Source organism: Panthera pardus, unplaced genomic scaffold (assembly GCF_024362965.1).
Source record: "Panthera pardus isolate Hobbes unplaced genomic scaffold, ASM2436296v1 HiC_scaffold_6, whole genome shotgun sequence".
Classification (NCBI taxonomy): Eukaryota; Metazoa; Chordata; class Mammalia; order Carnivora; family Felidae; genus Panthera; species Panthera pardus.
In genome coordinates, this window is record NW_026526991.1 from 70,931,723 (window position 1) to 71,075,901 (window position 144,179).

Here is a 144,179-nt window from a genome sequence, read left to right on the forward strand (position 1 = left end):
CCTTCGGAGCAGGTCCACGTCGTCTCAGGGATCCAGCTCTTAAGTGCTTCATTGTACTTGGTGGGTGATGTAAGTTTTAGCCATCCATAAAAGTAACTGTTACCAGAAGAGTTCCTCTCATTTTGGTAAACCAGGAGAGCATATCATGTGGTTGGTAGCCTTGGTCTTTGAAAATTCCACGTAGATGTAATATTTCTATCACACTTACTGTTCTGGTTTTATTAGTTCCCCATACACCATTTGAATGTATGAACTTCATGCTGTACATTTAGAGTAAGTAGCTTTCTGCATTAACATCTTTGGCTATCAACGACCCAAGATCCCCCAGAGAAATTAGGGAAATGTGGATAATAAATTCAGTGATAGTGAGATAGAAAAAACAAGTAATCCTTTATTTAACGATGATGCCAAAAGAAGGTAAACTCTTTAATTTAGGCACATATGTGTTTCAAGAAGTAGTAAAGTAATGAAAGCCAACAAATATGAATGAAAATACTTAGAAGGGATGAAATTCCAGCTCTAAACTCTATTGTTAGGTTTTACCTGCTGTCTTTGTTAGGTTTTTCTTTTAAAAAAGCCATGTTTCTCTTTCTAAATAAGGGCTAATTTGGCTGTGCTCTGGAAAGCCCTTTGAACTTTGTGTTCACAAGTCCTTGTGTTTTGAAAAAGAGATACGTGCTCCAGAGAGCGCCTGAGTTGGGTAAGTGACACCAGGCTCTTGAGTGGGTGGGGTCGGAGCAGGAAATGTGGCAGCAGCATTTTCTCTGAACTGACTGGGATTTAGTCCCTTTGACATTCTTCAGGCAAAATAATCAGACATTTACTTATTTATATACTCAAGAATTGGAGTGACACTGCCTGATTTACTTGCATTCCCATGTGAGCATATGTGTTTTTTAAACAAAATAAATGTGTCTTTTTGCCAAAAGTATTCAGGCACTGTATCCTTAAAAAAGACTTGCTAGAAATAAAGTATATGTTTATTCATTAGCTGTCAAGCACTTCTGGGCTTGGTACCCACACAAACATGCTGTTTAATGTGGAGTTTAATAACATTTATATAGAACTGAGCTATCTTGGAGAAAAATCCATACTGTCCATACTGACACAACATGATGTTTTGTTTGTCTCCATCCAGGAGAGGAGAAGTTTGACTAGGGCTATCCAGCTTTATCTAAACACTGCCATGCTGTTGATGATGATGATGATGATAATAATAATAATAATAGTAATAATGCACATTACTGTCATTCTAGAAATGAAGAATGAAGCCAGCCAGCCGATATGAAAGAAAAACGAACATATTATAGTTTTCTCCAAAGCCCAGTAGAGATTTAGTCAGAGCTATTTTTACCTTCTCTCCAATGATTTAACTTTCTTGTCTCTTGACAACGATCTAGCGTTGTTTGATCTATGCAGTTTGAAAGAGACAACGTTGATAAGCCGCTGAGCAGAAAACGAATTAGGAAAGAAAGAGTTCATTGGATTGCTGGAAAAATAACAAAGTGAACAAAGGAAAGAAAGCAAATGTTCTGTTCTGTCATCGACCAGGCTTACACCGCATGGAGGGAGTTAACAGTCATTTCCCCAAGGCCAGGCCTGCTCTACTTGACTTGTTATTAGAGTCCGTAGGAAAATCATCAGACTTGGCTGGGACAACACGTTCTAAGAACTGGTGATGTGAGAGGAGTAGGGATGGTTCCATGGAACATGAGGAACGATAAGAGGCGACACCTGGGGTGAGAGGGTGAAGAAATAACATTTAGGGGCAGTTAAGTGTTAATCGCATTGATAGTTAAACTACTCTGTTAGGGGTTACAAATTGAGAAGTTTAACTGCATTTCTGTTTCAGGATGGTAGGCTTTCCTGAGTCTTGTGGGATAGGTCTATGATTTTCTAAGTGTGTACACACACACCCATGTGTCATTGCATGTGTGCAGGAGAGATTGAAGAGAAGGAAGAATGGGGAAGAAAGCCGTTTCCATTGCATACATCTCTGCTTCGAATTGTAGCATTTAAACAGATAAAAAACTGTTACCAGTAGATTGGGATACACTGTCGTCTTGAAAACTCAGTTTGCGGGGCGCCTGGGTGGCTCAGTCAGTTAAGCGGCCGACTTCGGCTCAGGTCATGATCTCGCTGTCTGTGAGTTCGAGCCCCGCGTCGGGCTCTGTGCTGACAACTCAGAGCCTGGAGCCTGTTTCAGATTCTGTGTCTCCCTCTCTCTCTGACCCTCCCCCATTCATGCTCTGTCTCTCCCTGTCTCAAAAATAGATAAACGTTAAAAAAAAAAAAAAAAAAAAAAAAAAACTTTAAAAAAAAATAAAAAACTGCCTTGCATTATAAAAAAAAGAAAAAAAAAGAAAACTCAGTTTGCTCATTTATGGGAGGCAATACTAACCGACTCACAGCTTAGTTACAAGCATTGAGTAATAGTATACGTGTAAAGCATACTTTAATATCTATATAGGAACAAATAAACATTCCTTTTTCACCTCTCCACCCCAAGATCTATCCTGATAACCACCCCCTTTTGCAACCTATCCAGGACAGAACAAACAAGAAGATAACCCACAGTAAGCTACTGAATGTGAGAACTAAATGCTTATCCTCCCTGTACCTGAATATATAATGACGGTTGGGTAGGATAAAATAATGGAGAAATAGGTGTTCAGCAGATTATTGGTTTTCAATTTAGATTCCTATCTATTTCACTCTGATTATTTTGGCTGGATGCCCTAGGGTAGCACTAAGGGGACACATTGCTACAGTAATAAGCCCAGGTTTGGACTAAGAATAACTTTTAAACAGTTCTACCTCTTTCATCTTTTCTCTTGTCAAGACTATTGAGCTCATTACTTTAAAGTACCAGCATGAAAAAGAATTCCTAAAAACAGATAATGTTATGAGCCTTGGGGAAATACTCTATTATAATTTGCTCTACAGATACATTTAAAAAATAGCTCTGCAAGAATTATTGCTCAATTATAATAAAATTCCTATGACGTTACATGCTCTAGGTTAATAAGCGTGAGCTCATTTTGGCCCACCTGTTATTACAGTGAACACCACAGTGTTGTGGTGAAGGGTCAGACAAGACAGGAACAGAGGATGTAGGTAACCAGGAAGCCAGAACTCAGAGCGCAGAAATTAAAGACAACAATGGGTCTCCACTGAGAAAAAGGAGGGAGGCTGGGGGGTTGTGCAATAAAATTTCTTTGTACTTTAAAGCTTCGCTTCCTGAAAATGTTGCAATACCATTGCTATCTCCGAAAGACTAAAGTTCTAGGCTTGCTAAGGAAGGAGTAAATGGAAATTGCATAAAGATCATTTTCTTCCTGGAACAATATAAAAATTTTGGCTGCCTTTTCTGGCAGAGAAATGTTGAATTATATTCCTTTTTCATATAATATATGGCTTTTCTATGAGATAAGTCTTTAGGGAAATGAACCAACATCCTTTCCCACTCTTACAAGTTGTCAGATTATTTTGTTTTGCAAATTTGGATTTGCTAGAAGTTATCCACTGAGATGGGCCAAGCAGAAAAAATGAAAGTGTGTACCACACACAATCATAATCAACTCAACATAACTGCAATTTCCCATGGAGCCCAGACTGTCATTTCCCAAATATCATCCATCAGGGGTCAAAACAAGTTGAGACTATTTGATTTAATATTATCTGATAAACAGGATCAGGTCTGGACAGCACCTTAAAGAAAGTTCTTTGGGGGGCAAAAAAGCTTCACTCAGAAAGGAATAATGTTAGATAAATTTTACCTTTCCAAGTCAAATTGAACTCATGGTGGAAGATAGTTGATCTACTGGATGAATAAAACAGAACTGGATTCTGGTTCATTTTTTCTTAAGAACTCCATGTCTGCATACTTTCTGCCAGGTTTTTACAATATTATTGGAAACACATTCCAGGTGGTTATCCATATCCAAAGATTAGAAAATTCTATATTATTTGCACTGTTGATCCATTGCTACTGTAGAAATGATTTGTTTTTCTGTCTATAATGCCTCTAAATTTTATACTAAAATGCTCCCCAGGAAGCTTCTTACATACAATGGACAATCTCTGAGTTGCTCTGTCAATAATAATGTAAAGTAGATTAGCAAACTACTTTTCTATTAATAATTAACCATTAATAAAAAGGTGCATTAGTGGAAGACTTGTGACTAAAATCTTGGAACAGTTAATCCATTCGTTATATCATAAAACCTCATCTGCAGTTTGATTTAACACCGTAACCCCTTAGAAGCTGGTCTGCCATACCAGGATCTTAATAAGTATTAGTGGAATGAATGAATACATTGATGGGAGTTTATGAGTCTAATAGCTTTATTCAAAATGCTGTTTTGTGAATTACCACCCAATTTGTAAGTGCCCTTTCCTACAAAAATGAAGAATATATGGATACTGCCCTGACGACCTTACAATTTAAGTGGACGGAAAAAACATAACTCGATGAAACAATAAAACCACCAGCAGCAAGTCTGGCATTAGAGGAAGACAAAAGATGGTGTTATGAGAACTCAGAAGAGAGAAATGATGCTCAGCTGTGGTTGTACCACCCCAAAAAGAATATCTCAGTGTGGTGAGAAGAGCTAGCATAAAGTAGGCATAGACCCTGGAGCTGGACAGCTGAGATCAAACCCTAGTACAATCCGGCAAAGTTGGCCATGTACACTGGTGAAGTTACTTGGCCACTCTGGGTAAAATGGTGATAATAATAGATTCTGCTTTACAGAGTAGTTGTGAAGATTACCCCAGTCCCTATATGGATTAACCTGATAAAGGCACAGTAGCAGGCTCACCTCTACTACTGGTGATCTCGTTCTTACCATACTAGGCAGGCCTTCTTTCCAAATGTTAGAATGTTGAAATTATTCAGTTGTCACCACTAACAGCATATTCTAGAAGGAAATGAATGTCAGATCACCTTGGGACATGTAATCCTGGACTCTGCCAATAGCTACTACAGCCAGCTGCTGAGGAAGTCTCTTCTTCAATGCAGTGTGGGTAGATCTGATCCTCAGCAGCATTTCTATAACCTGCTGGAAGTCCTCACAACATTTGCAGTGGAACTAGCACGTTGATACTTCATCTGGCCGCCAGCACACTTGACCAGAGCGTAAAGCCATGGGTGGGGGGGTGGATGGGAGCTGAGAAGGGAGGGTCTCGATTCTTAGATTTACAAACCCGTGTTGCTCATTCAAAAAACCTCTCTGATAAATACAACTTCCCTTCATGCCTTCAGGGAATGTTTTTCATAGGATGTGAAGAATTTACGGTGAAAACAACTTCATCTGAGAATCTAGGAGGCAGCTAAGCCCCAACATTCTTTACTTACTCATAACTTACCAGGAACTGCAGTTGCAATGGCTTGATTCCTGAGACCATGGCAGAGCATTCCTCATCACCCTCATTGAGTGTAGAATGAATGTTAGTCCTGGTCATTGAATTTCTTCTGATCGGAAATCTTTTATCCAGAAATCTCTACCCCCAAGTCGGCCTTCCATACCAGGCATAAAGACCTGTATATATTTACTCCGTCCAATTTACTAACTTTTTGGGGAAGACAGTAGAGCTATAGAAATAGTAAGTAAATATTCTTTAACATTAATAGCACATTGGGGCACCTAGGTGGCTCGGTCAGTTGAGCGTCTGACTCTTGATTTTGGCACAGGTCACGATCCCAGGGTCGTGTACTGAGCATGGAGCCTGCTTACGATTCTCTCTCTCTCTCTCTCTCTCTCTGTCTCTCTCTCTCTCTCTCTCTTCCTACCTCTGCCCCTCCCTTGCTCATGCTCTTTTTCTCTCTCTCTAAAAAATAATAAAAAATGAAATAAAATTTATAGCACCATAGAATGTCTTCTTGTGTAGCTTCATTACTGAGCAGCAACATAAGAAATTACTGGCTCCTAACAACAGGCTTATTTGTTGCTTTTCCTTCAGTTGTTAAAAAAAAAAAAAGTGAAAGAAAAATAGTGAAAATCAGAATATGATTGTTTATAGGTTTAGCATCCGGGAAATTAACTTGCTTTCAGTGCAATCATGTCAGTCAAAATGAAAATTAAACTCATTTTCAAAGCCAGGTTTACCTGAATTCAACATACCCTCCAAGACTTAAAAAATAAGAATTAAAACTGGTACCACTGTTGTGTTTAGCTTCTTATAAAAACTGTTGTGTTTACTTTAAAATTCATTTTCTTCCAATCAGTTTCTTCTTAACGAAATACAGCGTGCATTTATATATCTGATTTTCAAAGAAGGAAGACAAAAACTTAGCTTATATTAGAGGTGGCTGATTTTGTTTCCTGCCACTACAGAGAATTCTTTGACTGCTAAACTGTTTTACTTTGAAGTGGACAAGAGAGGGCACTCATGTATTTCATATATAATTGTGCATAATTTTTTTTCCAGCTATTAAAGGATTGACTCACAATCCTTATTGCATTTTTAAAAATACATTTTAAAAAGGATTGGGAAAAATACAAAATTAATATATAACATTGATACAAATATACTATTGTTTATCAATAAAAGGGAGAAGGAAAAGAGAATTTTTGGAAGATAACCGTATACGTCTCTTTAAGGGGATTTTGACAAACAAACAAACATTTTTTGCTACTAAGCTTGATTTTAATGCACTCTGAAATGAGCATGCCTTAAAAAGTACTATTTGAAAAGAACGAGAAGACTTCTGTTTAATCAAAATTTGGCAGAAGCTAGATTGTTACTTAAAAAGAATGATGTCCTTTGGCTGATAACAGGGAATTGCCAAAATTTATAACTGAAAAGAATGAGGTCATCTCAACTCAGTTGTAAGGAGAGGACTGTACCTTTTCCAAAGGGCAGTCTAATGCCTTCTTTGAACCAGCCCACTGAGCAGAAGCCGGGGCCTCCTAGCACAGGCCAGGAGGGAGGTGAGAGGCAGAGCCTGCTCTGAGTCCTTGCTGTAAATGTCACTTCTTGCCCCTGCGCCACTCTATTCCACATCCAAACCATCTTTCTGCAGAAGGTCACAGAGCCTGCATGTGGGTGGATGCTTACACTTTTCCCAGCATCATTTACCCGCCAAGTGTTAAATATAAAATCCCAGCCAAAGCCTTCAGACAGACATTCCTGGTGGACCTCAGAAGGGAAGGAGCCCCGAGGACAGCATCCTTATCCAAAGATCAAAATGTAGGGCAAACAGCCAGAAATCATCAGAGACTTCAAAGCCGAGAAAGAAATCAGGCATTCCCCCCCCACCCCAAAGATAAGGGATTATTCATTATAATCTTTTCCACAAGTATTTGGTTCAGAGTTGGAGAACAAGTCATAACTTTTGCTACCTTTAAATATTCTAATGTTTTTAAATTCTTAAGGTCTTGCCTCTTATAATGTAAAACACTCAAAAGCACAGAGAAACAGTGCTGTCTCCCCCATTAATTTCAGTTTTTAGCAAGACAGAGTGCTCTGCGGAGATACAGACGCATTTGTGAATTTGATCTTGTTTATTGATCCTTACATGATTCTCCTAAATTGTCATAATAGCAGCGATTACTTCTGACGCATTATCAATGGGAAATGAGGATTCAGGACAAATAGAACCTGGTAGTGATGTGAAAGCTACATCTATTTATTCATTCAGGCTTACAACAATGGGCAGTTGGAAACAGTGAATGGGTGGGAGTGAACTGACTCAACATTTATTGATGAGCTTACTGAGTGTGCGTCAATCACACACACACACAAAGAAGAGATCTCGGGGAGATATGAAACAGAATCCCTATGACATGCTCTGTGGCCACCATTCTCAAACTTTTGGTCTCAGAATCCCTTTATACTTTTAAAAATTATGAGGACCCTAGAGAGCTTAAGTGGGTTATATCTATCTATATTTACCATAGTAGAAGTTAAAACAAAAAAAGATTGAAATGTTCAATTTAAGGAACAGTAATAAACATTTTCTTATATCCCTCCCCCCCGCGCCATACACACACAAAAATTACTTGTAAGAGTAGAATTGTTTTATACTTTGAACATCTTCGCAAGATCTGGCTTAACAAAAGTTAGCTAGATTGTCATATCTGCTTCGATTGTCATATCTGCTTCTTCATTCAATCTGTTGTGATGTGTTATTTTGGTTGAAGTATATGAAGAAAATCTGGTCTCACACATACAGAGTTGGAAAAGGAAGGAGTATTTTGATAGCCATTTTAAATAATTATGACTATCCTATCATACTATTCAAAAACTGGAAGTTTCTTAAAGATTAGTTACCATATAGAATCTGACACTATATTCATGATTTTTTTTGCACTCTGTTACATTGGCCTATCTTGCACCTTGAATATATGTGTTTTTATCCATGCATGATTTTTATAACATCATGACTTGTTATTTGGAACATAGTGGTTCATTCTTTTATGCAGATCTGCCAAATGTACAGTAGAAATCTCCACTATGAGTGTATACTCATGAGAAAATGAGCTTTTGTAGGCAAATAATATACTAGCATTATTATAAAAATTATATGACTTCACAGATTCCCTGAAGGTATGTCAGGGGACCCCAAAGGCCCAGGTTCTTGGAAAACAGCTGCTCTCTGCCTTTTTTTCATCTACAGAGTATAAACCTCTTCCTTCTACTCCTACAGGTACCTTGCTATCACCTCTTTGAACTTCTTTTGATATATAATACATATGTCACACTTTTTTTTCTCATTTTAGAATCTTTGCTAACTTCTTGACTTTCAGTAAAATTTTAGTTTATTACTTTTTTTAAGTTTATTTGTTTTTGAGAGACAGAGAGAGAGGGCAAGGGGTGGGGGGGGAGGGAAAGGGAAGGAGGAGAAAGATGCCAAAGCAGGCTTCACGCTTACCAGCACAGAGCCCGACATGGGGCTGGATCTCATGAGCTGTGAGATCATGACCTGAGCCAAAATCAGGAGTCAGATGCTTAACCAACAGAGCCACCGAAGCACCCCTAAAGTTTTAGTTCAGATGCTGCTTTTTCTAAGCATTCTACTTTGACCTTCTTTAATCTGAATTAGGTGCCCTTTCCTAGAGGTATTACTCAAAACATGATTTGTCTACTTTCCTGAAGTTTCTAAATAGATTGAAACCCCTAGCAGGCAAGGATTATGGCTTGTCTTGATCATTATGTAACATTAATAAAGCTGGGTTTTTTCTTTTCCATTTTAAGGAATAAAAACCAGGAAATAATGGTATGGGGTAGATGTAAAGAGATGTTTTTTTATGCTACCTTAGATTCTATTTCCTTTGGTCTAGTATTAGATTCTTAAACTACTAGAATCTAGTATTAGATTCTTCAGATATAGCTCAAGTATGTTATACGGAATTTTCTCTTTGTAGGCAAAGATAATCTCTCTGCTAAATCCTCCCATTCTGCAAGGCACAGGTCAGCCTACACAGTCCTTTTTCAAAAAAAAGAAAAAGTGCTCCTGACCACTTCCCTCTTACAGCTCTTGCTCACTCCTTTGAACGTACATAGCCCTAACATATTTTCATGCTGTAGATTTGGCAACTTACCAGTGCTACCTTTTAGCAGTGGTTTTTTTGGGTCCATATTTCCCCCACAAGCAGTGAGCTTCTTGAAACGTCCTCTTTATCTTTGGAGCCTCCCCATAAAATTCACATTTCCTGACACACAGCAGATGATTAGTAATTAATTTTAACTGACTGGCTGATATGTCATTGTGATCTCAGTCTTCTTTCCTCAAGGACCATTCCAAAATAATGTATCACTGACTTTGAACTTGCAGTACGGTCTTCTATTACACTTTGGTCTGGAGAACCTGCAAACTGCAAGGCAATAGTTGTCCATATAAGAAGAAAAGCACACCCTTGTTCAAACTGTTCTTGATTTCATTCACTGAGTACCTTCATCAAATTGAATAGGCCTGTGCCCCAAATAATGTGTTTTTTCTGGAAACATCTCATTGTGCAAGTAACAGTTGCAAATAACAGAAAAGCAATTCAAAACATCTTAAGTAAAAAGGAAATTTATTGGCTCATACAGTCGTTAAGCCCATGGGTGGAGATGTTTGCATTTAAGCCTGATTAAATCCAGAAGCTCAAACAATAATAGCAGCTTATCCATCTCTAGGATCTACTAAACATCTATTTGTTTTTTCATCTCTCTTCCTGTTGGCCTCATTCTCTCATGCCTTAGGATCTCAAGGAAGGTCTGGCCTCTGTGCTTAGAGCCTACAAGCCTCAAGAAATAAACACACTCTCTCCAGCATCTACCTTTGCAGTCTCAGTGCAAGCACACCGATTGACTCAGCTTATGTCATGTGACCATCCCTTAGCCTAATCGTTATAGATCAAATAGTAGAGTGCCATGGTTAGATAAACCCCGATCCTATGTCCCCTACCTTCACTCCCCGGCCAGCCCTAACCAGATGGGATAAGAGTGGGGTAAAGCCTAAGGGAAACTGAGATGCTAGACCAAAGAAAGATTATCATTTATGTCAAGGTTCAAAGATTTCTCTGTAATAATAATAAATTGTTGTTTGGGCAAGACAAGAAGTATTTAAAATTGGATACACAGAAAAACAATGTTTGGTTTATCAAATAGGAAAAATATTGGTTACTTGGAGAGAAAGCAGTATTTCATCTTTAAAAAAATAACTAGATTCAAATTTGGAAGAGAAGAGATATGAACTTATCAACATATTAGCTGTGGATGTAGGCAAATCATTTACCCTTTTTTTTTGAAATGTTTATTTATTTTGAGGGAAAGAGAGTGAGGGAGAGGCAGAGAAAGAGAAAGAAAATCCCAAGCAGGGATCCTCTACGCTGTAAGAGCAGAGCCCAATGTGGGACTTGATCTCACGGTTCATGAGGTCATGACCTGAGCCAAAATCAAGAGTTGGACGCTTAATCCACTGAGTCCCTCAGGCACCCCAAATCATTTACCCTTTCTGAGTTTCAGTTTCCTTTCGGTTAAATGAAAGAATTTTATATTTTTGTTTTATGCTTTGAGGGAGAAAGTTAGATAATGTATTTGAAGTACCTAAAATGGACCTGCTATGTAGTGGTTCCTTGATACATGTTCAATCCATTATTCTTTATTATTTTCCTTCTCTCTTTCCCCTCCTCTCTACTGCAAAGGATGAGGCAAAAGTGACCAGCTTTGGAGCATTCAAGGTCCAAATACACTTCCACCACCTGTCCTGTTCACACTTGCTCTAAATTAGTGGTTGTCACCTTAGGTTATACATTAGAGTCACCTGGAAAGCTCTTAAAGCTCCTGATGCCCAGCTGCACCCTAACCTAAGTCAGAGTCTAAGATAGGGACTCGAGCAGTACTTTTATAATCCTCTGGGTGATTCCAATGTATAGTCAAAGTTGACAACTCTCTAAATTCCTCAATTCTTTTGGCATTTGATACACACGTTAGTGGTAAATTATGTTGTTAACATTTTCCAAGTTTTGGGTTGTTTCTGTATTAACCATGTCTTTTGTTTTATGTATTCTGGTGCTTTGAAATCTGGGGCTTTGTTGGAGAGACCACCTCCCCCAGGTGTAGCCAGTTCCTAGAAATGGTAAACAATTGCCCTGCAAGAGGGCTTTTCAAAAACAAACCAACCAATTCAGAGCCCAGCCCTCCAATCACTTCCTTTGTTGGGCTTTCACACTCTGACCACTATCTACCTACACCCCAGGGCCAGGTACCAGACAACTACGGAGAGCACCTATGTCTTAAATATGCTAAAATTATTCAAACTAGTCAATCCTAAACCTGCTTACCCAGCCTCACCTGTTTCTTCCTGGAGGAACTGCAATAAAGCCTCTCGCCCACAGTGTCTCTACCTCCCTGCCTCCTCACGGACGCTTCCTGGTGTGGGGTTTCTTGACGTGTGTGCCCTCCCCGCTGCTTGCGAACGTGAGTAACATGCTCTTTTCAATGGCAATCGCCTCCCGATCTGGTGGTCTTACTATGCAGCCAAGTTTCTATTAATCCCCATCTTTGTAAGTTCTTTCTGTCAAGTGGACTACAAGCACTTTGAGGGAAGGGACTACATTTCACATTTTCTTAGTGTTCTCATAGTTCTGAATTGAGTGTGGTTAGTGTTGGCTTTTCGATAAATCTTTGTTACAGGATTCAATTTAGGACCTATGGATATAGAATATTGTGTTAAATTGAAAAGTGTTCACTGGAAAAGCCCAAATATTTACTTAACGTGAATTGCAATCCATGTTAGTTCTTCAGGAAAATTGGTACAGGGCAACGTGAGAGACTAATATTAGGAGTTTCTAATGAACTCTGTCTAGTTCTTTCCTTTGTATCTCTTATTCATGTTCTCTTAAAAAAAAAACACCTAGGTTCATGATTTGATGTTTTTAATAGCCTTTTAAAAACAGGTTCTCACTTACTTTGAAAACCAATATATCCATGAGGCCGAGAACAGGTTAAAACCTGGTCACCTCATTAATACATTTGGGGGGGGCCAAGATCAGGTTAGGACTTGGTCACCTCATTATTACCTTGTTGAGGCACCTCCAATTTAGTAGCCAAGCAAGGTATTAATGAGGTGGCTGAGTTCTAATCCACTTTTGGCTCTAGGAAAGGCACAGTGTGGAAGGCAGATTAGGACATGTTGTGAAAAATCCCCATTAGATATCAGTAATGCAACTTAACTATAAAAATAGTATGGTCACAAGATTATTAAAAATAATAATGCATTTTTACCATACCAAAACCAAGCATTGTCCTAGAAATGTCATTTCATACCCAGAACAAATCTGTATGGAAGATTCTATCGTCATTTGGAAGTGAGGAAATTAAAACTTTGAGAGGTTAAGTAACCTATCTAAGGTCACACAGCAAATTATTGGGAGAAACTGTCTGCCTTTTAAAACTGTCTGCAGTCACGCCCCATTCTCCCCTCGCCAGCCTTGGCTTATTTGGAGAATACTCCCCAGGTGATTTTGATGCACAGCTGGACATGAAAAGTAATGAACTTTGGCAGTATTTTATAAACTGTGGGTCATGATGTACTTGTATGTAATGAAGTCAGTTTGGTGGTGTGCAAAAACCATATAAAATTAAACAATATAAAATGGAAACTATCAGAGTGCATCCCATGTAGTAAAGGTATATATTTTTCAAGAAGCTCTTGCTACAGTTTTATATGTATACTGGATCTGGATGAAAGTGGATTTCTCGTTGTGCTTATGGGTTCAAAAGCATTTGAAAGCTAGTCTAGGGATTATGAATTAGCACTACAGGCCAAAGACCAGACGGTAACTCTCTTGGAGGAGAGCCCTGTATTATTGGAACCAACTACCTAACCGATTTCTTGTTGGAGAATCTTTGAAGGGAGGTGAGGGGGCAATTAAGAGCTGTAGGAATGGGATGGGGCAGGCTTCTGGGATAGAAACTGCTCTGTAAGAAGAGATTGCCTCACTCATTTGTCCTTCGAATGTAGAAAGCCTCATGGTTCTTGTGGTTACGTTTCTCTACTTATTAGGCTGGAGAGTTTTCAGCTAACATGGCTCCTGCAGAGACATGTGACTTTGATTCTTATATGATAAGCCCGAGATAGTCTGAATAAAGCTGGCTTGCTAGGAGTTATGCTCGAATCTTTGCATGGCAGCAGACGAGATGTTTCTGTATTTTTGCAGCTGCCCCTGACTCTGGTTGGAACCAAACCACTATCAGCTGCAGACCTCACACCACTGTAGTTTTTAATACTAATAAAACAAATGTGGTTTAAGAAGATGGGAAAAATAAGTTTTACCAAATGTTGCAGTTTGGTTTTTTCTGAATAATATTTCCTGGTACTTTGGGAAGTTGGTTTCACTTCGAGCTTTAACTTCAGGGAGTTTCTCTGAATTATTCCCATTTACAAGTTGACGAAGCTGAACTAGTAGAACCTGAGGTACGAGCACGCACTATCAAAATTGAGGTTTAACAAGGTAGCTGTTACTTTAAAACCAAACAAAACAAATGCCAAACGCCTTGTATTTACTTCTTAGAAGAAAGAACATTAAAAGAATGAAAAGTAATGTTGAGTAAATATTGCTGTCGGTGTTTTCCTGGAGGCTGTGTTGCAAATCCTATAAACATGTTGCCCAACACTTGCTCATCTTGCCAAAACCCCTTTTCCAACAAGGTGCATACACATGCCCCCAAGACTGCCTACACACGTCCATTCTGACCTAAGTGGTTTATAAGTGCTTGTGACTGGAGCACTGCTTGTTTCCCCAGCAATGTTCCTGCTTGCAAACGAGGTAGCCATCAAGCTGAAGTTTTCAAGTGGAATCACAATAGGCAACATAGGGCATCTTCTTCTCCTGTTTGGAAAATTGTACTAACCTCAGACATTAGGTTATGGATTATAGAGGTAAATATTAGCCTGATCTCTTTCCAAACTCTTCCCTGACCCCACCGCAGACGACGTCATGCAATCACTGAAGTTCATGAAGTTATTTATTCCATTCAAAATGTTTCACAGTCTGCTAAGTGAACATGTAGTCATTGAAGTTTTATGTAAAGACCTGTTTATGTAGTGTTCCAGACCTACTCACACACATTTGCTCACAAGTAGAGTAGAGTTAAACCACTTCCAGGGTGTTTCTGGTCTTGCTCAGTGGCTGATAAAGTCCCCAGAAGTACCTAATAAATAGGCCAGTAATTTTTGGTTACAAGAAAATGGATTAAAATCCTTATATACTAATAAATTGTCAAGGTTTTTTAGTTTTTTTTCTCTTCTCTGCTTTTGATGTAAACATTCATAATAAGTCCCGAATCGATAAAACCTTTAAAAATAATTCCTTTATTACTAAAAAAAAAAAATTAAAACCTACCAAGATTTCTAACTCCTGTCAAAGTTTCATGTCAAAATAGAACAATAATAATGAAAACGGTTAAACGACTGGCATGTCCGTGTGTGCAGGGGGTTTGACACAATATGGATCTTCTGCTGTAGTTGCCACTGTCAGTGTTTTATATGGAATTAGATGCCAGTATGAAAAAGAGTAGAATAAGCTTGCTACTTCTCAGGGCTTGTTATTACAAAGCTATGAACACCCACCCCCCCCCTTCTTTTCTTTCTTTCTTTTTTTTTTTTTTTTTGAGAGAGGGCGTGAGTGACGGACAGAGAGAGAGAGGGAGAGAGAGAATCCCAGAGGGCCAGAGAGTGGGGGGTGGGGAGAAGTTGGGCTCACCCCAGGCGCGACCCGGGCTCACAAACCCGAGAGATCTTGACCAGTGCTGAAATCGGATGCTTAACTGACTGAGCCACCCAGGGGCCCCCAACAATTCATGTGTTTGAAGTGTGGTCAGCTCATGTATTGACGAATGATCTTGTTGAGTGTACCAAATTGATTGTGCCAGAAGTTTTAATTAAATTGAATACACTCAGATAAAAATCCTTTTATAGATGGAGCAGCTGGGTGGCTCAGTTGGATAAGCGACCGACTTCGGCTCAGGTCATGGTCTCAAGGTTTGTGGGCCCAAGGCCTGCACTGGGCCCTGTGCTGACAGCTCAGAGCCTGGAGCCTGCTTCGGATTCTGTGTCTTCCTCTCTCTCTGCCTCTCTCCTGCTTGTTGTCTCTCTGTGTGTGTCTCTCTGTGTGTGTCTCTCTGTGTGTGTCTCTCTGTGTGTGTCTCTCTGTGTGTGTCTCTCTGTGTGTGTCTCTCTGTGTGTGTCTGTGTATGTCTCTCTCTGTCTCTGTGTGTATGTCTCTCTCTGTCTCTGCACACGTGTCTCTGTGCGCGTCTCTCTGTCAAAAATAAACATTAAAAAATTACAAAAAAACTTTTACAATGTATATATTCCCTATACCAACACTACCCACAATGCAATGTGCCCATTTAAGCTTTATAAAATCTTTATTTGTTGAGATTTTAATGTATGCTTTTTCTCTATACCAGAAATACAGATGCAAGCATTAAACTAGAATATATGTGCTGTTAGTTTTTTTCTTATTAAGTTTTATTTCTAAGACAAAACAACTCTCAGTATATCACGAATCCAAGACAAAAGAAAGAAATCAAGCGATGCATCCATGGCCTAGTTATGGAATAAAAACTGCCAATAGTGACATGGTTCTACTGAATTTGCTACCCCATTGTAAAATTTATTCCTGAATGTTGTTCCCAGTATCTGTATTCCATGCAAAACTCTGAAACAGTACTTAGCACACAGGATCGTGGTTGCTTATTTGCTTGGTTTCCTACAGTTCTTGAGAGAGAACTGTCTTCTATGCCAGTGGCTGGGTATATATTATATACCAGTGGCTAACTCAATTAGCAGGGTTTTTTTTAATTGAGGAGCTCAAACTAACACACCCTTATATATACACATGTATATATAAGTGTGTATATAAGTCAATTATACACATAAGTATATAATGCCATCCCAGTCACAAATGAGTTTTCCCATTGAAGGCATTGTCCCACCAGAAGTGTGTGTGGGTTCCTTTTTTAACAAGAAAAATTGCCAGCAATATCAAGGTGTGCAGGAGAACAGGAAGTCCCTTTGGGATTGCTGAGGGCAGTGTCCTTTTGAAGGAGATTTCTAATAGCTCTGGCTATGAGGAGTGGCCCCAGTGGAAAGCATGTGGTTGCCAGAAAGAAATGATGTATCAGGATTCTAGGTTTATGTAGTGGTAGCTGCTGGGAAACTTGAAGTAAAAGAGATGAATGCCTAAAGCTGCACCCATAGAAGCTCATGCATGGGTAGGGCACCCTTTACCAGATTACCAAGGAAATGGAATCTTCCTTCACGGTAGTGGACAAGTACTATCTCTCGGGATATTTAGAAGAATAAAAAGCCCATGGCACTAAGAAAAGATACAATGGAGTGAGCCCTTTCAATAGTCCCTAGAATTTTTAGACAAGAAGTGGGTAGGAAATTGGACTTTCTGCTAATATGATGTGTAAGGATCAAAGAAATTTACAAATAAAAGATCTGTGATTATGTTTGTAACTAAAGGTATGAAGCTATTCATATTGTGGATAAGTGTGTGTGTATTTAGCTACCAATAGTCAGAAATATATAAAAACTCTACTGCATGACTGAGAATTTCACTTGAAGAGAAGGGTAGTTGTAAAACTGTCACATTTGTAAAAAAAACACTTTATGGATGGCTAAAACAGGGATTTTTTAAAATATTGGAGTCTTCCCTTCTATAAGAATTACTGACTCATCATTCAACCACTTGTTATTTATTTATTTATTTATTTATTTATTTATTTATTTATTTATTTATTGTCAAAGCAGACAGTGTATTAGGGAGGAAGCCTGTAGTCTGCTGGGACTCTTCATTCCCTGGGATGGAAGGGAGTTAAGGAGTTTGTACTCCTCAATACATTTGACGTTCCAAGAAGTCTTATAACAAAAGAGGAAGCAATTAATCTATGAAAGTTTTTTTTTATAAAAGGGAAAGCACTAATACTTTGAGGGAAAGAAAAGTTGTCAGGATCAACAGTAAATGCTCTATGGATGAAAGGCACCTGCACAGCGACGGGGAGCAAATGGGGAGAATGGGGAACAGTGGTCAAAGAGGAGCACTCAGGTCACTGCCGGAGCCCAGGAGCCTGGAGGGAGGGGTCTGAGGCAGGACAGGGGCAGCAAATACCCTTGATACTTACCCCAAAGGAAGGAACTGGGGGATACTGTCAACAGAATAGAACATTATCACAATGGGCAACTGTTGCCTAGGAACAGCCAAGGCAGACAGAGAGGTTTACATCCAGGAGTAAAACATTCTTGTGACTTGTCCCCATTTTCACTCTCCAATTCTGTCTTGCGAAAGGAGACCTAAGGGGGACCATGTTCAATAACAGGTTCCAAATAATTTCAGAGAAGATGAATTATTTACAAAAACGGAGTGCTTACTGGGGCGTATCCCTCTAAGCCACACAGTGGCAGTCCTAGGCACAGGGCATACACTCAGTCAAGAGCATTTGAATTGAACAAACAGATGACTAAATATTGAGTTACCTAATAAAATGAAGAATGAGCTAAGGTCAAATCCCAGCTCTGTCCACTATACGGACCATGCACTTCCAAAATAATTTCATCCTTCACCCTCATGGTAAAAAAGTACTTGTTTTTGTCTTTCAACCAAAATTTAAGGCAGATAAAGATCAATGCTATGATTATTATATATCTGTTACCTTGCACAATGTTACAGTTACATAATAGCTATGCAATAAATACTTGAGTTTATTAAGATTAATAAATTGTTTATTCCTGTCTCCTAGTTTTGCCTCCGTTGCTGTGGGATGATGTAAAGTGACTCAAGTTTGATGTATTTAGAGTAATAGTGACTTGCAGGATTTATTTATTTTTTTGTCTGAAAATGTCTTTGTGTTAGAAGCCTTCGTGGAAAAAAAAATCAGTTTCATTGAGCTGTAACTCCTATACAATAAAATGAAACACTTAAAAAATCTACATTTCAGTACATTTTGACAAATACATACAGGTATATAGCCAGTGCCACAGTCATGATATAAAGCATTTCTAGCACTGTAAAGTTCCCTTATGCCCCTTGGTAGTTAACTCCTTCCCCCAGTTCTTGGCTCTGGAAACTCTTCTCTACTTCTGTCACTAGAATGTGATGTAAGTAAAATCATACAGTATATACTTCCATTTAGTACAATTCTCTTGAGATTTATTGTTGCATGTATCAGCAGTTCTTTATTGCTGACTACTTGATTTTATGGATATACCATGATTTGTTTATCCAAGAGTTGATGGACATTTTTCATTTTGGCTATTATGAGTAACCTGTTATAAACATTGGAGTTTATTTTAGTGTAAGCATAGGTTTTCATCTGTCTTTGACAAATACCTAGGAGTTGGATTAACAGGTCATATTGTAGGTGAATATCCAATGTTACAAGAAACTGCCAATCTGTTTTCCAAATAGACTATATACATACCGTTTTGTGTTTCCCCCAGCAATGTGTGAGAGTTCCTGGAATACTTATCCTTGTCGGCATTTGGTATTGTCAGTCTTTTTCATTCCAGCTATTCTAGTGCACATGAAATTGTATCTCACATTGTATTTAATTTGCATTTTCCTAATAACTAAGAATACTAAGCATCTTTTCATATGTTTACTTGCCATTCATTTTGCCATTTATATATCTTTGGCAAAGTGTTCAAATGCAATTTTTAAATTGAGTTGCTTGCCTTTGTATTACTGAGTTTTGAGATTCTGTATGAATTCTGGAATAGGTCTTTTATTATATATTTTGAAAACATTTTCTTCCAGTTGGTGGCCTGTCTTTCATAATGTGCTATTTGAAGAGCAAAAGGTGTGAATTTTTATGAAGTTCTATTTATCAATTTTCTTCCTTATGTCTTATACTTTTTATAATCTAAGAAATTTTTGCCTACTCTAAAGTTAAGATTTCCTTCATAATTTTTTCTAGAAACTTAATATTTTTAGTTTTTCCACTGAAACTTATGATCCATTTTAGTGTTTAGTATGTTGTTAGGTAAAGATAAAAACTTCCTCCTCCCCTTGTCTCTATCTCTACCTTTCTTCATTTATTCACATTGATACCATTGTCTGTGCATCATTTGATGAAAGGACTATCCCTTCCTCATTACCTTAGAACATGTATTGAAAATTTATCAAATACTTGTGGATCTTTGTTCCAATTTGTACATCTATTCTCCTGCCAATCACATGTTATCTCAGTTACTAACTTTACAGTAAATATTGAACTCGGGAAGGATGCATTCTCCAACCTTGTTTTTCTTTTTTTTTTTTTTTTTTTTTTAATATATGAAATTTACTGTCAAATTGGTTTCCATACAACACCCAGTGCTCATCCCAAAAGGTGCCCTCCTCAATACCCATCACCCACCCTGCCCTCCCTCCCACCCCCCATCAACCCTCAGTTTGTTCTCAGTTTTTAACAGTCTCTAATGCTTTGGCTCTCTCCCACTCTAACCTCTTTTTTTTTTTTTTTTTTTCCTTCCCCTCCCCCATGGGTTTCTGTTAAGTTTCTCAGGATCCACATAAGAGTGAAACCATATGGTATCTGTCTTTCTCTGTATGGCTTATTTCACTTAGCATCACACTCTCCAGTTCCATCCACGTTGCTACAAAAGGCCATATTTCATTCTTTCTCATTGCCACGTAGTATTCCATTCTGTATATAAACCACAATTTCTTTATCCATTCATCAGTTGATGGACATTTAGGCTCTTTCCACAATTCGGCTATTGTTGAGAGTGCTGCTATAAACATTGGGGTACAAGTGCTCCTATGCATCAGTACTCCTGTATCCCTTGGGTAAATTCCTAGCAGTGCTATTGCTGGGTCATAGGGTAGGTCTATTTTTAATTTTCTGAGGAACCTCCACACTGTTTTCCAGAGTGGCTGCACCAGTTTGCATTCCCACCAACAGTGCAAGAGGGTTCCCGTTTCTCCACATCCTCTCCAGCATCTATAGTCTCCTGATTTGTTCATTTTGGCCACTCTGACTGGCGTGAGGTGATATCTGAGTGTGGTTTTGATTTGTATTTCCCTGATAAGGAGTGACATTGAGCATCTTTTCATGTGCCTGTTGGCCATCCGGATGTCTTCTTTAGAGAAGTGTCTATTCATGTTTTCTGCCCATTTCTTCACTGGGTTATTTGTTTTTTGGGTGTGGAGTTTGGTGAGCTCTTTATAGATTTTGGATACTAGCCCTTTGTCCGATGTGTCATTTGCAAATATCTTTTCCCATTCCGTTGGTTGCCTTTTAGTTTTGTTGGTTGTTTCCTTTGCTGTGCAGAAGCTTTTTATCTTCATAAGGTCCCAGTAATTCACTTTTGCTTTTAATTCCCTTGCCTTTGGGGATGTGCCGAGTAAGAAATTGCTACGGCTGAGGTCAGAGGTCTTTTCCTGCTTTCTCCTCTAGGGTTTTGATGGTTTCCTGTCTCACATTCAGGTCCTTTATCCATTTTGAGTTTATTTTTGTGAATGGTGTGAGAAAGTGGTCTAGTTTCAACCTTCTGCATGTTGCTGTCCAGTTCTCCCAGCACCATTTGTTAAAGAGACTGTCTTTTTTCCATTGGATGTTCTTTCCTGCTTTGTCAAAGATGAGTTGGCCATACGTTTGTGGGTCTAGTTCTGGGGTTTCTATTCTATTCCATTGGTCTATGTGTCTGTTTTTATGCCAATACCATGCTGTCTTGATGATGACAGCTTTGTAGTAGAGGCTAAAGTCTGGGATTGTGATGCCTCCTGCTTTGGTCTTCTTCTTCAAAATTACTTTGGCTATTCGGGGCCTTTTGTGGTTCCATATGAATTTTAGGATTGCTTGTTCTAGTTTCGAGAAGAATGCTGGTGCACTTTTGATTGGGATTGCATTGAATGTGTAGATAGCTTTGGGTAGTATTGACATTTTGACAATATTTATTCTTCCAATCCATGAGCAGGGGATGTCTTTCCATTTCTTTATATCTTCTTCAATTACCTGCATAAGCTTTCTATAGTTTTCAGCATACAGATCTTTTACATCTTTGGTTAGATTTATTCCTAGGTATTTTATTCTTCTTGGTGCAATTGTGAATGGGATCAGTTTCTTCATTTGTCTTTCTGTTGCTTCACCTTGTTTTTCTTAAATTGTTTGGACTATTCCTCACACTTCACCATTTATTTTATTTATTTTTTATTTTTTTCAATATATGAAGTTTATTGGCAAATTGGTTTCCATACAACACCCAGTGCTCATCCCAAAAGGTGCCCTCCTCAATACCCATCACCCACCCTCCCCTCCCTGCCACCCTCCATCAACCCTCAGTTCTCAGTTTTTAAGAGTCTCTTATGATTTGGCTCTCTTCCACTCTAACCTCTTTTTTTTTTTTTTTTTTTTTTTTTCCTTCCCTTCCCCCATGGGTTTCTGTTAGATTTAGCAGGATCCACATAAGAGTGAAACCATATGGTATCTGTCTTTCTCTGTATGGCTTATTTCACTTAGCATAACACTCTCCAGTTCCATCCACGTTGCTACAAAGGGCCATATTTCATTCTTTCTCATTGCCACGTAGTACTCCATTGTGTATATAAACCACAATTTCTTTCTTTTTTTTTTTTTAATTTTTTTAAATGTTTATTTATTTTTGAGACAGAGAGAGACAGAGCATGAACGGGGGAGGGCCAGAGAGAGAGGGAGACACAGAATCCGAAGCAGGCTCCAGGCTCTGAGCTGCCAGCACAGAGCCCGACACGGGGCTCGAACTCACGGACCGTGAGATCATGACCTGAGCCGAAGTCGGATGCCCAACCGACTGAGCCACCCAGGTGCCCCAACCACAATTTCTTTATCCATTCATCAGTTGATGGACATTTAGGCTCTTTCCATAATTTGGCTATTGTTGAGAGTGCTGCTATAAACATTGGGGTACAAGTGACCCTATGCATCAGTACTCCTGTATCCCTTGGATAAATTCCTAGCAGTGCTATTGCTGGGTCATAGGGTAGGTCTATTTCTAGTTTTTTGAGGAACCTCCACACTGCTTTCCAGAGCGGCTGCACCAATTTGCATTCCCACCAACAGTGCAAGAGGGTTCCCGTTTCTCCACATCCTCTCCAGCATCTATAGTCTCCTGATTTGTTCATTTTGACCACTCTGACTGGCGTGAGTTGATATCTGAGTGTGGTTTTGATTTGTATTTCCCTGATGAGGAGTGACATTGAGGATCTTTTCATGTGCCTGTTGTCCATCCGGATGTCTTCTTTAGAGAAGTATCTATTCATGTTTTCTGCCCATTTCTTCACTGGGTTATTTGTTTTTCGGGTGTGGAGTTTGGTGAGCTCTTTATTGATTTTTGGATACTAGCCCTTTGTCTGATATGTCATTTGCAAATATCTTTTCCCATTCCGTTGGTTGCCTTTTAGTTTTGTTGGTTGTTTCCTTTGCTGTGCAGAAGTTTTTATCTTCATAAGGTCCCAGCAGTTCATTTTTGCCTTTAATTCCCTTGCCTTTGGGGATGTGTCGAGTAAGAGATTGCTATGGCTGAGGTCAGAGAGGTCTTTTCCTGCTTTCTCCTCTAGGGTTTTGATGGTTTCCTGTCTCACATTCAGGTCCTTTATCCATTTTGAGTTTATTTTTGTGAATGGTGTGAGAAAGTGGTCTAGTTTCAACCTTCTGCATGTTGCTGTCCAGTTCTCCCAGCACCATTTGTTAAAGAGACTGTCTTTTTTCCATTAGATGTTCTTTCCTGCTTTGTCAAAGATTAGTTGGCCATCCTTTTGTGGGTCTAGTTCTGGGGTTTCTATTCCATTCCATTGGTCTATGTGTCTTTTTGTGCCAATACCATGCTGTCTTGATGATGACAGCTTTGTAGTAGAGGCTAAAGTCTGGGATTGTGATGCCTTCTGCTTTGGTCTTCTTTTCAAAATTACTTTGGCTATTCGGGGCCTTTTGTGGTTCCATATGGATTTTAGGATTGCTTGTTCTAGTTTCGAGAAGATTGCTGGTGCAATTTTGATTGGGATTGCATTGAATGTGTAGATAGCTTTGGGTAGTATTGACATTTTGACAATATTTATTCTTCCAATCCATGAGCATGGAATGTTTTTCCATTTCTTTATATTTCTTCAATTTCCTTCATAAGCTTTCTATACTTTTCAGCATACAGATCTTTTACATCTTTGGTCAGATTTATTCCGAGGTATTTTATGCTTCTTGGTGCAATTGTGAATGGGATCAGTTTCTTTATTTGTCTTTCTGTTGCTTCATTGTTAGTGTGTAAGAATGCAAGTGATTTCTGTACATTGATTTTGTATCCTGCAACTTTGCTAAATTCATGTATCAGTTCTAGCAGACTTCTGGTGGAGTCTATCGGATTTTCTATGTATAATATCATGTCATCTGCAAAAAGTGAAAGCTTGACTTCATCTTTGCCAATTTTGATGCCTTTGATTTCCTTTTGTTGTCTGATTGTTGATGCTAGCACTTCCAACACTACGTTAAACAACAGCGGTGAGAGTGGACATCCCTGTCTTGTCCTGATCTCAGGGAAAAAGCTCTCAGTTTTTCCCCGTTGAGGATGATGTTAGCTGTGGGCTTTTCATAAATGGCTTTTATGATGTTCAAGTATGTTCCTTCTATCCCGACTTTCTCGAGGGTTTTTATTAAGAAACATTGCTGAATTTTGTCAAAGGCCTTTTCTGCATCGATTGACAGGATCATATGGTTCTTCTCTTTTTTTTTTTTTTTTTTTTTTTATTAATGTGATGTATCACGTTGACTGATTTGCGAATGTTGAACCAGCCCTGCATCCCAGGGATGAATCCCACTTGATCATGGTGAATAATTCTTTTTATATGCTGTTGAATTCGATTTGCTAGTATCTTATTGAGAATTTTTGCATCCATATTCATCAGGGATATTGGCCTGTAGTTCTCTTTTTTTGCTGGGTCTCTGTCTGGTTTAGGAATCAAAGTAATATTGGCTTCATAGAATGAGTCTGGAAGTTTTCCTTCCCTTTCTATTTTTTGGAATAGCTTGAGAAGGATAGGTATTATCTGTGCTTTAAACGTCTGGTAGAACTCCCCTGGGAAGCCATCTGGTCCTGGACTCTTATTTGTTGGGAGTTTTTTGATGACTGATTCAATTTCTTCGCGGGTTATGGGTCTGTTCAAGCTTTCTATTTCCTCCTGATTGAGTTTTGGAAGCGTGTGGGTGTTTAGGAATTTGTCCATTTCTTCCAAGTTGTCCAGTTTGTTGGCATATAATTTTTCATAGTATTCCCTGAAAATTTCTTGTACTCTGAGGGATTGGTTGTAATAATTCCATTTTCATCATGATTTTATCTATTTGGGTCATCTCCCTTTTCTTTTTGAGAAGCCTGGCTAGAGGTTTATCAATTTTGTTTATTTTGTCAAAAAAATAACCAGCTCTTGGTTTCGTTGATCTGCTCTACAGTTTTTTTTAGATTCTATATTGCTTATTTCTGCTCTGATCTTTATTATTTCTCTTCTGCTGGATTTAGGCTGTCTTTGCTGTTTTGCTTCTATTTCCTTTAGGTGTGCTGTTAGATTTTGTATTTGGGATTTTTCTTGTTTCTTGAGATAGGCCTGGATTGCAATGTATTTTCCTCTCAGGACTGCCTTCGCTGCATCCCAAAGTGTTTGGATTGTTGTATTTTCATATTCATTTGTTTCCATATGTTTTTTAATTTCTTCTCTAATTGCCTGGTTGACCCATTCATTCTTTAGCAGGGTGTTCTTTAACCTCCATGCTTTTGAAGGTTTTCCAGACTTTTTCCTGTGGTTGATTTCAAGCTTCATAGCATTGTGGTCTGAAAGTATGCATGGTATGATTTCAATTCTTGTATACTTATGAAGGGCTGTTTTGTGACCCAGTATGTGATCTATCTTGGAGAATGTTCCATGTGGTCTCGAGAAGAAAGCATAGTCTGTTGCTTTGGGATGCAGAGTTCTAAATATATCTGTCAAGTCCATCTGATCCAATGTATCATTCAGGGCCCTTGTTTCTTTATTGACCGTGTTTCTAGATGATCAATCCATTTCTGTAAGTGGGGTGTTAAAGTCCTCTGCAATGACCACATTCTTATCAATAAGGTTGCTTATGTTTGTGAGTAATTGTTTTATATATTTGGGGGCTCCTGTATTCAGCGCATAGACATTTATAATTGTTAGCTCTTCCTGATGGATAGACCCCGTGATTATTATATAATGCCCTTCTTCATCTTTTGTTACAGCCTTTAATTTAAAGTCTAGTTTGTCTGATATAAGTATGGCTACTCCAGCTTTCTTTTGACTTCCAGTGGCATGATAAATAGTTCTCCATCCCCTCACTCTCAATCTGAAGGTGTCCTGAGGTCTAAAATGAGTCTCTTGTAGACAGCAAATAGATGGGTCTTGTTTTTTTATCCATTCTGATACCCTATGTCTTTTGGTTGGTGCATTTAGTCCATTTACATTCAGTGTTACTATAGAAAGATATGGGTTTAGAGTCATTGTGATGTCTGTAGGTTTCATGCTTGTAGCGATGTCTGGTACTTTGTCTCACAGGATCCCCCTTAGGATCTCTTGTAGGGCTGGTTTAGTGGTGACAAATTCCTTCAGTTTTTGTTTGTTTGGGAAGACCTTTATCTCTCCTTCTATTCTAAATGACAGACTTGCTGGATAAAGGATTCTCGGCTGCATATTTTTTCTGTTCATCACATGGAAGATGTCCTGCCATTCCTTTCTGGCCTGCCAAGTTTCAGTAGAGAGATCGGTCATGAGTCTTATAGGTCTCCCTTTATATGTTAGAGCACGTTTATCTCTAGCTGCTTTCAGAATTTTCTCTTTATCCTTATATTTTGCCAGTTTTACTATGATATGTTGTGCAGAAGATCGATTCAAGTTACGTCTGAAGGGAGTTCTCTGTGCCTCTTGGATTTCAATGCCTTTTTCCTTCCCCAGATCCGGGAAGTTCTCAGCTATTATTTCTTCAAATACCCCTTCAGCACCTTTCCCTCTCTCTTCCTCCTCTGGAATACCAATTATGCGTGTATTATTTCTCTTTAGTGCATCACTTAGTTCTTTAATTTTCCCCTCATACTCCTGGATTTTTTTTATCTCTTTTTCTCAGATTCTTCTTTTTCCATAATTTTATCTTCTAATTCACCTATTCTCTCCTCTGCCTCTTTAATCCGAGCCGTAGTTGTCTCCATTTTATGTTGCAACTCGTTGATAGCATTTTTTAGCTCCTCCTGGCTGTTCCTTAGTCCCTTGATCTCTGTAGCAAGAGATTCTCTGCTGTCCTTTATACTGTTTTCAAGCCCAGCGATTAATTTTATGACTATTATTCTAAATTCACTTTCTGTTATATTGTTTAAATCATTTTTGATCAGTTCGTTAGCTGTTGTTATTTCCTGGACGTTTTTCTGAGAGGAATTCTTCCGTTTCGTCATTTTGGATAGTCCTTGGAGTGGTGTGGGACTGCAGGGCACTTCCCCTGTGCTGTCTTGAATAACTTGCATTGGTGGGCGGGGGCCGCAGTCCGACCTGATGTCTGCCCCCAGCCCACTGCTGGGGCCACAGTCAGACTGGTGTGTGCCTTCTCTTCCCCTCTCCTAGGGGCAGGATTCACTGGGGTGGCGTGGCCCACTTGGGCTACTTGCACACTGCCAGGCTTGTGGTGCTGGGGATCTGGCGTATTAGCTGGGGTGGATCGGCAGGGTGCACAGGGGCGGGAGGGGCAGGCTCAGTTCGCTTTTCCATCAGAGATCTGCTTCTGGAGGGGCCCTGCGGCACCCGGAGGGAGTCAGACCTGCTGGAGGGATGGATCCGCAGAAGCACAGCGTTGGGTGTTTGCATGGTGCAAGCAAGTTCCCTGGCAGGAACTGGTTCCCTTTGGTATTTTGGCTGGGGGATGGGCGAGGGAGATGGCGCTGGCGAGCGCCTTTGTTCCCCGCCAAGCTGAGCTCTGTTGTCAGTCAGGGGCTCAGCAACTCTCCCTCCCGTTGTCCTCCAGCCCTCCCGTTCTCCGAGCAGAGCTGTTAGCTTATAACCTTCCAGATGTCCAGTCCCGCTTGCCCCTCCGCTTTTGCCAGCCAGACTCCGGGGCTCTGCTTGGCCGGTGGGCTGCCCCTCTGCCCCGGCTCCCTCCCGCCAGTCTGTGCAGCGCGCACCGCCTCTCGGCCCTACCTACCCTCTTCCTTGGGCCTCTTGTCTGCGCTTGGCTCCGGAGTCTTCGTTCTGCTAGTCTTATGGCGGTTTTCTGGGTTATTTAGGCAGGTGTAGGTGGAATCTAAGTGATCAGCAGGACGCGCAGTGAGCCCAGCGTCCTCCTACTCCGCCATCTTCCCAGGATCCTTCACCCATTTATTGTAGATGCAACTTTCTGGGAGTTTGGTTGGAATTGCTTTGAAATTATAGATCAAGAGAGATAATTGACCTCATAATTATATTCTATAAACTTGCTAGACTCTCATTTCTAGTTTCTTTGTGAGTTCCTTAGGATTTTACACATAGATGATTATATCGTTTATGAATAAAAATAGTATTATTTCTACCTTCCCAATCCATCTAAGGATGAAAGCCAACTTCCTTGTTTTACAGTAGAAAATCATTAAATATGTTGCTGTAGGTTTATATTGAATGGCCTTTATCAGGTTGAGGAAGTTCCCTTGTATTCCTAGTTTACTATTTTTTATGATGAATGACTGTTAAGTTTTTACAAATGGTTTTCTGTATCTACTGAGAAAACATGCTTTTCCCCTCCAGTTTGTTAATATGGTAAATTTCATTGATTTATTATCAAATGATACAACTGCCTTGTATCTCTGAGATGAATCCTACTTAGTGATGGTATATTATCTGATAAAACTTATTTCTGGATTCCATTTGCTAAATTGTCTTAAATGCAAAATTCTTAAGTTTACAAATTAGTCTGCAGCTTTTTTTTAAAATTTCTTTTACTTTATTTTATTTTTTTATGTAGCTTTTTTTTCTTGTAATGTCTTTGGTTTTGGTATTTGAGTATTTCTGGCCTCATAGAATGAGTAGGGCAGTGTTCCCTCTTACAGTTTCATATAGAATCTTTTGAAGATAATAAATTCTATTAGTAATATAGTTTTAGAAATTAAGGATACAAAGTGAGATTGGAATTCTGTGTCTTATAATACTTTACAATATAAACACTAAAGTTTCATATAAAAGATATGCCATAATGTAAAATTATAGATAAGGATCAAAGTTAATAAAACATGTTATCTAGATTTTTGTTATGCATTCTACAGAAATGAATTGTAAATCAAAACAACCTAGAAGGTAAGATTCCTTTGTAAATAATTTAATAATAGCATTTTGAAACCACACCCTATATTACATCATCCAAAAATAGTAATGAGTAGGGTGTGGTGAGAGAAATAAAAATCTATTGAATTTTTCATTTTATATAGGATAAAGTTAAGCTAAACCTTTCATTTCTTGATTTCAATTTTATGGATACAATGTTAATGTTTAAGGAATGTTTTACAGTACTTAAATTCTATTACTAATAGAATTAAAAGGAGTTTACATAACTACCATATTTCTGCAGAGTTTAAAAGAAAATAAGTCCCTATGTTTATACATGTATGTATATACATGTGAATCCATCACATATTGTTTGTAAAAAAATAAAAATTTCAAGATGAGAACTACAATTTTAAACATGGAATTTATGAAAGAAAACAGTTGTCAGTTTTACTCCTCAATTTAATAATAATCATGGTTATTTTAAAAAGTTTCTTAAGCAGAAAATCTAAAGACAAAGTGCCAGAGAATTTAAACAACAACCAGAACAACAAAACGATTCTCAAGAATTATCCAGCAAAAACAAAAAGAAAAAGTAAGTGTTGGAGTTAAAACCTGAGGCAAAAAATTAAGTGGGACCAGAAACATGTCAATAAAATATTACATGCATGTAAATGAAGAAAGAGAAAGGACATATATTATTAGAATAAATAACCTAATTGCAGGATAAAGCAAAACAAAACAAAAACAAACCAACAAAAAACCTTGGACCTTGGAAAAAATTTAGCCAAACATAATGGTTTGAGTGACATTACAAACCTATTTCTGCTCTTAACAAGTAAAACTGGCATAAACATAAATAAGTATAGAAGCTAAGTTATAAGTAGTGAAGTTAAAGGTGTCGATAAATGGATATATAACATACCAGCAATCATAGACTATAACTTAAAATATTGTAAACTTTTCATTAAAAAATGGTATATGAAAGGCCATGTATCCCTTACTCATCTTCACTTGTTAACTCCTAGACTGTATCACTTCATCCCGCTCTGCATTATTGTAAAGCGAATCCAAGAGCTCATACCATTCCAACTATTGAAATTTACTTTCTAATCTTTAAAACATAACTTTACTAATATTACACTTAAAACTTAACAATTATTCCTAAACCTGATCAAATATCTTTTCAGTGATTATGATTATTTGAACATTTACTTGGTCAAATCAGGATGATGGCACATCTAAAAGAAAATAACCGCTATCTTCGGAAAACCAGCTTTACACTCAAACTCCCGGGAAAAATTGTAGAAGAAAGTACGTCAAAATGCTAAAATATTTATTTCTATGTGGTGAAATAAAAGCTTTTAAAATTATCTTTTTATACCATGTGAAAATTTTCTAAATTTTCTAATACCCAAGAGAACATTGCAGTCATTCATTATCATAAATAAACTAATGATGCACTTGTTAAATGAAATCCCTTTTAATCTGGTTAAGAATGGTAACCAAGTTATTAACTGTTGCTGTATGTTTTCTTATTAACCTGTGAAATATTTGTCTACATGTAAAATACAAATAACAACAGAAGAGATTATCAATAAGAAAACACTCCTTTTCACTATTTTGTCTCTACATAGAATTTTAAGGCATACTTCCATTAGCCATAATGTTCATTAAGGTTCAAAAAGCAACCCTTGCTCAACCAAGTGCATTGTATTTTCAGATTCAGTTTAAAGCAGAGTCCAGGAACCATTTAAGTTAGGTAAGTAAAAAGTATGTATATTTGTATTACTTTGCTATTTATATCCAAGAAGCTCATTTCAGGAAATAGTCTAGATACTCAGTGGTATGTTTGAACCATAGGTGTGTTTCATGTCTTGTCCCTGCTGAATTTATGTTCCTGCATGAAACTAACTGTGCTTAAACTCCTCTATTTATTTTTCTGTTCCTGAGTTCTGTCTGAGGCTTCCTAAGATATTGTTACAAGGATCTTCTTTGTGGACTGTCTACAGGTGTCTCTTATTTCTGTGGTATTAAAAGGCAAAGCGATCTAGCTTGGCGTATAGCAGAAATTCAAATGTGTAGGCTCTGACATTTTTCCTCTTCCTCCTTATGCATGCCCTTCTCCCATCCTCCCCATACACCTATACCTTGTTCGTTCTCTAAGAGTCTCTGATGAATCCAAGGATCTAAGGACATTTCATTCTCTATTGGGCTCAAAGTTCAGGCTGAGGAAAAATACTTCAGAGAGGAAAAAGAAGGATGTATCCCACATATTCCAAACCCTTTTCTACATACCTAGTTCCCTCACAATACTACTGTGTTGTTAGCAACCTAATTTGTTGTTTTTTCCGAGGTGTTTACAAATTTAAAAATTGAATTTTCCTTGCAAAGAAGGCCTATTCAATGAAACTTCAGTTCTAGAATTTGAGATTAGTCACAAATAAGTTGGGGAAGGAGGATAGGGCTGAATTGGTGTACTTGGGGCCAGGAGGAGGGGAAATTTGCATGGCCTTCCTTAAATCATGCAAGGTCATTAGTAGCCAATTCTTTTGCATCTGGGTAGGGAAATATTTTGCTAGTGGACCCTCTGGAACACTACTCTTTATTTCCAGTACTTTTACTCACCCAAGGGCACATACCTGGTATATGGCAAGGGTTTTGATCAAAGAAGGGGTGTTCTAAGGAGAAGCCATGCTCATTCTTTCTTGAGAGATTGGTACATAATTAATTTTTTTTAAGTGTTTATTTTTGAGACAAAGTGTGACTGGGGGAGGGGAAAAGAGAGAGAGGGAGACACAGAATCCAAAGCAGGCTCCAGGCTCTGAGCTGTCAGCACAGAGCCTGACGTGGGGCCAAACTCACAAACTGGAGATTATAACCTAAGCCGAAGTTGGATGCTCAACTGACTGAGCCACTCAGGTGCTCCAGTGCCTAATTAACTTATTCAGTGTTTTACTAGTCATCTTCTGGTGCATTCCATTCGGGGTTGTGTCGATGTCCAAAATGAGGTTAAAGTTTGGTCAGGTTGTTCCAATCCCATTCTCCTGCCACCTTCCTTTTCATTTTTCAGTATATTCCTATACTATAGTTTATTTTTATGTTCCAGTGATTTTAAACCTCAGAAAATAGTGTGAACATGAAACAAAGGTCTTTGGTTGGACAGATTGTAAATATTTCCAATAAAAAATGAGACGTTTCATGTTTTGAGTTCAAGTTAGATGTAGGCTGTGTAATAAAATATAATAACTTGAACATATAACATCTTTGCTTATACAATCAAGCTCTGGAGTTTGATGTATAGAAAAACACAGTTAGATCTTAGCCGAGCAAAGCCTTTATGTCGACTTGTTTCTAGAATAGGATTCCCTCCAGTCTGTGGACCCTGAGGGTCTGAATCTCACTCTCAGACTCTAAAGAAAGAAATGTGGTGAGAGAAGGAAGTTAGCTCCACTGGAACCGTTACCTCAACTATTTGTCTCTGACTGCTACTTAACACATGCTTAACCAAGACCTTTGAAACCTACTACCTCAGACCATTGAAATAGCAATTAGCATTGCTAGCTTCATATGGAAAATAAAAAATGCTAGTTCATAACTCCAACTGTCAACCCACTTTTCCCTTGAGTTTCAGTTAAAATGTCCATGGATGAATACATTAAAGACAAAAACTGGCATCAATCTCAAGAAGTAAAGAAAAAATGATGTGTCAAAAGTCCAGGTGAAATTGACAGTAATTATATCCTTTTTGCAACCCACGAATGTGCCCAACCTTCATGATCCTGAGTAGAAAAGACAGCCCCAGAAGGCAGCATTACTCTTTGACATAACCACAGTCTGCCTGGGAGAACTTAGGTCACACAGACCTTAATTTGGGTCGTTTTGTGGATTTTTATCTTTATATAAAATGCTGTGAGATTCTGTTGAAGGGTTTTAAGCAAGAGAGTTATTTACACTTTTCAATAATCACAAGGGCTGCAGTGGAGAGAGTGGCTTTTAAAACAACTAAAGAATGTGTTCAAGACCAGTAGTAGATGGGGGAGGACAATAGTATTGGAGATGGACAAATGGAGAGCTTTCAGATGTAATCTAGGAGGTAAAATGGAGAACCCATGTAGATTGACTGACTGCAAGTGGTGGCAGAATAGGGGAAGTAAAAGAAAATGATTAACCTATGTTTATATAAAAGCTGTAACACAGTGATTTAATCCAATTTAAAAACAATTTACTTTCCTATTTAAAAACAACAAAAATAGAAAAAAAAAATTAAAGCCAGGAATAGAAGGAATCTTCCTCCTAGTAATAGTATTAGTCTTAAAATAATAGCCAACCTCATGATATAGTTTCATAAAACATAGTTTAATACACTATAGTTTCAATTCTAAGATTCCTATTTCTGAATTTAATGTTTCTGAAATTAGGTGTGTCCTACAATTACTGGAAAACTTTAACAACTTACTAGCCATCAATCAGATGACTGTCATGTGCTATCTTAACTGTATAGAACAAATCTGTCTTTCAGGAGAATTTTTCAGTCTCTCTTGCTTATCTTTTTTCCAGTTTAGAGATAAAATCCCCTGTCTAAAGTTAAATAAATTTTCCTCCCGTAGTCTCCCAATACTATCTTCTTCTCATCATATTTTAATTTTTCTGTACAATAAAGTTGGGTAGACATAGATTCAAATACCACCACATTTCCTTCTTATTAGTTAACATCACCTTGATCAGATAGTATAACCTACCAGAATTTTAATTTCATCACCTTAAAATTGAGATTGGTGGACTTTTATATTCTAGAGTTGTTTTGGTGTTTGGAAGGATGCATTTGTAAAACATCTTACAGTAAAAGTAATGAACTATAGCTGCTCAATAATGGTAGTTATTATTTCACCACGATGCCCCTCTATCATCATGTCCTCCAAAGAAGGGAATGATGTTAAATCCTATGAAAGCCAACTTAATATGTACCAAACTCTACTCATCCTATCACTACCTCAACATTTTTCCATGACCACTTCATTTCCTAGTTGCTTTATTCTAGTTACCACTGTGGACTTGACATCATTCTTTGATTTCCCCCATCCCACTAGAATCCTAACATCTGCTCTGTTGCTAAGCCTTACTGCCACTATCTCCAAAGTATTGCTTACATTGGTCTCTGCATTTCCATTTTTATTTATTTTTATTTATTTTTATTTAAGTTATCAACTCTTTAACCATCAGGAACTTTAAATCATTGCAGTAGCCACTTTACGAGTTACCCACTTTTATCCCTATCCCTTGCCAGCATCTGTCCTTCCACTTGCGGCCATATTGCTATTTGCTGTCTCAAAAGTTTTCGAAGTTTCCCAATAAATAGTCAAAAGTCACTACTTAAGCTCTTCCATGTCCTGTGTATATCCAACTGGTATGAATTGATTTCCCATTATTCTCCTACAAAGACTTCAGAGCCCAACAACATTAGTCTACCAGCTGCTTCAAAAACACTTCTGAATTTTCTGGAGTCTTAACTCCTATTTTGCTTTTGCTTAGAGATCTCTTCTCATGATCTAAATACTATTTCTTTCTCAAGGTTTAGCTAAAATGTCTGTTCTTCCATGATTTTTCCTTAATTCAGCCCATTTGACCAACAGAATAAAAAGTCTGCTTTCCTCTGAAACTTCATAGCACTTTAAGCCTCAGATGTACCCCTTAACCTAGAGGGATTTGCATGATAACTTAGCAATCCATATAATAGCTTTCCAATCCACGGTTATCCCAAAACCTACAAGTGTTCTGTGAAGCTAATCATTTTGTGTTTGCTCAAAAAGATACTCTTTAGGTAAATTTTCACCATTTATTTGGAGAACAGTATGAATGTTGCATGAAGAATGGACAGAAGTAAGCCACCACCATTCAAACTAAAGATTCAGCCATGAATTTTTGATAGGACTCAAATCATATGTCACTCTATAAACCAAACCTGATACACTTATCATAAAAATCACTTTAATAGGAATCTATTATATAAGCATGTCCCATGATGGTGTTCCTTACCCTATACCCAAACTGTCCTGTCAAGAATCCCTGCTACTACATATACTTCTCTGTGTAAAGATTCTGGTATACACATTTTCTTTATTTTATTAAATGTTTGAGTCCCCAATGATGTTTTAGTACCCTATGTACTTGTGTTTTAAGCAAGTACCTTATTTCTATATTTTGATCTCTGGGAAACTTTCAGGTGCTGAAAAAACACAAAAACGATCCCAACTTTTTGAAGCAAAAGAAATTGTCATAAGTAATTGCATGTTTTTAGTTTATACCTATTTGGGAGGAAAATAGGAGTTCAGTGAACATCTTAATAAGATATCTGATAATAGGGGCACATGGGTGGCTCAGTCGGTTAAGTGTCGGACCCTTGATTTCGGCTCAGGTCATGATCTCCCAGTTCGTGGGATTGAGCCCCGCATCAGGATCTGCACTGACAGTGTGGAGCCTGCTTGGGATTCTTTCTCTCCTTCTTTCTCTGCCTCTCCTCTGCTTGTGTGCACACAAAATAAACATACAAAATGTATCTGTCTCTCTCAAAATAAACATTACCAAAAAAGTATCTGATGCTAAAGAGTGATGGAAGGGAAAACCAATTTAACTCTGAATACCAGATTATTGCTTCCCTTAACAAGGGGTAGCCCAACCTTGACGTATCTTTCTTTTCTCATTGGTGACAACCATGTTAGTTTTATGTTACTGTGATATCTAAGTTTCTGGACATGAACTATGAATAATGTCAATGTTACATACAAACTATAAGCTATTCTGAAGGATTTTGAACATGCACACATACAAATTTTAATTGGTATACTGCCGTATTTGTAGTGCAATACAAGGATGAAAACGGTTGAAATGAATGATTCTCTCATCTCCCTTTCTGATAGCCCCTTTTTCAAAGCACTAGTATTACCCATTTAGAGGGTGGATTGATGCCAATGCTCAGAGCACTACTTCTTCCTTCAGCACACCAGATGGTACTAAAAATTCAAAATATTTCCTACAACAACTGTATCTTTGACAACAAAATTAATACCAGCTGAAATAACACTGCTATGTGAAGGGCATAATGATCAGTCTCTTTAGTCTAATATTACTAGCCATATTCTAGGGGATAACGAGAAACAAAAAAAACCCAAAACTTGGTGTGATCAACTCTTGCTACATGTCGATCAGGTGTTATGTTCTCTCCAAAACCAGAAGTGTAACCCCTAGTACATTTATCATGGCACAGCTGCTTCTCTCAGAATGTGAATTACACCTTCCCCTGGAGCAACGATTAATCCATTAACACATTTTCACCACTAAGTTTTCCCAAAGAGCGTCATATTTTTAATGTCTGTCTTTATTTATTTGAGGAAATAAATCTTTTAAGAAGGATAGGACTAGAAATTAATGTAAAAATTCCTTAGGTTGAAATAGTATCATCTTTCTCATTATAAGACTTAACAGATCTTATGAAGAAATGAGGACTTAAAACCTGGTTTAAAATAGAAGTATATAACTTGAACCTAACAGTTTAATGAAACTTTATATCTGATTGGTGTATATCTACAAAAATATTAAACAGGTATGAGTTTGAAAGTCAGATGGTAAGGATGATGAGTATAGTCTAAGTGCAAGGGTAATTAACTTATGGTGTTAAACACCTTACATGGAGATAGAATAATAGTAACGACAATATAATTTTTGTTCACTTAGGTGAGTTAAATAACACACTAGGTAGATGTTCTATATGGCTGTAAGAAAATAATGCAAAATTCTAAGCTCTACAAATAATAAGTGAATACTATTAGCTCTTCAGGAGAAGTTTTGTTTCAACAGAAGACTAATTATTAGGTTATTTATCAGTCTGCCCTTAAGAGTTTAAAATATGTTTGTCTCACCTGAAATCAAACATACTGTTGTGGTGGAATAGATTATTTTTAAACTAACTCCTATCCAATGGAATCTAACGAGAGGAAATTTGCTGAGGGCCTCACATAAAGTATAGTTTAGGAAAGTTTTCATTTGTACTTTTGTCATTAAAAATCGGATAAGTCAGATTTCCTCAGATATATTTTGAATGAAAATTTAAAAAAGCAATCAGTAAAATATTCTTGATATGGGGAGTGAAGATAGCCAACTTCAATCATAATATCAAGATCTCTTATTCAGCACTGTTGATTCAGCTGGGTAACTCTTTGTTGTCAGGGAGAGAATAGCTGCCCTGTGCATTTTTGGATATTTAGCAGCATCCCTGGTTTTTTCCCACTGGATGCAGTTAACATCCTCCAATTGTGACAACCAAAAATATCCCCAGGCTTTAGCGAATATCTCCTAGGTACAAAATCTTCCTCACTTAAAAACCACAGCTCTAGACTAATATATTTCAATCATTAAGTATGGATTTTATTTAAGTGGATCAAAAAATTACAATACCACCAAACTAGAAACTCCTTGAGGGTGTGGACTGTCTTCTTACCATGACTTCCTAGTATGGCTCTTGTAAAAAAAAAAAAAAAAAAAAGGGGGGGGGGCAATTAATTAAAGGAGACAAATTATAAATGGGGCTGAAAAAGAACTGCAAAGAATAGTAATTTGTATCAGTAAATATCTGGAGCCTATTTGTGAAAATGAATTAAAAGTGTGCTGGACAAATAAGAGAAAACATTTTTTTGGTTCAGGGTGAGTTCATACATACGTGAGAACTTATCAGAAATTCCATGTACTATTTTAAACATGTAAAAGCAGTTGTAATTTGTTGGTTGACAAAACTGTGACCAGATGAAGATGACAATAGAAAGCACAGGAATTGGTCTCCCCACCTTGACAAAAATCTCACTGGCAGAACCTGTGTGATGTAACTATTTTGGAACTTTGGAGTCTGTTGAAAGCTTTCAACTTCCAAGGGAAGACTTGGATGGCAAGTTGTAGTTAATTTTGGTCAGTTTTGACTCTTAGCACAGTGGCAGCTACCCATCAGACACATGGCTGGCAGCTGTGCACATGTCCTGGAGTAGATTGCATATAGTGTCTGGGATCCAACAAGGGTAAAAAGGATCCCATCCTCCAAATAGGGAGCTATGCTCTGACTGATGTTTGCTGCCTCTGATCACAGAGGTGTAGACAAAGAGGCATCAATTATTGTTACACCACCTCTTCCAGATGAAGTGACTACCTGGGGACTTAAAAGGCCAGCACTCTTTTTCTTTCCCTCTATTTTTTACTTTTGTCCCTTTCAAGAGCCAGATATAAAGAATTAGAACATTCAAAAATAACTGCATGTATAAGGAAAATTCAAAAGTGACCATACATACTCCGGGGAAGGCTCAGAAAAGACTTGAAGAGACCTTAAGTTTATACCTCCAGCTGGTCCTTGGTGTGGAGATTCCCTGCAACAACAATAAAAAAACAAACAAAAACAATAACCAACAAACCCTGGGGAAAGGAGAGAATCTAATTTCCAAGGATACCAAATTATTACATTCAGATGTCCAGTGGTCAACAAAAAAATCACAAGGCATACATAAAAACAGGAACAAAAACTCACTCAAAAGGGAAAAAATCAACAGTAACTCTCCCTGAAAAAGACTTAATGGCAGATATACTAGAAAAAGACTATTAAAAATATTTAAATACATGAAAAAAACTAAAGAGATATAGAGAAAAATCGAAATAATGTGTGAACAAAATAGAAATATCAAAGAGGCAGAAAACCTAAAAAAATTCTGAAAAGCTTAAAAGTACAATAACTGAAATAAAAGAATTTGCTACAGGGATTCAAAGACAGATTTGAGCAGATAAAAGAATCCATCAGCTTGAAAATAGGACAGTGGAAATTATCAAGACTGAGAAACAGAAAAAAGATTGAGAAAAGCCAACAGAGCCTAAGGGACCTGTGGGACAAAGTAGTCCAAAAATGCATTGTGAGAGTCCCACAAAGAGAAGAGGGCAAGAAGGGCACAGAGAATATTTGGAGAAATAATGGATGAAAACTCCCCAAATTTGATGAAAGACATGAATACCAACATCCAAGAAGGTCAATGAACTCCAAGATGAGCTAAGACACCCACATCATGACACGTAATCATATTTCAAAAGCCGAATACAAAGAATCTTAAAAGCAGCAGGACAGGTGAGTCATTACATATAAACTATCCAACAAATTATCAGCAGATTTCTCGTCAGAAACTTTGGAGAACAGCCGATAGTAGGACAACATATTCAAAATGCTAAAAACAAAACAAAAAAACCAGGCTATCAGCCAAGAATCCTAAACCTAGCAAAACTGTCCTTCAAAAGTGAACAAGAAATTAAGACCTTCTCAGATGGACAAAAGCTGAGGGAGTTCAAGACCCCCTGACCTTCCCTGCAAGAAATGCTGTAGGGATTCCTGCAAAGTGAAATGAAAGGACATGAGACAAGGACTCAAAACTCTATGGAGAATACAGATTTTAATAAAGGCAAATATACATTGGCAATTATAAAATCTAGTATTATTGTAACTTTGGTTTGTATTTCCTAATGTAGTTCTTAATTGAAGATCCTGATGCATTTTTTAAACTTTTTTTCTAATGTTTATTATTTTTGAGAGAGAAAAAGTGAGAGTGGGGGAGGGGCAGAGAGAGAGGGAGACACAGAATCTGAAGCAGGCTCCAGGCTCTGAGCAGTTCTGAGCACAGAGCCTGACACAGAGCTCAAACTCAGGGACAGCAAGATCATGAACTGAGCCAGAGTCCTACGCTCAACCTACTGAACCACCCAGGCACCTCCATCTGGATACATTTTTTAAAATTATTACTTTATGTAATGGGGTGCACCATGTATAATGATGTAATTTTGTGACCTAAACAACCAAAAGAGGTGGGATGGAGCTATTGAGAAGCAGACTTCTTATATATTACTGAAGTTAAGTTGGTAAAAATTCAAATTAGAGTATCCTAACTTTAGGATGTTCAGTGAAGTCCCCATGGTAACCACAAAGAAAATAGCTATAGAATATACACCAAAAGAAATGAGAAGAAATTAAAACATTTACTACAAAAAAATCCACTACCCGCAAAAGACAATATTGTGAGAAAAGGACAAAACTATAAAGCATATAAAAAAACAGCACGATGACAGTGCAGACAATCTTTCCATATATATAATTTATATCCATATAAATGGATTAACTTCCCCAATCAAAACACAGAAATTGGCAGAATGTATAAAAACACATGTTACAGGGTGTCTGGGTGGCTCAGTCAGTTGAGAATCCGACTTAGCTCATGATCTCTCAGTTCATGAGTTCAAGCTCCATGTCAGGCTCTGTGCTTGACAGCTCAGAGCCTGGAGCCTGCTTTAGATTCTCTCTCTCTCTCTCTCTCTCTCTCTCTCTCTCTGCCCTTCCCGCACTCATGCTCTGTCTCTTTCTCAAAAATAAAACATTTAAAAATTAAAAAAAACACAAAAACCCACATGATCCAACTATATGCTGTCTACAAGAGATTCACTAGAGAACCAAGTGTTACGTAGGTACCGGTGGCTCACAGTACTAGGCCTTCAAGCTGTGCTCACAGTCTGTTAAAGAAAAAAAAAATGGTGTCATGCTAGATCTGACCTGTAGATTTTAGTTTGCCTGTAGATAGTTCCCCTAATCTATATGACTAGAGCATGTAAAAACGTCCCTTTTAAAGTTAAGAAGTTGCTACTAAGAAAGTCATACAATCAGTGAGTTTCTTTGCATTTTGGAAGCAAGGTATATTGCACTGAGGTATAAATATAACCTATTTACATTTGGCCTAAAAAGCCAGTTTTGACTGGGCCCATAGAAAAAGTGCTCCAGTTGGTTCAGGCTTTAATGAATGGAGTTCTGTCACTCACCCGACCTAGTAATTTCAGTGGTTCTCCGTATCTGTCCGATTAAAAGACCATGTGAAACACTTGGCATGAACTAGGAGAAAAATTGTAGTGGAGGGCCCAGGATTTCAGAGCACAGCCTTAAATTCTGTGGCAACCATTTACTTTTGAACAGTGTTAATCTGGCAAACGTTGAACACTAAGTGGGCATGCAATCTAAGGTTCCCAACATGAACTGAATGCTCTATGATCTACATAGACATAAACTCATTCTAAGCAGTACTTCACCAACAAGTAAAAGTGAGGAGGGAAAAAAAGACTAGATCTGAATCGGTCCTGTAGAAACAAATAAGTTGCATAAACCAGTTACTTACTATTTCTTGCCTTCCTATATATGCTGCCTTGCCAGTTCTTATTCAGCTTATTCACTTATGATTTCATGGAGGTATTCTCCATGATGAAACAACTGAGAAGGAATAATTAATTTCACTTTTTGTAAATGTTATCTTCATGGTATTCTGACACCAGTGGGAAATGGCCCATGGATGCATTAGAGCCCATGGAATTGTGACCATAATAGATTATGAAGAAGGGATATTTGGCTAGTGTTAAAAAAAAAAAAATAAATAAAATAAAATATCTTTTTTTTTTTTTCTTCTTTCTTTTTTTAAAGTCTTAATTTAAATTCCAGTTAGTAACATAAGTATAATATTAGTTTCAGGCTTACAATTTAGTGATTTAACATTTCCATACCTGGTTCCCCATCACCTATTTAACCCATTCCCCTGCCCACCCCCACTCTGGTAACCATCATTTTTCTTTTTCAGACAAAGGAGAGATGATGGTCTAAATCAAGAATACATACAAATCTTAAGTTTGTGACTCCTGAATTTTTAGGAAGGGATATAGAGGTAAAACTCCTAGAATATGTCCCATGTGAGTGTCCACCAAAATGCCCACACTTATTGACAAGTTCTATAGATGTCCGTCAGTCTTATTTCTCAGTCTGTGCCAATGGGTTCATGGCAGAGTAGCAGAAATTCTGAGTTGAACGACGTCAGGCATAGCAGTGTGGACTAAGTAAGTAGAACTCCTTCTCTTGCTCTGGACCTAATCAAAAGTGATAGCCTTTCAGGTCAAAGATAAAGTATTGTATTTATACCTCCATGTAATAGACTTTGCCTCCAAATGCAAAGAAACTCCTCTATTATTGTGTCTCCTAGTAGAAGAGGGTCTTGATGAAAAGGGTCATGTTCTTAAGGGTAAATTATTTGCAAGGACTCCACAAAACGACTTGCTTTCACTAAGACTGACTCAGCTACTGCCATCGCTGACTTTTCCCTTCGCAAGCAGTACAACCTACCAGGAGTTTCCGTGTTCTCAGGGCAACTAGCTAGTTACTTGATGGCTGGTTGATTAAAATGGAATGCTTTCTTCATGGGTGGAAGCATTTATTCCAATTTGTTCTCCTTTGAAGATACTTATTCTAAATGTGAGTTTGTTTCCAGCACTATTATCAGTGGACTCCTTAATGCTTTATATACCATTATCATATTTCATACCACATGTATTCTCCTCATTTTATAATTAAAGATTCAAGGCCTAGAGCAGATGCCCGTAAATCTGCTGTTCTTACAAAGACTCCATTTCCTATAAGCATCTGGCCTTATGAAATGGCTGAATGCTTTGTGAAAGACTCCTGTATTTCACCATCTGGGAACAATGCTTTGTGAGGTTGGGATGCTGTCCGGCGGGCAACGGTATATGTTCTAAACCAATGACCAATATAATTATACTATTTCTTTTGTAGACATGATCTAGGAGTCAGAGAATAAAAAGGTGGACATGGGGAATTTCTCCTATCAACCCGCTCGCAAAATATTTTTTGTTTTCTGTTCCCAAGATTCTTGGCTCTATTGTTTTCCTTTTAACCAAATGGCATACCATGTTTCTACTGAATTGGAAAATAAAACTGCCAGCTATCATTTGGGGATTTTTCACACCATTGGCTGAATAAACAAAAGCAGATTTGGGATGTTGGTTGGGTAATTGATCCTTACTATTAGGGAAAGATGGGATTGCTGCTATTTAGTGAGGATGAAGAGGGCTATGAGTGGACACAGGAAATCTTTGTGGATGCTTCCTTTTATTGCTATGTCTGCTAATAAATTTTGAAGAATAAATAGTACAAGAGGGTTAGATCCCAGCCAACTGAAATGTACATCAGAATTAAAGGAACTTAGAATGTAAAGTAGACAAGCGAACTCATATATGCAGCTAAGACCCCTGACAAACTGTGGAAATAAAGATTACTGCCTCTGTGTTTACATGTGTATGTTTATATGTATACATATATGCAGATGTATCTATGTATTCATGTGCCTGGCTGTGCACTTAAGTTTATGCACAACATATATGTGTATGTGTGCATATGCATACCTTCATATTTTTTTCCTGTGTCATTATTGTATAAAGGTACGTATTGGGATAGTGATTAACTTCATAATTTTTTCCATAGTTGGTATGATATTGAATCAGTGTCTTGATGGAACTAGAGGAGGAATAGACATCACCCTCAAATTCCAAACTTGGAATTGGGTGCCACCTAACAAAGAATTGAGGTGCTTCATTTGTTGAGAGGGTAAGCATGCTTGGATTTCTATGAACAATGGTTGCATTTTGTTACAAAGGAGTAATTCTTAAAGTTTAAAAAAAACCATGACCTTAATATGTGCAAGGATGATGAAGTGGATATTGGTTTTTATGGGGAAAGAAGAGTTCATTGTCTCCTGCTATAGAATCTAAAAAAAACAAAAAACAAAAAACAAAAAACTGCATACTTACTTTCTCAGCACCCTATGCAGAGACCGTGGCAAATTCCTTTGGGGGCAGTGGTATTGGAAGTAGTAAAGTTTCACTACTTCAGTTTCTAGGAGTGAAGTAACCAGAGTGTTCAGAGTTGCAAGAGTGATGTCCAGAGCTCAGCAGGAGTTGTGCTAGTGAGGCAAGTTGTGCATCCAGTGCTCCTTGGGGCAAACTTGTGATCCTCTTGGCCTACTGGTGTGGCATGATTTGCCTGAAGTTCTAGCCACCCAGCCTCCCTTTGATTTGGGTGACCTGTTCTCTGGCCTTCCACATGGTTCTGGATATCTTTCAAAACCTTCTAAATTGTTTTTTACTGCTAACTCAATTTTTGATGGTTGTCTTAGGACCCTAATATAACATAACAACTCCTTATTCAAAATATTTTTTGTTACCTGTTATGTTCTAAAAATTAAGTCACAAAATAATGTATTTGGATTGTTTTCCAGTTTTCTAGTTAGAGACAATTATTTTCTGCCTGACTGTACTGATGTACTTCATGGTAAAAATTCTTCAGAGAGGGAGGGGTTTATGTAGTTCAACTTAACTTTTCTGAGTCACAAACAAGAAATGTAAATTTTGAAGTCAAATAATCTTAGTATATCTGATAAGATATAAATCCACTCAAAGTAAAATCATTAAATTATATTTCACAAATATTATATCATTAGTCATTTTCTGGTTTCTAGAAGTCTTGGATTCCTCATTAAAGAAACAAAAAATAAGAATAAATTATACAATTTAGCAATTAAAAAACATTGTTTCAGTAGGTGGTCTGAGATTAGGCAAAACAAGCTACTCATTTCTGAAAATTCTTGGCAGTTTTTCTTTGACTACTGCTTAGAAATAAATAGTAGCTCTTCCTGTCATCTGCTTTAACGATCTTGTTTCTAGGGTCACTTTGTTGTTTTCATTGAGGCCCTAACTAGTTTGTCATTGCAAGGGAGGAACTAGTCAACATAAACCTATCGTTGATATTAATGACTATCAGCTTTGTGAGGACCTCAAAGTTGACAGCATACCAATTTTGAGATCCAGGCTATTGTCATCATTCCAGACTTAATTGCTTGGCTTAAATCATTTTCCATGAACACGGAACCTACACTCTCAGATTTTATGGGTTTGCACCAGTGACACAAGACCAGATTGAACACTTTTCAGCTGGAGAATAAAGTACCCGTGAGAATAGCACTTGCACACCTGCTCTCCATCCGTCTAGACAACGGGCACTCTTTATAGGCTCTTTGGGGATTCAAGACCAAGTCCCAAAGGCTAAGGCAGAGACGAAGACATTGTTGGTTTTCATAGCGGATGGTATTTGATAGTGGAGGTTCAGGAGAAAGATGAAACACACGCACACATCCCCTCTTAAAACAGCTCAGCAATGAAGGTATGCTCCCTATATACTAATCATTTTTAATCTTGTTCATTTAATAGATTATGCCTCTCTTAACAAAAATGAAAAGCAAAGTTCTGTTAGTCCCATGAGAATGTGACTCCCAAGTGAGCAGATGGTGATGAGAACTCCGTATGCGGCACCACTAGAGATAATTTGCTTTATTTCAACAAAAAGGGGAAAGACATTTATACTACCAATTTCCTTTGCAAACATCTTATTTTACTTTATTCTTTCCTGTTTTTTTTTAAATTTTTTTTTAATGTTTATTTTTGAGACAGAGAGAGACAGAGCATGAATGGGGGAGGGTCAGAGAGAGGGAGACACAGAATCTGAAATAGGCTCCAGGCTCTGAGCTGCCAGCACAGAGCCCGATGCGGGACTTGAAGTCACAGACTGCGAGATCATGACCTGAGCCGAAGTCGGCTGCTCAACCCACTGAGCCACCCAGGCGCCCCATTCTTTACTGTTTTTAATCAGGTTGCAAATCAGTTGTCTTGACTACTTTAGTATCTTAGGTAAGGGATTGCATAATGTTTTGACCAATGTGTCAGAGGACAGGTCCCCAAAATAAAATGTTGATGTCAACTGCTTAGTTCCTGATTTATTGGCTCATCTGTAACTGCATAGAAGTGTCTTCACTGTGAAATAAAAAAATTTGTTTTTTGTTCCTGAGATACATAGACAATCACATGAAAATTGCAAGTACATATTTTATGGACTTGATATTTTGTTAAACCATAGTAACTTGATATTTTTAGGTCTCAGTTGACAACCACTCTAAACACAACAGAGGCGAATCTACATCGTCCATTCAATTGGAATAAGTAGGCAACTCTGTATAGTTTTCTCTGGGCAAATTTTAGGTTAAAGCCTGATGAAAACCTTAGGAGTGAGGTTTTATTAGCTCTGTCAGAAGCAGACTTACAAAAGGTTAAATAATTTATTCAAAGTTACAGAGCTAAGAAGTGGCAGACTCACTATTCAAACCTAGATGTATTTGACTTCAGTCATATGCTATTTCTACTCTATCACCCTATTAACTCCCTAAAAAGTATTTTGTTCCATGTTTAATGGACTTATTCATTGTTAAAAGAAGCAGTTAATAGTAAACATAAAGGGTAAGATAAGACAGGAAATTGATGTGTATTGAATGGCAAAGACATTCACATTGGTTTTGACCTATTGTTGCCTAATCTTTACAAAAATCTTACTGATACCATTACCTTATTTTATAGACCAAGAAACCGGTTCAGAGAGTTAATTTCACAATAGTACATAGCTAATAAGTTAGAGACTCAAAACTTGAACCTTATGGGGGTGCCTGGGTGGCTCAGTCGGTTGAGCATCCGACTTCAGCTCAGGTCATAATCTCGCAGTCTGTGAGTTCAAGCCTTGCGTCGGGCTCTGTGCTGACAGCTCAGAGCCTGGAGCCTGCTTCAGATTCTGTGTCTTGCTCTCTCTCTGCCCCTCCCTGCCCATGCTCTGTCTCTGTCTGTCTCAAAAATAAATAAAACATTAAAAGTAATAAAACTTGAACCTTATGTGTTTGAACTAGAAAGACCGAGCTCTTTCCACTAATGAGGTACTGTTTTCAACTGATTTTTCAAATGCAAGATGAATAATTTTGTGCAGGAACTGATACAGAACCAGTGTGTAGAAAAGTGAAGTAACTTCCTTGCAAAGATATCTTCAAGATGTTATGGGACAATGTATAGATTTTAGGAAAGGACCAAAACAAGCTTATAGGGTATGTGGTAGATTTTATCCATGTGTCTAGAACTGTTTTGTTTCAATGTGATAGGCGGCATAAGAATGGTAAAGTTATACGTTATGAGACCAAAGTAGAGAAATAGGAATACTCTAGTGCAGTCACAACACCTGTAGTAATGATGTGGAAAATGTGTAATTTCTTATTTAGTATTTAGATACATTGAGGTCTTCTACATTCACATGTTACCCTAATTAATCCTTATATCTAAGGTGGTCATAAATATCAATAATATTTATGAATGTAAAAGTAAGAGAAAAGGCTGATTTTGAATATCCCATCTACTATATTATCAGCTTTGTAGCTAGTTCAATAGAATCTACTTCTTTGAAGCTCACCTGAAAAAATATTATAAGGCTTGGTTCAAATTTTCAGAATGGTAGTCTGGTAATGTGTATCAAAATGTAAAAGATGAATACCATTGATACAAGAAATTCCTAAGAAATTTCCCTAAGAAGTTAAGCATTCAAGAGCCAAAATAAAATAGGTATCAGGGTGAAAATTAACCCAAAGGACATAGTCCTACCAATTTTGAAAGTAATCCCCTATTCTTTTTTTTTTTTTTTAATTTTTTAATGTTTACTTATTTTTGAGAGTGTGAGCGAGCTGGGGAGGGTCAGAGACAGAGGGAGACACAGAATCCCAAGCAGGCTCCAGGCTCTGAGCTGTCAGCACAGAGCCCAACACTGAGCTCAAACTCACAGACTGTGAGATCACGACTGGAGCTGAAGTCAGATGCCCAACCAACTGAGCTATCCAGGCGCCCCAGTGATCCCCTATCCTTTAAGAAAAAGAACTGTCTGATAGAAAATAGTATAATTTTTTCAAGTTGGGGTTAGGGGTAAGGTCACAATGAGAAAGTCATCTGTTAACAACAGGAACCGACAGTAATATGAGGGTGAGGGATAAAACTCAAAACATTTGAAGGAGTGGCATGATGGGAAGTTGGAACCTGAGTTTAAAATGGCAGGAGCATTTTTAACAACATGAAAACATAATGTAAAATGTGGACTTGTTTGCCTCGTTATGATACACTTCCTTTGATCTCCCCAAATCTTCGATGCCTCACACAAAGACTTGTGTGTTAGGATATTTTTGGAAGATATTCAGGAAGATGAGTTTGACTCCGAAGAGAAAAAATATAAGCAGAGTGATGAAATGATCATTAAACCAAGTCAGTGGAAGCAGGAACTCAACCCACCAGTAATGATGAAAGTAAGCACCCCTTCTGAATATATAGAAATCCTTGGAGAGGCACTAAATTATCCACGATTTGTGGAATATAAGTTGAATCAATTATGTATAGATTTTAAGATGAAAGTCGACACCTGTTGATCTTTGAATTATAGATGATGCACAAAGGTGATGGTCATATATTTTAAAACAAAAAAATCACCAATACTTCAAATTTTCATTCACTAGGATAAAGATACTTATATTTAATTTCATGATAGATGTTTATGGACACATTTGACACATTTTTCTTTTAGCAAAAAAATGTTAGAATACTGCGTTCATCGTTTGATCCCAAGTGAAAATAATTGTACAAATTTATTTACACAATTTTTATATTTACATATACACATATACACAATTTGTATATGTATAAACACATGGCAAAAAGGTGTTTACTCAAAATTCTAAGTGTTTATCCAGGGTGGGAATAGAAAGTAATCAATACAAACTATTCTAATTTGTATTTTTCTACATTAAAAAAGTTTTTATAAACAGCATGCATTATATTTTAAAAATTGAGTATAATTATTTTCAAAAGTAAAAAAGTAAAGCTAAAACATTTACTTCTCATGGTTGCTAGGTGAAGTGTATGTTTAATGAAATGTAGGACCCTAGTACAGCATTCAATTCATTACAGGTGCTCAGTAAGAATCAATTTGCTTTGCTCCTCTTCTCTGTACGTTTCTTACTTTCAGCTTCAGCTTTCTTTTCTGTAAAATGGAAGAAATCAGTAGTTATAACCTGGAAAGTTATCAGAAACTTCTAGGGGAATTAAAGACAAAACAAAGCAAAACAAAACATCAGTAACAACAACAACAACAACACCAAAAAAGAACAGTTTCCTGGGGCTATATGCCTGGAGATTCTGATTTAGGTAATTATTTAGATAGGAAAAATGTTGACTTTGATGGTTTCTATTACTCACTCTGATATTCTAGAATGTACTTATTATATTGCCATCCTATTTGATATGTCTGATTATTCTATCCAGTTGAACATTGGTGTTAGATTTTATCTGGAGTAGAATGAGCAGGTATTGCAAAGTTTTGAGCAAGGGAATTAGTTGATACTATTTATGTTTCTTTTTAACTTTATTTTTTACTCTGAAATATTTTAAACATACAAGAATATGAAATCATGTATGCAGCAACTTTTTTTTTGGTCAAATCTTGATAGATCAGAACCACCGTTAATAAACAGATAGACCACTCTTGATGAAATGGAAGTTCCTGGGTACTCCTATTTTCCTCTCCCAGAAGAAACAACCACTACGAAGTTAATGTTTATCATTATCATGTATAGTTTCATAATTTTACAACATGATTATGTACGAAAAATCTATAGCAGTAGTTTTATGCTTTAAAACTTTATAATAGTATCATAATGTAATGTTTTGCAACCCTTTCCTTCTTTTCAAACTTGCATTTTTGAAATTTACTTTAGTGCGTATCTCAAGTTCATGCTTTTGAATTGCTGTTTAAGAATCTATTATATGCATTTTTATTAAAAAAATTTTTTTTACATTTACTTATTGAGAGAGCGAGACAGAGCATGAGCATGGGAGGGGCAGAGAGAGGAGGAGGCACAGAATTTGAGGCAGGCTTCAGGCTCTGAGCTGTCAGCACAGAGCGCAGGCTCGAACCCACCAACTTCGAGATCATGACCTGAGCCGAAGTCGGACGCCTAAACCGGCTGAGCCACCCAGGCGCCCCTATATATGTGCATCTTTAAAGGAAACTCCCCAAATGCATCCTCTGACCCACTCTAATAATTTAATAACTAAAATAAATAATTTATGAGGCACAGGGAAGATCAAAATATCATCTTTATTACTGATAAAAACTGAATTATAAAGACAAAGCCTAATGTGAGGATCAAATGGTCCTGCTAATTCTCTTTCTGATCTGAAGGCACATGTGAATCTGTAAAGCACAAATGGACTCAGTTCTTGGACCTGCCCTGCTTGGGGAGAATAATTGAAAGACAGAAAAAAACGACCAAATTCCTGTGCTAGGACTTCAGAAAAATTAGCACCACTTATGTGAGAAATGATGACCCATGGTTGTCATCAACTACCCAGGTAACTTAGCTCATTTCCATGGGGAGGAATAAGAATAGGGTAAAATGCCATTAATATCTTCTTAGTATCTTTAAATAGCAGAAGGTCTTGATTTTAATTAAATCTATTTTTTTTTCAATTTTATGGTTTGTGTTTTATGTGTCCTAAGAAATCTTAATGTACCCCAAGGTAACAGATAATATCCTATATTCTTGAAACTTTATATTATTAGATTTTACATCTAGACCTATAGCCAATTTTTAGTGAATTTTTGTGTATAATGAAAGACATTCATTTTTTTTCCCATATGGATATCCAGATGTTCCATCCCACTGTGGAAAACATTCCAATTAGAAGACATTTAAGAGAGAGATAACATGGATTGACCTTAAAATGTATGACTAACTCAAATAAGAAAAAAATCAAAATAATACTTTTAGTTTTTAGTATATGACAGGATAAGTTATCTGAATAAATTTCCCAGTGGGAAAAATGCTGAATAAAAATATATTTTTAAATGTTTTAGTTTAAACACATTAGCATGCAGAATTAGCATGCAGAAAAATTTTAAGCCAAAAATCAAAAGCAGACATTCAGTAAGATAACTAAACACCAAGGATTAATTTTGCCCTAAGCACTTCAGCTCAGCTCAAGGAATCTTGAACTTCTACCCTGATAGCTGAAAAGGAAAAAAGACCAATGATATGGATTTGAGGTGCTTCTGGGATTAGGATTCTACCTGGAGACCTCATCATAAAACTAGGGCCTAAATGGACAATATATTAAGTATCAAAAATAAACCAATTATGCAGAAGATGTGAAAAAATCATTTTTTTCAGATTTAAATGCTATCAAAAGGATAACAAAAAATTTCCTTGAGTATTCATGCCCAGAAGGCAGCCCTCAAATAAGTTTATAACCTCAATTAATACTACCTGTGTGGTCTGTGAAAGGTTAGAATTAAAATTCACTTCAGCGTCATTTTGGTTTAGTTGAAAGCCAATTTGCAAAAGTAAAGGTGAAATCTATTTAGAGGAATGCGGTTTCAAAAGTTTAGGACGTTCTAAAGAAAATGAACAGTTTACATTCAAAAATCATAAAACACATGGAAATAAGTCATTGAGTGAAAAACAATGAAAAAGAGCAAAGAATATCTGACTCTCAAATATAAAATATTGAAATCATGAGAGAGAAACGTACCTATACTGTTCAAAGAAATTGAGAAGTATGCAAATATAAGCAAGATAGGAAGACTCAACAATGCAAAGACAATTTGAAAAAAAAACAATATTCTAGAAATTTGAGAAAACATACTGGTAAAGTAAAATAACTAATGAAGAGCTAGTTAAATTTAGAGAAAACTGGAAGTTATGCTTGCAGAAATTGTTCATAAAACAAAGTAGAAATGGTGATATAAAACCGTAAGAACTTAAGAGTTAAAGATGATAAAATAACAAGGTCTAATATACAGTTTATTGAAGATCCAGAATGAGATAACATGAAGCAGCAGCTGTATTTAAACAGGCATTGGTTGAAGATTTTGTTAAAAGTCATCAACTCTAACAGACACAAAGTTGAGTGAAACTTAGGTAATAAAAATAAAAATAAATTTATTCCTAAAAAATTATAACAAAATTGAAACAAATAAGGCAAGTTCTTAACAAGAATGGCAATTACATTGAGGAATGACTTTTTAAAAAAATTTTTGTTCAATATATGTTTATTTTTGAGAGACAGTGTGAGCAGGTGAGGGGCAGAGAGAGAGAGGGAGACACAGAATCCGAAGCAGGCTCCCAGCTCTGAGCTGTCAGCACAGAGCCTGATGCAGGGCTCAAACCCACAAACCACGAGATCATGACCTAAGCTGAAGTCAGACACTTAACCAACTGAGGCACCCAGGTGCCAGCCAGGTGACCAACTTCTTAATAGCACCAATGAAAGCCAAAAGATTCTCACTAAAGCAATTGTAAATGAGATGTTCAAGCATGAAAAAAAAAAAAAATCCCAAATAGTATATTGGAATGAAGAGAAAAAAAAGATTGTAAAGATATTGATAAATATGTGGGTAAATAATAAAATAATAGTAATACTACTTTATTGAAAATACTATCTTTTCCCTATTGTTTATTCTTGCCTCCTTTGTCATAGATTAGTTGACAGTATAACTATTTTGGGAGTCTCTATTCTGTTCTCTTGATTTATGTGTCTATTTTTGTACCAGTACAATACTGTTTTTTATGACATTTTGACAATATTGTTTCCAATCCATGAGCATGGAATATCTTTCCATTTCTTACTATCACCCTTCACTTTCTTTCGTAAGTGTTTTATAGTTTTTGGAGTGTATGTCTTTGACTATAGTTTATTCTTAAATATTTTATTATTTTTGGTACAATTATAAACGGTAGGGTTTTTAATTTCTCTTTGTTACCATTTTGTTAATCTATAGAAACACTTCTGATTTCTGGGTATTAATTTTGTATCTTGCCACTTTGCTGAATGTGTTTATCGGTTCTAATAGTTTTTTGGTGGAGTCTTTAGGATTTTCTATGTATAGATCGTCATCTGCAAATAGTGACAGTTTCATTTTTTTCTGTACCAATATGGATGCCTCTTATTTCTTTTTCTTACTGCTGTGGCTAGGACTTTTAGTAATATGTTGAATAAAAGTAACAAGAGTAGACATCTTTGTCTCAGTTTTCATCATTGAGGATGATGTTCACTGTGGGTTTTCATGTATGGCCTTTATTATGTTGAAGTATTCCCTCTAACCCCATTTTTTTTCTAACATAGACATAAACATTTTATTTTTTAATTTTTTAATATGTAATTTATTGTCAAATTGGTTTCCATACAACACCCAGTTCTCATCCCAACAGGTGCCCTCCTCAATGCCAATCACCCACTTTCCCCTCTCCCCCACCCCCATCAACTCTTAGTTTGTTCTCAGTATTTAAGAGTCTCTTATGGTTTGCCTCCTTCCCTCTCTGTACCTTTTTTTTTCCCCCCTGTCCCCTCTCCCCTGGTCTTCTGTTAAGTTTCTCAGGATCCACATATGAGTGAAAACATAGGGTATCTGTCTTTGTCTGCCTGACTTATTTCACTTAGCATAACACTCTGCAGTTCCATCCACGTTGCTGCAAATGGCCGGATTTCATTCTTTCTCATTGCCAAGTAGTAGTCTATTGTATATATAATCCACATCTTCTTTATCCATTTGTCAGTTGATGGACATTTAGGCTTTTTCAATAATTTGGCTATTGTTGAAAGTGCTGATATAAACATTGGAGTATAAGTGCCCCTATGTATCCTGTATCCCTTGGGTAAATTCCTAGCAGTGCTATTGCTGTCTAACCCCATTTTGTTGAGAGTTTTTATCATGAATGGATATTGAATCTTGTCAAAAGTGGGTTTTTTTTTGTTTTTGTTTTTGCATTTATTGAAATAGTATGATTTTTATCCTTTTGTTAATGTATATAACATTGATTTGTGAATATTGATCCATCCTTGCATTCCAGCAATATATCCTCCCTGATTGTGGTGAATGATCTTTTAATGTATTGTTGTATGTGGTTTGCTAATATCTTATTGAAGATTTTTGTATCTATGTTCACCAGGGAGATTGGCCTGTAGTTTTTTGTTGGTGTGTCTTTGTCTGGTTTTGATATCAGAGTAATGTTGACATTGTAGAATATATGTGGAAGCTTTCCTTCCTCTTCTACTTTTATGGAATAGTTTGAGAAGAATAGGTATTGACTCTTGTGTAAATGTCTGATAAAATTCCCCTGTGAATCCATCTGTTCCTGGATTTTTATTTTTTGGTAGTTTTTAAATTACTGATTAAATTTCTTTATTTGTAATCAGTCTGTTCAGATTTTGTGTTTCTTTCTGGTTCAGTTTTAGAAGATTGTATGTTTCTAGGAATTTATCAATTTCTTCTAGGTTGTCCAGTTTGTTGGCATATGGTTTTTCACAGTATTCTCTTATAGTCATTTGTATTTCTGTGGTGTTAGTTCTTCTCTCTTGTTTCTCTTTTTTCTTGATGAGTCCGTGTAAGGGTTTATTAACTTTATTTTTTCAAAGAACCAGCTCTTGTTTTCATTGATTTTTGTCTATTTTTTAAGTCTCTATGTCATTTATTTCTGCTCTGAGCTTTATTATTTTCTTTCCTCTACTCACCTGGGCTTTGTTTCTTCTTCATTTTCTATTTCCTTTAGGTGTGAGGTTAGATTATTTATTTGAGATTTTTCTTGTTTCTTGAGGTAGGCCTGTATCACTATATCCTTCCCTCTTAGAACTGCTTTTGCTGTGTCCCAAAGATTTTGAGACTTTTTCATTTTCACTTATCTCCTTGTATTTTTTAGTTTCTTCTTTGCTCTATTGACACATTGGTTGTTTAGTGTCATGTTGTTTAGTCTCCATATGTTTGTATTTTTCCAGCTTTTTTTTCTTGTGATTTATTTCTAGTTTCATACTGTTAGGATAGAAAAAAAAAAATCATGGTATGATTTCAGTCTTAAATTTATTAAGGCTTTTTATGGCCTAACATATGATCTATTCTCAAGAATGTTCCATGTGCTCATGAAAAAAATGTGTAGTCTGTTGTTTTGGGATAGAATGTTCTGTATATATCTGTCATGTTTATCTGGTCTAATGTGTCATTCCAAGACATTGTTTCCTTATTGATATTCTGTTTGGATGATCTATCGATTTATGTGAGTGTTAAAGTCCCCTTCTATTATTGTCTTACTATCAATTTCTTTATGCCCATTAACATTTGCTTTATTGTTCCAGTTTGCTCATTATTTTCAAATATACATGGAACTTTTGAAAATTGTGTTTAGTCATTAAGATAGCATCACCAAAATTTAAGATTAATATGACATAGCACTTATTTTCTAATCTCAGTACAATTTAGAAATAAATGACCACAGAAATCAAAAAGCAAAATTAGAAAAATTCTAAACATTTTTAAAACATACTTTTTTAATTTTTGGATTAAAATATTTTTAAATATTTTTAAACATATTTTTAAAACATACTTATTTTATTTTTTGGATATTTTTAAAACATACTTATAAACAAGGGAAGTTAAGATACATTATAACTAAATGAAAGTAAGAATTTTATGTGGCAGAACCTAGTAAAAATATTGATAAAGAGAAGTTTACTACCTTAAACACGTAAACCACAAAAGCAGCAAGTGATACAAGAATAATATCCTTGTTTCCACTTAAATTTCAAAAACAGGCAAAGATATACAATATACTGTATAAACATGTTTGCCCAAGTATATAAATAAAAGTAAGGGAATTATTAGTATAAACCTCAGAGTAATGGTTCCCTTGTTGCAGGGAAAATGGACAAATTGAAGAATTTAGGAGAATTGAAGAATTTAGGTACATAGGGACTTCTGATTCCTACTAATTCTCTATTTCTTAAACCAAATAATAGATTCATGGATATTCATCATATTATTCTTTGAACTGTACATATATGTCTACATATTCAATAATTTCTAACACATTTTATAGATAGAACTCACAGAAGAAAATCAGGGATGGAAATTTGAAACAAGTATACAAAGCAGCTGTATATACTAATTCTGCCTTTCTCCCTCCTTCTATTCTCTCCCTCCTTCCCCCCATTTATACACACAAACACATGTCCAAGGAAACATCCCAAACACATCAGAGTATCTGTTTTCAGTGGAGCTGAGAAGAAAATAAAATGAAATTAAACCACAAGCAGTGGAAGCAGGGCCCACTAATGATATTATGTCATAAAGCGAGGAATATGCGTAACTGAACCCTCAATCCCTGTGATTCAGCAAAACATAAGGAAACCAAAAACTCAAAACAGAAAGAAATAAGAATTTTAGAAATTTCCGTTTCAATGAGGACTTACTAGACCACCCTACTTAAACTGCAGTTTAAATCCTCTATGAGCTGCTGTCCTCTATTCACCTTATTCCATTTCCCATCATTTCCTGTTGTCGTTGAGTTTTTCTCACTGAGAGCCTTGAATAGTACCTGACACATAATAGACAATAAATAGTACTTTGTACAAAGCAACCATTCAACTTGTTTTTGAGTGAATGGAAAAATGCCTTCTAAAATTTGGTTATGAAGTAGAGTAGGGTGAGTAGGAATGATAGAGGTCCAGGACTGGTTTTTTTTTGTTTTTTTTTTTAAATAAATATGGGAAACACTGATTCTTAAGTGCTCATGGGAAGGATCCTCTTCAGCGAGAGGGTGAAGAAGCATGAATTAGAGATTAGTAATGAAGTGAGGTCCCTGAGATGACAGATGTGGTGGGACCTTGCTCACATGGGAAAGAGTTGGTCTTTGAATAGAGAAGGGAAACTACCTTTGATTTAAGAGAAGAAAACAAATGTGAAGATACATGAAGGTATATAGATTTAACTGCTGTGATATTGAAGGGCAGGAAGGAGAAGGGAGAAATTGCCAATTGTATTCTGAAAATATAATATTTACATGGTGGAGCTTAGTCTAATGCCTATTTGTAGCCCTCAAGTAAATTTTGTAAACTACTTCAGAAAGAAGAAACAAACAAAACAAAACAAGCAACAAAACAAAACAAAACACCCAAAACATGTTTCTTTCAGGAGTCTTTCCAATAGGAGAAAATGAAAAATCATTCTCTAGAGTCTAGGAAAGAATAGTGTGTGAGCTAATTCATCTACCTGGTGCTGAGAATTTGTTCCTTGGGGAAGTCAAAACTAATTATGCTTGTGCCAACCGAGAGTTGGTCTGGAACTCATTCTTCCCATGGTAGTGATGATGTGTCATCCACAGAAACAGCAAGAACATCATTATCAAGTGTGTACCTCAAATAGCTCAGTCTTAAAAAACTCTGGATTTCTTCAATTACCACCCAGTAAGACAAAACTCATAATGAATGTTAGAAAATCTATTTTTGTCTTTGATATGTTTGAATGAGTTTTGAAATTTGAAGATTTTATCATCATAATGATCTTTCATGCTAATCATTTCATTTTTTTAGATGGAATTTAGATTTTAGCTGGCTAAAATCCAAGTAAGGTTCTTGTTAAACATTTCAAACATAATCGTTCAGGTGTTTAAAAAAATAAAAAAAAAGTAAGTGATTTAATTTGTAGAAGCTCCCAAGTTTTCTTTAGAAAAGAGGTTTTTGAAAGAAGCCATTTATGGGACAGATAGTTCCTCATGAATGTAACTCCACAGCTGAGAGATTAGAGAGCCCCTCCCCAACCTTGGAAAACAAGTATGGAAGAGCCCTAAGGAGAAAAAGTAGGAGGAAGGCTAAAGGAGAGACATCTACAAAAGCCTACCCTCAGGGAAAGAGATAATTCAAAGTACAAATCCATCCAAAAGAAATGTCTAAAATTACTGTTTAATTTTTTTCATTCCAGAGGTGTTAGAACCCAGCAACAATTTGAAAATCTTTGTGTTGCTGGGTCTGGAGTATGAGTGTGGAACAAAATTGTATGCTTTAAAATATGCACACAATATTTCAGCAATTATCACTCTGTATGGGAGTAAACTTTATAAATTATTGGATTAAATTTAAGGTAGGAGAAAGTATATGTTTTTCTCAGGTCCTTGTATACTATATTTTTAAAAGTTTTCCTATAATTTTTTATTAATAAACTGATTTATGAAGAAAAGAATAATTAGAAGAAATAAAATATTTTTGTTCTAAACTTTTTGGCTCTTCCTGGGTACTAAGTACCATATGTTCTTATACTTTTGTTTTTTTTTTTTTTTTTGTTTTTTGTTTTTTAATTTTTTTTACATTTATTTATTTTTGAGAAACAGAGTGAGACAAAGCGTGAACGGGGGAGGGGCAGAGAGAGTAGGAGACACAGAATCTGAAGAAGGCTCCAGGCTCTGAGCAAGCGGTCAGCACAGAGCCTGATGCGGGGCTCGAACCCACAAACTGTGAGATCATGACCTGAGCCAAAGTCGGACACTCAACCGACTGAGCCACCCAGGTGCCCCTGTTCTTATACTTTTGATCTACCTTGTCTATAGAACTAGTAGGACACAAAGGATATCCTTGCTTCCTGATGTTTTGAGTTTTTGAGTTGCTCAATATCAGTAAAAATCCATACTCAAGCGAGGCTAATTGTATCATGTTCATTTACTTCAGTTGGTTCATAGATGATATTCGTTTTGATTTATTTATAGTTGGGAAAAGCATAGATGTAAGAGACTTAATATACAGCAAATGGCCAAATCACATACAAAAATAGACCTATGACCCACAACCTTCAGTAATCAGCCCAGGAAACTAATCCATTATCTATGGTATCCAGCCCAACTATAAGTCAGACTTGTAGAATATTGGATTGCTATCTATAGCTACTAGAGCACAAAGCTGAACAATAACCCCTGCAACAATCATCCCCAAATGGCCAGGACTTGATTAGTAACTGCCTTAATTTCCCTAATTTTTGTCCCTACTCCAAACTTAGGACCAACTTGAAAAAGCCAAATATACATTCCTAACCCATCACATAGGATATCCCATTTCTAATTATCCGGCCTCCAGCTTCCCTATGTCATCAAACCCAGTGAGGGCACCCCTGAAGCCTTCCCTTTTTTTCACGATAAAGTTTTCTCTGTGCCTGCCTTTCAGTCTCTGCCAAGACTTCAATGACAGTAGCTAACTCTCTTGCTATGGCAAGGGAATAAATAGCCATTGCTTAGTCTCATTTGGTTGGTCTTTGTTTATTTCCACGTGTTCTGTCATAATTTCTCCTCCATACAGTTCCTACAGCATCTGTTCTTTCTTCAAAAGGGCCTCTATACCTCAGTCTATCAGCAGATAGACTCCCTTCCATGCCTAGCTGATAGCTACTCACACTTCAGATCTCAGGTCCATGACCCCTTCTACAGCATTTCGACTAGGTCATGTCAATGTAAGTCAGATCCTTCTAGCAGCAAGCACTTCTTTGGACGTGTTAGAATTGTTTGAATCAAATTACTGCCACTTTACCCTACTATATTTTAAGGTTCCCAAGGGTGGTTACTATACATTTTGCCCATCACTGTATTCTGAGATGATAGCCTCCAGATAGTAGGTGCTTGATGAATACCAACTTGACAAAGGAAATAGTGATTTCTATTCTACTACTTTGTAAAAGGAATACACTACTTAATAATAGGGTCTGGGAGTGATTGACCTCAAGAGGCTCTTATCTTTCTGAATCATTCACCTTTTACATAGGGCTTATGAGTTTAAGCCTCTACATACTGTCCCATTGGAAATTACCCCCACTACCTCCCCTTGATCCCCATGAGTGTCCTCATCTTTCATTAGGTATTTGACAAACTCTTCATTTCTTTTAAGACTCTGGTATAAATCCACTTCCTCAAACAGCTTTGATGACTCAAGCCTGGTTGGTGTCCTTTGTGGCCCCTCACCTTGTCCATATTTCTATGTGTTTTGTTATAATTATTTATTTACATCTTCTCCCCTTTAATTCTGAACTCCTCAAAATAAAAGCCTGTATTCTATTCATCCTTCCAAAAAGAAGGCAGTATGTACTTGTTGAATAAATTACCAAGTCATAGCAATTAGTTTTTACTGTGTGCTAACCAAGTACCAATAGATCATACTCTTATTTCATTTATCCTCAAAATAACCCTGCAAATCAAATAGTATTATCTTCCTTTTTTAGATGAGAAAGATTGAGTCAGAGGTATGTGAGTGCCTTGTTGAAGGTCACACACCAAGTGTACAGCAAAGGTAGACTCAGTTCAGACATGTTATACTTCAAATTGGATAATCTGAACTTCATGCTACATTAAATACAGATTCTATGATCAATTATCTAAAGTCTTAGTCTTATCTAATTTTCTTTTTACCATGTAATATAGTTCCCATTTATCCCCTAAATTCTCCTTTGATTGTCTAGATACCATATTTAGGGAGCACACATGAATTCATGAACTTAAAATGCTTAATCCAATATCATCTTCCATATTTATATTAAAAATATTGCTTAAAATTATTTGGAAAGGTGCACTCTTCTCTAAAACATAAAATGTAATTCCTTAAAAATTCTACTTCCTAAAGAAATTTATGTTTAAAATGTATATATTAATCACTTAATGTTAATCTTTACTTGTTATTTTCTTGTACGTTTTTTTTTAGAAAGCAAAAGTTCCCAGACAATAAATCATTCTCAGATTTCGTTGCCTAACTTCTATACATAAATGAGTTTCTAGATGGTTCTATGATGAGTTAAGGCCTTATAGGTGATTTAACATCACAGAACATCAAAGTTCATTGTTGACATTAATGCGATGAAATAAAAAGCGGTAATGTTTGAACTGTTCTCAGTGTGCTATTTGCAAAATGTAAAATACTCATTAAATGTAACCCAGAGTTTATAAATTGATTTATGTCAACACATGAACTAAACACTACCATTTACTGTAACATGCTTTTTATTAAACACATCATGAGATCAAAATGGCAGTTAGAACAGCATATTCTTTCATATTAAGTGGAGGTATGAAGCTGTTGCCTGTATTTAAAAAGGTAATAACAGTCATTTTGCATTTCTTTTCAAAGCACAATACATCAGCTAGAGCTCAACTAGTATTTCCTACTAAAAAAAGACCTCAATATGAAGAGGCAAGAAGCAAGGTAGTAAATTACATTTCTTGGGCTTCCTTGTCCTAAATAAAATGAGAATCAAGTAGATTTTATACTCCTTAAATCTTGCAATATCTAACGTACACTTTAACTCTTTCTCCCAATTACTCACTTTCTTAGCATAGACTATTTTTTTTTTCATTTATGAGTTTTTTAAACGTCTGGTAAAGGCTATAAAGACAGTTTATATAATCCTTAAGGAAAAATAGATTGGCTGGTAAATATAGTCCTAGTTTATTCAAAGATGTGAATGCCAGACAAAGGTAGCTTGGTGATATTTTCCCTTTCTTCTTCTCCTTTTTTTTTTTCTTCAACTTTTCCCCGTGATTAGAACCAAAGTCAAAGACCAAGCATCTGCATAGGTGCAATATATAACATTTGGCATATACTATATGCTTTCAAAGAATAAGATGTTATTTGGTTCTCTGTTTAATACTACCCTTAAGTAAGCTACCATGATAATGATTGCCTCTCTGCCCAATGTTCATGTTTTAACACTTTCATCGCTGGTGGGAATAAAAAAGAAAAATGGAGAATGGAGGGATACGAGGAAGTGGAATAAGAAAACTTCTGAGTCAAAGATTCCCATTGGGAATATGTTAATCAAGACAACAGTGTTTTGCTTGACCCAAGCAGTGTTTGACTTTTTAAAACAGAAAAATTTCATATCCCTAATTTCACGGAACTTAAGACACATCCTGATTTCAGAGTTTTTGAAATGTGGAAAAAATATTTTAGAAACAGTGAAATATGGTAAATATCTGGACTTCTGGCTTCTTTCAGCAAATTAAAATATTTGATCACACTAGCTCTGTGAATCCATGTGGTAACAATAGCTTCTGTCAAGTAGTGGGTGCTCCATTTAGTTTCCTTTCCCTTCCTCCCTTCTTCCTTGTCCTTTCATTAATTCCACACATACCAACATAGTGTCTGCTAGGAGCAAAGACACGATCCTGGGCTTCAAGGAGACATTGGTTAATGAACAGGTAACATTCCTGCCTTTGAAGAGCTTACTTTTCAGCTAGAAAAGACAGGCTTTAAATGAATAAATTAGTCCTGTGATCATTTCAAACATGGAAAGTTCTATAAAGAAATTGAAATCAGGACATGGAATATAGGGTGATTTGGGAGGTCTGGGTATCATTTTCGATGATGTGATAAGACCTCCTTGAAAAGAGGAAATTTGACCAAAGCCTTCAGTGATGAAAAGGAGCCAGTCCTATAAAGTCCTTCTAACTTTCTGACCCATCTTTTCTTGTGCTGTTGGGTTTTTTTGTTTGTTCTCCTTGGAAGACCCTTTCTTTGAACTGACTTGTTTATATCTCTGAGCCTTTACCTTGATTCTCTTCTCATTGCATTCTTTTTTGATGATTTTATCAAAGATTTAACTATGACTTAGCCCTTTTAGTATTCTAGTATTTTTATCTTAAATCCATTGCTCTATCCTAAGCTCTAGAACTATTTTTTTTAACTACCTAGAAATAGCCTGGAAAGTTCACAAGCACCACACTCTAAGTAGATACAAACTGAATTACTTATTTACTTCATCCTTAAGTTTCTCCTTCTACTGAATTACAGTAATTATTATATCGTATGCACTATTTTATTTTTAACACTTTTATTCTTACTATGTGCCTGAAACTGTTCCAAACACATTACAAATATTGTACAAGACTGTATATTTATTGAAACAAGGAACTATGTTTTTCATCTACCTACTGCTCTTTGCATATAAAGGACTTTCAATAATGACTAGTGAGAAGAAAAAAAAAGAATCAGTAAATAAATACAATGAATGTAGACAGTTATTGAGAAGAATGAAAAATGTTGCTGATCAGACACATGGTAGCCAGCAATGAGGGTCCAGTCATGTTGGTGCTCTGAATTTATAGAAGGTTCCACTTTGCATAGTTACATTCTGATCTCTATGTCTAAGCATAGGGAAAAATAACAAAGGGGGTGCCTGAGTGGCTCTGAGTGTCTGACTCTTAATTTCAGCTCAGGTCATGATCCTAGGGTTGTGAGATTGAGTCCTGCATCAGGTTCTGTGCTGAGTGTGGAGCCTGCTTGGGATTTTCTCTCTCTCTGACCCTCCCCCACACTCACTCTCTCTCTCTCTCTCTCTCTCTCTCTCTCTCTCTGTAAAATAAAATGAAATAACAAGGAATGTAGCATTGATTTGAAGTTAGATTTTGTAAAGTGCATGTAGTGGAAAGATAATAGCACATGAGAATAACAGGTGCTGGACAAAGTAGATGTCAGGTCATCATTCTTAGGTCTAAGCAGAATGGGAAGGAAATATCAAAATGATTGATAAAGGGGAAATAGTTTTTATTAACTTACCTTTATTTCTCTAAGACTATGAGAGCAGAATAGGATTGGGAGAATAAAAGAAATGTGAAATATGTGTACGCACACACACACAGTTTTATTGTATAGTTGTTCTTGCCCACAACTTGGATCACTTGAGTTTAATCTTTCTCTAGAGAAATGATTACCCTAATCCACATGGCAAGATCCAGAGGATGGCTTGGAGAGAAGAATGAAGGCGAAACTCTATAGAATAGCACCATCCATAAGAAATGTGGTATGAGTCACATATCTAATTTTAATTTTCTACTACCACATTTTAAAAATAGATGAAAATTTCCAGTATACTTTATGTAACCCAATATATCCAAAATATTTCATATATATTCAACATATAACAATATATACCATATATAACCATAATGAGGCATTTTGCCTTCCTTTGCAATCAGGAGTGCATTTTACACTTAGCACACCTCAATTTGAGCTAGCCATGTTTCTAATGATAAATAGCCATTTGTGACTAGTGGCTACCACTAGAACTAAGGAAGTCAAGGAATGGTGAAGTTTGGGGATGAGATATGTTCACCACATGGTTGCCAAAATCTTCCTGAATCTTGATGGGATTTAGGTATCACGCAAGAAGATTGAATCAAATGGCAAAGATTTTGATAATCTGAAAGAAAGGAGAAGATGAGAAAAGTTAGGTATACCTCCTGTCATTTAGAGGATTGTTGAAAAAGGACTTTCCTTCTACCTGTATCATTTATTTTCAAGACATTTATATCCATAGAGGAGTATGAGAACATACAGGGAATTTTCTACAGGTTTTTTAAGGTGTTCTTTCGGGAACTAAAGCCGACAACTGTCATTTCACCTAGGTCTAACTACTTCAAAGTTATAAATTTACCTTTTGTTGTAAGGAAAACATTACAGAGAAACTTTAACTTTTAATTTTTAAAAATAGTCTCTAAGCATTTCCACCTCTCTGAAGGGTTGCGCCACTGCTGTCAACACAAAAGCCCCCTGAAATGGCGTAACTTTGAAACACAAATGTCAAGTGAGTAAGACACTCAAAAAGCTTCATCTTTCATATGTGTCAAACATCAATCAATGTGTTGCCATTTTGGGGGGAGAAAAAGGCTAAGTGTTTTTAAAATCGGTTTTTAATATATAATTATATCTACTCATTATCTTCCATTAAAAAAGTAATAGGCCAAGTTCTTTCAGTGCAGAATTTCAATTGACTCTAGAAAATGAAAATGAGTTTCTGCTTCTTCTAAACTACAATTATGATGCCATATTTTAAAAATATCTTGATCTTGATAATGCTATCAAATGAGAGTCACCTTCAAAAAAGACTTTAGAATATTTGACTGGATGCCGAGGGTTTTCATGACCATGTTGTTCATCATTGTATCTCTGAAACCAATAATCAATTCTTGGCTCTGTGATATAAAAGAGATCTAAACGTTTCCAAAAACGTTTTTTAGACAACTGCATCAGTACATTAACCCAATTTAAGAAAGTGTGCTAATTATAAAAACAAAGATGGGCCCATTGAAAGTCTGTTTTTCTTCTCAAAATCCATTAACTACTGAACCATTTCATTGCCTACTGACACCAAAAAGAAGACAAAGCAAAAGCAAAACAAAAACAATAAACATTAAGACAGATTTTTGGGAACATTAAGCAGTTACTGGCTTCTGGTTTTGTGCTAGTACGTTATGATAAATATAAACTATTATTTCTCACTGCTGGTATTTCACCTTATGGTGTTGCATCTGTGTTTAGCCAAAAAATGCCAGATGGCATTGAGAAACCAATTGCTCACTATGCAAGAACAATGACATATACATTACACATAAACTGACAAAGTTCCAGCAGCTATCAAGAGAGCCAAAAATCCCTCCAATCACTTTTGTCAGGCTCTTACAATTAATGGAGTACAGACGCCTTGGAATATTCTTTGGAGATTCTTCTCTAAGGATAATCATACATGCTTAATTATGTAACCATGAATGCATCTTTGAACTTTTCTCCCACCCACATCCCAGCTTAGAAGACTATAATTTCAAAAGCTCCCTTATTAAGTCACCAGCTATTGGCTTCTGATTATGTTGTCTTTCTTCCATCATTTGGTAGAAGATCTAACCTTTTCACACCACTTCATGATGCAGAAGTGACCAGTGGAACATCTACCCAAGAAATCAAGGCTGTTATAATTTTTCAATCTGATTTTTCTGCTCATAATTGACTGTTTCTTGGGAAGCCTTTTTTTCCACTGTAAGAAATTAGTTTGGATATGTGCAAACAACATATTTAGAAACTCTTTCCATTAAAGCAGTAACAATTAAGTCTGAGGACACAGAATAAGTTATTTTAAAAGTGATGTAAATGTTTGTAATATATGCCACATGAAGACCCTGAATCAAGGAATACTGGTCAACAACTTTGACTTTTCCTAGGTTGTTCTAAAGGACAAACTATTATTATTGTAGATACCTTCTATTGTTTGTTGTAAACCTGACAGTAACAACCACAGCTGTATACTAATTATATAGAACACATAGGTTATCAAACAACCTTATTTGGGGAAATAGTCATGCATTTACTTAAATTGAATGTAAAGAATTTTTCAAAGATTTCTGGTCCTGGTGGTACTATGAATTTATGCTCCCCATCCCAAAACAAACATATGGCAATGGTAAATAAAATATGAGACCCAAAACAAGAAGATATATCTGTATTTAAGCTAAAGTCTTTGTGAACCAGAAAAAGATCAGTAACAAGCTGCATGGAGGATGAAGCCATGGGCCTCTGCTGGACCTTAGGTCTTAGGAGCCTGGTCGTTGGATTCCTAAGGGTAACAAGGACAAAAATCACCACATACAGATTGGTGACCTGGATCCAAGTTCATGAAAGCAACAACAACAACAACAACTCCAACAAAACTGGGGCTGGGTAGGACTTTTCTGCCCTTGAAGAGATGGAAGAAGTCTGTGACTGCTGCCTGGGGCTGTGGCTTTTGAAAGCTGCTAGAGTGAGCAGAAGCAACTAAACAAGCAGCACTTGGGCCAAACCACCTGCTGATTCAGTGACTAACTTTGCAATTTCTCCAATGTCACCCTGGAACAAAAATCCACCTGTGGAAACAGAGTGGGGGATGTGGAGAAAGGGAATGGTAAGTCATTTCCACTATTATGAGCCTCAACATGAATCTTCCAATCACATACAGAAAATGTAACATTAAGAAAGAGAAGCAACAAAATCAGCAAAAAGAAGTTGTATTCACTACTGACAAAATGCAAATAATATAGAATCTTAAAATGACTTAACTGTATGTTAACAATCCTAAAACTGGTAAGGATAGGAAATTAACCATAAAAATAATGATAGAATACAAATAGCTATAAATTAAGGTCAAACCAATATGAAAAATAACCAGCTAACAATCCTTGAAATGAAAAATACAGCCACTGGATTGAAGAATTCATCAGATAGGAATTCTAGATTGGATCCAATCACGGAAACAATGTGATAGTACCTAAAATTCAGCCTAATGAAGCACAGAGAGATGAGAAAAACAAGAAAATCTAAGGAATGATAGTTAGATAGAAAAGCTCCAATGTATTTCTAGTAATAGTTCTAGTAATAGAGAATATGGGAAATTATGAAGAAACTGTCAAAGAGATAATGGCTGAGAATTTCCAGAACTGCAAGAAAAAACTCAGAACTTCTTAGGCTGAAATAGTACAAAAAGAGTAGGGCAGAATAAATAAAATCTACATCCATGGGATACATCATAATGAAATTGCAGAACATCAAGCCTAAAGAGATAATCTTGAAAGTTACCAGAGAGATGAGACAGGTGGCCTGTAAAGGGTCAACAACTAGACTGACAGATTTCTTACCAGCCAAAATATATTTCAAAAGTAGCCTGAAGTAAAAGTGTTGTTGTTGTTGTTGTTGTTGTTGTTGTTATTATTATTATTAGTGACTTAATTTTTTAAAGAACAGTTGAGGTTTACAACAACATCGAGAAGAAAGTATAGAAACTTCCCATTTACCCCTTTGCCCCTACATATGCATAGCTTGCACCATTATCAACTTCACTCACCAGAATTGTACATTTTTTTTAACCAAGGATGAACCTACATTGACCCATCATAATTAACCAATACCCATTTTTTACCTTAGGGTGGCTTCACTTAGGATGTATTTAAGTTTCTCCCTGTCTTTTCATGGTTTCATATTTAATTTCTTTTTAGAAGTGGGTAATATTCCATTGTCTGGATGTACCACAGTTCAATTCTCCATTCGCCTACTGATGGACACCTTGGTTGTTTCCAACTTTCAATAATTATGAATGAAGCTGATATAAATATATTGGCGTGAAGATTTTTGTGTGACCATAAGTTTTCAGTTCCTTTGGGCAAATATCAAGGAATGTAATTGTGAGATCATATGGTAAGAGTATGTTACATTTTACAAGAAACTATCAAACTTCCTTTCAAGTGACTGAACCATTTTGAATTCCTATTGCTCCATATCCCTGCCAGCATTTGGTAGTGTTAGTGTTCAAGATTTAGGCTATTCTAATAGGTGCATATTGGTATCTTGTTGCTTTGATTTGTATTTCTTTTAAGTTTTTTTTTCTTAATGTTTATTTACTTTTGAGACAGAGAGCATGAATGGGGTAGGGACAGAGAGAGAGAGAGGGAGACAGAATTCAAAGCAGTCTCCAGGCTCTAAGCTGTCAGCACAGAGTCCTACGCTGGGCTTGAACTCATGGACCTCGAGATCATGACGTGAGCCAAAGTCAGATGCTTAATTGACTGAGCTACCCAGGTGCCCCTAATTTGTATTTTTATGATTATATATGATGTGAAACATCTTTTCAGATGCTTATTTGTCAGTTGCTTATCATTTTTAGTGAGGTGTCTACTAAGGTCTTTGGCCCATTTAAAAAAATTCAGTTATTACTGTTTTAGGAGTTCTTTGTATATTTTGAACAAGAACCCTTTATCAGATGTGTCTTTTGTAAATATTTTCTCCAAGTCTTGGCTAGTCTGTTCATTCAGCTGGTATTGTCTTTCACATAACAGACATTTTTAATTTTATGAGATCCAACTCATAAATCACTTCTTTCATGGATCATGTCTTTAGTGTTGTGTCTAAAAAGGCCCCACCATACACTGAGTCATCTAGATTTTCTCCTATGTTATCTTCTGGAAGTTTTAGTTTTTGCATCTTACATTTATTTCTAAGAGCTATTTTGAGTTAATTTTTGTGAAGAGTGTAAGGTCTTTGCCTAGGATCTTTTTTTCCCCCACTTTGGGATGTCCCATTGTTCCAGCACCATTTGTTAAAGAGGCTTTGTTCAATTGTATTGCCTTTGTTTCTGTGTCAAAGAAAGATAAGTTGACTATATGTTTGTGGGTATATTTCTGGGCTCTCCATGTCATTATATGTATCTATTTGTCTTTTATATTCCAAATACTACACTGTTTTGATGACTGTAGATTTAGCATAAGTTTTGAAGTCAGATAGTTTGAGTCCTAACTTTGTTTTTCACTTTCACTATTGAGTTTGCTATTCCGGGTCTTTTTCCTTTCCTTATAAACTTTAGAATCTGTTTACTGATACCTATAACTTGCTGAGATTTTTACTGAGATTGAATTGACTCTATAGATTGAGGTGGAAAGAACTGACATCTTGACAGTATTTTTTTTTTTTGTCTATGAACATGGAATCTCTCTTCCTTTAGTTGATTTCATTTATCTGAGTTTTTCAGTTTTCCTCATATAGGTTGGCTACATATTTTGTTAGGATTATGCCTAAGTGTTTAATTTCTTTGGGAGCTAATATAAATAGTATTATGGGTTTTTCCAGCTTTATTGAGATAGAATTGACATACAACATTATGTAAGTTTAAGGTCTACAATGTGTTGATTTGATACACCTATATATTGCAAAATGATTACCGCAGAGCATTAGATAACACCTCCATCCTGTCACGTAATTACTATTTCTTTTTTTGTGATAACATTTAAGATCTGTCCTTTTATTTATTTATTTATTTTAATTTTTTTTTTTTAACGTTTATTTTATTTTTGAGACAGAGAGAGACAGAGCATGAAGGGGGGAGGGGCAGAGAGAGAAGGAGACACAGATTCGGAAGCAAGCTCCAAACTCTGAGCCATCAGCCCAGAGCCCTACGCGGGGCTCAAACTCACAGACCACGAGATGGTGACCTGAGCTGAAGTCAGACGCTTAACCGACCGCACCACCCAGGCGCCCCTAAGATCTGTCCTTTTAAGGGCGCCTGGGTGCTCAGTCAGTTAAGCGTCCAACTTCAGTTGCCGTCAGGATCTCATGTCTCATGGGTTTAAGCCCCGCGTTGGGCTCTGGTGCTGGCAGTTCAGAACCTTGAGCCCGCTTCAGATTCTGTGTCTTACTCTCTCTCTCTGCCCCTCCCCCTCTCACACTCTCTCTTTCTCTCAAAAATAAAATAAACACTAAATTTTTTTAAAAAATCTGTCCTTTTAGCAAATTTCAAGTGTATATTACAATATTGTTAGTTATAATAACTATGTTGTACATTAGATCCCCAGAACTTGTTAATCTTATCATTAGAAGTTTATATCCTTTGACCAGCATCTCCCTATTTTTCCCACCCCCTTGTCCCTGGTAACCACCACACTACTCTCTGTTTCTCTGAGTCTGTCTTTTTTGGATTCCACATATAAGTGATATCATACAGTATCTACCTGTGTCTGACTTATTTCACTTAGCATAATGGCTTCAAGATTCATCGAAGTTAGTTGCAAATGGCAGGATCTCCTTTATCCATTCATCTGTTGATGGATCTTTAGGTTGTTCTCATACCTTGACTGTAGTGAATATTGCTGCAATGTGGGTGTGAATGTATTTCTTCAAGATCCTATTTTCATTCACTTTGGATATATACCTAGAAGTGAGATTGCTGGATCATATTATAATTCTATTTTTATATTTTTAATTTCAAATTCCATGTATTCATTGTTGATACACAGGTGAATAAATAATTTTTTTAAGTTTATTTATTTATTATGAGGGAGACAGAGACCGCATGAGTGGGGGGGATGAGGCAGAGAGAGAGGGAGACAGAGAATCCCAAGTAGGCTCTGCACTGTCAGTGTGGAGCCTAATGTGGGGTTCAAACCCATGAAACCGTGAGATCACAACCTGAGCAGAAACCAAAAGTTGGATGCTTACCAGACTGAGCCACCCAGGCACTGCAGGAGTAATTTTTGTACATTAAACTTGTATCTTGCAACCTTACTATAATCATTTTTTAGTTCGGGGTGGGGAGGGGTTTTTGTTTTTTTGTAGATTCTTTGTATTTTATACATAGATGATCATGCCATATGTCAACAAAAACAGTTTTATGTCTTCCTTCTCAATATGTATACCTTTTATTCCTATAGTAGCAAGGATTTCCAGTACAGTGTTTAAAATAGAGGGGTGAGAGGAGACATCTTTGCCTTCTTCTTGATCTTAGTGGGAAAGCATCAAGTTTCCTACTATTAGGTATGTTATTAGCTATAGGGTTTTGTTTTGTTTTGTTTTCTTTTTCGGATAATCTTTATCAAGTTGAGAAGGTACCCTCTCTATTCACTTTATTCCTACTCAACTGAGAGGTGTTTTTTTTTTTTTTTTAATTTTTTAATCATGAATGGGTGTTGGATTTTTCAAAGACTTTCTTTCTCTATTGGTAAGATCATGTGATTTTCCCCTTTTTGGTCTGTAGTGTGATGGATTATATTGATTGACTATGAATGTTGATTCAGCCTGGCATACTTGGGATAAATCCCATTTGGTTGTGATAAATAATTGTTTTCATACTTTTTAAAAATTAAATTTGCCAACATTTTTTTAAAGAATTTTTTCATATCTATGTTCTTGAGATATATTGGTCTGTAGTTTTCTTGTAATGTCTTTGGTTTTGATTTAGGATGATGCTGACCTCATAGAATATGTTAGGAAGTATCCTATCTCCTTTTACTTTTGAAAGAGATTGAAGAGAATTGATATAATTTCTTCCTTAAATGTTTGGTAGAATTCACCAGTGAACCCATCTAAACCTGGTACTTTCTGTTTTGAAAGATTATTAATTGTTGATTCAGTTTTAATAGATATAGGCCTATTCAGATATTTCTTCTTGTGTGAATTTTTATATTTTAAGGATTATCTTTTAAGAAATTAATCCATTTCATCTAGGTTATCAAATTTGTGGGCAGAGAGTTGTTCATAGTGTTCCTTTATTGACCTTTTGATATCCAGGGGGTCTGTAGTGATGTCCCTTCTTCCATTTCTGACATTAGTAATTTTTGTCCTTTCTTTTCTATTTTTTCTCTTAGTATGGCTTATCAATTTTATTGATCTTTTCAAAGAACATTTTGGTTTTGTTGATTTTCCTTATTGATTTCCTGTTTTTAATTTCATTGATTTCTTCTTTAATTCTTATTTCTTTTCTTCTGCTTACTTTGGACTTAATTTGCTATTTTCTAGTTTTCATATGTGAAAACTTAGATTATTAATTTTATTTTTTATTTTTTTAAATTTACATCCAAATTAGTTAGCATATAGTGCAACAATGATTTTAGGAGTAGATTCCATAATGTACCTTACCTGTTTGGCCCATTTTCCCTTCCACAACCCCTCCAGTAACCCCTCTGTTTGTTCTCCATATTTAAGGATCTCTTATGTTTTGTCCCCCTCCCTGTTTTTGTATTATTTTTGTTTCCCTTCCCTTGTGTTCATCTGTTCTGTGTCTTAAAGTCATCATATGAGTGAAGTCATGTGATATTTGTTTTTCTCTCACTAGTTTCACTTAGCATAAGACCAAGATTTCATTCTTTTTGATTGCCAAGTAATACTCCATTGTATACATATATACCACATCTTCTTTATCCATTCATCCCTCGATGGACATTTGCACTCTTTGCATACTTTGGCTATTGTTGATAGTGCTGCTATAAGCATTGGGGTGCATGTGCCCCTTCAAAACAGCATACCTGTATCTCTTGGATAAATACCTAGTAGAGCAATTGCTGGGTCATGGGGTAGTTCTATTTTTAACTTTTTGAGGAACCTCCATACTGTTTTCCAGAGTGGCTGCACTAGTTTGCATTCCTACCAGCAGTGTGGGAAGAACATCTTTCTCCACATCCTCGCCAACATCTGTTGTTGCCTGAGTTGTTATGTTAGCCATTCTGACAGGTGTGAGGTGGTATCTCACTTCTTACCCAACATATCTCCAGGGGCAAGGAAAACCAAAGCAAAAATGAACTATTGGGATCTCATCAAAATAAAAAGCTTCTGCACAGTGAAGGGAACAATCAGCAAAACTAAAAAGCAATCGACAGAATGGGAGAAGACATTTACAAATGACATATCAGATAAAGGGTTAGTATCCAAAAATCTATAAAGAACTTATCAAACTCAACACCCAAAAAACAAATAATCCAGTGAAGAAATGGGCAAAAGACATGAATAGACACTTCTCCAAAGAAGACATCCAGATGGCCAAACGACACATGAAAAAATGCTCAACATCACTTATCATAAGGGAAATACAGATTATTAATTTTATCTTTCTTCTTTTCTAATACATGCATTCAGTGTTATAAATTTTCTTCCAAGCACTGCTTTCACAGCATCATACAAATTTTGATAAGTTGTGTTTTCATTTTCATTTAGTTCAAAAATTTTTTATTTCGTCTTTAACCTATGTGTTATTTAGACATGTGTGGTTTAGTATCTATGTATTTTAGAATTTTTCAGTTATCCTTCTGTTATTGATTTGTGCTTTAATTCCACTTTGTGCTTTAATTCCACACTGAGCAGACGTGTGACTTCTATTCTTTTAAATTTCTTAAAGCAATTTTCATGGCTCAGAGTGTGATATATCTAGGTGAATGTTTATGTGAGCTTGAGAATATGTATGCTGCTGCTGCTGTTGGATCTGTTTATCTACAGATGTTACTTATCTACCGTTGATTGATAGTATTGTTGAATTCACCTATGTCCTTACTGATTTTCTTCTTGCTGGATCTGCTTATTTCCGAAAGAGCGGTGTTGAAGTCTCCAACTGTGATAATGTAGTCCTCTATTTCTCCTTGCAGTTCTATTAGTTTTTGTGTCACATATTTTGTTGTTCCATTAGGCACACACACATTAAGAACTGTTATGTCTTCTTTGAGAACTAACTTCTTTGTCAATATGCAATGTCCTTCTTTCATGCTTGACAACTTTCCTTAGTTTAAGAACTGCTCTATCTGTTCCTGAAAGCTATTCCTGTTTTCTTTTGATTAGTGTTAGCATGATATATTTTTTCCACTTACTTTTACTTTGTATGTGTCCATAAGGTAGATTTCTTACAACATAGTTGGGTAAATTTTTTTTGATGCACTTTAATAATATGTCTTTTAATTAATGCATTAAGATGATTGGCATTCAAAGAGATTACTAATATAGTTGGATTAATACCTACCTTATTTACTCTTTTTTTTTGTTGTCTTACTTGTTGTTCCCATTTTTCCCCATTCTTTTTCTGCCTTTTGTGGTTTTAATTAAACATTTTATGTGAATCCATTTTCTCTCCTTTCTTAGCAAATTGCTTATACTACTTTGTTTTATGTTTTTTAGTGGTTTCCCTAGAATTTGTAACATAAAACTAATCCAAGTCCAGTTTAAAATAAAAACATACTACTTTATGGGTAGTGTGAGAAGCTTATAATAACAAAATAATCCTAATTCCTTCTTTCTGTCCCTTGTATCATTGCTATAATTCATTTCACTTATATATAAGCATACATAGAATGTATATATGTGTATGCACATACATGGGTGCTCTCACACACACAAACAATTGCCTGTTAGGTCAGTTAAGAATAAGAAAAATAAAAGTTTTATTTTACCTCACTTATTCTTTCTTCAATGCTCTTCTTTATGTAGGTACAAATTTCTGACCTATTTTATTTTTCTTCTCCCTAAAGAACTTCTTTTAATATTTCTTGCAAGGTTTGTCTACTGGCAACAAATTCCATCAATTTTTGTTTGTCTGAGAAAGTCTTTATTTCCCCTTCACTTTTGAAGGAAAATTATGCAGAGTACAGAGTTCTAGGTTGATGGTTTTTTTCTTTCAACACTTTCAGTATTTCACTCCACTCTCTACTTGCTTGTATGGTTTCTGAGGAGAAGCAGATGTAATTCTCATCTTTATTCCTTTCTAAGGTGTTTTACCCACCCCCCTTTGGCTTCAAGACCTTTTCCTTTATCTTTGATTTTCTATAAATTGAAAATGATATGTCAAGGTACGGGGTTTTTGTTTTGTTTTGTTTTGTTTGGCATTTACTCTGATCATGTTCTCTGAGCTTCCCCAATGTGTGGCTTTGTGTCTGACATTAATTTGGGGAAGTTCTCAATCATTATTATTTCAAACTTTCCTTCTGTTCCTTTCTGTCTTTCTTCTCCTTCTGGTGTTCCTATTACATGTATGTTACATGTTACATAGTTGCCCCACAGTCCTTGGGTATTCTGTTTTTTCCATCTTTCTTCTTTTTGCTTTTTGGTTTTCAAGGATTCTATTGATAAATCCTCTAGTTCAGATTCTTTCCTCAGCCATGTCCAGGCTAATAAGCCCACCAAAAGCATTTGTCATTTCTGTTACAATCTTTTTGATCTCTAGCATTTATTTTTTTTTCTTGGAATTTTCATCTCTCTGCTTACATTGCCCATATGTTCTTGCATACTGTCTATCCATTAGAGCCCTTAGCATATTAATCATAGTTGCTTTAAATGCCCTGATAATTCCAACATTCCTGACATGTCTGTTTCTGACACTTGTTTTGCCTCTTCAAATTGTGTTTTTCGCCTTTTGGTATGCTTTGTGGTATTTTATTTTTTTTATTATTTATTTATTTTATTTTATTTTGTTTTATTTTATTTTTATTTTATATTTTGTTTTATTTCATATATTTTATATTTTATTTTATTTTATTTTTATTTTATTTTATTTTATTTTATTTTATTTTATTTTATTTTAATTTTAATTTTAATTTTAATTTTTATTTTTATTTTTATTTTTATTTGATAGCCAGACAAGATGTGATGGTAAAAGGAATGGCCATAAATAGGCCTTTAGCAATGTGGTGATGAGGTGTGGGGGAGGGGAAGCATTCTATAGTCCTATGATTAGGTAGGTCTCAGTCTTCTGGTGAGCGTATGCCTCTGGACTGTGAGCTTCACAAATGTTTCTCTCTATCATCCCCCCCCCACCACCACCACCCCCAACCTTAGCTGGGACAAGATGGATAGTGTGGACTGAAGTTGTTCCCCCTTGAAAGGCTAGAGCTAGCTGAAGCTGAAGTTGGGTAGGTATTTCTTTTCTCCAGGTTAGTTAGGCTGTGATAATACCCCAGCAGATTAAGCTCTGGTTAACTAGTTCCCCTGAGGGCAGGCCTTGTGAAGAACAGAGTGCTCTGGCAAATTTCAGGATGGTTCCTTTTCCTCCCCCCCACTGCCCCCCCCCCCCCAAAAGCAGGAGGTGAGTTTTCTCTGATTTTTACTGAGGGAATCTAGTCCAGCTCCTGGAAGTAAATCTCACAACATTGAGGGGGCCTCTGGGTCCCCCCGAAGTTTTTAATTCTCAAACTTGTCCACACTGAGCCTCCAGCAATTCACCAATTACAGTCCAGTTTTTCTCACCCCACCACTGGTTCTGGTGAAGGTTTCTGCTCCTGAGTCTCTGCTCTTCTAAGTTGTGACACTCTATTTGTCTGTCTGATTCTCCAACCATGGGGGCAGCAGTTTGCCTAGCATTTCCACTTCTTATGTATCCAGGAAGAGTTCATTTTTCAGTGTGTTCAGGTTTTTGTTGTTGTTAAGATGAAGTAACAATATCTAAGCTCCTTCCATGTGGAATGGGAAACTGAAAGTCTGAAGGCAAGTTTACAACCTCAAGACAACTGAGCATAAGTAGTAGCATCTAGGCACAAAGCTAAATTAGTCTTGCATGAAAGGTAACAGTTGAAAGGAGGGAGGATTTGAGGTGAACAATGATTCTGGGATCATGTCTGAACTGAAGGGAAGGCAATTAAGACAGAATTAATTTAGTTTCCACTGCTGGGAATATTGGTGTTCCATCAGTGATTAAAGGGGAATTCTGGAAGCTCTCTTCTAGAGCAGCATTTTCCAAACCTATTCCACGGAACACTGATGAATGAATAAAAATCTCTGTTAAATCTCTGTTAAGGAGCTTCCATTGTCAAATATTATTGGAAAATTCTGGGTAAAACAAAATTAGGTTTCTTCACAATAAAATTTATCAGACCCTTTACTATATGGATATGCCCTGCAAATCTCCAAGACAGGTGTTTAGAATGCAGGGTATTTAGATTTTCAAACTTTGAATTTATGTGGCTATTTCTTAACAAGGGCTAATGAGGTAATCCACAGCAGATGCTTTGGAAGAAAAGCTTTAGATTTATCTGGTCTTTACCTTTTCACTATATTTTCTGACAAGTCTCTGGGGACACAAAGTAAAGTAAGCAAAGTTATTCTCCCACACTATAAAACTCACCACAAACTGCCCACCCTGACAATTAAACACCATGTTAGTTAAGATAGAGTCTTACATATGCCAGGTTGCCCTGTAGTTCTGTCATACTTTCGTCTATTTTGCCTTCCAGCCCTCTTTGCCTTCTTTGATCCAAGGTGGAGTGGTTTTTGCAGCTAAAAAGGTCACTCATTAAAGACCTGGTCATTCTTTACCTGTCCTACTGTTTAAGGAAACTGCTAAAAGTGTGACTTAAAGCAATTTCAAAATTATGTGTTAACCTACACATAACTAGTTTAATAACACTTTCTACCATTAATGGGAAGAGTCCACAAATGATGGATACTTCATCTGGTCCTCTAGTTCAGGACTTTAAAGTTGCTTTCCTTGAATAAACAACTAAATGCCTTTTGGAAGAGTACTACTGAAATGAACAGAACTTCTGGTTTGTTATCATCCTAACGGAAAATGGTATTGTATACAATGGTAATATATTTGACACTCAGAGAAAAATATACTTGGTTAGGGTAACATTCTAGAAGATGAACCACTCATACGATCTTCCCATTCTGGTCCCTAGAATGACAAATGCAAAAGTCAGGTGGATATACCAGTACAGGTATCCTCATATAATAGGTCCTGGAGGGGTCTCTAATGTATGACTGCATATAAAAAGAAAAAAAAAAAAAAGGATTATACGACAATCATTAAAACCCTAATAAAAGGGCACCTGGGTGGCTCAGTTGGTTGAGCATCTGACTTCGGCTCAGCTTGGAGCCTGGAGCCTGCTTTGGATTCTGTGTCTCTTTCTCTCTCTGCCCCTTCCCTGCTCATCCTCTGTCTCTCTCTGTCTCTCAAAAGTGAATAAACATTAAAAAAACAATTAGAAAAAAAAAACACAATGAAGATGGGGCGCCTGGGTGGCTCAGTCGGTTGAGTGTCCGACTTTGGCTCAGGTCATGATCTCTTGGTTTGCGAGTTTGAACCCTGCGTCGGGCTCTGTGCTGACAGCCCAGAGCCTGGAGCCTGCTTCAGATTCTGTGTCTCCCTCTCTCTCTGCCCCACCCCCCACTCACACTCTGTCTCTCTCTCTCTCTCCTTCAAAAATAAACAAGCATTAAAAAAATTAAGAGAAATAAAAATAAAACCACAATGAAAATAAAAACTAAGTCCACCTTTCTATGTAAATAACAGTAACATCTAGCACTTTCATAATGATCCCCGTGGCCTTGATATGTACGCACTTTCAATACCTGAACCCATTTAACCCTTACACAAATGCTATGAGAGGGAGAAATTATCCTTAATGTCTGGAAAAGACATTATAAATGCCTTACAGAGCTTGCATTACAGTATATATGTTCAATGTGCTGTGCAAAGCTGCAGCGGATGTGGCATGTTGATTCATTCCCATCAATCCTGCGTGTGCATCTGCGATGTGTTGCCTCAGATGATCTGTTTTCCACTGAATAAATCTGTACTTTTAATAAACTCCAGAAGTAAGTCGGAGGGATTCAAAATTTAAAAATAAAACACAATAACATAAGAGAGTCTATGCCTCTGCATTTTATGGGTACTGCATACTATTATCTCCATTTTAATACTGAGGACGTGGTGGCTCGGAGAAGTTAAGAAATTTGCCCAAGGTCATAGAACTGTAACTGGTAGAGAATTGATTTAAAGGAAAGCCATTTGAGTTTAGAATCCATGCTCTTATTGGAACTATAAATAAATAAAACAACTTACAAATAATACATAGTAAGATTTTGATATGAATTTGCATCCTCTATGCTGGTCCAGTGCAAATTTCTGGCCTTCCCTTCCGCTACCCCCAAATTACTTATCTATTTGTGCCCCACTCTGTTCTATAGCAGAGGAGCGATTTCTTTATTTCAGGTCTTTTATTGTTTATAATTACAAAAATTGTCAAGAGTTTTTCAGAGCTAGTCCTAAAGATGTTCATAGTGCAAAACGACTGTTCCAAGCTGCTCATGAGCAACAGGATGGTCCTGTCCTGCTACTTTGCAAGCTGCCATAGTAATACTCTATTTTGTTGGGAAAGAAGAACTCCAATGGGGTCCAAGCTGAACAAGAACTGAGTGCAGGTGTGGATACCATTATACTTCCTGGCAGACTCTATTAAATGGCCACCAAGGTTCTGATATCTTAGATTGACTATTACTTTCATGACTATTGTCAGGCAGGTCCCTCTCCATGTCATTATATTCATGTATACATACACATACATCTATAGTAAAGTGGAGAGAATTGCAAAGAGAACAGTTTTCTGGTTGCTTTTCACATGTTAACATGATTTCCCTATTCTATTTTTTTTTTTTTAATGGCAAATTCCTGAATGGTCTTACTCTGAAGAATGATACCTCAGACCAAAAATAAATTTTGATGGCCCAGAGATGTGAAAAGTCAATTTATTACAATAGGCTTTCTTATTGTAGGTCCATGTACAGTTATGAGAAAATTACAATAAGCTATTAAATTATTAATGGTATAGTTTCCACAGAAAGATGTCATAAAGTATTTAAAATCTAAAAGAAATATGAATTGATATGAGGGAGAAAGAAAGGAAGAAGAAAGGGAGAGAGAAAGAAAAGGGAGGGAAGACAGCAAGATCAAAGATTTAGAGAACTGATGAATGTCTGAATTGGGGGTGGGGGGCACAGGAAGTACCTGGCTTCAATAGGGCACATACAGTTAGAAAAACAGATATTGTTGGGGATATTGTTTTCAATATTTTTTTTTTGGTTTATGAAATTTTTTTTATTGGTTTACGAAGTTTAATATCTATGGCCAGAGAAAACTCACTATGAATAAGAAGGAATGACGGGGCTGGATCGTCTTTGCCTGTGACTTGACAGACACATTCCTAATTATCAGGAATGAGTTACAAAAATAGCTAGATCTGGAACAGAAGAAGGGAGAGTGGTTATCCTCTAAGGAAGGTTACTATTCATGTTTAGATAACCTGTTTCAATAGCCCATCCTTAGGTAACAAAGAACCTTAATAAAATTGGACCTATAATATTTAATGCTGTGTTAACATACATATTTGAACTTTTGATTTCAGTGACTAAAAATTTAGATGCTAATAAATGTCTCTGTTTCTAGAGTAAATGAGTTCTATTGTAGAAGTGATAGGCACACAGGGATATGGTATTTGTTTCTGAATTTAAAAAACCCTAAGTCTAAAGCATCAGTCAAACATCGAAAAAATATTTTACATGGAAAGTTTTACTCTGCAGTTTTAAAGTAATGACCTATGTCTCAGCCATTAAAGTAGCAGCTTAACCCCATTTACTTTTTTTCATTAGGGTTAAAGACTCATAGGAAGATTCTATGGAAAAACAGAAGTATGGGATATTAGAACTATAAGGAGCAATAGAATATTTTAAGAAATCAGCATTTTACCTCTCAGCATTCCTTGTGCTATGCAATATGCCTAATAAGAAGGCGGAATATAATTTAATCCAGTATTATAGCAGTAGTATAGTAACTACTCCTTTAGTCTTTATCATTGTTATTGTTGTTACTTTTAATTTATGTCTGTGCCCCATACATTTTATCATGTTACATATAACTTGTATTTTTTGATGTATTGAAATTCAGAATTAGGGCTCTGACTTAGTTGACCAGACTTCCCATTAAAAGACTTGGGAGGATGCACCCCCATGTTTATTGCAGAATTATGTATAATAGTCAAGATATGGAAGCGACCTGTGTCCATCTATGGATGAATGGATAAAGATGATGTGGTGTGTGTGTGTGTGTGATATTACTCTGCTCTAAAAAGAATGCGATCTTGCCATTTATGACAACTAAGATGAACCTAGAGTATATTATTCTTAGAGAAAGACAAATACTATATGACTTCACTTACACATGGAACCTAAAAAGCAAATCAGACAGAAACAGACTCCTAGAGAACTACTGGTTGACAGAAGAAAGGGGAGGTGGAGGAATGGGCGAAATAAGTGACAAGGACTAAGAGGTACAAACTTCCAGTTATAAAATAAGTCACAAGGGATGAAAAGCACAGCATAGGGGATATAGTCAATAATATTGTAAAAGTTTATGTGGTGACAGATGGTAACAACACTTATCATGGTGAGCATTTCATAATGTATACAATTGTTGAATCACTGTGTCATACACCTGACACTAATATTCTGTGTCAACTACACTTCAATTAAAAATTTAAAAAATATTTGTGAGGATCCTTTCCTTTTGGCTCATACAAGATGATTTGGTTTTACTTGTGTGGTGTTAAAGAAATCATTTAAGATCTTCTTAGTGACTGATTTGCTTTCCTAATTTATTTTGAAAATCAAAACAGCACTAACTGACCATTCAAAATCCTTAGCTTGATACTGATGATACCCGCTTAATATGAGGTCATACATATTTTCCAAGATTCCTAGAGATATTTTACCAGTAGAAAAATTTTCTTTGAATGTCCCAATCCCTGTAACCCACAGAAAGTAATGGTTTGTGCTAAATTGCCCTCTTTTCCTTAATCCAGTGACAAATGGGACAATTACATTAAGAGATACAAAACTATTCTTGTTCACTTTCTGCCATGTCACGTTTTCTATTTTAGGAATGGAGATCACAGAGATGTGTCTGCTTTATTCATGCATTGCCTCAGATAGCACCATATGCTTGAGAGTTCTTAATACATGCCATTTGATGATTGATTTATACACTCCATTTATAAAGTGCTAATGTAAAAAATGGCAAAATTCAGTCTCCTGTTAAAGTAGTTTTTACATTTTTACAGGAATGTCTTTTATAAACAATACTAAATATTACTTTAAATTCATCAACAGCTCTTGGTGATTCGTTGATATTCTGTGACAACAGAACGTACATGAATTGTGCAAATAAATATGTTCTGTGTTAGGCGAACAATGCACAGATGGTTTTAAATTTTTAAGATGGATTCGTGGCCTGTATATTTTATAAAGACTCTTTATTGCAACTAGTCTGGAGAGTCATTCTGAGAGCTAGACTATTACAAGCAAAATTTAATAGAGCTTTAGAAAGAAAGGGGGACTAGAAACACTTTGCTTCATCAGTACAGCAAAACTCTGTGATTTTGTCTAGCACATAGGTCCAACATTCGTTGCGTGCACCAGAAATGGCCATAATTTTTTGCCAGTTGTTTGCCATACAAATAATGATTTGAGAGGGAAACATTTATAAAGCAATTCAGGTGACTTTCCAGGTTATGTAATATGGTTGAAAATAGCATGAGCTTCTGAATCCATCACACCAATAAACTTGCCTCTCTCTCTGACATTCACATTTGTCATCTGTAAAATGGAGGAAATGTTATGTACCTCAAAGGGTTAAGATAGTGAAATGAAATAAATTCTCACACACGAATGGTGAGATTTCAATGGGTAAAATGAGATGAATGAGATGCTCAGTAAGGACAGTTATTACCATTTTTATTATGTCAGCTTCTCTCTCCCTAAATATGTAGAACCAGCATAACAAAGGCATGGAGAATAGAAAATGCAAAAAGTTAAAGATCAGGTGAGAAACTTGGAATTTTATTCATTAGTAAGAGACCATTAAAAATTGTTTTAGGGGGCACCTGTGTGGCTCAGTTGGTTGTGCGACTGACTTCAACTCCTGTCACGATCTTGGATCTTGGCGTTCAGGAGTTCAAGCCCCCCATTGAGCTCATTGCTGTCACCCTGTCAGCGCAGAACCCGCTTTTGATCCTCCCCAATCTCTCTCTCTCTCTCTCTCTCTCTCTCTCTCTCTCTCTCTCTCTCTCTCTCAAAAAATAAATAAAACGTTGAAGTCTTCATTAAAAATGTTTTAGAAAGAGCAAATAACTTGATAAGGCTATTATACTTGCCTTATGATAGCAATTCTCAAATTTTAGGGTACGTGAGAACCATTGGGGTATGATTGTTAAAATTGGAGTTTTGGGGACATCACCCCAAGAAGTTATGGCTAATCAGGTCTCAAATGGGATCTGATTCTATTACAGAAAACCCTGGAGTCACATTTCATAATGTGTAACTTTAGAGAAATTAACCCAAATGAAATATTTAAGGGTGTTTTGGGAAAGGGAGAAATTAGACACAAGCAGGTCACTTAGAAGCTTGCTACTCAAGGCATGTTTGGCTGGCCTGTTGCATTAAGAGGACATGGGCACTTGGTAGAAATGTCAAACCTTGTGCCAAATACAAAGCCTACCAAGTTGGAATCTGCATTTTGTTTCAGCTTTATTGAAGTATAACTGATAAATAAAAATTATTTCTACTTAGAGTGTACAGTTTGGTGTTTGATATACATGGTGAAATAATCATCACAATCAAGCTAATTAACACATCCATCTATCCATAATCTCACACAGTTACCGTTTTTTCTCTTCCTCCTCACCTTCTTCCTCCTTCAATGAGAACACTTAAGATATACCCTCTTAGCAAATTTCAAGTATACAATACAGTATTGTTAACCATAGGCATATTGCATTTTAATAAGATTCATACATAAATCTTCTACATGTTAAATATGAAATGATGAACCTATGATAATTGATAGCACAGATGGAAACCAATAGAAGCCTGGAATTGGACAGGGGCAGAGGGAGAAGAAAGAATTTAAAAGGAGAGGAGATGTCCTAGTTGACATTATAAATTGTCAGCTTAAAAATTCAGCCCGCCAAGGTCCCCTCTCTTTGGGTCAGGCTCAGTTCATAATGGAGATTGTTTTTTACAACACGGTCTGGGACTCACCACCTGCGTTGTGGACAGAACTCAGTGGATCTGTAAGAAGGAGTGAATGCTCACCTTGGATGGGCCTCTGCTGTTCCTGCACACAGCAGAAGTGTAGTTGAATATCCTCCCTAGCAGCCTTAAGAACAAATTTCAGATTTAAGTAGAAATGTAATGGAGTAGACTTATTCTTTTGAATAATTATTTTTTAATTATATGATTTGTGTTGAAGAAGTCCTTAGTTGTGTCTCTTAGGAGCCTATTTGTCCTTCTATTGCGGTTATTTTGATTCTGGTGTTGAGCAGCTTTTTCTTTAAAGAAATTCTGCAAGCCAGGCTGAGACGCTTTCAAATAACCATCTGGCCTCACCTCCCACCCTGGTGTGGCATAAACACGGAGATGACAGAGGAGAGGCAATTATCAGAATCATTTCAGGAAAGCAAAATGAGACATTTGAGGGTAAATGGGTACTTGGCAAAATTTGGGCATGAGTATGGGGCCCTTTTAAAAATGCCTTCTTGACACAGTAGCTTCAAGAGGCTGACAAAGATACTCACATCTCCTCCTTTGACTCCCTGAGCGATTCTCATTTTCCAAACTGATGTGCTGAAGGTGCTAGGATATTGTTTCTATGACGATGAAATATATTATTACCCACCGAGTTGAGTCTAGAAGGCTGTAGCTGCACAGCTGCCTTACTAATTACTCTCCTAATGTGATAGAGGGAAAAGTACACTGTAATTCTGATGTACAGTAGTTTCATGAACATAACATTAGTGCAGAACTTCAGGGGTGCCTGTATTAGCTGGATAGTGAGGCTGAATTAAATACGGGGTAACTATTGAGCTAGCAGAGGTGTTCGATTAGCTTAATGGCGGAGCATGCAATTTAGAAGCTATAGGCTCTGAGTTCTCTCTCAGCAGCAATGTCTAAACATAATTAATCAGTTGCTTTTCCCAGTAAGTGACACTAATTAGTTGCATTCTAATTGCCCTGTGTGGCGTAATGTTACTCCATTCTAAGTGCTCTACAGAGCAGTGACATGGGATCTTTAATACATTATCATGGATTTCCATGTAATTACAGTCCTTTCCAATGGAGTGAAAGGAAAATATTGCAGGCTCTTTCATCAGGATTCAATAAATAACTTATACCACCTCTATTAAGAAATAGAATGATTGAACCCCTTCCTTGTTATTAGCATGTATGTGATTAGAATTGTATATAGTTTCAAGTGCCAGACATTGGAGCTGAAAATACGCCCTTTTCTACCTATAGTCTTGCTAGATGATTTTCTCTCCCAAAGGAAATTATTCTAATTTGTCTTGAATTTCATTAATTTCCTAGAATCAGACACATAGAACTGACTTGATTTGATAAATGGAGAAAAGGAAATATTGAACTTGTAATCTAATTTCAATGTTAGGTGCTTAGTCTGTATCTGGTTGTACTCTTTATTCTTTATGACCCATTTTCCTCCTTGGTAGAAGATTAACTCATTGTTTTATATATTTTACATTGTGCTTTGTGCTTTAGTATTTGAATTACCTAAGCAATTCTTGAGCTTCTTTCTAGAATGCTTTCTTCCAAGCATTCATGGTTCTAGAAAATCGTTCTTTAAAAATGATTTTAAACTATAGCTGAAAAGGGACAATGTTCTTGGGTCCTTTTTAAGTTTAAATCTTATAAGGTAAAAAATATGATGTGTGCTCTAAAGAAAGAAATGTGATAAAGCAGAATAAAGGAAAAAAGGAAAAAAAATCTTTATAAATATGCTAAAGTATTAGAAATGAGAATAGGACTTCCAAACTTGATAACTTAGGTAACTTACTAATTCTTCTAAAAGCCTAATTCATGTAGATTTTAATTATTCTGGTTTTGTGTGGATTTGATTTTCTCATTCCTTTGAATAATTATTTTTTTATTTCATGATATACAGTGAAGAATTCCTTAAATGTTTCTCTCAGGACCATATGTGTCCTTATGTTGTGTTTAGCACCTTTATCTTTAGGAAAACTCCGTCTCTTCCTGTATCTGCTAAGTCATTCTGTAGGTATGAGAACTCTTCTTCAATTCTGAGATTTATGGTATGTACAAGCTTTAGAGTCCTTTAAAATACATATGACCCGTGAAGAACTTAGTGTGCAGCCTGGTGTAAGGATATTTCCCTATTAGGACTTCCTGAGGTTTGTAAGTTTGTTACTGAGTGTATTTATTTCTCATTAGAAATGTAAATGACTGAAGAAACTTGCAAATTAAATTTTCTTTTCTAAAATTCTTTTAGCTTTTGAAAACAGAAAAAATGGTTTAAATTATAGGTAGAATCTTTTCTAGTTTCCAGCTTTTCACATTCCTATTATTAATGGATAATAATATTCATAATGAATAATAATGTCATCACTGTATCAGTGCATGTCCCCTAAATTCAGTTTCTTCACTAAAAACATGGAAAAAAAACTGGGTGAAGTGGATGGTTTTCTAAGACAATATGGTACCAACAGTGACTCTGGGAAATAAAGAAAGAATTGAAAAACTCAATTTAACCAGGAGAAAAAAAGAGAGTGAGAGAAAGGAAGTTTTCATGGGGCAACCCACCTAAAGCACCATACTTAGCTGACTTTCTAGATTTTATAGAGTAATTCAGCTAAACCTTAAAAAGCACATAATTCAATGCTTTTTTAACTGTTTCCAAACATAGAAAAAGAAGGAAAATGACCAAGTTTGACTTAGACTGTTACAAGTCAATTTCATTTTTGAATATAGATACAAGTATCCAAAATAAGCACAGAACCCTTAAGCACATTAAAAGAACAATACTTTGGGACCATGATGAATTTTACAGGAAAGTAAGGATGGCTTAATGATAAGAAACCTATTAATATAATCCATCATATGAATACATCTAAGAAGAAATAACTTGTAATACTGAAAAAGCCCAACATGTTGCTTAATTAGAATTTTTTAAAACCTCCAATAAAAATAAGACTAAACCAAATACAGCAAACATGATAAAATGTATCTTAATGAACTTTTCACTAAAGTCAGGAACAAGATAAGGATGTCCACTATCACCTCTGTTACTTAACATTTTACTGGAGATCATAGCCAAGACAGAGACAAGAGAAAAAAAATCAGAAGTAAACAAATTTTCATGGAAGAGATAAAACTCTCACTATTTGCAGATGTGATATATACAGAAACCAAAGATGATCATTTTAAAACCATTAAAAACAATAAAAGGATTTAGAAAGCTGGTGAAACAGAAAATAAAACAATGCAGATACTAATTGTTCATATACACAATATAAAATTTAAACTATAATGGAGGGGTATAGTATTTTAGTTTTGCAAGATGAAAATGTTCTAGACATCTAATGCACAACAATGTCAACATGCTTAACACTACACTACATTCATAGGATATATAAAAATATATATTTAACAGAATAGTTAATATCCTGTTTATAAAAGCAACAAAAATGTTAAAAAGACATCCTTAGAAAAATATTTCTATATGAACATAACTTTAAAATGCTATTTAAGAATACAGAAGACTTGGGAAAATGGAAAAACCATACTTGGATATGATATACCTGTCATTTCTCTCTACATTACTCTATACATTTAAATAATCACTGCAGGTATTGATTTTTTTCCAGTTTTATTGAGGTATAATTGACAAATTGTATATATTACAAATGTAGTGTACAACATGATAATATACACTGAAATGATTACCACAATTTAGTTAATTAATATATCCATTAACTAACATAGTTACCATTTTTTTTGTAGTATGAACACTAAAGGTCTACTCTTAGCAAATTTCATGCATAAAATATAGTATTAACTATAGTCACCATGCTGTACATTAGATCCCCAAAATTTATTCATCTTACAACTGAAAGTTTATACACTTTGACCAACACCTCCCTATTTTGTCCACTTCCTAGCCTCTGACAAGCACCATTCTACTGTTTCTATGACTGACTTTTTTTTTAAAGATTCCATATACGTGAGATCATACAGCACTTGTCTTTTTCTGATTTATTTCAGCTAGCATAGTGTTCTCCAGATGGATCCATGTTGTTACAAATGTCAGGATTTCCTACTTCTTTATGGCTGAATAATATTCTATTGTATATACAGATATAAATATATATACAATATACAGATATATATTTATATCTGTATATACAGATATACGTTTTCTTCACCCATTCATTTGTTGACAGACACTTAGGTTATTTCCATATCTTGGCTATTTGATAATGCTATAAAAAAAATGGGAGTGCAGATATCTCTTTAAGATACTAATTCCACTTCCTTTGTCTATATCCTGAGAAGTGGGATTGCTGGATCATATGCCAGTTTTATTTTTATTTTTGAGGACTCTCCATACTGTTTTGTATAAAGGCTGTACCAATTTACAATCCCACCAACATTGTGGAAGAGTTCCCTTTCCTCTATGTCCTCAGCAGCACTTGTAATCTCTGTGTCTTGGATAATATTCATCTTAAGAGATCTAAGGCAATATCTAATTGTGGTTTGGGTTTGCATTTTCTTGATCATTGGAGATGTGGAGTACCTTTTCATATGCCTGCTGGTCATTTGTGTGTCTCCTTTGGAAGATGTCTATTCAGGTCCTTGGCCCATTTGTAATTAGATTTTTAATTTTTTGGCTATTGAGTTGTAGGAGTGCCTTATACATTTTAGATATTAACCCCTGTGAGATATATAGTTTGGAAATATTTTCTCCTATGTCACAGTTTGCCTTTTCATTCTGTTGATTGTTTCCATTGCTGCATAGGATCTTTTTAGTTTGATATAGTCCCATTTGTTTTTGTGTTTGTTGTCTGTATTTAAGGTCACATTAAAAGAAAAAAAGTATTGTCATGATCAATGTCAAAGAGCTTTGTTCCTATTTTACTTTAGAAGTTTTATAGTTTTAGATTCTATATTTAAGTCTTTAATCCAATTTGAGTTGATTTGTGAATGGTGTGATATAGGGGTTCAGTTTCACTTTTTTTCAACAGTACCTAAAAACAATCATACCATGATCAAGAGGGATTTATCTCTGGGATGCAAGGAGGTTAAACATATGAAATCAGTCAATGTGATATATTATATTAGCAGAATAAAGGGTAGCAATCACCTGATCATTGCAATAGATGCAATAAAAGCATTTGACAAAAATCAACATCCTTTTATGAGAAAAAACCGTCAACAACTAAGGTGTAAAAGAAACATACCTTAACATAATAAAGGCCATGTATGGCTAGTCTATAGCTAACATCATACTCATTGATGAAAAGTTGAAAGTTTTCCTCTAAGATCAGGAATAAGACACATTTAAGCACTTTTATTCAACATACTACTGGAAGTTCTAACCAGGACACTTAGGTAAGACAAAGATATAAAAAGCATCCTAATTGGAAATAAGTAAAATCATCTCTGTTTGCAGATGACATGACCCTCTATATAGAAGAGAAAACCGTAAAGTCTCTACCCAAAAATATTAGAACAAATAAATTCAGTGAAGTTTCAGAATACAAAATCATATAAAAAATTAGTTGTGTTTCTATGTACTAAAAATGAACTATCAGAAGAGGAATTGAGAAAACCGTACCATTTACAGTACTATCAAATATTGTGTACTTAGGAATAAATTTAACCAAGGAAGCAAAAGACCTATACACTGAAAACTGTAAAATGTTGATGAAGGAAATTGAAGATGACACAAGTAAATGGAAAACTAGCCTATATTTGCATGGATTGGAAGAATTAATATTGTTAAAATGTCTACCCATAGCAGTGTACAAATTCAACAAAATCCCTATCAAAACTCTGAAGGCATTTTTCATAGAAATAGTAATAATAATCCTAAAATTCACATGGAACCTCAAAAGACTAAAGCATTTTTGAATAGCCAAAGCAATCTTGAGAAAGAACAAAGCCAATGGTATCACATTTCCTAATTTCAGATGGTGTTACAAAGCTATAGTTATCAAAACATCATGGTACTGGCATAAAACCAGACGCATAGACCAATGAAAAAGAATCTAGAGTTCAGAAATACAACCACACATATAGAGTGAACTAAACTTTGATAAGGGCACCAAGTGAGAAAAGGATGGTCTTCAATAAATGGTATTGGGAATATACAGTGGAATATTACTCAGTGATAAAAAATGAGATCTTGTGATTTGTGACAACATGGAGGTTGTAATGCTAAGTGAAATAAATTAGATAGCTAAAGACAAATACCATATGAGTTCTCTTAGATGTGCAATCTAAAAACAAAAATGAACAAAAAAATAGAAACAGACTCATAAATACAGAAAACAAATTGGTGGTTGCCACAGGGAAAGTGGTGGGGGCCTGGGCAAAATGGGTGAAGGGGAATGGGAGGTACTGACTTCCAGTTAGGGGATGAATAAGTCATAAGGATGAAAGGTATAGGATAGGGAATATAGTCAATGGTATTGTAATATCCTTGTATGGTGGCAGATGGTAGCTAGACTTGTGGTGAGCACAGCGTAACCTATAGAATTGCTGAATCACTATGGTACAGCTAAAACTAATGTAACATTGTATGTCAACTATACTTCAATTGAAATCAATAAAATAAATGGTACTGGGAAAACTGGATATCCAAGTACAAAAGAATTATTGATTTATTTATTGTTTTGTTTGGAATAATACAATCTAGCTCACTGGAAAGATAAATAGCAGGCACACTTTTTAAAAAGGGGCAATGTATGTGAACTAGCTCTACCAGATATTAAAATATAAAACGTGACTAGAAAGACAATGGGAAAAAATTGATAGTCAAAAACGAAAACAAAACCCTGACATTTATATGAGAATTTAGCATTTCACAATGGATCCAAAAATGGAACAAAATAAAGTTGGATCCATATATCACATTACACAATAGGAAAAAGGGCAAATTACATTATATAATAAGAGTAGTAGAAATATCTGAGAATTCCTTTATAATCCTATAATGGAGATAGCCTTCCTACCTCTGAATCAAAATCCAGATATCATAAAAGATTGGCATGGAAGGAGTCAATATGGTGGAGAATTAGGGGGGCCTGAAGTTCCCTCATCCCTCAAAAACAGCAGTATTGAGGCCGGAAGTCTTGGAATTCCAGGAATCCAGGCTGCAGAGTGACAGAAACATCTCCAAGGGCCCTCGCGGACAGCTTGGTGGGCCATAGGTGTGTGATTGCAAACTGGGAGAGATAAAATGGGAGCTATAGGCCTGGAGGAGAGGGATCCCCTTCTGTGGAGAGACAAAAAGAAGAGAAAGAGAGGCTGTGGAAGTGTAGGATTGTATTTGGACAAGAGAAGAAACCTCTCCAGATCACTGACCAGAGAATGAAAAAAACAACCAATTTCTAACTTGGAAACAGCCTTAGGGGTGACAACCCAGGGTTGTGGGACTTCCTCTGGACTGGGACCAGCTGTCCTGTACATGCACCTGGGGGAAGGGGGAGCCAGCCCCAGGCTCAATAGCGAGCTCAGAGGTGCAGTCAGAGAGCACAGTCCCTTCTCTTGAAGAAGGTGGGAAGAAGATATAAAGGCTCTCCAAGGACAAAAGACCCTGCAGGCACCAGCCAGCCAGAGGCCCTTTGTCGGTGGGGCAGAGTGGCACTACCCTGGAACCAGTGCACATGAAGCAGGATCCTTTAAGATGTCGGGGTTTTAATCCCACCAGAGCACCTGGGAGGCATGGAAGATTGTGGAGCAGGACAAACTAGCTGGCTTGGCACTGTGAGGACAGCCTGAACAGAGTGGTCTGGGATGTCCAGTCTGGAGAGAAGAAACTGGGGTGTCGCCATTTTTCTCCCCATCACCAACAAGGTAGGGCTTCAGGGAAAGCGACAGCTGGTCCACAGTGTAGGTGGAACCCGCCTACACCAAACCACACCCCTCTATGCCTGGTAACTGTGTATCTAACAGAACAAGTTTGACACTGATCTAACCAGACAGCTCCTCCTTCAGATCAGCACACCCACCGGTTCCAAGGCATCATCAGATATTGGTCAGAGGTTTTGCATTTTCTGATTTGATTCTTGATCAATTCTTATTTTACGTATTTACACATATTATTTTTTTTCTTTCTTCCTCTTATTTCTTCTCTATTCTGGTTGTTGGTTTGTTTAAGCAGATGTTTTTAAACCTATTCTTTTTACACCTCTTCTGTATCTCTTTATTTTCCTCTCTCTCTGGATTAAGCCATATAGTTTCTCTGATTCTCTGCCTGGTCAATTTTTTTTCTCTTCTTTTTCCCCACCCCTGTCATTTCTCTCTTCATATGGGACAAGGCTTCTTCCACCACACCCTTATTTAAATTTTTTCCAGGATTACTTCAATGAACAAATCAAAACACACCTGGTGGAAGGTCCAAATCACCACTATCACTAGGGAGATAAAGCAACCAGAGTCACAACAGAGAGCATGCAACACATTCCAAACACATCTCTTGAAGGGCCAGGCCCTGGACAATGTATGACTTGTTTTTAATATAGTAGTGCTCGCAGGTGCAGGACATATGACAAGCTATTAAAGGACAGAAAACTCGCCAAAATGACTAAGTACAAGAATTCTCCTCAAAAGAAATTCAAGGAAGAAATGACAGCTAGAGAATAGCTCAAAACAGATAAAAACAATACATCTGATTTTAAAAAATTAGGATAATAGTGATAAGATTAATAGCTGGGCTAGAAAAAAAAGCATAGAAGACAGCTGAGAATCTATTGTTGCAAAGATCAAGGAGCTAAGAAACAGTTACAACAAATTAAGAAATGCTGTTAATGAGGTGCAAAATAAACTAGATGTAGTGACAGGAAGAATGGAGGAAGCAGAGGGGACAATAAGTGAAATAGAAGATAAAATTATGGAAAATGATGAAGTTGAGAGAAAAAGAAGAAAATACTAGACCATGAGGGGAGAATTGGAGAACTAAGTGATTCAATGAAATGTAATAATATCTGTATCATAGGAGTTCCAGAAGAAGAAGAAGAAGAAGAAGAAGAAGAAGAAGAAGAGGAGGAGGAGGAAGAATTAGAAGAAGAAGAGGAGAGAGAAAGGGGAAGAAGGTTTACTTGAACAAACTATAGCTGAGAACTTCGCTAATTTTGGGAAGGAAGCAGACATCCAAATCCAGGAGGCACAGAGAACTCCCTTCAGATGTAACAGGAATAGGTCTTCTCCACAGCATATCACAGTGAATCTGTGCTGCGAACCTTGCAAAATACAAAGATAAACAGAATTCTGAAAGCAGCTAGGGACAAACAGGCCTTAACCTACAAGGGTAGACATATAAAGGTAGTAACCGACCTGTCCACTGACACTTGGCAGACCAGAAGGGAGTAGTAGGAAATATTCAATGTGCTGAAGAGGAAAAATATGCCCCCCCAAATCCTTTATCCAGCAAGGCTGTCATTCAGACAGTGGGATGTATAATGAGGTATGAACTAGGTGAAACTGGGAGCCTTGGATAAGAGTGATTTTTACAAGTGAGAATTTTTAAGTACTTTTTAGTATGTTTTAAATTTTTGAACCATGTACATTAACTATTTAAAAATTTAGATGAAAAATTCATACTATAAAATATTTAACATGAAAGAATGTGACAAGGAAAGAAAATGTTAACTCAGGTATGCAAAATAATAACAGCAAGACCCCTTGAAGGAGTCAAAGTGGTAACATCAAGGAGCCTGCAGGGATTTTGTTAGTGCTAGAATCTCCTTCACCACGATTTTCCCCATTTTGGTTCAGTGGCTGTGGGAGCCCAGAATGAAGATGCTGTTTGTGAACAGAGTCGGAAAGAGAAAGAAGTGCTATAGGATCAGAATACCTGCAAGAAAAGAATAAGAGGGTCTCTGCTCCCAGAAAGAGCAAGGAGAGCTCTTTTATGTGTTTGTTTTACTGTGCTAGGAGATCTCTCCTGGCAACTTCTAAATTTGTTAGTTTTGTCTGGCCCTAGCCTAAACCGACTTCTTGACGATTATCATGGTCCCTGCTTTCATGCTAGTGCTCACATGAATTACCAGGTACAGACAGGATCTGGGGCACTGCAAGAGAGAACACATCAACCTTAAACCATCATACGCTTAAGGATCAGAAGGCCAAGAATCAGAGTCCGAAACTGCTCAGAGAGATTTCATTTTCCTTACAAGATGAAGATCTATTCACCAAGAAGGTACGGATGATTCATTTGGGAAAATTTGCTTATTTCTATTTGACTAAACAGAACAGGAAGGAGGGAGGAAGGGGTGTCTTTACTTTTCTCCTTTTTTCCTTCAAATGCTTCTTTGCTCCCTTCCATGAAACTTGTATCCAGCTCCTGGTGTTCTGTCTTCCCTTGAAAGTCTTCTCATCTCTTATTAATAACTTTTCCAACTACTTGATTTGGACCTGGTTTTCTTATTGAGGGTGTGTGGGGGTCACTCATAGAGTTTTCTAGCTATATTCTCCCAAAAGAATTGCAATGTTATCATCACCAACCTCATAAGTGAAGGATAGTAATTTATACGTACATGTGCATCTTCAGTTCATATTATTGGCTCTTGATAAAAGGCAAATAGTAATGATGAACATTGAAATACGCCTTTGCAAGATACCAGCCAGCAAACTGCATGAGCCATTTTGAAAACAGATTCAAAGGAAGATGTCCTGAACTTTCATTTCCCGTCTGCTGGGTTTCTTTGAAGTGGGAGTTAACCCTGACATGAAACAGCTCCAGAAACTGAGCCATGCCTAGTTGTTTTTGGCCTGATAATTCAACCCCCAGTGATGACTCCCACACACAACTGGGTGTCTTTGATGACTCAGTCTTCTCCTCTTCAAGATAGGCCTCTAGACATTTCTGTTTCCTATATTCTGCACTACAGCCTTGGTGGAGGAAGAGGGTAATAGCTTCATTTAATAAATAAAATCAAATGCATTATCTGCTCCCTCTCTAACACAAGCCCTTCTTACATAGAACCTTCCCTCCTTTGTTCTTGTTCGAACTCTTTTAATCCAGAGTCTGTTATTCAACTGAACAGAGAACTCCTCTCCTGGATGGCAATAAGCTGAAGGAAGATGTTGAATGAATAACCCAGGAAGAGTGATTTGAAGCTGTTTTTCATTTTTTCAAGGATAAGATAAAAAAAATGCTTTGTTTGTAAACACCATGGAATTTGGTAAAAAGTCTTTAAGACTGAAGCCTATTTTACTCCAGCTTCATTGAGAACTGAGGTACTGGGGTAAGTTTAGAGAAGAATCTCAAAACTGCACCCCCTGTCATTGCCACACACACTAGACTAAAAACTGTAATTAACACCTGCTTGGAAAAAAATAATCCTCAAAAAGCAGAACATGGATCCTTAGAAAGGATCCATGTTCTGTAAATTATTTTAAATCAGGGTCAAAAGTGATTTCCTCTAGGAGAACTAAATTACTACCTTTTGAAATCAATTCTTAGTTTCTTCTGCTTTACTAAGTAGAGCATTTTTATTTTTTTTATTTTTATTTTTTTTAATGTTTTTATTTACTTTTGAGACACAGAGAGACAGAGCATGAGTAGGGGAGGGGCAGAGAGAGAGGGAGACACAGAATCTGAAACAGGCTCCAGGCTCCGAGCTGTCAGCACAGAGCCTGACGCTGGGCTCAAACTCACAAACTGTGAGATCATGACCTGAGCCGAAGTCCGACACTTAACCGACTGAGCCACTCAGGAGCCCCCCTAAGTACAGCATTTTTAATATAAGAAAGTCAATAAACATGAAACTCACATATTAAATTATATTTCTGACACATCAAGCACTCCATCTTCCTATTTCAGATTAAAATGTTAAAATAGATGTATTATTTTTAAAATACGCTTATTTTTCTTTTTTTTTCTTACAACGTGTGTTGAATTTATGGAGCTTTTCTTTTATGTGTGTTCTTTATTTTATTTGGAAAAAGGCAAAAAAATTGCATTTTTATAAGTGGAGAAATTCAGCTTCTCAAGATAGAGGTCCTATATAGTCAAATAGGCTAGAGGTCCTATAAAATCTCCATAAAATCTCTAGTTTTGTATTATTCTGTCTTTGGCCACTAAGATTGAATAAATATTTAAAAGATTCTTTACACAAATGGCATGCTGGATTTTAACGTGGCAGGTTTTTTACAGAAATCTATGTTGACGTACTGTTATACACTTACTAATATATAGTTATCAATGCACACACTTAAATTATTCTCTAATTATCTGATGTATTCAATGTTTGCTGTCTCCCAAAAGATGGACCCCTTGGGTCAAAAGGCCTGTCTCTGTCTCCTAGAGAAACTGATATATTGTTAAATAGTAGAAATTGAAAAAAACTTCACAATCCCTCTGCTCAACTCCTAATCCCGCCTCTTACTACCATTCAGATTCCTTGACTATGAAATGGGAATGTGTTTCTATTGCATAGGGTTGATGAGACCGTGATGTGACAGGGCTTCATGAACTATAAAGCCCTACAAAAATATTTGGCTCATCCTGGAAGGGTGAGTAGCACTCAGCTAGATGAAAGCTTTGGAGAGGAGGAGGAAAATCTGGGCAACACATAAAAGAGAGGGAAGTGGCCAATCTCAGCTCTCAGGCCTTAGCGTTTCCTGGCCAGTTCTTTCAGGGCTAAGTCACTGTCTGATGTTCATGCTGCTCTGGCCTCTGCTTGGAATAACATCCCTTTGTCTCCACAGGCCAAAGCTATCAGCAGGTTTCTGTCAAATAAATAGATCATCCTTCGTACCCCAGAAAGCTGTCAGGCTCAATACTTTGCAACCATCTGTGCATCCTTCTTGCCTTTTCTTCATCCTCCTGCATGAGCAGGGCTGATGACCATGTGAGTTGTTTCATGGCCATTTTTTCCTTTCCATGTTCATAGTCACTATCTTACTCCAAGCTCTTGTTACTCCATATAGAGAATGGGAGAGATGCCAGAGGATTGGACACAGGTAAATGTCTCCCTCCCCCACACCCTCCAAACAAGAAGTAGAAAGATTCATTAACAATAGTTTGGTGATTTTAATGTCAAACCCATCCCCAAAGTTTTGAAACTTAAAAAATTAGTAACCATCGGAAGGAGATATGATCTTATTTGATTCCTAGCATTATTAGGCAGCAATATGTGACATGCTGTGGGTACTTTGTGTGTGAACTCAACATTTGACAGCATGCATTCTCTCAAATCATGTGAGTTAAGCACAGGCATGTGTTAGAGTTATATAGAGGTCAATACTTATATTCACAATACATAATATACTCATACTCTAATGAAAGAGAAAGCTACAAATGTGGAATATGGTACAGATTAATATAAAATGATACAAAGAGTTTCAGGGATGGGCATGTGATATTGCAGGCACCTGGGAGAGGAGCAGCTGAATCTGCTGAGACCAAAGGATCAGAGAAGACTTTTTGGTTGGGGGGAGACCATGACCAAAAGCAATAAGGCAAGCAACATTCTGATGTGTGCAAATGAACTGCAAACAATTTAGTGTTCTTGGGGTCCACAGTTCCTATCAGGGAAGGTCACATCTTGGGGGCAGGAAAGGGCTTACTTCTTTCCTAATATTCTGAAATCAAAATGAAATACATAGGCTACAAGTGAGTAAAATAGAATGAATTAGTAACCCGTAGAAAATTTCTGTCCAAAGATGCTGATTAGTGGCAAGGATAAGGAATTAGATGGGGATATGCTACAGGACAGTTTTTGTTGCTTTATTAATTCTTACATTGAATCTACCATTATTTACTAAGCACCTAAGACTCACTAGATGTTGAGATTGAAATGGCATTGGAGAAAGAATCCTTGTCCTCAAGGATTTTGGAATCTAATGAGGTGCCAGTGCAATACAGTTTGGGTAGTGATTTAAATTGAACTAACGAATGCAGATAAAGTAAAACTGGAAACAGTAATTTATGACTTACCAGAACCAGGGTCCCCAAATGTCCTGATGGGTTTCATTGACAGGCTGACTCTAAGCAGGCTGTTAATGTGTTGACTATTTCTGACCAATGGAGAATGATTCAACCTGTAAGGTGCTCTTTCCACCAACACATTAGGGCCTAGGACTTTTCTATTCTTACAGAAAGAGACAAACACAGGAACATCATTCATACAGCACTCAGAGAGGAAATGAAAAATATTGGAGAGAAAGAAACCATTCTAGGGTAACATTTTTCTTATCAATTTATATCCAGCATAATAATGGTACATAAGAATGGTGACCATTTATCTAAATAGAAAATGTAACATGCAATATTAATGCATTTTACTCTGATTGATATGATGTGGGTAAGGTACTGGAATCTAATATTTAACACAGCTCTTGGGTTATTTCTATGCAGGTGGTCTGAATTACTCATTGGGAGGAACACTGCTTAGGAATTAAACCCCGAAGGTGAATTTGTTCAAAATGAGTCAGCAGCCTGAATTTTTAGTTATCCATTTGCTTAATAATTTTTATATAATTGAAGTCTAAGCTGAATACAATAAAATGCACAGACCTTTAAGTATTATGTAGGTCAATCAGTTTATAGCCCCATGTAACTGCCGATATATAAAAATGTAGACGAGTTTCTTTCACTACAGAAAATTCTTGTGTGTTCCTTTTAGTCAGTTCAGACCACCACCACCACTTTCTGATTTTTATCAGTATAGATAAATTTTCCTTATTCTTGGGCTCAACATAAATAGAATCACACAGTTTGCATTCTTTTTTGTCTGGATTCTGAATGTTTTTGAGATTCATCCATTTTACTGGAGGCAGCTGTAGTTTTCAAAATTTTATTTATAGTGACTGAGTTGTATATCACAATTGCTTATCCATCTCCTGCTGATCAATAAAACTGTTTCAAGTTTTGGTTACTGTGAATAGGCTTCTGTGAATATTTTTTTTTTTAATTTTTAATGTTTATTTTTGAGGGAGAGAGAGCGAGCTTGGGCCAGGGGAGGGGCAGAGAGAGGGAGACACAGAATCTGAAGCAGACTCCAGACTCTGAGCTGTCAGCACCGAACCCTAACGCGGGGCTCGAACTCACGAACTGTGAGATCATGACCTGAGCCGAAGTCAGAGGCTTAACTGACTCAGCAGCCCAGGCGCCCCTCTGTGAATATTCTTGATTCGCACTGGATTAATACCTAGATGAGGAATTACTGGGTCATAGTGTTTAACTTTACAAGAAACTGTTAAATAGGATTCCAAAGTAGTTGTACCACTGCATATTCCACTAGCAATATATGAGTTTTCAGATGTTCCAAGTCCTTAAAAACATTTATTGTTGGTTGTTTCAGTCAGCTCAAACTGCTTTTATTACCAAAAAAAAAAAAAAAAAAAAAAAATACCATAGACTCAGGGGCTTACAATTCTGGAGGCTAGATCGGGCTAGTCCAAGGTCAGGAGCAGGTTCTGGCATGCTCCAGTTCTTGATGAGAGCTCTCTTCCTGACTTGCAGATGGCCACTTTCTCCCTGTGTCATCACATGGTGGTAAGGAAAAGGGAGAAGATGACACAGGAAGGTAGGGGAAAGAGTGAAGAGAGAGGGGGCAGAGGATCCAAAGTGGGCTCTGCACTGACAACAGTGAGCCTGATGCTGGACTCAAACTCACAAACCATGAGATCATGACCTGAGCTGAAGTTGACACTTAACCAACTGAGCCACCTAGGCGCCCCTCTCTTCCTCTTCTTACAAGGACATCAATTCCCTTATGGGGGCCTTACTTCAATGACTTCATCTACGCCTAATTACTTCCCAAAGGCTCCACCTCAAATTCCATCACGTAAGAATTTTGCAGAAGCATAAACCTTCATCAGTCTTTTGATTTTACCAATTGTAGTAGATGTGATACTGTAATGTTGTAGTTTTAATTTGCATTTCCCTAATGGCTAATGATGTTAGGTACCTTTTCATAGGTTTATTGGGCATTTTTTTTTTTTTTTGTAAAATATCATTTCAAGATTTCTGCCCATTTTTTAAGTTGGGTTTTTTGTATCTTCATAACTGATTTATGAGTTCTTTGTATATTTTGTATAAAAACCATTATCAAATATTTTGGAAATAATTTCTTCTAAACTCAATGAAATTCAATTTATCAATTATTTTTATGGTTACTCTTTTTATTTGTGTGTATGTGTGTACAGTGTAAGAAATTTTTGCTATCCTAAAGGTTGCAAAGATATTTGCATTTATTTTCTTTTAGAAACTTTGAGATTTTAGTTTTGACATTTAGGTCGATGAGCCATGCCAACTCTTGCCATATAAAGTGAGGTAGGGCCTAAGGTTCATTTCCACCCACTCCCCCCACAACCTCCTATAAAGTCAGCAAGTTGCTCCAGCATTATTTATTGAAATGACTTTTCTGTATTGAATTGCCTTTGTGCTTTTGATGACGATCAAGAAAAGATATACATGTGGTTCTATTTCTATATTCTTTTTGTGTTCCCTTGAGCTATTATTTGTGTATCTTATGCCAATACCTCACAGTCTTCTTCATTCCAAAATCTATACTTTTTATTTCCTTATTTTGCCCTATAAAAGTTAAACAACAAATGTAGTATTTAATAGTAACAAGTAAAAATGATAAATTTTATAGTATGTGTTTTTCATCACAATTAAAAAAGTACATTTAAGGTTATCATATTTCTTGTAAGTACCTTAGTTGAATTAAAAAATATATATATATGTGACATTTTTATTATTCAGTTGTAAAATGTAGATGAGGATAATAATACTACCTGTCTCTTAGGATTGTGGATTGTTATGAGAACTAAATGAGTAAATCACTAAGAAATGTGCTGAATATGTATGTACTTATGAGAAAATTTAAATTTTCCTTGTCCTGTCTCTCTCTTTCCTTCAATTAAATAGATTGAGGATATTTTTTCATTTTATTTCTTTCTCATTCTACTAGCCTCCACTCATTTAAAATGTATATTTTCTTTAAAAAAGTATATCTTTTTCTTTTCCTTTGATCTCACAGTAGAAACATTGACATGCATAGTTAAAGACTAAAAAGTTAGTCTATTTACCCCAAGGTCTTTAGAATACTCTAGTGCCATGATTTCCTTCCTGGTTTAATAGACTCATTATCTAATACTTTTGCTTATTTTTAATGTTACAACTAATTTAATGCTACAATTATAATTGGTTTATATATTCATTTTTGTTTACATTTATCCATGTTTTTAACATTTTCTTAATCCTCAGACATTTTTTGTGAGACAGAAGAAATCATTTAGGTCTATATTTTTTTCACTGACACTTTTTTTCATATACTTGAAAATGTTTTACTATTTCACTTACTATTAAAATAGAGTTGCTAAGCTTTGAACTCTAGGTTTTCACTTTTATTTCCAGGCTTTAAACATATCAGTCCAGAGTTCTATGGCTTCCATCTTTGCTATTAGGAAATCAGCTGCCAATCTCATTAGGATTTTTTTTTTTTAAGGACCCTCTTTTCTCTTTTTCTTCTTTAGAGTAATATTTTTGATGCATTGTACTTTCACTATGATATTTCCAGGTGTGAATTTTTATTTATACATTGTGTTTGAATTTCTTAGGGCTTTTTGAATCTAAGGATTCATGACTTTTATCAATTCTGAATAAAATTTGCACCATTTTCTTTTAAATATTTTCCCCTCTTCCATCTCTCTCTTCATCTTCCAGGTTGATAAATGTTTAATATTTCCCTTATTTTAATTCTGTGCTATATTCTGAGAAATTTTTTGTGATGGTATGATTGACTAATTTTCTCTTCAGTTATGCTTAACCCATCATCTATGTTTTTGACTTGAACTATATTTTTCATTTCTAGGGCTTTTCTTAGGTTCTTTTATAAATTTTCCTGCTTATTTAATTTTTCACTGCTCATATATTTAATTTCCATCTTTTATTAAGTGTACAAGGCATAATTATTTTGTATATTGTAACTGATAATTTCAGTACTAGGAGACCTGTTTTAGATATTGTTTTTTTGCAAGAATTTTTTGAAACATGAATTGGATAATACTTCCTCCACAGTTAAACTGCATTCATTTTTGCTAGGTACTGAAGAGCATTACAGACCTAGATCTACATTGTTTTTTGGATTCAAGAATTTAAAATTATGCAACTTATATTGATTCAGGCATTATACCCATACAAGTCTAGCCAGTGGTCCTGTAATTGATCAGAAGACTTTTATTAATCACTACCTAAAGTGTGAAGGATGAGAGGGCCAATTTTCCTTGCAGTTTTGTGTTTTAGCTTACCCACCTCATTGAAGGTGTAGCATCTCAGGACTGTTTCCAGTGTGACTCCTGGCACTGCAAATCCAAAGCTTTATCCCCAGAATGCTTTGCTCTACAAGACCAATATGGCCAGAAGTTTTAGAGCCTCCTTATCTCTCTGCAGTTTTGTTCTTGTTTTGATCCTGGAACTGGCACATTTTTATTATCTCACAGGGTTGTTTATTTACTTGAAAGTATGGATTTAATCAGACACTTTTATATGTTTATAGCAGGAGGCTTTCAGTGTCTCTGGTTTGCCATATTGCCAGTAACAGACATCTAAACTGAAGAATACTCTCCATATTATAGATACAATATATTGGTCAGTTTTAGTATTTTATTTAACTTCTCTCCAAGATTACCATTTTGCTTTATAATAATTTTAATGTATTCAAAGTTTTATTTTTTAAATAAGATTTTGAATCATGATTGAAAACTAATTCCCTATCACGAGTTATAAAGAAATTTTATATATATTGTCATATAAATGTTGAAAGATTTTTTTTATTTAGATCTTCCAATTGGAACTGACTACTGTGTATGAAATGAGGTAAGCATATTATCTTTCCATATACATAACCAATTACCAAGCACCACTTATTTAATAGTTCATCATTTCCTCATTGGGTCATGGAAGTTTTTATATATATGTACATTTTTATTAGAGACCAGAATTTGATTAATGACTAAATGTATGTAATGGTCATCTTTCTAGGTTTTTTAAATTTCATATTACATTAATTTTGTTCCTTTTAATTAAAAAAAATTTTTTTTAAGTATGCTTCACATCCAGCCCAGAACCCAACATGGGGCTTGAACTTACAACCCTGAGATCAAGACCGGAACTGAAATTAAGAGTCAGATATCAGATGCTCAACTGACTAAGCTATGCAGGCGCCCCTTGTGTCTTTTAATTTTTTTGGAAAATTGTATATCTATTTAAAGGATATATTAGCATAAAGTTTATAGTGGTTTGTTGTAACTTTTTAAAATATACATGAGTTTAATTTTCCTTTTGAATCCTGATAGGTCTTTTTCTTTTTAGCTTTAATCTAACACTGCCCTGTATCGGGAGCAGTACCTTCAAGTTTAAACTTAATGGTCCATTTTGACCTGAACTTACTTTTTAAAAAAAAAAAATTATATGTCTTTATTCTTGGTAGGGAAATGTTTTTGTGACACTATAATTTGTGTTTCCTTGATTTATTACTGAAGGTGAGTAATTTCTGTCTTGTATGTATGACTTCTTTGACCTATCTGCTCAGGTTCTTTGTCCCCTCTCCTCACTCTATTTTTTTTTTTATTAGCATCTTGATATTTTTATTTCTCATGAATAAATATACACTATTTATATATTAAATATAATAAACCCTTATCTATCATATTTGAATGATTTCCCCCAGATATTTGCTTAGTTATGTCTTCAGTTGTATTTTTTAATTTGTATTTTATTCTTTCTTTGCATTACATCACCCATATCCACATATATTAAAAATATGTGTGTGTATTTAAGTATATGTGTGTCTGTATACCTTATTACTGTGGAATGTCTAGAAATGGATGAATTCCTTTTCTCAGGTCACAGACTGTTTTGAAAGGATTTTAGAGTTCTATAAACTGAACTGTTTAAATGTTCACTTAAAATTTATCTGCGAAGGTATTAAGATGACATGATAACATTTAGGGTTTATGTTACTATATATATGATATGTGGTGTATATATATATATTCATTTGATACACCAGTTGATTTCGCTGAAGTTGGTATATAATAATAGGTATTTTTTTTAACATAAAAAAGAATGTTTCCTAATGGGGAAAAGTTAAACAAAAGTGCTCACTTCCTAATTATTTTCTTTTGAAAAAAAATTACAAATGTATGATAAACTGACTTTGATTGCAACAAAAAATGTCAGAAGTGACATTTCAACATTTCAGTATACTAATCATCTCAGCTAAAAGAAATGTAAAATCAACCAAGGCTACTGTCATTAGTATTTCCAGAGTGTCACAACTAGAGGAATAAACAATTAATATGTTAAAATTATTCACTGTTAACATATCATTACTATCCCTAAACATCAGCCTACCTATGTTGATTGGACCCTGACAGAATTGGCAAAAGTGCCATTTAGTTAATAATGTTGTACTGCTAACAAGCTAATAAAAATTGCATTCCAGAGTGTCAGATTAAGAGAGTGGAAGGGGATGGGAGAAGTGTGTTTATAAAGCCAAAGTGGTATGCAAACGATAGCACTGACAGGGTCAAGGAATCAGTTTAAGTAAAATTAGTCATTATACACTACAGACTAATCAATGTATTTCATGTTTTCACTACCATCTAATCATAAGCCATTTACCTTGACCCTTGAAAGCATTCTCTCAGCAAGACTCCCTCATAGAAGAAGCTGTTTAGGGTAGATGAGACGTGATACTCCAGAGAATTCAAAGGAAGATGTTCTGTTCTTTTGATCCACAGTTTAATTGAAACACAGTAGTACTTAACCTGGAAATACTATGCCTTGCATTTGTCCATGTCACCATCTGTAATCAATCATATCAATGAGGTTAATTCCACAGTTTCCAAAATATTTTTGCTGAGTTAAAACCCTGTTATTTTTCCATATGAAACTTTGAAATTATATATATACCTATATATGTATATAAATAATTTATATCTATCTGTAACAGCTTTTAACTTATTGGTTTACATTTTCCCACTCTGAAGTATCAGTTTAGAAAATTGATATGGAAGTAAAAATTATAGATATCAATTGAAAGAAATTTACGAGTGCTTTATCTTAGAATGACACCCAATAGAGGCAGTGTTAATTCTAATAAGCTATTCTCAAGACCACCCCCGTCCTTTTTTTTAAAGCTTATCAATTGCTTGGCTCCAGTGGAAACTGTCCTCCATATCATCCGTTCTTCTTCTGAGTCATTCATTCATTCATTCACTCACTGTGTACCGGCACTATTCAGAATGCTAGAGATAATATGATAAGTATAAAGAGACACCATTTCCACTCTAGTGAAGTTTACAGGCTTGTGGGAACACAGTCATAAATCAAATAATCAGGATAATGAGCATGTAATTACAAACTGAGATAAATGCTCTGAAGGAAAGGAACAGGTTCTAGGAGAACATAAGGAGGTCTAGACTGGTGAGGAAAGGGGGGTTTCTCTGGTAAAGTGACTCTGGAGCTGCAGTTAACTGGAAGTCAGAAGGAGGAGCATTCCAGAAGAAACAGCCAGTGTGTAAGAGCCATGTGACCAGAGGAAGCCCAAAGCCATTCCTCTACTTCCTCCTCTCCAGAGCCCCAGGGCTAGTGGATTACAGCCAAAGGAGAGTGTCTTGCCAATGCTGTGGCTGCTGCTATTTAGTTTAAGGCTGAATCCATGACAAGGAAATTTCTGGTTGGGGTGAGACAAGTTGAGTTGCCCTGTGCCTGAGACAGCCTGAGCTCTCCACCCAAAACACACCAGAAAAGACATGAACTTTAGCCCTTGCCTAATAAGAACAAATCTTATTTCAACAACAGTAACTGAGCAGTATGTGACGCCTGAAGCAAAATTATTGAAATAGCTCAAAATTTTTAAATAAGTATAATATGCACAATTTTATAATAATATAAAAAAATTATAAATAAGTATAATATGCTTTTTCATTAGCAATCTGAAAAAGCCCTTGAATTCTGTATGTTCGTTATAGACTTGCCCACCTTTATATGGCTACTCACCGGCCACCACTACTTAGTCCCTAAGTTCTTAAGGTACAGGGCTGATATGATCTCCTTATGCTTTTTATCTGGCTTATATTTGGTCACTATAAGAAGCCTATGATTCCCAGTTCATTCCACATCTCCCATAGCTTTTATCTCCTTCTACTCCCTCCTCTGACTCATCTCCCACCCTTTTCTAAAGTCCTGAAACACTTCCCCTGGGGCCTGCAGATGTCATGATCAGTCATCAGCAAATTACTCATATCCTTGACCTTTTTGCCATACCTTTCCTTCACCTACATGCTCTAAAATCTGGGTAAGCCCTGAGGATACTGTTTCCCCAAGTCTTCTCACTCAGTGGCTCTCCTCTCTCATACCCCTCTTACTTCTTCTGAACCTGAAGATAACTGTAGGTGCCTTCCTAACATTTCATCTTTGCTTCTAGTTACCAGTGCTTTCCCTTTCCCCAAATACTTTCAGCTTTGACTCTCAGGTCAACCCATTATCCCTTTTTTGCTGTAGTCATCTATTGTGCTTGTCATGCCCTGAAATTCTAGCTCCTGGTCTTCTATCCAATGCCACCCCTGCAATATGCATATAGATGCTGTTTATGACAGTTGGCCTTCTAGAACCAAGAACTCTTCTGTTTGGATGAGGAGGGTGTCCTCCCTCTACCTCTACCCTCACTGTTGGAGGCTTTCTCTAGACCTTGTCATCACTGATAACTGCAACCACTCCATAATCTCACTTACAAGCATCATATTCCAAACCAAGCCATGAACTTCACTCTAATTAACATTGACAAAAGCATGTGTGGAACATATTTCCCTAGGAAGTATATTTGCTGTTCAGAAGAATTGGTGGAAGTTGCTATAAAGAAGAACTGATCTTTAAGTAAAGCTGATGTGAGTTTATAGCAAAAGGAGGAGAAAGAAGAAGACAAGGCAGAGGAAAGGGCAAAGTGCAAAGGCACTGAAACACAGTCAAAAACCTACTTCCAAAAAGCCTCAGTCCCAGATAGTTTTGTAGGTATTTTCCAGCAAAACTTGTAAAGACGACTTTGTCCTATTTTGTAAAAGTTATTTCAGAAGAAAAGAGTGAAGCCTATCTAGCTCATTTGATCAGATTAGAATAATCCTATACAATGGGATAAAAACAATAAAAGTAATAGAAAATGAAGGGTAATTTCATTTATGAACATAAATGACTTAGGAATAAACTTGACCAAAGAGGTAAAAGATCTGTACTCTGAAAACTATAAAACACTGACGGAAGAAGTTGGAGATGACACTAACAAGTGAAAAGATATTCCATGCTCATGGAGTGGAAAAACTGATATTGGCAAATGTCCACATTACTCAAAGCACTCTACAGACTCAATGCAATCCCTAACAAAATACCAACAGCATTTTTCACAGAATTAGAACAAATAATACTCTCAGGACCTTCAGATTATGAGACTGATGCACTGCTGGCTGCACTGGAGAGGGCAGCTTTAAATAATACTAAAATTTATATGGAACCTCAGAAGACTCCACAGCAGTCCTGACAAAGAAGAACAAAGCTGGAGGTATCACAATTCCAGATTTCAACATATACTACAAAGCTGTAGTAATCAAAACAGTATGTGGTACTGGCATTAAAAAAACAGATACATAGATCAAGAGAACAGAAAAGAACCCCCAGAAATAAACTCATATGGTTAATCTATGACAAAGGAGGCAAGAATATACAATGGGGAAAAGGGACTTTTCAGCAGATGGTGGTGGGAAAACTGGGCAGCTACATGTAAAAGAATGAAACTGGCTTACTTTCTAACACAAAATACAAAAATAAGCTCAAAATGGATAACAGACCTAAACATGAGACCTAAAACTGTAAAAATCCTAGGAGAGTACACAGGCAGTAATTTATTTGATGTCAGATGTAGCAGCATTTTTCTAAATAAGTCTCCTAAGGTAAAGGAAACAAAAACAAACTCAAACTATTGGGACTACATCAAAATAAAAAGCCTTTGCACAGCAAAGGCAACTGTCAACAACATAAAAGACAACCTACTGAGTGGAAGAAGTTGTTTGCAAATGATATACCTGATAAGGGACTAAAATCCAAAATATATAAAGCACTTCTGTAACTCAACACCAAAAAAAAATCTGATTAAAAAATGGGCAAAGGACTTAAATAGACATTTTTCCAAAGAAGACATACAGATGGCTGACACATGAAAACATGTTCAACATCACTCATCATCAGGAGATGCAAATCAAAACCACAATGAGATATCACTTCATACCTCTCAGAATGGCTAAAATCAAAAACACAAGGAACAACAGGTATTGATGAGGATGTGGAGGAAAAGGAACCCTCTTGCACTGTTGATAGGAAGGCAAACTGTTGATGGGAGGAATCCCCATTTTACTGGAGATTCACCCAGGTGAATTGGGTATTCACCCAGAAAAAACAAAAACACTAACTCAAACAGATATCTGTACTCCTATGTTTACTGCAGCATTACTTACAATAGCAAAGAAAGAAGTAACAAGTTTCCATCAATAGATGAACAGAGAAGAAAAATGTGGTACATACATATATACACATGTTGGAATATTACACAGCCATAAAAAGTATGAGATCATGACATTTGAGACAACATGGATGAACCTAGAGAGGGTATTATGCTAAGTGAAACAAATCAGAGACAAATACCATATGATTCCATTAAAAAATTGAATCTTAAAAAAGTGAAAAAACAAAAAGCAGGATCAGAAATATAAATACAGAGAACCGATGGTTGCCAGAGGGATGGGGGTTGAGCAAAATAGGAGAAGGGGAGAGAGAGAGATAAACCTTCAGTTATGGAATGAGTCATATGAATAAGCAGAGCATAAACAATACAGTCAATGATACTCTAATAGCAATGTAATGGGACAAATAGTAGCTATATGGTGAAGAGCATAATGTATCAAGTTTTCAAATCACTAAGTTGTACACCTGAAACTAATGTAACATTGTGTATCAATTGTACTCAATTAAAAAATCCTTAAAATATTAACTGAATCTTTCAGGTATTTATAAATGCAGTTCAAATAGGAATCAAAGAGAGTTCATCAGAAATACTACCAACGTAACTCACCATATTAACAACCAAGTGACAAAACCCATATAATTATGTCAATCAATGCATAGAAAATATTGATAAAATTCAAGAACCGTGATTAAAACTCAGAAAACTAAGAATGGAGGGGGACTTCCTTAACTGGATAATCTTACAAAAAAAACCTGCAGTAAACATACTTAATAGAGAAAACATATTTATTCCCTGTTAGATGTGGATTATGACAGGGTTGCCCACCATCACCACTAGTCTTCCACAGAGTAGATCCTGGCTAATAGTATAGGAAAAGAAAGAACAGGTGTAAGCATTGAAAGGGAGGACGTTAAACTTTCATCATTTACAGACAATACAGTTACCTTCCTTAACCCACAAGTTTCAACAACTAATAGTGGTAAGGGAATCCAGCAAGGATTTTTTTTTTAATTCACAAAAATTGATATAATTTACATCAACAGAGATTATGCAACAATTGTATATCCATAGCCTCTGTCATATAACTAGACACTACCATCCTCCAGCCCCCATTATGGCAGAATATACTTGCTTCCAAAGTGATGTTGGCATTGGCTCTGGGATTTGCTTTGGCCAATGGCCTGTTAGTGGACTGAATGAGAACAAAAGCTTTCAACTTGCTTGCATGGTTCAGTTTGGTTCTCTTGCATTCCTGCTAGTCATCAAGAGAAGAATATTCCTTGGGTAGCCACTGTTCCAAGGAGAATGAACAGACATATATAGTGGATCCGCATCCAATCTGTAGCCCACAGGCAAGATCAGCTCCTCTTAGTCTAGTCCTGCACGGCTCTAACTAACCTGAAGACACGTGAGAGAGACCAGACAAGGGGAAATAGACATGTTTTGTAAAACACTGTGTTTTGGATTGGCTTGCTTTACTGCATTGCTGGAGTAATAGCTAATATAACCAGCAAGAAGCAATTTGAAATATAATCAAAAATAAAAAATCTTTATTATGGTCACTGATCTTGTTGGTACTTAGGTTGTTACTTAGTGTTACTGTGGTAATGGCTGAATAAAATATCAACACATTGAAAATATAATAAAAAATGAGATTCTAAACTTCGTAACAACCAAAAACTATATTTCTAGATAACAAATAGGCAGATATAAAATATATAGGCATTAATCTAACAAAGAACACAGAAACCTCCGTCATGTAATCTCTATCATGTAACATAAAAGATAATAAGTGGAGAAAATTTCATTAATTTAAATGAATAATGCAGGCCAATATTTTGTAAGAACGCATATAACTAAAGAAATTTATATGAATGATATCAGAATAGTAGCCTCTGGGTGGAGGGAAGCAAGTGAATGTTGGAAAAGGAGATAGAAGGCAATCAGTCAGTTAAATCAGTACCTTTTCTTGTCAATTGATAGTAAAAGTCATAAACCAAGGAGTGTGTTAGTTCAAGCCTCTACACCCAAGGTCCAGAAACAAACAATGGGAAAAAAGAAAGCACCCCTTCTGGAGAATACTGAATACTAAGAAAGTATCGCGTATAACATACATATACAAAAAGCTTCTTTTTTGATTAAATACCTTCCAAAGCAGAGAGCATTTAGAAAGGGGGAAAAAAATCAGAATCTCATTTCTTTTTTTCTTTCAAACTTCTCATTTTGTATGTCTACATATGACTATTTGTGGCTGGCTTTTCAGACACCTGGCTCCCTTCAAGTAAGAAGCACCAATAATTTTTACATCTGTACAAGCTGATAATAATCCTCAGAATCAGCCAAATCCACGGGAATGATCTTTGGGGACTGCAGGGCCTACTTTACACAGAACTTGGATTGCACAATCCAGAGTGCCCCACACAGCTGCTTAGGGGGGGAAGAAATATGTGCTATTTTGAAACTGAAAAGGGACGTGAAGACAGGCCAGTCAGGAGGAGCACTGGGCAGGTTCCTTCTCTGCCATGCCTTTCCCAGGGCTTCCTCCCTCCTGAGTCTGGACTTAGGAGATAGAGTGGCTTCCCGCAGAAGCACAGAGCAGGCAGTGGGGGGTGGTGCAGATCCTGGAATCCTGGTCACTCTGCTCCTGCCTTTCCTTGGGAACCAACTTGCATCTACCTTGACACAACAGATACTTTCTGTTATATATTAACATATGACAGTTATATATTAATAAGCACAACGTAATGTGTACATTCTGTGCTCAGCCCAGTGCCAAGTACTCAGCTTATTCTGTTTTTTAACAGGTAAAGAAACTGAGGCTCAGAGAAGTTAAAGTAATTTATCCAGGGCCATGCAATTAATTTTAAGAACCAGGGTATGTCTGATTCCAAAAGATCCTTTTGGCTAGAGGATCCTGCCTCAGATCACATAACTGGTAAAAGGCAGAAATGAGATTTAAAGTGAGGTCTTGACTACCACATTTTTCTTTTTCTTTTTTTTTTTTTGCCACTCAATGAAGAGTTGAGTTTATGAACAAATGAGTGAAGTGATCCATCAGTGCTGTTTCATTTTAAAATGAAAACATACTTGGTGAATATGGGGAGTGAATGTTGAAAATATGCTAATATCATACTTTTTTTTATTAGATTTGAGTAATACATGTTACTGTTGCCAGGGGTTAAAGGCAGCATCGAGTCTTAAAACAATTGATTCAGAATAGGTTTTTGAAATCAGTGAGTTAGGACCCAAGACGGGAATGAGAGTAGGGACACCAGAAGGAGATTACAACATAATCCTACCACATAACCATTCTGCACTAAGAAACCTTGTAGCTGGAGTTAGAAAGATGAGTAGGGATACTGTAAAATTAAATACACTTTCATGCCTCAGCTTCCTGAGATGGCAATGGGTGTATCACATGAACTTAAGAAATGAAAAAGCAAAATTCTATCAACTCTACAGCAGTGTATATTTTTCTGAAATTAAATATGTACACCAAAACTCTGTCTCTGAGAAACTAGTTTTGAAAATCTAATAAAAAATCTGAAGTGTGTAATATTTAAATTCAAAACCACTTCTTAAGCAGAGAGAGGAGTGGCTATATCCAGTCATTGAGGGAGAGTGGGACTTAATGACAGCCCTTTCTAAGGTTCTGTTCCACATTACCTTCTTGTGACCTGAAAATGTCACTGGATGCCGATTTCTCATTCCAATCAACTGCCAAACTGGATAAAAGCAGTTCCTTACAGAAACCCAGATGCTGCCTCTAACCTAAACTGAGCTCAGCGAGTACATCTTAGCCTCCTGTTCCCCCTTTGCAGTCAAGGAAATAGCAGTTGATATGTTAATTGCTGTATCTGGCAGAAAAATCATACACCTGTTGACGGATTGGCTCAAAACAATTTTAAAAGGAAACTTCAGAAGCAAGACAAGATTCTCCTCTGGCCAGCACCACCTGCGACAGGCTACCGAAAGGTAGACGCAGTGCCCTGGGTTGATAGGATGCTTTTTCCCATGAGTACAGGTGCACGTCACCATGCTTCCTGACTGATGTGCGGTCAGCACCTCCTCAGACAATATTAGAACAGGAAATCCCACAGAGACCTGCCAGAAATCATCTCACCAGGACAATAGTTCCGGTTTGTGAATAATGCCTGGATAATGTATTTATAAAAGATGTTGGAGATTTTGAACCTTGGCAAATGATATATGTTTATAAATCCATTCTTAAGTGGACACATATTGTAAATGGGCAGGTCAGCTTACTGGGGATATCCTGCAAAATGTCTTTAATAAATATGTAATTAAGGAATAGGGCTTGATGGCTTTTCTGGATGGAATTCATGTTACAGCTACCTTCAAATCCAATAGCTCAGGCTTGTTGGTTGAAGCTTCTTCTGACCTCAGGAGAATAACTGTATTCCCCAACTGCTACCACAAACGTTTATCTCATTCTGTGTTTTCTTGGTTTTCTAAAGTCTAATTGGGCCACCTCTACCTACACGTGCTCAGCTTTCCAGTGATTTATTTCATATGTTCCTTCTGCTTATTTCAACTTGGCATTTGTTCCTATCATTCCCATATGTCAACAGGTTACTTGAAATTCAGCTGTCTTATATAGGGCCCCAAGAAGACCATGATTTTCATACCAGGGAAAACAGTTACAGAAAAATAAGTTCAGTATTTGCGTGAGCTAGTTAATTCCAAAGTGTTCATTTCCCACGGATCCTTAACTCCTGCACAAATGAAACTTGAGAAACCTGTCTCCTCACAGAGGCCCTAATGGTGTCAACTCCTTCTGCTTCTCAGACAAATCTTCTGTTTTCTTTTCCGTGCGACCCCAACTCTCTTCTGAAGAGTGATGACGCTGAGTGCTTCGTAAACACCCTCAGCCCAAAGTGGAAGCATATGCTACTCAGATGCTTTTATCCCCAAATTCTGTAGATCAGCTTCTCGACACAATTGTCTCACGTGGATGGCTCCCAGAGTCAGCTGTTCTCATCCATCTCCTTCTTCTTCGTAAGGACTACTGTTCAACTGTTTGAACAAATGGAATGCTTTGAAATGTTCCTTTAAGAAAATGCTATAGCTATTTTATTTTTTTAAAAGACACAACACCATTTAAATATGAGATTGTATTGGGGCACCTGGGTGGCTCAGTCAGTTAAGCATTCAGCTTCAGCTCAGGTCATGATCTTGCTGTTCGTGAGTTCAAGCCCCACGTGGGGCTCTGTGCTGACAGCTCAGAGCCTGGATCCTGCTTTGGATTCTGTGTGTGTGTGTGTGTGTGTGTGTGTGTGTGTCTGCTCCTCCCCTACTCGTGCTCTCTCTCTCTAAAATAAATAAACATTAAAAAAATTTTTTTCATATGAGAAAGTATTAATTTTACCAGAGAAATGATGACTAAATATTCAAAAGACTTAGTTCCCATATAAGATATAACACTAGCACTCTTGTGGTGCTTAATTAATGAAGCGTTTGAGTGATACAGGAATACCAAGGCTTTGTCAACAAAGAATGAGAACATCTGGGTGAAAAAGTCAAATATCATGATGCCGTAGTTGACAGTGAGAGGTCACATTTCAGATAGAAATGTTTCCCTTTTAACTAATCATTTTGTTATTTTAGCGTCTCCATCAATAAACTTACACAGCATTTGGTATAAAGCAATTTCTAAGCTCTTTGGTTCCCCTAATAGCCCTCCTGACAAGGTGGCATAATATTATTGCCATTTGATAGATAACAACTGATACCTACAGAGTCAGCTAGGTTTGACTGCCTCATGGCCAAGACCGGAGAGTAGCATGGCTCTAGCCCGATTTGTCGCGGTAGCATTTCAGCTGGACTGCAGTATTACTAACAATGGGTATTGGCCAGCCTTGCTTCGGTAGCCTCTTTTTAAGCAGGGATTTTGGCAGTACACTTCAGAGCAGAGCAGTCGTCTCTTTTCTGTGGCCAGGAAAGCTTTGCAGCCATTTTTTATTCCATGATGTTACCTTGTTAGTTCTTCGGCAACAGCAGACACACATTGCATTCTTTTCCGTGTTGCTTGTGAGTAGTTACTGAATCTGACCTGTTTTTTAATGCAAACATTATGCAGACTGCAACCAGACAATGGGAAGTCTGTTTGCAACCTGAGCAGGGCTGGATGCAGTCTTTCCCAGTGGGTATCTATCGTTTCAGGTGCTGCTGAAGAATTCATTGTCGAATTTTCATTTTTCAACTGTTTGTTAAAACCACATACCAAGTCAAATTTAATTAGTTATATTCATCCGGCAGATGGTACAATATTCTATAATAAAGTATAAATTCCTTTACTTAATTGAGTAATGCATTTCATATGATCTCTTTTACAAATATCAAAACTGATTCTCCTTAAACAGGCCTGCGCATTATTTGGATACAGGCCCAAACAGGTTAAAATTGATTTAATACTTTCCCCCCTCAAAGAACATTATGTAAATGAAAGCAAGTCTGCCCTGAGTGACTTATTTTAATGTCTGCTTCTACATGAGTTACATCTGCATCTGGGAGAAAGAGGTGGGAGTAAAATTGTGCGGGAATAAGTTTCTGAAACTTTGAATGCAACACGTTATAGAGACGGTTGCATTTAAATAATACAATTTGTTTCTCACTGGAAGAAACTAATATCCATTTTTAGTTTCCTGAAATCAAGTCTTTGATAATATTAGATATGTTCTTCATAGATCTGCTGATTTTCCTTCTAGGACAGCCAATTAATCTGGACATTAGAACTGGGATGGGGGTCCTATCTCTATATGTTAATTGTACATTATTACAGGCATCTGTAGCACCCAAACCATTATGGACAACATGGGATAAATAGAATGTTGAATTCTTGGTAGATCTTGGATTGCTTCTTTACCACCCAAGGCTCAAAGGGGATGTCATTTCTCCCTTAAACATTGTATCATCACTTGCTGCATGTGCCCGCTTTTTCCTCAGGTAGAATCCATAAAAGGGTACAAACTAATTCACCGAATGCAGAAGTGGAAGAAGTTTTATGCACCTTTTATTTCAGAGATGATATATATTCTGTACATCCACTAGAACTGCTTTGCTCCAGTGCCTGCGGTAGCCGTTAGTAATCATGGCCCATGTGGCTTCTTAGTCTTCTTGGACAAAGCCCTCCAGCCAGGAAGTGAAACTTGTCTGCCATCCTCTTTGTTTCTAACTCTTTTACTATGCTCATAAGGAACTTAAGCCACAGAGACGTTTTGTAGAACCCTTTAACTCAGTCACAGAAGTAACTAATGTCCAGGATAAGACTAATAAATATCTCAACTCCTAGCCAGATATTTTCCCATCACATTATGTTACCTCCTGAATGAAAAAAACCTATGGCACAGACTGATGGGGAGGAAACAGAACTTTCCTCCACCTTATTACGTTAAGTAGCTAGGGCCTACGAATTAAACTGGCATAAAACAGATGAACAGGATAAAAAGTTGCAGTTTTTACTGATGTGAATATTTTTTTTATGTGCATAGGAGAAGTGACAGAAAAGATGTGAAAACGCAAAGAACTAGTTAGCAAAAGAGATTATATACCATTGTAACAAACGGCAATACATTGTGGAGAAGTGACTAGAAAGGGGAAAGGAGATTTGGGCTTCTAGTGGTGATAAGTTGTGGGAAGGTGAGTAGATGTACAAGGAATAAATATAATGGAAGACAAGGGTTATTTTGGTAAGGTTTGTTTTGTTTTTTTTTTATTTTTTTAATTTTTAACATTTATTTTTGAGACAGAGAGAGACACAGCATGAACAGGGGAGGGGCAGAGAGAGAGGGAGACACAGAATGGGAAGCAGGCTCCAGGCTCTGAGCCATCAGCCCAGAGCCCGACGCGGGGCTCGAACTCGCAGACCGCGAGATTGTGACCTGAGCCGAAGTCGGACACTTAACTGACTGAGCCACCCAGGCGCCCCGGTAAGGTTTGTTTATACTGATTCCTCTCAGTGTGACCCTCTGTCTTTGGTTGTAAGAGTTGGTTTTCTCTTCCTGGAGTCCTTCAACAAAGCAGAATTTATGCCCTGATTTTAGACATCTGAGGGGAGGGCAGAGAACTCTTCTTGCACGTGTTAATTCTCAGTTGCCTTCAGCTTAAAGTAATCATTATGCCAAAGTGCATCTTTTGCATATTATACATCTTTTGGGGTAGCACAGTCCGATCCTTTTTAAACTATGGAGAGTGAGGATATATAGCCACTATGGCTTCATGTTTCTTAGCTGACTTAGTGAAGGCACTAAGCAATCCTTCCAGCCACATTCACAAGCCATCTGCCCACCATCACCCCCCACTTAATCTCTGGGTGTTCTTTCTAGGCCCTGCCACTTAAAGTTTCTACATTCCAGCTTTACTAGTCATCTGTAAATTATCTAATATTTTTAATTCTTTCAGTTTCTAGATGGAAAAGAGTCTACTTGTCTGAGCCTTTTGTGCATCTCTTATGGACCTATGCCCTCAAGTTCCATGATCAAACAGTTCCCTTACTCCTGGTTTCCTGGACTAGAATGTACTACACAGGCTGATCTCTCAGAAACCCTAGTGAAGTGCAAAAAGTATATCTTCAGGGAGACAGATTTTGAATCTAGTCCCTGTTCTGCTAGATACTGGCAGCAATGGTTCTTTAAGCAGAACCATTATGGACACCAAATTTCAATTCTTGTATGTCACCTAGGCCAGAGTTGAGGCTCAATAAATGATGAATGGTGTAGTTTTGATGATGATGATGATGATGATGATGACGACAACTAGTGGTGATACACTCCTCTGTTTTATATAGTTTTCTCTAAAAGAACTTACTTAATTATCTACAGATTTCTTCCTTTCTCCTATTTCTTTCCCCCATCCTTCCCCTTTACATACAAATCAGACACAACCTTACTCAAATGCCTATAATATTCACTTATTTTGAAAAGACAACTATGTCCTGACTTCGATTTCACTGACTTCATTACATGCTAAGATGTAGCATTTAACTGTCTTACACAAAAGTCAACTTAGACATAGCTCTTCCTTTAGGCAACAAGAAGATAGGCCATCAGCAACTGGCATCCAAAGGCTGTGTTGGTCTCTCTCCCCTATTCACTCATATCTCTTCCCTATAATCTTTGGAGGAGAGTCAGTGGCTAGTTCAGTGTGTCTTACATCATAGTAGGCAATTATTTCTGAAAGAATAAATGAATTAATGTTATCTGGGATGGGAGATAGGAAAAAATAAGGTCAATTCCCCAGCCGCTATGATTTGGGGATAATGAATATTTGGAAATTATTTGGACAAAGAAATGATAATTACTTAATTGACAGTGATTAAAGCTATTTAATTGACCCTTTTCCCTTTGAAACATAAATAGATGATATAACAAGTTCCCATTTAGATGCATTTAAGCAGAAAGATTCATTTTCTTTTCTTTTTTTTTTTTTTATGAAGAGCCAAAGCACTGGATGATTCATATTTCTAGGAAAATATTCTTATAGGCATTTTCATCTCTGAATAAACATTCATCTTCAAAAGTATGTTTTTAATAAAAAGGAAGGCTTGTGCATTTATTTTATGACATTTCATGGTGAATGCGCTCCAGAGATTTTTTTTTTTAAAGGTCTGTAGGGAAAAAGGGTAAGGGTGCCTGAGTGGCAGTAGGTTAAGTATCCGACTCTTGGTTTTGATTTAGGTCATGATCTCATAACTTTGTGGGTTCGAGTCCCACATTGGGTTCTGCACTGGCAGTACACATTGGGATTCTCTCTCTCTCCCTCTCTCTCTCTGCCCCTCCCGCACTCACTCTGCCTCTCTCAAAATAAATAAATACACATTAACTAACTAACTAACTAACTAACTAGGTCTATAGGGCTCACCCTAGACATGCCTGTGTCATAGGAAAAACTTGTTCTTTGCCTTCTACACACAGGACTAATCAATCCTAGCAGCAGGCAAAGAAGATGGCATAATTGTGGTATAACAGGAATTGTTCTGTAACATTGAACTTCTTGGCATAATGAACTGGTAATAAAAATCCAACCATTAAACCTGTATTGTTTTGACAAGCTATTTATCTCCCTGTTACAATGTAGACAACCCTGTTCTGGGAGGGAAATATTTATTATGTTCTTTCTCAGGGAACATTTTCACTGAAGGAAAGTTCAAAAACATGCCACTGAGTGGGAAAGGATATTTCCTATATATTCTCAATAAATGGCTCATAGATAGAATGAATATGCTAAACATATTTAAAGAAAGGTAGATAACCCAACAGAAAAATAGGCAAATGGCTTGAATAAGCATTTACAATACAGGGTGTTCTGGTCATGCCTATCATTGCTTAATAGGAAACCCTCAAAAAGATTAAACTTGTTTCCAAGTCAATCACTGAGTCCCAAAACAAACCTCCAAAATAATCATAGAAAGACAAAAATATCCAGCACTTGACAAGTGAAAATTCACACTATCTAGCATTTAATGAAAAATTACCAGGTGTGCAAAAAAAAAAAAAAAACACAGAAAAATATCTAGAATGCAGAGAAAACTCAATAAGACGAGACCCAGAAATTACTCAAGTAATAGTAAAAAACAATATGAAAACAACTTTTATAACTGTATTCCATATGTGTATGTAAGAAGGTAGAAGAAAACATGAATATGTTAATGACAGATTGGAAGATAAAAATGAGCAAAATAGAAATTCTAAAATTCCAGAGAGAAAGAAAGAAAATTTCAGGAGAGAAAAGTGAACCAAATGGGATTAATAGGAGGTTAGATGTTGCAGACAAAAACAGTAGACTTGAAGATGTAACAATAAACTTTGCAATAATATTAAACACAGGAAAAATATGGTTTAAAAAAAGTGAGCTATAAGGCAACTTCAAACTGCTTACCATATTTATAATTAAAGTCCTTGAAGGAGAGGAGAGAGATAGAAGCCAGAGAAAAAAATTTAAACGCTGGCCAATTATTTTTTCAAATTAGATAAAAATAATAAACTTATACTTCATAGAAGTACAACAAAGCCACTCCAAGAAATATGAAGAAGCTGATACCAAGATACATCACAATCAAGTGACTGAAAACCAGAAAAATCTTAAACCAACAGCTAGAAGAAAAAAATAGAAACATTATGTACATGGGAGCACAGGTATCAGTGATTGCCCTGGGAGAGGGGAGAAAAGGAGGAATAGGATTAAATAATTACAAAGGGGCACAAGGAAACTTTTAGGGGTGATAAATATATTCATTACCTTGATTGTGGTGATGGTTTCACAGGTGTATACCTTCATCAAAACTTATCAAACTGTACATTTTAAACATGCAGCTTATTGTATATCAATTATATCTCAATAAAGCTATTAATAGCTTCATAATGAGAAACTACTACACAGCCACTAAAATAGATAAAATTAAAAAAATAGTACCAGGTATTATTAGCAAAAATGAAATGTTCATACACTGTTATGACAGCATAATCAATAAACCACTTTGAAAAATTCTTTGACAGTGTATCTAAAGTTGAACTTGCAGCATACACTGTCCACCAATAATTATGCTACGAAGTGGATAGCCAGGAGAAATAAGTGTATATGTCTACAAGATTACATGTGCACGAGTAGGACTACTCATAATAGCCTCTTCTGGAAAATCTCAAAATCCAAAAAAATAGAGTGGGTAAAGTATGGCATATTCATAATACAGAAAACTGTACAGAAAGTGAAGGAAAGGCTGCTAAACATAACCATCTGGATGACTCTTAGAGACATAATGTTTAGCAGTAACAAATGAGTATGTATCATATGGTTCTAACTATATAAAGTTCAAATAGGCACCACTAATTTAGGGATAGCAGTCATAATGATGGTTCCCTTTGTGGGAGGAAGTGACTGGGAGGGAGAACTAGAGGCAGTTGGGGTGCTGATTATTTATATTTCTTCATCTGGAGACTGGCAACACATTTGTTCAATTACAATTTAAAAAGTAACATACATTTTATAAAAGACCCACAAAACAAAAGGAAATATATTGAACACTTAAAAATTTTTGTTTATGGTGGGGAGAGGAAAAGAGAGAGATGGAGATAAAAAATGGTAGGAGGATATGAATAAAGAAGATGTGTCATATAGACATACACAATGGAATATTACTCGGCCATCAAAAAAAGAATGAAATCTTGCCATTTGCAATGATGTGGGTAGAGCTAGAGTGTATTATGCTAAGTGAAATATGTCAGTCAGAGAAAGGAAAATACATATAATTTCACTCATATGTGGAATTTAAGAAATAAAACAGATGAACACAGGGAGAAAAAGAGAGGCAAACCAGGAAGTAGACCCTTAAGTATAGAAAATAAACTATGGGTTACTGGAGGGGAGCTGGGTGGAGGGATTAGCTAAATGGGTGATGGGGACTAAGGAGGGTATTTATTGTGATGAGCAGTAGGTGTTGTACATAAGTGATGAATCACTAGATTCTACTCCTGAAGTTAATATTATTATATGTTAACTGGAATTTAAATAAAAACTTGGAGAAAATAATAAACAAAAAACAAAAGTGATGCATAGAAACATGAAAAAAAAGGGTGGAAGGAAGGAAGGAAGGGATTTAACTGTGATGTATCTGCTTATGAAGAAGGGTTATTCATATTTATAAAATGTACTGTTAAGTATGAAATAGTATGTACCATACAAGGCATTCTTACTTTTTCAGGCCCAGATCTATCCTTATCTAAATGTCTACACTTGCTACGCTCCTCCCATCCACCCTTTTTACTACCATCTTCCCCATTAACAATTACAACAAAAAGTTGACATTAATTATTTGGTGGTAAAATTAGATAGTAGGTATAGTTTCAAACACAGTTTAAAGAAATCCTGAAATCCTTCAACCAATATGGCAATATCCTGAGATTCCCATATATTTAATTATATCATTTGTCCTCAAAACCCATACTTTCATACCCTTTTTTAGAAAATTCTGAAGCTACTACATGTCTCAATAGTAGGCAGCCCACTAATTAGGTAAGAAGTCCTAAGAATATTCCAAATGCTTAAAGAAAGTTTAACTGTGAACCACTAAAAATCAATAAAATGCACAATGAGGGGCACATGGCTGGCTCAGTCAGTGGAGCACGTGACTCTTGATCTTGGGGTTGTGAGTTCGAGCCCCATGTTGGATGTGGAGATTACTTAAAAAATAAAATGCACAAGGAAAAACAGAGCTTACAAATCCTAAATCTAAATGAAGATTTCCTACTGAGAATGGAAATATTTATACCCCCCCCCCCACATTTCTAGCATACTTTTAAATGTTCAGACGCAGAGGGCCTTGTAATTTTTACTGTATTCTCTCTGAAACTTCCCTACCATTCACCTTCAACAGATAGATAAAAATGTCTATCTGTGTACAAATAGAGATATAATGGAATATTATTCAGCCCATGAGAAAAGATCATGTGTAACAGTGTGGATGGGAATTATGCTAAATGAAATAAATCAGAGAAAGACAAATACTGTTATGATATTACTTATATGTGGAATCTAAGAACGTGAACTCATAGAAACAGGGTAAGTAGAAGGTTGTTATAGAAGGGTAGACGGAAATGGAAAGATGTTGATAAAAGGGTATAAACTTCTAGTTATAAGGTGAATAAGTTCTGGGCATTTAATGTACAGCATGAGAACCATAATTCACAATATTGTATTATGTACTTAAGAGAATACATCTAAAATGTTATCACCACAAAAAGAAATGGTAATTATGAAACATGATGGAGTTGTTAGCTAACGTTGTGGTGATAATCATTTTACAATATATAGATATATCACATCAACACATTGTATACCTTCAACCTATACAATGCTACGTTTCAGTTATATCTCAGTAAAGCTGGAGAAAAATAGGAATACCTAAATACAAATAGATAGATAAGTAATATGTGATATATTCCTGTACTGGCAGATCATACACCCATTCAAAAAGAAAAAAAAACTGTAAAAACTGTAAAAAAACTGTAAAAAAAAATAAAGTATATGGATTATCAGGTAGAACACTGAGCAGGAAGCTAGTGTCAAAGAATAATGGAAATTTTTGCTACATAGAAATTCAACTGTGAATCTATTATGAGCATAATATTACAGTAAAAAAGTTTAAACTACTGCATCAAAGTTTGAAACAAATGAGAGTAGGCTCATGTACTCCGACAGAATCATATTACATATTACAATATGAAGTGACGTTAGAGAAAGGTGTTTGTTCAGAATTCCATGAGAAATTTAACTCTAGTAATAGGTATCTATAATGAAATGGCACTTTATCAAATTACTGCAGTGTTCACTGCCGCGTATGTAATACATATTCAATATTATAAAATCAGCTTAAATTTGGGGACTCTAACATCCCAGTGCTGAAAATATAGATGTCCCTGCCTTTGACTCCAATCCCCCTATATATATGTCTGCCACTTAGTCTGGCTTTAGATGTCAAATGCAAATATTTCAAATTTGTTAAAATGAACGTTTGCCTAATGGTGAATGTGGTAACTTTGTCACTATTCTTCCTCATCACTGATAATTAAAAACTTAACTTCTTGCAAGATGATACTTTTAAATGACTTCTTACACTCACACAACACACTTGTTATTACTTCATCACAGGACATCTTATGACTTTACGTGAGCTCCATATCCTAGCAGTTAGAGATATATAAACAGCATAAAAACCTATGTCTTATGCAGTGTTTGGCAAACCATAATTGTTCTCTCTTTGACATTTGCTTCCTATCTTCCGTATCTCCAAGTCCTTGATGTGCACATTGAAAATGTCACCAAGTCCTCTGAAATTAACCACATCTTCACATTTGAACCAGACAAACCTTGTTTATTTGCCCAAATCACACATACTCAGGGAATTCCAAACTACAGAAAGCTCCTTAAATTTGTATTAACTGTCTAGAAAAACACATATACTCATCCTGGTAGAAACAACATTGTCTTTCGTGAGAAATGTTTTCTGGCAGGGTAGGAAGAATCCTTCAAAACAAACATGCGTTCCTATATACTGCAGAATTATTAGACTTTGGTTAGATTGTTCTTTTGTTGGAGTGGGATAGTGTATCAAAGAATGAAGTCTTTTCCAGGCAGGGCAGTAAAGAGAAAACACACTAGTGAAAAAAGATCAATCCATACTGACACTTTGATGGCAAAACAAACTTAGGATCTAACCAATCAATCTTTCATCATTGCACACTCAGATCTGGCCAAGACAGCAATGCAAAGAGATGTGTTCATCTTCTCTTACTTCTGATGTTATGAGGGTAGTTTGCTTTTAAGCTATTTTGTAAAGTTGGGTGCTAATTTATTCCCTAAAGAACCTAATTTACATCATGATTATTTGTTATGCTCTAAAGTCAGATAATTGTTCTCACCTTTTCCTTCCCTTAACTCAGCTTTTTAACACCTTTTCTAGAGTCTGCATAAATGATTTTGTCATTTTAAAAATACTCTTTCAGGACGCTGTCTATCCAATTTGCAAGTTAAAGTACCTGAAACGTGTTACTATCAGAATTTATAGAATTGTTTTGTATTTGACTTCCATAAATTTTGTCCACATTTTTTTGACACTGAATGTAGACCATCCTAGACAAATGGTAGGTGCCCTCTCTGGTCCAGAGGATTGAAAATGATAGACACACATACATGTACACATATACCCTGTTGAAAAGTTAATCATAATAGTTACAAAGTAACTTTTCAGAATCAATTTCAGTGCTCTGAAATTTTGAATTACCTATTAAACACTCTTCCTTCGCAAATAGTAATTAATGAAAAGAAGAATGTATATACAATGTGTCTTACTTTCTATTTTTAACATTCATTGAAAAATATGGCCAAGTTCATTAACTCAAATGAAAGGAAAATTTCCATGCCATTATTTATTTTCAGAAGAACTCAATATCTACATTTAAATTCAAAAGACAATAATATGTGGGTGCCTGAGTGGCTCAGTCAGTTGGGCATCCAACTTCAGCTCAGGTGATGGCCTCACGGCTCGTGAGTTCGAGCCCCACGTCGGGCTCTGTGCTGACAGCTCAAAGCCTGGAGCCTGCTGAGGATTCTGTGTACCCCTCTCTCTCTGCCCTCCCCTGCTCACACTCTTTCTCTCCTTCAAAAATAAATAAACATTAAAAAAAGACAATAATATAGAACAGAGTTTCATCCTTTATATTAGTATTTCTTAATATAATTTTATTGCCTTATTACCCACTTAGGATTGTCTACACATTTTTTTCTTTTCTGGTTACTTACATGAAGCCATTTTTCAAGGAATATAATTCTGCATAGTATTGGCTTTGATAGAATGCATAATGTGTTCCTATCACTTATTATTACTATGTTATATATTACTAAAAATATTTTCATTAAATATAATATTCCTATGTAGGTAGAAATCTATTAACACTTTTTAGAGGGTTAACTATTTTTGGTGGGGGAAATAACTTGACAAACAAGATGCAGAATGTAGAATAATGAATGTGGACTAATAACAGAACCCTCCCAAAAAAAGATTGAAAGAAGAAATAGTTAAAATCTGAAGAAGAAATGAATAGAAATCAAGAGAAGCAGGGTAAGGAAGACTAGAGGTAAGGAGGGAGAAAAACTACAAAAAGATAGAAGATGGAAGGCTAAGCAGCAGGGCAAGGAGCCAAGAAGAAGGAAGCAGAAGGGAGGGAGCTGGAGAGCCAGCGCGAGTTCCACGTAGTGGAGCCCGCTGGCGCTGACCCATGCAGGGGAGGGGTTCAGAGCTCTGGGGCCAGGGTGTTAGGTCAGCTACCTTAATGCGCAGTGGGAGCAACTGCCATGCTGTGAAATCATCCAGGAGAGTGAAGTCAAGGTGTCCTGCACGCTCAGGCAGGAGAGATCTTGGTAAAGGAGACCAATGTACAGAGGGTGGAGTCGCGGGTCACAATATGTGGCGACATCCATGGACAACTCTATGACTTCAAGGAGCTGTTCAGTGTGGGTGGTAAGACCCTGAGACCAACTACCTTTTCATGAGAGACTTTATGGAACATGATTTCTAGGCATTGAAACATTCCTCCTGCTGCTGGTACTTAATGTTTAATATAATGACCGCATCACCAAGATCCTGGGGAACCACTAGAGTTGCCAGATCCCCCAAGTCTATGGCTTCTTTGCTGAGTGCCTGTTCTATCTGATTTGGTGACCACATGGTGCTACTGCCCTGAGCTCTTTTGACTACATCAGTCTGTCAGCCATCATTAATGGCAATCTTTTGCGTGCACGGGTACTTTCTCCCTCCCTCCAGACTCTAGACCAGATTCAGATGACTGACTGAAAGCAAGAGGTGCCTCATGAGGGGGCCATCAGACCCTGAAGAGAGCTTCTGGTGCTGCCTACCTATTTCACAGTAACATGCAGCCAAGGATGTTGGCCTGATCTGCTGTGCCCACCAAATGGTGAGGGAAGGTTACAGGTGGCACTTCAATAAAACTGTGCTCACTGTGCTGTTTCTACCATTCTAGGAATGTGGCAGCCATCCGGGAACTGGATGAACACATCTCTGGAAAGATTTCATTATCTTCCAGGCTGCCCCCCAAGAGACATGTGGCATCCACTCCAAGAAGCTCGTGGATAACTACTTCCTGTAACCTTTTGACCCCTCTCCCCCTCCAATTCCTCTGGCCTCAGGCCACTGTGATTCTGCCCTCTTCTCCAAAAAGAAGCTTTGGGGCTGGGGGACCATCGGTGACTCTGCTGTCATCCTCAAAGAGGACACTTCAAGCATGAGGACTTTTCCTGGAGAGGCTTGGAGCCTCAGCTCCATGTTCCTCTTGTTTCTCCCACTTGAACCATTAATGTGCCATTTTTCTCCTTCCCCCCTTTTTTCTTTGGCTTCAGATACAATTTTGAGGAAAAAATGCATTGAATGAGTTTTAATGCATAGATTTAAAGGAAAAAAATAATAGTTCAGGAGTTACTTAAATATGGAAAATCATGAAAATGTGGCTCTAATAACTACAAGTTAGAATACGCTCTTCTATTTCACACTTCTTTCTGAGAAATGTCCCTACTTTAAGGTTCCCTAGCTTGTGAATGACTCCAGAGTTAATTCCCATAAACTCTGTTATATCTCAGTCTATCAGATAAATTTATTTAATATTTATGTTGCACTTGGAGATACATATTTCATTCATTAACTTCATGATAAACTCTGGTGGGAAGCGATGCTCATCAGTAGAGATGAAATAAGATGTCCACAAAGTTTATATCAACTTATAGATTCCAGCCTCGAGTCCGTTCCAGTGCCCACCTCCAATGAACTTTACCCCTTCACCCACAAATTTGGCGGCCGTATTATGACATTCATCACATTCTCAGGTTTGCAGTTCATGAAAATATGTGCACAATAAAAGAATGACTAATCTCAATACTTTTAATACAGATTTGAATGTATACTTTTGCAGATGACGCTGCCTATGCGGTACGATATTGGTCAATCAAGATGTATGTCAGAGTTCCATGAGCAACAAGTTGGTCTCCACCTGCCCATTTTTAAAAACACAAGTGTAACATCTAGACTGTTCTTAAGGTAACTTCAATACCAAAATCCAATATTCATATCTACCTGCATCCTTTCTCAAGTTGTAGCTTTCTTCAGGTTGGGAAGCTTTGTGATTACAATGATGCCTTTTAGCTCAAGTGCAGTTTTGGGGACAATCAATGAAATTCTGCTCTGGAGCATACACTGTGACATAATGGGATTCAGTTTCTGGCTTAGTTTAGCTTTGAGGCAGGGGCTGAAGTGTTTGCAGCTTTAGTATGATGTTCACTAGTTTGCAGAACTTTGAGATCTATGCTAGAAAATAATTACACAAAAAAATAGGAAATGTACCCTATCTTTATCAAAAGAAAAAAAAAGAAAAGAAAGAAAAGAAAAAGAAATAAATGAGAATTTAACAAGGCTGGTAGGGTGACATGTATAAATATGTTATAAAAATAGTCTGTAATTAGAGAATCCTAAGTTTTGGTTCTGGATTCAAGAGAAAAACTCTATATTAGTCTACATAAATATTGAGACAATTCAGAGAAAGGAGAGTCAGCATAAACCAAAGCAAAGAACAAGAGCTTTGGAATAAGCCAACCCTAGGCTCACATCTTAACTGGGATGTTGATTTCTCCTAGGAACCTTAGTTTTTCTCTTTTTACAAAAAACTGTATTTCTTCTTACCCAGAATGGCGTCTGGCATTTTTCCTATTCTCCTATTCAGGCCAGGACAGCTCTGTTAAGGCTCTAGGTTTTCTGTAGGAGACTCAGTTCCAGCTTCTGCCTCCACATACTATGAGAGTCAGATTAAAATATTAAATTTTATATTAGTAATACCAAAACTCTAGTGCCCAAGACCTAGAGTAGGTCTCAGGTCTCCTGGAAGCAGCTAAAATATAAATGTACTTAACCTTTTTGGCTTAGATTTTTTTATTTGGCTTCTTTCTTTTGAGTAAACCTATGTAATTAAATTGTTTGTAATTTAAATCTTCTACTCATGGTTTTCTTTGTGTGTTTGTGGAAGAAAGCTGAGTATCTGGTTAACTTAATTTTCCATACTGCCAGCATCTTCTGTAAGAGACATTTTGAGGCCTCTGTATTCCTGGTTGTACTTCTCTGCCTTTAAAATATTACTGCTGTCTGTTTTGTGGTAAACCTAAAATAGGCAGTTTTGTGATGAATGGATGTAAAAAACTAGAATCTGTCTGGTTTTAAGTGAATGAACCCATTGCTAGGAAAATACATTGAGGTAGTATCTGGACTCAAATATTATTAACAAATTGCTAAATAATGCACTATATAATGAGCTATATTTTATTGAACAATGAGCCTAAACAACTTACTTCAGAATACTAACAAGGAAATGTATGTTTCTTAAACTAAATATTGTCTGGTATGATGATAATTTATACGATGAACATTGAAGATGAAGGATATTTAAAAATTTTTTCATAGCAGTGTGGTTCCTCAGAAAATTAAAAATAGACCTACCCTATGACCCAGCAATAGCACTGCTAGGAATTTATCCAAGGGATACAGGAGTACTGATGCATAGGGGCACCTGTACCCCAATGTTTATAGCGGCACTCTCAACAATAGCCAAATTATGGAAAGAGCCTAAATGTCCATCAACTGATGAATGGATAAAGAAATTGTGGTTTATATACACAATGGAATACTACGTGGCAATGAGAAAAAATGAAATATGGCCTTTTGTAGCAACATGGATGGAACTGGAGAGTGTGATGCTAAGTGAAATAAGCCATACAGAGAAAGACAGATACCATATGGCTTCACTCTTATGTGGATCCTGAGAAACATAACAGAAACCCATGGGGGAGGGGAAGGAAAAAAAAAAAAAAAAAAGAGGTTAGAGTGGGAGAGAGCCAAAGCATAAGAGACTGTTAAAAACTGAGAACAAACTGAGGGTTGATGGGGGGTGGGAGGGAGGGCAGGGTGGGTGATGGGTATTGAGGAGGGAACCTTTTGGGATGAGCACTGGGTGTTGTATGGAAACCAATTTGACAGTAAATTTCATATATTAAAAAATAAAAAAAAAAAAAGAATACCTTTCTAAAAAGATCTGTTTTAAAAAAAATAAAAATAAAAAAAAAATAAAAATTTTTTCATAACTAAAATCAACTTTTAGAAAACAATATTTTATGATGGGAATATGAGAACATGGATTAGAAAATGCAAAATCAAAAATATATATTTCTAATGATTTTGAAATTAATTTTGTTACTGTATCATATAGTCTGTTAAAATTAAAACAAAAATATTCTCTCCTGGAAAATTCAACACTATAAAAATGTCAAATTAGCCCTTCTCTAAATGGGGTATTAATTTCAAAGAAATTTTTTCTAATTGTATCTCCTTGATTTTTGTCTGCATCGATTCACTTTTATCTGTGTTTAATCCCTGCCAACAACATCTAGTTGAAAATGAAAAGACAATCTCTTCTGTTTCACAAACAATAGTGAGCTTGATTTATTAACAAATTGACTAATCATTCTCTTCTGGGATTTATATGGTTTCAGGTCTCATATTTAGGTCTTTAATTCATTTTTACCAACATATTGGTTGGTAGTCACAGAACTGGCTACTTCTGCTGGATCAATATATTGTATTAATTACTTATGAGACTCAGCTCTGATGTTGTTAGTAGCAACACAACTTAGTGAAATCTGTACATCCTATTTTTTTACTTTTACTCAAACTTCACAATTTGTAGAAGCTGTTCTTTTCATAACAACTGGGATCAAAATGATCTGAATGTCTAAACAGTATCATTACAGCTTTAGGGAAGTGGTTTTGTACACTGTCTACAAACTTGTGACACTGTTTAATGTGTAAGTATGAAATTATCCTTTGAATTGAGAACCTGTAGAAGATTGCTGAAACTCAAAAATCTATACTATATCCCTGGTCCAGGTTATTTATATAGATTGATCAAGTAATTGAAAATATTTTCAGAGGTGCGCTTGGGTGACTCAGTCGGTTAAGCATCTGACTTCAGCTCAGGTCATGATCTCACATTAGTGAGTTCAAGCCCCACATTGGGCTTTTTGTGTACAGAGCCCTCTTCGAATCCTCTGTCTCTCTTTCTCTGTCTCTCTGTCTCTCTGTCTCTCTCTCTCTCTCTCTCTGATCCTCCTTCACTCATGCTCTCTCTCCCTCTCTCAAAAATAAACATTAGAAAAATAAAACAAAGAGAAATTATTTTCAGATAACCACAACATTTGGCATCATAAAGACTTGACTTCAGAGTAATACACATAATTAAAAAAAAATAATACACTATTTGTGACTTTGTGCAAAATTATTAGCAGTGGAAGATTTTAAGTTTAACTTGCAAGATATATATTCTCCCATCAAAACCTCAATATAATAAAGGTCATATATAAAACACCGACAGCTAACATCATACTCATTGGTGAAAAATGAGAGCTTTCCCTCTAAGGTCAGAAATAAGACAAGGATGCCCACTCATCACTTTCAACATAATTCAACATAATACTAGAAGTCCTGACCACAGCAATCTGACAAGAAAAAGAAATGAGGCATCCATATTGGTAAAGAAGGAGTTAAACACTATTTGCAGATGACATGATACTATACAGAAGACTCCACTAAAAACTAGAAGTAATACATGAATTTAGAACAGTGGTAGGAAACAAAATTAATACTCAGAAATTGGTAGCATTTTTATACACTAATAATTAAGTAGCAGAAAAAAAATTTTAAAACACCACCATTTACAAATGCACCAAAAAGAATAAAATGCCTAGAAATAAACTTAATCAAAGAGTTGAAAGACTTGTACTTTGAAAACTATTAAGCACTGATGAAAGAAACTGAAGATCACACAAATGGAAAGATATTCTATGCTTCTGGATTAGAAGAATTATATTGTAAAAAGGTTTGTATTGCCCAAAGTAACCTACAGAGTCAATGCAAGCCCTGTCAAAATATGGACAGTATTTTTCGTAAAACTAGAACAAGTAATACTAAAATTTATGTGGAATCACATAAGACTCCAAATAACCAAAGCGATTTTGACAAAGAACTAAAATGGACGTATCACAATAACAAATTTCAAGATACACTACAAACCTGTAGCAATAAAAACAGTATAGTACTGGCACAAAAATAGACATATATATCAAGAGAATAGAATAGAGGCCCCAAAATAAACTCACATTTATATAGTCAATTAATCTATGATGAAGAAGACAAAAATATACAATGGAGAAAAGACAGTCTTTTCAAAAAATGGTGCCAGGAAAACTGAACCACTTTCTAACAACATACACAGGATAAACTAAAAATGAATTAAAGACCTAAATATGAGACCTGAAACCATATAAATCCCAGAAGAGAATACAGGCATTTTTCTGACGTCAGAATAGCAACATTTTTCTAAATATGTCTCCTGAGGCAAGGTAACCAAAAGCAAAATCAAACTATTGAGACTACATCAAAACAAAAAGCTTTGCACAGAAAAGGAAACCATCAGCAAAATAAAAAGACCAATGTACTGAATGGGAGAAGATATTTGCAAATGATATATCTGATAAAGGATTAATATCCAAAATATATAAAGAGCTTAGACAACACCAAAAAAAGATAATCCAATTTAAAAATGGGCAGAGGACATGAATAGACATTTTTTCCAAGGAAGACATACAGAGTGGCCAATAGTCACATGAAAAGATTTTCAACATCACTCATTATCAGAAAATGCAAATCAAAACCGCAATGAGATATCGCCTCACACCTGTTAGAATGGGTAAAATCAAAGTGACAAGAAATAGCCAGTATATGAAGAAAAAGAAACCCTCATGTTCTGTTGATGGGAATGCAAATAGGTACGGCTACTGTGGAAAACAGTATGGAGGTTCTTCAAAAAATTAAAAATAGAAATACCATATGATCCAATAATTATACTTTTGGGTATTTACCTAAAGAAAATAGAAACGCTAATTTGAAAAGGTGTATGCATCTTTGTTTATTGCAGCATTATTTACAATAGCCAAGATATAGAATCATCCTAAGTGTCCATCAATAGATGAATGGATAAAGGAAAATGTGGTACATATATAAAATGGAATGTTGCACAGCCATAGAAAGAATGAGATTGTGCCATTTGAGACAACATGGATGGACCTAGAGGGTATTATGTTAAGTGGAATAAGTCAGGCTGAGAAAGAAAACCACTCATGAGTGGAATCTAAAAAAGATAAACCAAATGAATAACCAAACACGAAGCAGAATCAGACCTATAAATACAAAGACCAAAGGATGGTTGCCAGAGGGTGGAGGAGTCAGGGGTTGGGCAAAATGGATGAAGAAGAGGTGAGAGATACAGGCTTCTAGTTATGGAATGAGTGTCATGAAAAAAGAAGGCACAGCATAAGGAATACAGTGATATTATAACAGCAATGTAACAGAACAGAGGATAGCTATACTTGTGATGGATATAGCATAATGTATAGGCTTTTCAAATCACTAAGTTGTACACCTATAGCTAATCTAACATTGGGTGTCTGATATACTCAAATTGAAAAAATAAATAACAGAAAAATAAATAAATTTTGATACATACTGTGGAAGAAAGGAAGGCAGGCAGGCTTCTTGCCAAAAGCTAACTATATAATCTCTGTCTTTTGGTAAAGTGTGTTGGCAAGGGGTGGTGTGTTGGTTATGGTCAGGTTTTCCTAGTAATGTCAATTGGTTGTGCTAATGTAACCACATTTCCTTGGTGACCAGTGGTGTGTGTTTGTGAGGCAGAGTTATTGTCCTAGTTAGTAGCCGTAGAAGTGTGTTTGCTTCTTGAGATACTAGCAGGTTCTTACTGCAGTTTTAACCTGGTATGTGACCCACATAAGCATCACATTCACAAATGAATTAATGAACACATGAATCCCCATACGCTATTAATTATGTAAGACAGAGGCAACCTGTTCTGTTTTCAGTATTTGCATGTATAAGAAATGGAATGGAAACATAACACAGAAAATTGTCATCTCAGCTTCATCATCAATCGTTACCTCATTCCATTTGATTTGAATTTGTGCTTGTATGAAATGGAAATCCCATTTAGAATATGAAATGAGGTCATTTAAATGCTAAGATTTTAGCTGTTTTATCTCTGTTTTTACTTGGGGAGCAAATGAGGTCATGGGTGGGATTGATGTGTTGTAGGTATGTCATAGACTAGATCTCCCAAGCAAGAGGTCAGGCCAAACACAAATCAAATTTAAGAACCAAGAATTTCAGCCCTGCAGCTGTGTTTCAAAGCAAAGGATAACTCAAAGGTGACAAATTCAAGAGGGAAACAGTGGGAGAAGGAGCTAATGTTAGAGAATAGACCCAGAATAAATTATGGATAATCCAAAACCTGGCAAGGAATTGAGCTTAAATTTTAATTTAGAGCCTAGAGGTGTTGGTGGAGAAGGTGGCCTGTGGAAGAACGGAGACATATATTGGGGCCAAAATTATCAGTGGGGAGAAGGCATTGACTTTAAGATGCTAAGTTTTCAATAAATCAATAGATACTGGACCTCAAACCAAAAAGTCCAGGGCTCTCCCTTTTTAAAATTAGGACCGTAGACAATTTTCATAAGCTATTTGTACCTCAATGTCTGTAATTCCAAAACCAAAATAAAAAGCTGACTTCTTTAACATTGTGAGGATAAACTGGGATAATATAATTTAGTTCATAATGGCACTCAACAAATTATTGTTAGTTATTTATTTGGCATATTTTTATCTCTCAACCTGATTGGGATTTTACATACAACAATAAAGGTAGTAAGCACATATATTATTTTCATCAATTATTGAAGCAAAATGTTTCTGTAACATAATGAGAATAGAATTTGACCCCAATAATATTGACTCATCCATCATGGTATCCTTCAGGGCAATGGTTCCTAACCTTGATTATTATTCAAACTTGAATTATTATGTGAGCTTTTAAAAAGTATCCATGTCCAGGTGCTAATCCAGAATAATGAATTTAGATCTAGATGAGGCCCAGGAATCAGCATTTTTAGTTTATTTTGAGAGAAAGAGAGCGAGAGCTGGGGAGGGGCAGAGAGAAAGAGATGGAGAGAGAATCCCAAGCAGGCTCTGCACTGTTATCACAAAGCCTGACATGGGACTCAAACCCATGAAACATGACATCATGGCCTGAGTTGAAATCAAGAGTTGGATGCTTAAATGACTGAGCCACCCAGGTACCCCAGGAATCAGCATTTTTAAAAAGCTCTCCTGGTGTTTTTTTTTTTTTTAATTTTTTTTAACGTTTATTTATTTTTGAGACAGAGAAAGACAGAGCGTGAATAGGGGAGGGGCAGAGAGAGAGGGAGACACAGAATCCGAAACAGGCTCCAGGCTCTGAGCTGTCAGCACAGAGCCTGACGCGGGGCTCAAACTCAAGGACCACGAGATCATGACCTGAGCCGAAGTCGGAGGCTTAACCGACTGAGCCACCCAGGCACCCCTCTCCTGGTGTTTTCAATAACAACAATAAAGGTTGTTTCAATGTCAACAATAAAGGTTGACAACTACTTGTGTTAGCTAGGCTGATCTACCATAGTTTTCTCTACAAGGCCTTATTCTGAGAAATCATCTGCTGAAGTATAAGAATCAGGAAAAGCAAACTCTAATCCCTTTAAATTCACTTTGGAAAATGTTATGCCAATCTGATGTTGCCAAACCTCATGAGGCATCCAAGATTGGCAAATTCCTCTGATATTAAATTGAAACTGCATTTCTTTCTATTTCTTGGAAAAGAAGCTTAGAAAGTACTCATGTAGCATACAGTCTACCACAAACTCTGACAAAATTTCAGCCAAGCTATGCAAAGAAAAATTCTTAATCTACACACATTTTCTAGAGACATATGATATTTTTAGAGTACTTTTTTGGCAAACACAAATACAGCATCAATATACAGCCACCTTCTACTTTCCATCCCATATACAGACAGCATTCAGATAGAGCCATTCTCTCTTTACCTTCCAGTGAAAGGAAGAATTCTGTGGGAAGGACACAGCTGTCTGTAAATTATAAGCATAGCATGCATATGCCATTGCTTAATCACCAGAAGACTTTCTCTGGTCTTCAGAAACCTGCTGAGGCTAAACAATGGGCTGAGTACTAACAATTCTCCATGGAATTTGGAGTAAGCTGACTCTTCTGCATAAATCACTGAAAGTAAGTTGTATGCAGCTCTTAAAAAAAAAAACCAACAAGCTAAAAAAGCTAACTGAGATGGGCACCCAGGGCAGACTATGTTTGGGGTGAGAGATCAAGGCATGAAAATTTTTTTTCTGCCTAAATTTAATCCTAATGGTCAATGTTACTCAAAATTTGTCTGTAGACAATTGTCCAAAAATTGTTGCCAGTCGAAGCACAGAAAGTGAAGGCAAGCGTTTAGAAACTCCCCATCAATTTGACAAAGGAATTTTATACCTATTAAATCTAATAACAAAAAATGGGCTTGTATTTTATAGGTCTTTTTTTCATTTTCGTTTAATTTCTTTTTATGGAATGTCAGTGATTGGCAAATTGAAAATAAAAAAATAAAATGGATTCTTTACCACATATAGTTCTAGAAACACTGCTCTAATTTAGTTCAACAGAAACTTTTGTAAAAGCCAGTGCTTAAATTAGTGTTATAATGAAAGGAAAGACAAATAAATTTTATGTAGTTATAATTCCATGCTGCTCTTGAACTTTAAAGTCAAAAAAGTAATTTATCCTGCTTATTGTCTTTATAAAATTTAACTGTTAATGCCTGCACCATAGGATAAATATAAAGATTAAATTAGATAACATAAAGTAAATCAGTCCTTAGCAGGACATGCATGGCCTTTCTGACCTGGCCCCTGACTATCTTCACATCTCCCCTGTCCTTACTCCATATGCATATAAAACTCAAATATAGTCGCCTACAAACATATTTCAGTTTACTTTGTGTCTTCCTTAAAAATATTTTAAATGACAACATTAAAGTATTCCAAGTCACCAAACTTAAGAAGGAAATACAATTATATAATTCAAGTAACCATAAAGTAAAAATACACCAATTACTCAAAAGAAGTTATACCAGAAAGCAATTCCTCCCTCTATAACCTATAGAGAAAATACTATAGTGTAATTATTAAACATTTTATAATGCGCCAAATGTAGGATTTAAATAAATGGTTACAAATTCTTTAACACTCCTGCCATAGAAAGATGAACTTTTTATTTCTGTTGGGGCTGTATCAACCAATAAAATACAGAGAAAGTGATATTTTGTGACAGTTGAGGCTCACTCAGTAAAAACCACACAGCTTCTATCTGGTTCTTTGGAATGCTTATTTTGGGGATATTTCCTCTTAGGGCACTTCATCTTTGAACCCAGCCTCTATGCTGGGAGAAACCTAAACAACATAGAGAATTCATGTATAGATAGTCTTGTTCAACACTGCTTTTAAGTCATCTCAGCCTTGGTGCTATACATCAGAGTGAAGGATTCTCCAAATGATTCCAACTCCTAGCCATTTAAGTCATCCCAGCTTTCCCAGCTTTCTGATATCCCAGTTGAGCAGCCAGATATCATGAAGCTGAATCAAGCCCTCCCTGCTATTCTTCAACTTCCTGCCCTATATAATTCATAAGTGTAATAAAATGCTTGTCACTTTATGCCTTCAAGTTTTGGGTGCATTGTTTTGTTGCAACAGATAACTCGAGCAGTAAATGATATTTTCACATTTTGTGGATCGAGATGATGGTGATCATTTTTCCCCTTATTAAACCTTTCAGTAGATTTTGTTGCCTAAATATGAAACAAAGCACAATCAACACTGATGAAAGCTCATAAATGGAGAGGTGCTACTTCTTGAGGAAAAGACTCATTTTAATGACTCTATGCCATTTCAGATACTATCTTTCTGCCTGGGCTACCCACAATCCCATATCCACCTCTATTTTTAGGCCCTTTCAAGGTTGATCTTAAGATGTTTCTTTTTCTGAGTTACTCCTTGAAAACTCAACCCTACCCCAGCAGAATTAGTGGTTCTCTCCTATCTGTCTGCTGGAGCACTCTTTATTTATTTATTATTATTTTTTAATTGAGGTGTAATTAACATACAGTGCTATATTAGTTTCAGGTGTACAGTATAATAATTCAACAAGTCTATTCATTACTCAGTGCTCATCGCCATATGTGTACTCGTAATCCCCTTTATTTCACCCATCTCCTTACCCACTTACCTTCTGGTAACCACCAGTTTGTTTTCTGTATTTATGAGGGTTTTTTTTGTTTATTTATTTGTCTTTTTATCTGTTCATTTGTTTTGTTTCCTAAATTCCACATGAGTGAAATCATATGGTATTTGTTTTTCTCTGTCATATTTCACTTAGAATTATACCCTCTAAGTCCATGTTGTTTCAAATGGTAAGATCTCATGATTTTATGGTTGAGTAATATTCTTGTGTGTGTGTGTGTGTGTGTGTGTATGCCACATATTCTTTACTCATTCAATTCATTCATTTATGGATGAATGCTGGATGTTTGGGTTGCTTCCACATCTTGGTTATTATAAATAATTCTGCAATAAACATAGTGTATATATATTTTCAGATTACTGTTTTTGTTTTCTTTGGGTAAATACCCAGTAGTGGAATCCCTGGATCATATGGTAATTATATTTTCAATTTGTCAAGGAACTTCCATATTGTTTTCCACATACAGTGCCTACCAATTTGCATTCCCACCAAAAGTGCACAAGAGCTCCTTTTTCCAAAATATTGGAAACTGTTCCAAAAGATAGAAGAGGAAAGAAACTTCAAAATTTATTCTATGAGACCAGCATTACCCTGATACCAAAACCAAATAAAGACATTACAAAAAAAAGACAACTATAGGCCAATATCTTTGATGAATATAAATACAAAAATCCTCAATAAAATATTAGCAAACTAAATCCAACAATGCATTAAAAATATTCATCATGATCAAGTGGGATTTATATTTCAGGAATGCAAGGGTGATTCAATATTCACAAATCAATCAATGTCACATTAACGAGAAAGGATAAAAACACTATGATCATCTCAATAGATGCTAAAAAAGCATTTAACAAGGTACAACATCTATTCATGATAAGGATTTTCAAAAAGTAGGTTTACAGGGAACATACCTCAATATATTAAAGTCCATACATGAAAAACCCACAGCTGACATCATACTCAATGGTGAAAAACTGAGAGCTTTCCCTTGAAGATCAGGAAAAAAGATAAGATGTCCACTCTTATCACTTCTATTCAACATAGAACTACAAGTCCTAGACACAGCAATCAGACAAGAAAAAGAAATAAAAGTCAACCAAATTGGTAACAAAGGAATAAAATGTTTACTATTTGCAGATGGCATAATATGTAGAAAACCCTAAAGATTCCACCTAAAAACTACTAAAACTAGCAAATGAATTCAGTAAAGTCACAGGATATAAAATTAACATACAGAAATATGTTGCATTTATTTCACTAATAATGAAGTAGCAGAAAGAAAAATTAGTACAGCAATCCCATTTACAGTTTCACCAAAAAGAATAAAATACATAGGAACGAACTTAACCAACAAGGTTAAAAATGTGGACCCCAAAATCTATAAAATGCTGATGAAAGAAATAGAACATAACACTAACAAATGGAAAGATAGTCCACGCTCATGGCCTTGGAGCACCAATATTATTAAAACGTCCAAACTACCAAAGCAACCTCTAGATTTAATGCAATCACTATCCAAACACCAACATTTTTCACAGAATTAGAACATATAATACTAAAATTGTATGGAACCATAAACGACCCTGAATAGCCCTAAAGCAACCTTGAGAAACAAGAACAAATATGGAGGTATCACAATACTAGATTTCAATGTATACTCCAAAGCTGTAGTAATCCAAACAGAATAGTACTGGCACAAAAATAAACATATAGATCAATGGAACAGAACAGAAAGCCCAGAAACAGCACATGAATATATGTTCAATTAATCTATTACAAAAGAAGCAAGAATATACAAGGGGAGAAAACAATCTCTTCAACAAATGGTGCTGGGAAAACTGGACAGCTACATGCAAAAAAATGAGACTAAACCACTTTCTCACACTATACACAAAAATAAACACAAAATAGATTAAAGACCTAAATGTAGGACATGAAGTCATAAAACCCCTAGAAGAAAACATAGGTAGTAATTTCTTTAACATGAGCCATAGTAACATTTTTCTAGATATGTCCCCTCAGGCAAGGGAAACAAAAGCAAAATTAAACTATTGGGACTATACCAAAATAAAAAGCTTTTGCACCATGAAAGAAATTATCAACAAAACAACAAGGCAAACTACTGAATGCAAGAAGGTATTTATAAATGATGTATCCAGGGGTCACCTGGGTGGGCTCAGTCAGTTAAACATCTAGTTAAGCATCCATTTAGCTCAGTTCATGATCTCATGGCTTATGAGTTCAATCCCTGTGTCAGGCTCTGCTCTGGCAGCGCAGAACCTGTTTGGGATTCTCTCTTTTCTTCTCTCTCTGCCCCTCCCCTGCCCCCCCCAAGATAAATAAATAAACTTTAAAAAAATAATAAATGATCTATACAATAAGGGATTAGTCTCCAAAATGTATAAAGAACTTATACAACTCAACACCAAAAACAAACAAACAAACAAACAAAACCAACAACAACTCACTGAAGAATGGGCAGAGGACATGAATAGACATTTTCCCAAAGGAGACCTAAAAATGGCCAACAGATACATGAAAAGATGCTCAACATCACTCATCATCAGGAATTGCACATCAAAACTTAAATGAGATATCACCTCACACGTGCCAGAATGGCTAAAATAAAAAAAGACAAAACATAACAGGTTTCGACAAGAATGTGCATAGCACTCCACACTATAGCACTTAATATTATAATAGAGTTTATACATCTTCCCTCCTCTTCCCCAACTAGTCTGAGGACTCCTTGAGAATGGGGATAACCCTTTTCCTTTTGACATACATATCTTATCAGGGTACCTGTTATATAAGGTACTTAAAAATGCATGTTGAATTAATTGATTGTGAGATATGTTAGGTGAACACCCTTCCCTGTGTTCTGATTCCTGGGTTATAAATAAGTCAGCAATATTCTACACTGCCATACAAAGTATTAAGAACCTTAATAAAAGACCAGTAAACACAGATTTACCATAAACAATATTTCTATTCAGTTAACCACTCTTTGCCATAATGACTCTTCAAAAGTTGTCCCACTTTTAAAACAACTTGTTCTTTTTTTGATATAGCGGTATTTATTTCCTAAAGCACAGAAAGCAACTAAGCATAAGAAATGATATTTGGACATTGCAGTCTTTGAGGAGAATGTGTTATTTTAGGTGACTCAACAGTTATTATTCATCAAACATCAGTCGGAATAAATTTGAACTGTGTACCTTCTTTGGATAAACTAAAAATATTTTATTTTGCTTAGGTATGCCTAGTCAGAAGAATGAAGAGGTGAATTTTTTATGACTTCTCATTCTCCATGTACCAAATAGACTATTTCATCATTCCAAGTGCTCTCATCTTTAGCTATTACCTTGACTAAAGACCTGTTTCTATGCTATAACTTTAAGTATACTTTGAGTGCAAAATAACCATGACCCTTCAAATTGTTAAAGCATTGATAAAGAAAATTGTTCCGAAGGAAGAATGTACTCTACAATGGACATCTGCCACAACACTTCTCTACCAACCAGCATCTGCCATCAAGTCTTTTCCTCCTTTGTTGAATACAATAAACCCTCATGTCATTACATTTTATACACAATTTGATTTATTTTCAATTTTATGTTAATTGCTTACACAATGCTATGACAACTGAATATACTTATGTTCAATTAAAATAGTTTCCTATCTGTGAACATTTCTTATACCTTGGGTTGCAGTGAAATTCTTCATAATTTTTCTATTGAAATTAATGAAAACACTTTCTTGTATAATACAGAAGGGTTTCGCTTAGCAGCAGGGTTTTTAAGAACAAATTAAGGTTGCTAAACAAGGGACAGATCTATTATGAGAACTTGGCTAACAAACTCCAAGATTACCCTTACTAATTAAAATGTTAAGGTGAAAGGGTAGAAGCAGGCAGACCCATTAGAAGATTTATTTAAATGTCCAGAGAAGAAATGATGGCAGCTTGAATGAAGGAGGTAGCAGCAGAAGTGGTGAGTAGTGGTCAGATTATATATATATATATTTTTTAATTTATTTTTTAATTTATTTTTTAATTTGCATCCAAGTTATTTAACATATAGTGCAAAAATGATTTCAGGAGTAGATTCCAGTGATTCATCCCCTACTTATAACACCCAGTGCTCATCCCAACAAGTGTCTTCCTTAATGCCCCTTACCCATTTAGCCCATCCCCCCCCCCACCTACAACACTTCCAGCAACACTGTTTGTCCTCTGTATTTAAGAGTCTCTTATGTTTTGTCCCTCTCCTTGTTTTTATATTATTTTTGCTTCCATTCCCTTATGTTCATCTGTTTTGTACATTCTAGATATATTTTAAAGATAGCACCATCAAGCTTTGCTGCTGGACTAGATACAGGGTGTGTGAAAAAAAAGAAGAGTCAAAAATAACTTCAAATTCAGAGATATCTAAAGCTTACCTCATGCCACATAAAAGGTAGAACTGAGTTATAACTAGGATCAAGGACTTTTTTGATGTCCATTCTAGAGTTCTGTTCATTCCCTCCTGCTACTTCAAAGGAGATCATCTTGTATTTGAGGTCTCAATAGCCACTTTGTAGAAAGAGAGCTGGAAGTCTTTTTAGCTACTGTGAATAGAAGATCTTTATCAGGATTTTTTGCTTAGAGAACTTAAAATATCTATTCTGGAACATTGAGGACCTGCAGCTGCTTTGAGGATTTTCTCCAAAGCATTCTAAATCCTTAACCAGTTATTACTGGGTCGGAGGAAGAAAGAACATTGTTTTGATGTTCTTGCAGATTTTCTAGTTGACTCAAAATAACTTCATATGGAAAGAGCATTCAACTGGGAAGCAAACCATTTTTTAGTTCTCAGCAATACCACCGATTCACTGTCATGAACTCTCTGAGATCCAGATTCCTCATCTCTAAAGTAAGGAGATTGGATGGGTAGGATTTTCCAACTAGGTTGATATTAATCTTATAGAGCACTCATAGCCCTCCCTGAGAGCTACCTTCTTCACAGAAGAAGAATGTGTCTTCTTCACAGATACTTCCAGAAGTATCTCAGAGACCTTGACTTCCTGGCAATCTGAAGGTTCTGAAGATATCAAAGTTAATTTCTGTGCTCATAAAACTGGAGAAACCTTTATAAATCAGTGATTTCTAGGTTCTTCTAGTTCTGAAACTCTGATTTGATATAGCTAAATAACTTCTTTTATGTCTTAAAACAGTTTTTGAAGCGGCTGAGGTATTGATAATACTTTTTATAAAAGAACTTTGAAATATTATATGTCAGACAGTAGAAAAATACTTTAGGTGTACAACTATAGCCTCACAATAAGTAGGTGTTCTTATCTGCTGTTTTATAGATAAAGCCACTAGGACTCAGAGGAAGAGTCTGAGTCCAAGGCTTGTCCAAGGCCACACAATGGTGGAGTTGGAATTCAAACCCAAGTCTGCCTGGCTCCAAAACCTCTTCTATTACACCAACTGTTAACAGTAATAATAGCAATTATAATTATCATTGTAAATATTACCAAAAAAGAGAAGGAGAAGAATTTATACTTTTATTACTTACAAAATACCTTCATACTATGGGAAGGTGATAGGACATGTGGACCTTGAGTTAACTCCTAGGAGACAAGCATTTATACCTATCCTGTTCATTCCTTCAACACTCTGTCAACTGTTTTTAAATCCATACTCACTCTTGGGCATGGCAGTTGGGCAGTGGTCCCTTCTGAAAAGACGGATGACTGATGTGTGACATTTTTCAGTATGAGGCAATTATTACACAGGAAGGTTAACTTCACTGTAACTTGTAAGACTAAAAGAAAAATACTACATTGTATAGATCTTTTTTAAAAATGTAGATGAAATTTCCTATTTGTTTTTTTGGCCAAGAATTGATAGTTATCTACTTATTAATAGAAGGCAAAGAAAAATGTCCAAAAACTTGAATGAAATATGAATTTACAAGTGGAAAATGATTTTGTTTTTAGAATTCAGGGAGTACTCACTGGCTAGTGGCATGAAAGAGACTATAGTCAATTTAGACCTTAATAAGATATTTTTTTTAAAAGCCCTAAAAGACAGAAAATTCAAGTTTTTGAAAATAGTTTTAAGGAAAAAGGCAGTGAAAAATGAGCTGAAACAAGGTAAAATATGAAGTAAGTGGGCACTAAAGAGGGGGAATTTGTAGCAAAAAAAGTCTAGAGTTACTCATTCAGGCACGGATATCTAAACCAATACAACTACAAGAAAGAATTTGCCTACACTTTATGAATAAAGGAGAAAAATTAAAAGATGTTGCTAATGGGGAAGACGATATAAAACCTGAAGGATTTTTATCTGTATTTGACTAAGATTTGAAGTCACATTTATTTTACAGTATAACTTCCTGTACAATAGCAGTTATGTTGGCTGTTCAGAGACCTAGCCCATATGTCCTAATAGTATTATATTTGAAAGTTACAGAACCATGATTGGAAAGTATTTGAGAGGTAACCAAGTCACTATCCTGGGTTGTATAAATATAGTATGTCATAAATAGTGATTATTTATTTTACCTGGAGAAAGAAAAAAAATAACTAAAGTTCAGTGGTGTCCAGAAACATTGAGTAAGGCAGGTATGAAAAGCTGCCTCCTTTGAGAACAAGCTAGACATCCATGTGGAATGGTTTAGGGGAGAGATTTAGGCGGGACTCTCAGGCATGGTGCTATGGCAGACAGGCTAGGGGACTTTATCATGTTTGCCATATCTCTTTAATTCATCATTCCATAACTGGAACTATTTTAGCGCTATCTCTGACTCAGATTTTTTGGCTCAGATATTTACTTCTGGTCTTTCTTTGAGATTCATTGTTTGATTTTTCTTTGGTTCCCATCTTATGTTAACCCTAGGTGGGGGAATCAGGGATGGGGGGTGGAGGGTGGGCACAGACACTGCATCCAGGCATCAAGAACTTCCTTCCAGGCTAAGTGCAAAATAGGGAAGAGATATGCTCTGAAATGCTTCCCACAAGGTAGGAAATTTCCAGCTTACCAAAACAGATGTTACATATGCATTTGCATTTATCATGTTTGCCATATCTCTTTAATTCATCATTCCATAACTGGAACTATTTTAGCGCTATCTCTGAAATATTATTTATTACTTATTAAGAAATAAAGTTGGGACTAAATCATTTGGCACATTAAGACTGCACATAAAAGTAAGAGATCAACAATAGAGGATTGTATTGGAACATATTTCAGCATAAAAAGATATTAAGGGTATCCATCACTTGAATTTGGAAAAAAACCTGAACATTGATGCTTTTCAGTGATTTAAGTGAAAAAAGGATGAACCTAATGTGTTGTGGAAAGAGATATTAAACATGAAGCAGATTTCCAGCTTTCTAAGGGCTATAAAAGTCAGTTTAGATGGAATGCAAACCAGACCCCACCCCTTCAATTATGCAGTTTTGCAAGAAGAATGCAATAGTGTGGTCACCAAAATAACACCAACATTTCTGGCTTTTACTTAG

At 36.2% G+C, this 144,179-nt stretch overlaps 1 long non-coding RNA gene and 1 pseudogene across 1 annotated transcript; both read left to right on the plus strand.

The window, feature by feature from the left end:
- The first annotated feature begins 11,803 nt into the window (after positions 1-11,803).
- LOC109268848 (uncharacterized) lies at positions 11,804-94,378 on the plus strand. Its single transcript, XR_002080826.2, has 3 exons — positions 11,804-11,910; positions 93,326-93,474; positions 94,300-94,378. It is a non-coding gene; the product is annotated as an uncharacterized LOC109268848 (long non-coding RNA).
- Positions 94,379-107,141: 12,763 nt separating this feature from the next.
- On the plus strand, positions 107,142-125,481 carry LOC109268579 (serine/threonine-protein phosphatase 4 catalytic subunit-like; annotated as a pseudogene).
- The last annotated feature ends 18,698 nt before the right edge of the window (positions 125,482-144,179 follow it).